At 41.2% G+C, this 144179-nt stretch overlaps 1 protein-coding gene across 2 annotated transcripts; it reads left to right on the top strand.

Annotated features, from left to right (window-relative positions):
- Positions 1-51581: 51581 nt before the first annotated feature.
- Positions 51582-120085, top strand: kdr (kinase insert domain receptor (a type III receptor tyrosine kinase)). Of its 2 annotated transcripts, none has more exons than XM_080187458.1 (30): positions 51582-51988; positions 60004-60085; positions 61802-62007; positions 66025-66149; positions 72149-72317; positions 74064-74203; positions 80551-80719; positions 83479-83596; positions 84591-84766; positions 88005-88158; positions 90244-90421; positions 90720-90828; positions 93111-93461; positions 93776-93922; positions 95629-95760; positions 100819-100925; positions 101379-101514; positions 102126-102230; positions 102851-102964; positions 105593-105681; positions 107445-107601; positions 107902-107999; positions 108527-108649; positions 108972-109083; positions 109210-109309; positions 110177-110282; positions 111768-111913; positions 112716-112809; positions 113852-113937; positions 117576-120085. In XM_080187458.1, exons 1-30 carry the CDS (start codon positions 51925-51927, stop codon positions 117772-117774), a joined length of 4092 nt encoding a protein of 1363 aa, XP_080043584.1. In that variant the 5' UTR covers positions 51582-51924; the 3' UTR covers positions 117775-120085. The 2 variants fall into 2 exon arrangements, with proteins under 2 accessions (XP_080043584.1, XP_080043594.1); XM_080187468.1 differs by having other exon boundaries at positions 51585-51988; positions 90289-90421.
- The last annotated feature ends 24094 nt before the right edge of the window (positions 120086-144179 follow it).

Below are 144179 nucleotides of genomic sequence, written 5' to 3' on the forward strand. Positions count from 1 at the left end.
TCTTGGTGCTCAGCAGAAATTTATTCCGATGGTTAAAAAGGACCATAGGAGGAGAGGTAATAAGCCGTGGATAACGAAGGAGGTGAAGGAAAGTGTTAAATTAAAAGCGGAGGTGTTTAGAGTAGCTAAGAGTAGTGGGCGAGAAGAGGATTGGGAGAGGTTTAAAAGTCAACAAAGATTGACAAAGACGTTGATAAAGAAGGGTAGGAGAAACTATGAAGCTGGGCTAGCGCTTAATATAAAAAAAGGATAGCAAGAGTTTTTATAAATATATAAAAAGGAAGAGACTGGCTAGGGTGAAAGTTGGACCCTTAGAGGATGAGAGGGGGGACTTAGTGGTAGGGGATGGGGAAATGGCTGAGGCCTTGAATAACTTTTTTGTTTCGGTCTTCACGGTGGAGGACGTGAATAATTTGCCGGGTGTTAGCGATGGACAGATGGTAGGACAGGAGGGTCTGAATGACATTATTGTTACTAGAGAGGCGGTGCTCGACAGACTGGAGGGACTGATTGTGGACAAGTCCCCAGGACCGGATGGAATCCATCCAAAGGTTCTGAAAGAAATGGCGGAGGCGATAGTGGATGCTTTGGTGGTTATTTTCCAAACGTCACTGGATTCCGGGGAACAGCCAGAAGATTGGAAAACGGCTAATGTTACGCCGTTGTTTAAGAAGGGTGGCAGGCAAAAGGCAGGGAATTATAGGCCGGTTAGTTTAACATCTGTTGTAGGTAAAATGTTAGAATCCGTCATCATGGAGGAAATGGCGAGGCATCTTGAAGGGAATTGCTTGATAGAGCAGACGCAGCACGGTTTCGTTAAGGGGAAGTCATGTCTGACAAATTTATTGGAGTTCTATGAGGATGTGTCTAGGGCGGTGGATAGAGGAGAGCCGGTGGATGTGGTGTTTCTTGATTTTCAGAAGGCGTTTGACAAGGTACCTCACAAGAGGTTATTGCAGAAGGTAAGGGGGCATGGAGTTGGGGGTAGGGTGTTAGTGTGGATAGAGGATTGGCTGTCAAATAGGAGGCGGAGAGTGGGGGTCAATGGGTGCTTTTCGGATTGGCGGCTGGTGACTAGTGGAGTGCCCCAGGGGTCGGTACTGGGGCCTCAGCTTTTTACCATTTATATAGATGATCTGGAGGAGGGAACTGAGTGTATGGTGTTGAAATTTGCTGATGACACCAAGATTGGTGGAACGGCAAATTGCGCGGAGGGTGTGGAGAGTCTGCAGAAGGATCTAGATAGGCTGGGCAAATGGGCCAGGAACTGGCAAATGGAATTTAATGTTGGCAAGTGCGAGGTGGTCCACTTTGGTAGGAATAATGGTAGGAAGGACTGTTACTTACGTGGCGAAAAACTGCAGCAGGCGACGTGCAGAGGGACCTCGGGGTCCTTGTGCATGAGTCGCAAAAACTCAGCCTGCAGGTGCAGCAGGTGGTCAGGAAGGCGAATGGGATGCTGGCCTTCATAGCGAGGGGGATTGAATATAAAAGTAGGGAGGTCTTGCTGCAACTATACAGGGCACTGGTGAGGCCGCAGCTGGAGTACTGTGCGCAGTTTTGTTTGCCGCACTTACGCAAGGATATTTTGGCCTTGGAGGGAGTGCAGAGGAGGTTTACTAGGCTGATGCCGGAGTTGAGGGTGTTGAGCTATGAGGAGAGGCTGAATAAACTAGGCTTGTACTCATTAGAGTTTAGAAGAATGAGGGGAGATCTCATTGAGACATATAAGATGATGAATGGGATGGATAGGATAGAGGTGGAGAGACTCTTCCTGCTCAGAAAGGACAGTAGGACTAGGGGGCACAGCCTCAAGATAAAGGGGCAGTTTAGAACCGAGTTGAGGAGGAATTTCTTCACTCAAAGGGTGGTGAATCTCTGGAATTCTCTGCCCGTTGAAGTGGTGGAGGCTGCCTCGCTAAATATTTTTAAGACGCGGATTGATGGATTTTTGATAGGCAAAGGGATTAAGGGTTATGGGGAGAGGGTGGGAATGTGGAACTGAGCCACGACAGATCAGCCATGATCTTATTGAATGGCGGGGCAGGCTCGAAGGGCTAGATGGTCTACTCCTGCTCTTATTTCTTATGTTCTTATTGTCCAGTGCCTTTAACATAAAAAAGCTTCAGAGGCAGAATCAGAGAATGGACGAAGGAGATCTAGAGGCAATAACCACAGGTTTGGTCCAGTTGATGAGTTTTAAGGAGGATCTTGTTTATCTAGACTCTTCTTCAATGGAACTATACCAGTCACCTCAGCTATTCAACCCAGTTCCATATTCTAACTGCTCTCTGAGTAAAAATGTTTCCCCTGAAACATATCCCCTGACAGGTAAAGAGGCAGACGGCTATTCCAGAATGTGAAGGTCAGGTATGACTGATAATGGTGGGGCCGGTGATTGGGAGGTGCTCAAGAGATCATTGTCAGAGGAGTGGAGAGTTTAACAGGATTTGTAGTACTGGATGGGGTTATGAAGGTTGGGAGGGGCAGCCCATGAGGGGTGTGGACATTGTTAATTTGAAGAGAAACTGGAAACCAATGTAGCTCATTGAGCAGGACTTGATGTGGGATAAATTGTGGTCAGAAGAATTTGAATGTGTTGAACCTTATGGGGGTTGGGCAGCCAAATAGGTTTATCAGGGATTTCTTAATTATGAAGTACTTAGAGCACAGAATGTGTTCACGCGGTTGTGCCATACAAACCTCTTCCTCCCCTTTCCTGCTAACACAGCCAGTATATCTTTTTTCCTTTCCTCCTAAGTGCATCTATGCTAGTCACTTCAACTGCTCCTTGTTGTAGTGAGTGCCACATTCTAACCATTCTCTGGGTAAAGAAGATTCTCCCGAATTTGTGATTATATTAGTGAATATCTTTATATTAATGACCTGCTGTTCCTGTTTCACCCACAAATTAAAACACCTTTTCCAGGTTTATTTTTCAAATCCTTTCATAACTTTATCAGGCCACACCCTCAGTCTTTTCTTCCCTGAGAAAGGGCCTCAACCTCTTCCACACTTTGAGAGGTATAATCACTCAGTTGTGATATCGCACCAGTAAATCATTTTTTACATCTTCTCCAGTACTACCACCCCTGGCAGTGCATTCCAGACACCTACCACTCTCTGTGTAAAAAAACATGCCCTTCACATCTCCTTTGAACTTTCCCCTTCACACCTTAAGTGCGTGCTCCCTATTATTGGACATTTCAACTCTGGGAAAAAGATTCTGTCAATCCTATCTATGCCTCTCATAATTTTTTCGACATATATCAAGTCTTCCCTCAGCCTCTGTCACTCCAGAGAAAACAACCCTAGTTTGTCCATCTTCTCATTATAGCTCATACCCTTTAATCCAGGCAGCATCTTAGTAAACCTCTTCAGCACCTTCTCCAAAGCCTCCACAAGCTTCCTGTAATGTGGTGATCAGAATTGAATGCAATACTCAAAGTGCGGCCTAACCAAAGTCTTATAAAGCTGCACCATGACATCCAGACTCTTACACTCAATGCCCCAATCTACGCTGACACTGAGGTAATTTTAATAAGGTACTGGAAAGCTGCTGATGCCTATGGGAATGTGAATCCTGCTTTCCTAAGGAGAGAAAATTGGAAAATAAAACTCATTCAACTGAAATAAATGGACAAGTGATATTGAACCCTGAACTTTTGTCCTGTTTAAGTGTTGTACAGTTTGCAGTACTAGATTTTCTACAATTTCTAATGAAGGGTGTGTACTGTAGTCACTTGATGGTTTTCGTACAGATGTTGTTATTCAGGATACTGCAATTTCCTCGTTCTAATTACGGATGTGAATAGCCTTGATCAAATCTGAGGCAGAGCCATAGTAAATCCACAATCTGGCTGACATCCAAGTTACGGCTGTATTTATTACCTTCTGAAGCTCAGTAGCTGGTTGAGAGGTTTCTCATGCCAGGAGTTTATTGAATCTCTGGAGAGCTCTGATGACCCTTCACTTAACCAACTCTGATTGTGGCTCCTGCTTCACTCACTCGGGAATCCAGGGCTGATTTCTATATCCATATCCTGGTGCTGAGCTGAATTCCGGGTTGGAAACTTGGGAGTTGGTTGGAACCTGGAGGAGATTTTCAAGGATGTAGCCAATTAAGAGCCAGTTCCAAGAGGGCCATCCAATTAAAAGTTTAAAATTTTAAAGTTTATTTATTAGTGTCACAAGTAGGCTTACATTAGCACTGCAACAAAGTCACTGTGAAAATCCCCTGGTCACCACGCTCTGGCAAATGTTCGGGTACACTGAGGGAGAATTTAGCATGACCAATATACCTAATCAGCACATCTTTCAGACAGGTGAATGACGAAGGGACTAACCCCGAAAGCTTGTGAGTTTACTATCAAATAAATCGGCTGGACTAAAACCTGGTGTTGTCAAACTTTTTACTGTGTTTTCCCCAGTCTAACGCCGGCATATCCACATCATGGCTGTGGTGTGGGGCCTAGTGAGGGTACCTCAAGATATAGATTGCACTCTGAAGTTGTGTAAATAGTACAAAAACACACTACAGGGCCACAGTCGCAGGTGGGAGCTCTCCACACGGAAAGTTCTGGCTACAGCTTTGACCTTCACAGCCTGGCATATCCACACTACGCTGTTTGGATATCAGCACAAGATCCATTCACTAGAATTCTATTGCTCCACCTGCCACAGAATCGGAACAGGCGAGGGACAGACAATGGAAATGTCCATTGACCTTGGGTGGCATTTTCCAGTCTCACTCGAGTTGGCTGTAAAATCCTGCCCATAAAGTCTGTTGTATAAAGTATATTTGGTTAATATTTCAATTGGCCAAAATGGTTACCTTGTTGATGGGCAGGTAGCTGTCACATGTGCACCTCCTCCACTCCTTCCAGAAGTCACCTCCTTGCCCCCCTGAAAATAGTCTGATATTCCAACATTGGGAACATGCTGGCTGGTCAGCCAAGAGCGAGAAATTGCTGACATACCCGCCTCCAAATCAACCAGTACCTCGGAATAAAAGTTCCTTCTCCTACCTTCCGAAAAGACCTCCCACCACTGGAGAGCACATTAAAAAATCACTATTCCACCTGATGTAGTATAAAGCTGCAAAGGAAACTTAGGACTCATGTAGATAAAGCCATTAGTCAATCTATTGTAACAAAGTTGAACGATAAGTTTTCCACTGGGACTCACTGTCAACACTATGTTGGTGATGAATGAATTTATTAACCTTCACAGATTTAATCATTTATTAGGTTGCAAAAACATAAAGTGATTGTTCCAAAAAACATTGCTACTCAACCAAATGATCTCCCTTTCCTTTGAGTCATTTAGTTGGGGCTTGCATTCTGTTCAGGAGAAGCTTCCTGATTCTAAAATTAGTATTTTATTTTGTAAAGAGTCAGTAGAGGTAAAGCCTACACAAAATGTTAAGGCCTGCCTGATGATTTTTTTTAGTTTGTGTGCTGCATGGAACACAAATTGTTATTGTTGATATTTGAGATATGAGTTCTGAATGGCCCTTGAGTATCCTCTTTGATAGGAACACAAGAAATCATTCAATCCATAACAACAGTCCAAAACTCCTGCAGGCTATTATGACCTCCAAATGTCTAGGCATAATTAAATCAGAAATCTATGATTTCATTGTGAATATTTAAACCCAGTTAGTAGCAGTTTAGATAAATAACAATCTATTTCATGATTTAGTCCAAGGTTTGATAGAATTAGTTCTCCAGCAGCATTGCAGATCTCCTGCCCCTCTCCCCTTTGAGCTATCTGCTTTCATATGTTGTCGCTTTCATATGTTGTCACTTTCACCTGCTGTTCACCTACTTCACCCCGTAAGAAGTCTCACAACACCAGGTTGAAGTCCAATAGGTTTAGTTGGTAGCAAATGCCACTACTTACAGAGCACTGCTCCATCGTTAGGTGAGTGGGAGTTCTGTTCCACTCCCACTCACCTGATGAAGGAGCAGCGCTCTGAAACTAGTGGCATTTGCTACCAAATAAACCTACTGGACTTTAACCTGGTGTTGTGAGACTTATTACTGTGTTTACCTCAGTCCAATGCTGGCATCTCCAATGCTTTATCCCATCAGTTTTTCTGCTCTCGTGGTTTTACACTGCACTCCCACCAACTACATCCTTCTCTTCATAGTCTCTTGTGGCCTTTAAGTGATCTTTAAATATCTCATTCCTTCTGTTAAGCTTTGCCTTCCCTTCACCTTTAACGCATCCCTGGGAATGCCGCTCGCTAACTAACTGGAGGAATGACAAACAGCTATGGCTCTTAGCTGTCCAGAAGAAGCTTCTGGCTAACTAGAAATTTCAATTCACACAAAAAAGACAACAAACCTCTGCTCGTTTGACAGCACCTTCCAAACCCGTGACTTCTGCCATCTAGAAGGACAAAGGCAACAGATGAATAGGAATGCCAACACCCACAAGTTCCCCTACAAGTAACACACCATCCTGACTTTGAACTATATCACTATTCCTTCTCTGTTGCTAGGTCAAAATCATGGAACTCCTTTCCTAACAGCACTATGTATGTACCTATAGTACATTGACTGCAATGGTCCAAAAAGGTATTTCAGTACCGCCTTCTCAAGCACAATTAGGGATGGGCAATAAATGTTGGCTAACCAGCTTTTATTGCCAGCATTTATTGCCGTAGCTGGCCTAACCAGCAATGCCTACATCCTGTAAATGAATAAATGAAAAAAAACAGAACCAGGTGGCACGGTGGCATAGTGGTTAGCACTGCTGCTTCACAGTGCCAGGGACCCGGGTTTGATTCCCAGCTTGGGTCACTGTTTGTATGGAGTTTGCACATTCTTCCTGTGTCTGAGTGGGTTTCCTCCGGGTGCACCGGTTTCCTCCCACAGTCCAAAGATGTGAGGGTTAGGTGGATTGGCCGTGCTAAATTACCTCTTAGTATCAGCGGGACTAGTTAGGGTAGAAGTATGGGGTTATGGGAATAGGGCCTAGGTGGGGTTGCAGTTGGTGCAGACTTGATGGGCCAAATGGCCGCCTCCTGCCCTGTAAGGATTCTATGAAAACAATATTGTAATAATATCTATTCTAAATAGTGAATTACAATCCAACAGTGGGCAGCTAAATTACAATAAAGGACGTACAAGCATGTGAGATAATGAATAATTTGTAAAATATATGTTACAATATAACGTATTAAATATTAATACATTTTCCATTGTGTTCTACTTGGAACTTGTAAAGTGTGGCCTGGGGATACTTTAAAACTGAGACAGATAAAGTTGAAGGACACAGCTGCAGACATGATATTAGAAATTAGTTGTTAAAGTTCAAGACCAGGTCCAAGAATTCAAGAGCTTACAGAAACTTTAGAAAGATATGTTGGAGCAGGATACAATGGATTCACAGGTGGCAATACTAAAACCTGGGAGGTAGAAAGTAGAGCTGCCACACGCCACCTGCTGGCCTGAGTCATGAGAACTTTTTTGTTGATGGAGATAAACAGGAAATTTGCATTATGAATGTTGCCGAGAAACGTTTACATCAAAACATGGCCCAAAACCTGTGACAGCAGAACTAGCTGTCCACCCAGGTGGTGGGAGCAGAAGCAGCCAATGATTTCAGAAAGACATTTGGATGGGTACTTGTAGGAAATGGAGGCAATTCTCTTAAAGTGCTGCATTGGTGGGAAAACTGTTCTAGATCACGACTGTTTTTTCAGCATAGCTTCAAACCCGAATCTCTACACTCTGCGCACTGCAATGGTCACAATTGTGAATATCATTAAAAACACAGGGAGGCAGAGCATGTTCATGCTGGAGTTCTGGAACTCTGCACATGCGCAGTGGACCCGATCTGTCAGTCTCCCTGTTTGTTGGCCAGCTCAATCATTGGCCAGCCCGGGACCCTCACACTGCTGCCCCTTCAGACTTTCCCCAGGCCTGTTTGTGGCCCCAACAACAATTCCTCGGCCGGCCCTGATCCCCCTGCACCCCCTCCAACACACCCACCAGCAGTGGCGATCTCCACTCCCCCTTGGCTATGACAGAACGCCCCTGGTGGAGGCAGACCAACGTCGCCACCCACCCCCCCCCCCCCCCCCAGCAGTCCGACCTGATCTCTGGCCTCACTCCGGCTCAGACTGATCCCACTGCAGGACCCTTCAACCCCACACAACCGTAGGCCCTTGCCCACAATATCCTTCAACCCCACACCCTTGGGTCTGCCCGATGCCTGCTGGGCAGTGTCAAGGTGACCCCTGGGCATGGGCACTTTGCCCCCAGGAAATGCCAGGGGTCACAGGCTGGCATTGCCAGGCTGCCCATGCCCAGGGGGCACCACCCTCCCACCACCTGAACCCCTGGGGGTTCCCAATTGCACCCCCCCCCTTTACTCTGGCGGGGTCTCCCGAATGTGGGGAGCTGGTCTAAACCTCAGCAGAATGAAGTACACCTAACGGGGTGGGAGATGCCATCAGGCCCGACACGGGACTTGCTGGGCCAATAATCGCATTTAAAATAAAAATTATATTTAAAACATATTCAAATGATTTACTTCACTTTCCACTGGTTTTCTATGCATTCCCGGCAGCGCCATTTTCTGGTTGGGAGGTGTGTGTGGATCATGAAAGCTCGCTGGGAATCAATGAAATGGCCATCACTCGCATCTCCCAACCCGACCAGAAAAGTTGCGGGTCGCAATGGGAGAATCCGGTGAGAGAATGAGTGGCTTTCTCCACAGGTCTCCAGTATGGACTTCATTAACCGAATAGCTTCCTTCTGTGGAACAAATTACTGTCTGGGCAGAATTTTCCTGTCCCGCCCACCATGGGAATCGAAGCGGGCAGGACAGAACCATACAAAGGACCTTGATCTCTGATGGGATTTTCCGGTCTTGGGGCAAGTGCAGCCAAAAAAATCCCACCTCAAGACTCTAACAGAAAGTGGTAGCTTGAGGGCACAAGGTAGAGCATGTACATTTGGGCAGTCCTTCTAGTGCACTCATGTTATAATTTAAGGTGGAGTGTATCCGAAGGGCTGCAAATTACATTGCAACACAGATGTGTTGAGTTTCTATGCTAGAACCAATGTTAGGAAGTTGGAATTAAATGAAAAGCAAAGAATTGGATAGAAAAGAAACTGATATGGATTCAGCTGCACTGAGGACTTGTGAAATGCAGATGAGCACAGTAGCGGGGTGAAACAGGTACTTTGTTAAGCAAAGTGGAGGCTAAGTCTAGGGACCTAGATCATAGCCATGCCCAGTTGCAAAGCAGAGCTCACTCAGAGAATGGGATTTTCGAGCCACACTCACCCCAAACCCAGAAAATCCCGCCCTGAGGTCAACAGGCCTTTGCATAGTACTGCCTTGTCCACTACAATTCCTGCAGCGGGCAGAATGGGAAAATCCCAAAAATAGAATCAAGCTGCCGTGCAGAAAAGGAAGCAGCAGAAATCTGTCTGCGACAGACCTCAAAGGTTCTACACTGAACTAGAAGTAAGGTTCCCAAAAAAAAACAAGTCCAGTTTGGTAATTATTTGCTGAAGTTGGCTCATCCTGGTAAAACCTATGGGATGTTGTTTTGTATTTTTAGAGTTTGGGAAAGTAGATATATTTAGATGGGGGAAGGGTGTAATTTCAGCATACTATGTAGGTAACCATTATTGTAGTTAATTGTAAATGTTGTTCTTTACTGTTGTCTTTCTTATTGTGTGTTTGAAAGTCTAATAAACACTTTATTATTTGAATAATTTAGAACAAGACCGACACCTTTCCTCATTGGGTTTCATCTCTTTTCTCATGTTTTTGCTAAATTGCAAAAATAAATACTTAAGAACTGGCATTCCAAGTTTCTCTTCTGGAATTTGGGATGCCCTCTTATTAAACAACAGCAAGATTCATAACGCCAGAGACATGTGAAGGGGCAGGGCTCCAGGTGGAGATTGCTAATCCCAAATCTCTAGACTGTCAGAGGCCTGCAAGGTCAAAGACTGCAACTAGGAATAGAAGAAGGCTAGTGAGTAGTGGATTTACCTGGAGAGAAGGTTGTTGTGTATGTGCAATTATTTGTGACCAATTTGATAACAAGTAAAAAAGGTTTCTGAGAAGCACACTTTCAGTTACTTAAACAAGCCAGTACAGTTTTATTTAAAAGGCGTTGCCAGACTGAAGTTCAATGTGGAAAAAGGATAAAAAAATAAAAACCCACAAATTCCACTGGTGATGTCATAGCATTTCATGTGACTAATCACACAGAGAGGTCTTGCTTTATTTTACATAACATCCCTCCCCCTTTATTTCAATAGTATGATAACAAACTTTTAAACATTAATGATTACTCACTATGAACATCAGTTACATTACCAAGTTTTATTGTCTATATGTATACAATTGATACAAGACTTTTTGGTGAACATTGATTTTGTTTAGAAGATATATGATATACTAGAGTCTGAGCTTTGACGTCCTCAGTAGTCTGTTACTCATGAATATCAGATACTTTGTCATGTGAAGTTGCTTTGCTGTCAGCTTCCAGAGAGGTTGCTTGTGCTACTGGAGCAGAATCTGAATTTGGTTCTGTTGTACTCCTTGGTTGAGGAATTTCGCAGCCTTGGGTGTCTGACATGAGATTTTCTGTTACCATCTCCACTAATTCACTTTTTCAAGTTAGGATTTGATCCATTTGTCTCCATTATTTTCCCTCATCATCAAGTTGCACTGTATAAGAAATTGTGTCTGTCTTTCAATTTGGTTTTGACTGGAATTGATAATTATGATGGGGTATCTATGTTGGTGTGCTGTTCTGATCTCCGAAATTTTATTTCATAATTATGCCATAATTATAAATATCAATCGTTAGCAATGATTGCGACTCAATTGTCACCCTCATCTGGAAGTATGCATCGGACAAGTCTATCTTGCTAAACTGCTGACCACCAGCATGTCCAACAAATAGGTCCTTGACCAGTGGCAAGAGGTACTGATTGACACACGGTACTGGATTTATCATCACCTTAAAAGCCCCTATAAATACATACCGAACCACCAGATTTAATAACTGGGATGACTGAAGTTGTCCAATCACTCATTGTCACGGGTTCAACCATTTCATCCTTGACTAATTGCTCTAGTTTCATTTGTACCTTCAGTTTAATGGTATCGGATACAGTTCTTGCCTTGAAGCATCCAAAGTTGTTAGACTTGATCTTGATCTTTGCCTCCATCCAGTCATGGGTCCTAGGGCATTCTCAAACATCCTCTTATACTTACCTAGAAGTTTTGGTAGCATCAACCAATTGGTTAATTGCTCTCCAGTTCAGCTTGATTTTGTGTAATCACTCTCTTCCAAAGAGTGCAGGAACATTTCCCTTTAGATGTGCAGAGGCAATTCTGCTGATTGACAATTAGGTTCTACTTGAACCATGATATATCCCTTCAGTGGAACTACCTCCTCAATATAAGTTTGCAGGATTATGTTGAAAGGTTTTAGTGGTAAGTGTTAAGCTTCAAATTGTATACATTTTCTGGGAAAAGTAATACATCAGCTCCTGTATCTATTTCCACCCTTACTTCTTGTCCATCTAACTTTGGATAAATACAAAATCTTTGGGTATCCCTTTCATGGATAGGATACCTAGTTTAAGTTTTTGGATCTTTCCTAATCTGGTATCATCTTGGAAATTTTCATTCTTGTCAGATATTTTGTAGCCCCCTCTTTTCATTCTTGACGTGTTCTTGTGTTTGCACACATTTTGGGTGGATAAATCTGTTGTGTTCACTATGTCTTTTTTCTCACTACAACTTCTACATTTATTTTCTCTACTCCAACATTCATGTGAAGAATACCCTCACCTGAGCACGCCTATGACGTGCTTGCATTTTAAACGATTTCTTCCTGTGTATTTTGGCTCCTGCTCCAATTTGGGAAGCTTTACTTGTGGCCAATTCCATGGACACCACAATCCTAAAAGAAAGTTTTAGTGTTAAAGAGCTTTCAGTGAGCAATCATCTTTGAATTGCTTCATTTCAAAGTCCACAAACAAGTCTGCCTCACAGGGTGTCTTTGAGGGTTAAGCCAAACTTGCAGTTCTTCACTAATCTTCTCAGGATTGCAAATAACTGTGATGTATTTTCTCCCTCTTCTTGGCTCCGTCAATGAAATCAGAATCTGTCAGCAATTACTAATGGTTTAGGCGAGAAATGACTTTCAAGATTCTTGGTCAGTTTCTTGTAGATTGTTTTTACTAGGCTCGTCAGGATGGACAACACTCTGTTGCCAGGTTTTATGCCCTACTACACTTGGGAAACTGACTGCTTTGGAAAAAAAATGATATTTACTGATTTACTAATTCTTGGTAGGCAACCACACTTCTATTCCCTAAACAAGAAGATTTTACTTGTAATTCCTGTTTCGCTTCCTTTTTTTTAGTTTGGAGCAGTAGCTTCCCGTTTTTAGAATGCACAGACTCTCTCTCTCTCTCCCTTTGTAACGAGTGGGTCGATCTTAGTGATGCAGCCCCCACGTGTAAGATCACGCCATTCAGAAGTCTATCCAGCCTCTAAACAGTAAACAAACTCTTCTTTATCTCACATTTCTTTTGCAGTGGAAGAATTTTTTTCAACTTCCCAACATCACTGCTCCATTTCATGTTGAACTTCAGGATTCAGTCAATTTTTGGCTTAGAACCAATCTCGTCGCCAGTTCCTCCTTGTTGTGTAATGTGCAATTGTTTCTGACCAATTTAACACATAGATGCATTGCTTTACAAAACGTAACAAAGATGTTGTCCAGCTTGTGGTGAAAGAGGAGATGGTTCAAACACTTGAGGAATTTCAAATTCATAAAGACAAGGTATTGGAAAGACTGTCCGTATTTCAAATCACCAATGCGCTCAGACTGGATGAGGTGCGTCCAAGGATTCTGAAGGAAGTGAGAGTGGAAAGTGCAGGGGCACTAACTATGGTTTTCCAGTCTTTCTTAGACTCAGAACTGGTGCCAGAGGACTGGAGAACTGCAAATGTTTCACAAAAAGGTGCAAAATAAGCCCAGCAGCTGGATGCCAGTCAGCTTAACTTCAATGGTATGGAAGCTATCAGAAACAGTAATTCAGCACAAAATTAGCAGTCGCTTGGGTAAATGAGGGTTAATTAAGGAAAGCCAGCATGGAGTTAAGGGCAAGTTGTGTTTAACTAATGGCTGGAGTTTTTAATGAAATAACAAAAAGAGTTATCAAGGGCCTTGATGGACTTCTGAAACGCATTGATAAAATGCTGCATGACACATGTGTATGTGAAGGTAGAGCTCGTGGAATAAAAGAGACAGCAACAACATGGATATAGAACAACTTGAGTGACAGGTGCTACATATTAATGTGGTCAGCTTACAAAGATACAAGAATGAAATGGTTGCAACAGTGGATTACTTAGCCAGTTAGTGGAGCTTTATTAGAGATGTGTTGCTCCCTTACAATCCAGGATGGAAGAGAGGGAAAATCTCCTGAAAGTCTCTGATGATGTCACCGTGCAATCATGTGACACACCACACAGAGATGCATTGGCTTCCAATACATAATGACAGGAAACAAAGAGTAATGGTGAACAGTTGTTTTTCAGACTGTAGGAAGGTTTATAATGGAGGTCCACAGGGACATGAAGGAACACTTGCCCTTTCTGATATATATTAATGACTCAGAGCTTGACGAAAAATTTCAAAATTTGCAGCTGAAATAAAACTTAGAAGTGTTGTGAACCATGAGGAGAACAGAGAATTTTCAAAAAACATAGACAGACAAATGGAAAATGCAGACAAGTGAAAGTGAAATTTAATGCAGAGAAATTTAATGCAGAGGGGCAGCACCATAGCACAGTAATTAGTTAGTACTGCTGCATCATAGCGCCAGGAATTCGGGTACAATAATGACTTTTAAGGGGCATCTGGACAAATACATGAATAGGGTGTGAATAGATGGATATGGTCCCCAGAAGGGTAGGGGGCTTTAGTTCAGTCGGGCGGCATGGTCGGTGCAGGCTTGGAGGGTCGAAGGGCCTGTTCCTGTGCTATAATTTTCTTTCTTCTTTGATTCTGGCCTCAAGTGACTTTGTGGTGTTTGCATGTTCTCCCCGTGCCTTTGTGGGTTTCCTCTGGGTGCTCTGGTTTCCTCCCACAATCCAAAGTATGTAGGTTAGGTGGATTGGCCATGCTAAATTTCCCTTTAGTGTCCCAAGATATATAGGCTAGGGGGATTAGTGAGGTAAATATGTGGGGTTACAGAATACCCCTGGATAAGCGCGGTGCAGACTTGCTGGGCTGAATGGCCTCCTTCTGCACTGTAGGGATTCTGTGATTCTAAGTGTGAAGTGATTCATTTTAACAGGCTGGACAGAGAGAATTTAAAAAGGGTGCAAATTGAGAGTGTGACTAATAATGCGTAGGGTTTTATCAATAGGGACACAAAACACAAAAGCAAGGAGGCTGTGTTGGACCTGTGTAAAACACTGGTTCGGCCTCAGTTGGACTGTTGTGTCCAGTCCCCATGCTATACTTTAGGAAGGGTGAAGAGGTTTTGGAGAAGGTGGAGCAAAGATTCATGAAAATGGCTCCAGGAGTAAGGAGCTTCAGTTTTCAGAGGAAATTTCAGGGAAAGAACGAGTTTGGGATCTTCCTCCTTGGAGAGATGAAGATAGAGAGGAGGTTTGATAGACATATTCAATATCATGGAAAGTCTAGGAGCGCAGACAGGAAGAAATTGTATCCATTGGTGGCAGGATTGAGAACCGGGGGGTGGACACTTACAATAATTGGCAAAAGTAGCAATTCCAACACAAGGAAAATCCTTTTCAAACAGCAAGCGGTTATAATCTGGAATGCACTCCTTGAGTCTGTGGTGCAGGCAAGGTCGATTAAAGCTTCCAAAAGGAAACTGAATGACTATCTGAAAAGAAAATATTGTTGCAGAGCTACAGGGAAAAGGTAGGGAGTGACAGTCGATGAATTGCTCCTTCAGAGGGCCAGAACATCCATGTTTGGTTAATTCTTTCTTCCAAGCAGCAGTCAACAGTAGAGGTCACTAGGAGGCACATTTGTCCAGTAACAGTCCTCCCTCCCCCACCACCTCCCATCACTCCCTGCTTCCTATCACCCAACCACACAACCATCTCTCCACTGACCTTTCAGGCTGGGAATCTTCACAGAATATTAGCTAATTTTTCACTGTGAAGCCCATAGATCAAGTCAGAGAATAAGATCACTCTCCAAACTGTCTCTGGTGTCTTTGTATTGATCACCCTCTCAGCCTCCCCTCTCCTGCTTCTATTTGTAACTCTCATCTTTTCTGCTTTTCACATTTTTGTTTCACTATCCCTGTGGTCTTCAGCTGGTATGTTTATCTTTTCCTTCTTTGCCTTTAAGCTGGGGGTGGTCAACGAGTGACACCAGGAACGTGATCTTACTGCTTGTTCATGCCATGCTCCCACTGCAGCGAAGGTGTAACTTTGGCAACAACTCAGGTTCAATTTCAGCCTAGGGTGACTGTGTGGACCTTATGATGGAAAAAATATTATTAATGAAGTAGCTGAATATTGTTGGGCCTAGGATACTAGCCTGAGAAACACCTGCAGTGATGTCCTGAGAACGAAATGTTTAACAACCACAACCAATTACTTTTGAACTAGTTATCTCGCCAATGAATTTCTCCCGGTTCCCGTCGACTTCAGTTTTGCTAAAGCTCCTTAATGCCACACTCGGCCAAATACTGCCTTGATATCAAGGGCAGTCAGTCTCACCTCACCTCTGGAATTCAGCTCTTTATCCGAGTATGAACTAAGACTGTAATGAAGTCAGGATATGAGTTACCCTGGAGGAATCCAAACTGAGCATTACTGACGGCACTGTAGGTGACGCCTTTACTTTCTCTTCCACAATCAGGAGTCCAGGCTGGTGGAGCTACATTTGATAGTCAGACTTTTTGATTGCTGATACAAAGTATGCCAAACCCATTTGTATCAAATCTTTTGAACCACTCTTCAGTTGTTTATTTGAAGAGAGTTTCAATTAACAGCAAAAATTGCTGATGTCATTTCAATTTCTTTCTGACAGGAAGAAAATGTAAGTCATTTCCCATGGCTGTTTTCCTGTTCATTCTCCTGGCCTCCTTCTTATCACAACCTTCTAATTAATATGCTTTGAATCTTAAAACATTGCACATAAGCAAAAACAAAGCTTTTACAGAAATACCCATAAATTTGCTTTATTTTAGTACGTACCATTGGTTTTAGTCACAGTAAGACTTACTGACACATCCAAAGATGTTTTGGTTAGATTGATTGGCCATGCTAACTTGACCATTAGTGTCAGGAGGATTAGCAGGGTAAATATATGGGGTTACGGGGATAGGAACTGGGCGGGATTGTTGTCGGTACAGACTCATGGAGCAAATGGCCTCCTGCTGCGCTGTAAGGATTCTATGATTCTCTGATAAACAGTGAAAGTACTAAAACCAAGCATTTCAGTAGATGGGACTCATAATCTAATTAAAACTAGGATAGGTGAGTAGGTAATTACTCCTAGTCTATGATAGGCCTCTCTTTCCAATAGAGAAACAATTGATTATATTCTTTGACGAGCCACCACTCTGTAGGGGACAAGGCAAAAGTAACAGACCTCCATGAAAAGGGACTAAACCCAGAGTTTTGAGGTGCGAACTTACCTGCCGTTCGTGCCATGTTCCTGCTGCAGTGAAGTTGGAGAATTTGGTGGCCAGCCAAATCTCCATTCACTGCAGCTGGATGGAAAAATCCCGCCAGCGTGAACAGTGGTAAGATTCCGGGCCAGGTTAGATTCTGAACCACACACCAGCCATCTCACCAGTAGATACCTGCTATCCTAGCTTCCAAAAGTGGGATATTATTTTGTTATAAAATAAAGCTGGGAAGTACTTTTTTCTTTCTACTTACCAGATTGCAGACAGTTAGGTGCTAATTCTACTTTTATATAGTTATAGAATCAGACAAAACCCGAAAGAGTCTGCACGTTCTCCACATGGCTGTGTGGGTTTCCTCTGGATGTTCTAATTTCCTCCCAGAATTTAAAAGACGTGCTGGTTATGTGCATTGGCCATGCTAAATTCTCCCTCCGTGTACCCAAACAGGTGCCGGAGTGTGGTGACTAAGGGATTTTCACAGTGACTTCATTGCAGTGTTAATATAAGCCTACTTGTGACACTAATAAATAAACCATAAACTTTAAAACAATGAAGTTACTGTGAAAATCCCTTTGATGAATTGGGAGGTGAGTCACTCACCTTTGAGTACCCAGTCTTGTATTTATAATGTTTAATTGACTAATCTGTAACCCCCTGCATGTTGATGATAAGAGATTCAGAATGCTAAAAACTTTAAATATCTACAAAAGGTGATTAGATTCTCCATTTTTAGAGATGGTCATTGCCTGGCACTTGTTTGCTGCCAATGTTACTTTCCACTTATCAACCTAAGCCTGAAGTCTGCCCAGGTATTGTGGCATGGACTACAAGGGGTACAAATGGTACTGAAAGCTGGGTAATCATCCATAACAGTGTCATTTTTGACCTTATGATAAGAAAAGGTCATTGATGAAACAACTGAAGATGTTTGGGCCTACAACATTGACTTGAAGAACCAATGTCCTGGGCTGAGAGGATTAGTCTCCAACAACTACCCCTAACTTCCTCTGTGCTAGGTATGACTCCAACCAGTGTCGAGTTTTCCCCGATTCTCATTGATTCCAGTTTTTCTAGGGCTCCATGATGCTAGACTCAGTCAGATGTTGCTTTGACATCAAAAGCAGTCACTCTTGCCTCACCTCAGGAGTTTGGTTGTTTCGTTCATATTTGGACTAAAGTTGTATTGAAGTCTAGAGTAAAGTGACCTTGGTAGAACCCAAACAGAGCACTGGTGCTTGATGCTACCTTCCAATACTTTCCTAATAATTAAGAATAGAGAGTCAGGCCAAAGATTGGCCAGATTGGCTTTGTCTGCTTTTTGTGATTTGGATATATCTGGGTAATTTTCCATTTTGCTGAGTAGATACCAGTGTTGTAGTGTTGGCTAGAGATGCAGCTAGTTCAGGTCTTCAGCATTACAGCCAGAATATTGGTGGACTCCACAGTCTTTGCTGTATCTAAGGCACCGATACATTTTTTGATGCCACATGGAGTGAATCCAATTGGCTGCACACTGACACCTGTAATAGTGGGGCCTTTAGGAGGAGACCATGATGCCTCATCCACGTGACACTTCTGGTTGAGGATAGCTGCAAATGTTCAGGTTGTCTTTTGCACTTTTGGGCATGCTTGTGAGTCCTCCTTCTCTCAGCCATTGTTACATTGTTGACCACTATTCATGTCGGGATGTGGCAAATTGCAGAGCATTGATCTGATTCATTGATTAGTGGGACCATTCTGATAATAGCATGCTGCTTCCTGCCCCCTTTAACATGCACCTAAATCCTTCATTTTGGCTTCACCAGATTGGCACCTCATTTCTTGGTATGTCTGATGCAGCTCCTGCATTGCTTTTCTGTGCCTCTCATTGAGCCAAGGTTGGTCCCTTGGCTTGTTGATAATGGGTAAAATGAGAGAAATGCCAGATCATAAGATTGTGACAGAATACAATTTTGTTTCTGTTAATTGCTCAAAATATCTTATGGCTGTTGAGCTTTGAAATGTTGGGATCCAGCTATTTCTGGAGCAATAATGCCACTAGGCCATCATTTCCCCAAGCTTTTACTTTACTAGTCTGTGGCACCATAAAATCAATAAAATCCCTACAGTGCAGAAGGAGCCAATTCACTCATCAAGTCTGCACCAGCTCTCTGAGAGAGCATTCCGCCCAGACCCTCCCCTCCGCCCTAACCCCATAACCCCGTGCATTTACCGTGGCTAATCCACTTAAATCTACACATTTTTGGACATTAAGGGGCAGTTTACCGTGGCCAATCCATGGCAAGTAGAGTACAAGGGGTTAGAAGCATGTTTTCCACAATAAAAAGCCCTGTTTAAACCATACCTGTAGTAGTGCGAGTCATTCTAGTCATCACAGCTTAGGCAGGATATATTAGACATGGATGGAGTACAGTGAAGATTTACCAGGATAGTACCAGAACTCCAATAGTTGAAAATGAAGAGAAATTACAGAAAATCAGCGTTGTAATTCCTAGAATTTATAAAATTAAGGGAATTTTGATCAAATATTTGAAGATATTATAGGAAACAAATAGCATAGTTAGAAACTGGGTGGGATCTTGAGCCTGCACTCTCTATGCGTGGGGTTGCTGGCAGGGACTCAAAGTGCAGAGAAAACCAGAAATTGCAAATCTCGTCTAATTGACACTTCGCCAAATTCTGGAAAGCACATCAGAAGTTTCTACTGACTGGGGAGTCGATGACCAGGAGGCATCATCTGGAGTTTAGAAAATACTTCACTAAACAAAGCGAAGTTTAGCATTGGCAGAGGTTTGGAAATCTTTTATGGAAAAAGCAAATTTGTGAGTGCTTTTGGCAAGGCCAAGGTTTTTGCCCTTCTCTAATTATTCTTGAGAATTTGATGGTGAGTGGCCTTATTGAACAGCTGCAGTCCATGTGGTGTAACTGCATCTACAGTGCTGTTTGGAAGATTTTGACCCTGCGCCCAAGCTACATTGTTCTTACAATGTGATTTTTAAATAGAAATGGTCAGGAGATGAGTTCAGTGCCTGATTAGTGATGACAAGTATTTTCAGGAGGCAGGAGTTGCCTGTCTGGAGCCAGCAGAAAAAGTAGTGGCAGTGACATTGAAGGCTGCCAAACAGAGAAGACAGCCCCTTGGAAGGTCAACAAGTAGAACAAGTGGACAGCAACCTTGCACAACAACATAGAACCAGTGATCATACTATTGGCTCCACATCTTTGTCCCTTAAGTAGTCATTAATTGGCTACATAAGGGTGTCACTTGGCAACAAGGTGGGTAAGTCAGCTATGGGCCTTCCTGCCCAGAGTTTAATTCTGGTGGAGAAGGAAAAGTGGCGGGGTTCAGGTACATCAACCACATTACCCTGTTCAACCTTCTGACACCTCAGCAAACAACTCCATCAAGTTAGTTGACATGATTTGCCTTTAACAAATCTGAGCTGGTCTTGCTTAATTGATCCACACTTACCCAAGTCACTATTCATTTTGTCCCAGAATATGTTACTAAGGGCAAAATATCATGGCCTGTAGAATTCTGTATTTGGCTGTCTGTCACATACAAGCCTGCCCTTCACTTTGCTGCAATTTTACAAGTGGAAGGTGAGGCTTTAAAGTGCCTACCTGTCTTTGACCCAATTGAGGCTCTCAAATGGCCAACAATCTCACCCTGAATGCAATTTCCCAGTTGGCAAGAGGATGTTGGAGATGATTCGAGTAGGGGAAGTCTGGAGGTAAACTTGCTCAGATCTTGGGTTGATAAGTAGGGGGATGCATCTTCCATGGGACTCCTTTTATGATCAGAGCTCCCCTTTCCTCTCACTTCCACCCCCCCCAATGGGTCCACCTCCCACTTGGCCTTTACATCCAATTCTCGTAACCTCCAGTGTCTCCTGTCCTGACCCCGCATTTATGCCAAGAGCCCCCCAGAATTATCTTACATTTGGTTTCTGGCTCTTCACAGGGACCCTGCTGCTGGTGGACCAGAGACATGCTGGGAAACCAGATTGAAGGCAGCCCTCAGAGGGCGGACGTCCTCCCCAAGGCATTAACTGGCTGTCCAGAGTGGGGCAGGGGTTTGTGAGCATTCCCTGTCTACCGTTAAATTCTGCCCTAAAAGTTTTCCCATCACTGATGTTAAGCTGACCGGCCTGTGGTTGCTGGGTTTATCTTTACATCCTTTTTTGAGCAAGAGTGGGAACATTGACAATTTTCTAGTCCTCTAGCACCACTCCAGTGTCAAAGGAGGATTGGAAAGCTATGGTCAGTATCATCACATTTTCTACCCGTGCTGGGATATTACTGGAGACAATAATGACACTAAATAGTCACAAATCCCCTGGATCTGGTGAACTCCATCCCAGTGTTTTCAGAGAGATACATCCACACTCTTTGGAACTAATTAGTTCTGATATTCCAGAATTCATTAGATTTTAGAAAAGTATCCAAGGCATTGAAGGTAGGAAATGTGACACTGTTATTGAAGAAAGTATGAAGAGAGAAAACGGGGAGGTATGGGCCAGTTAGCCTGACATCACTCATCGACAAATGCTAGAAGCTATTATTAGGGGCACGGTAAAAGGCCAATCAGAAAAATCAAAATACGTTCAGCAGAGTCAACAGTTTATGAAAGGGAAATCCTGTTTGAAAAATCTGTTGAGTCTTTGAGGATGAAACTAGGAAAAGATAAGGCAGAGCCTATGGGTGTATATGCGTTTTCAAAAAGTATTTGATAGGTACTACATAAGAAGTTATGATGCAAAATTAGGATTTGAGAAATTAGGGTCACATTTTTGCATGGATTGAATATTGTTTAATGGACAGCGAACAGTGCAGAATTAAACAGGGAAATGTTTAGATTGGCAGGCTGTAATTCGTGAGGAAATACTTCTTGGGTCTGAGCTATTCACAATCTATATTAATGTTTGCAACAAAGGGACTGAGTATGATGTATGCTCCATCATCCATGATCATGACAAATAGCAGAGCAGACTCGAAGGGCCAAATGGCCTCCCCCTCCTTCTATCTTCTATGTATTTATGTATGTTTCTATGCAAATTTGCCAATGATACACAGTAAGGTGGGAAAGTAATCAGTGAGCAGGACACTAAGAGAACGCAGAGGGATGAAGACAGGTTGGATGAGTGAGATAGAATATGGTAAATAGAATGCAATGTAGCAAAGTGTGAAGTTATTCATTTTGGTTGGAAAATAGAAAAGGCAAAAGATTTTTGAATGATGAGAGACTGTTTGCATTCAGAGGGACCTGGATGTCTCTTTACATTAATTACAGCAATTTAACATTCACGTGCAGTACAGCAAGCAATTAAGAAAAAAATGTAGCTATCTTTTGTTACAAAGGGATTGGAATCCCTGGGATAATCAAAACACCCATTCAAAATCAGTTGCGTTTATGGTTATGGCAATTTAGAGTCATGTTAGATCCATAAAACAATGTGCTCTGTAGGTCAGACTACATGAGATTTTGTGAAGCTAGATCTAAAAACTAATTTTGAAAGAACACTATCAAAAGAATAGTTGACTGGCACTGTAGTAATTGTGTAGATCGTCACATCACTTTGGGGGTCATATAGGACCATTGAGGCTTGCAGCACAGATGATGGCCATTCATTCCAACGTGGCTATCCTAGTTATTTTTTAATATACATTAATTCTCAGGTCATGGGCATCACTGGATAAAACATTACCTATCTCTATATTCTTAAGGGAATGGTAAGCCTTTTTGAAAACTACTGTACCCTGAATGGTAAAAGCACTTCTTTAACAATTTACACAGGAGTCACCATTGATGAAGGAAAAAAGACGTATGTCCAAGTCATGATGCTATGTTACTTGAAGGGGAAGTTCCCATTCTCATGTTGCCCTTATCTTTCCATGTGGTTTGCTGGTTTAAGAGATGATGCTGAAGAATTTTTACTAAGTTTCTGCACAGTATTCTGTAAGTAATACATACTGCTGCTATGGTATGCTGTGACGGAGAGGATGGAAATTTAGGCTATTGGATAAATTCATCCTGAATTCTATCAACCACCTTGAGTGTTTCAATTGCACTCATCGAGACACGTCATGAGTATTCCATTGCATTTTTGTCTTGTGTCATGTAGGTGATAGGGGGATTTTGGACAGTCAAAAGCTGAAATACTCACTGAAGAATACACAGTCTCTGATCCTCTCTATAGCCATGACATTTACGTGGCTGGTCCAGTTGAGTCAAACTCAACAATGACCAAAGGCTGGTTGGAATCTCAGTGATGATACTGATGTTGAAAGCCGGGAAGAGGAGGTTAGATTCTGTCTTGTTAGAGGTTATCCTTGCCTGAACATAATAAAGTGCAATGGTTACTTGCCACTTATCAGCTGAAACCTGGGTGTTGTCCTGTTTATGCTGCAAGCAAGCATGGATTGTTTCATTATGTGAGAAATTATGAATGGACACTGTGCAATTACCAGCAAATAGTCTACTTCTGGCCTCACAATGGGGAAACAACACTGATGAAGCAACTGAAGATAAATGGATCTAATGTAGGGCCTTGAGGAACTCATGTAGTGATGTCCTGGGCTGAGATGATTGGCATCCAACAATCACAACCATCTCGCATTGTCTTAGATGTGACTCCAATCAGTGAAGAGTTTACCCCACTGAGCACCATTGACTTCAATTTTACTGAAGATCCTCGGCGCCACATCTGATTGAAACCACTGAGGCAGTCATTCCCACATCACTTCTTCAGAATTGTGACCATGTTTGGACAAAGGCTGGAGTGAGAGTGGTGGAAACCAAACCATGTATCAATGAGCAAGTTATTGGTGAATAACTGACACTAAAAAAATTCTGTTGAGTCTATTTCCATCATTTTCTGAATATTGGGATTAGGTTGAAGGGTCAGTAGGCAACAGGGTTAGATTTATTCTGATTTTTTTTTTGGACAGGATATACGTGGGCAATTGTTGATATTTGGTATTTTCCAATGTGTGAGTGTACTGGAGACAGTTATTGAAATCTACCCCAACTGCACCTTGTATCTTTCTCTGTTTTCCCTAAAAGATTCAAAGGTCTCTGTCTCAACAACTCTCTGTGACAAAATGTTTGATGTGCTAGTAATCCCTTGCCACAGATTATTCAACCAGAGAGAAATCAGTATCTTTCCCTATTTACCCTGTTCAAGCACTTCCTCATTTGAAAAATTCTGTTCATTTTCCCCTTAGCTTTCTCTGTTTCAATGCCACAATCCTCGCCTCTTCTGTCATTACTTTATATTTCATTGTTGGCACCATCCTGATGAATCGATGTTTTATTTCCTCTGTGTCATTTATGTCCTCTCAACAGTGGGATCCCAAGACTGTTTATAATAATCTGATGATTGCCTGGGTACAAATTTATCATTATCTCTCTGTTCTTCGAATCTCCTGTTTATCAAAGTCAATCTGCTGTGATCATTTACTATGGTTTTATCCATTCATCTTCACAATTTCAGAATAATTTCTTGTTCCAGCAACTACTTTAGAATGCATCGACTGCATGTAAAGTTCTCTTGTTGTTTTTCTGCCCAAGAGTATTACTTTTCATTTAACAACATTAAATTGCAACTGTCACCCATCTTCCCATTTTGTTTACTCTGACAGAGACATCAAAGGTTTTCTTCACTGTTCATCAATTCCCTCACTTTTGACCTATCAGAAGATTTCAATTTCTTTCTTTATAGTCAAATCCAAATAATCTATATTCTGGTCCAAGTTTTGTGGTAAAACAATGAAGTTATTATAATGTGGAGATGCCTGCGTTGCACTGGAGTGAGCACAGTTAGAAATTTCACAATGCCAGGTTAAAATTCAACAGGTTTATTTGGATCACATGCTTTTTGGAGTGCTACTCCTTCATCATGTTTCTCAGAATCTTCAACAGAACCGTAGCTTGCTGAGAGATCTGCCACTGAAATATACGGAAGCATGTGAAAGTGTACCTATTAGATACCAACTAAAGTCATCTCAAAAATTAAGGCTTGTCCATGCTAATAAGATTGGCTTTTTAATACAGTAGGGTGATAAATCTTCATTGCTTCCAAATAACCTCTCTAACACTGAAAATTGACTTTTACATATTTCTTCAGATTAAGATTGTTGTTGGAATTTTAAGAGAAGTAGGTAAAATGGTTTTTTCTTAATTTTCTCTATATTTCATCTTTTTCTCGTAATCCTATTTTTTTACACCCTCCTGTACTTCATTTTATATGTATAATTTTTTATTGAATTAAATAGTTTAACTTACCATGTCTATTTCAGATTCAATGAGAATGAACTTTGGTAGCATGTTCAGATGCTAAAATAGTCTGAAGAATTATGAGCTAAAACATCAGTTTAGCCCATGTTTAGTGCAAGACATTGGTTTTGTGAAGGGTAGGTCATGCCTTCTTTGAGAAGGTGACCGAAGAGATGAATGAGGGTAGAGCAGTTGATGTGGTGTAGATGGATTTCAGTAAAGTGTTTGATACGGTTCCCCACAGTAAGCTATTGCAGAACATATGGAGTTATGGGATTGAAGATGATTTAGCAGTTTTGATCAGAAGTTGGGTAGCTGCAAGAAGACAGAGGGTGCTGGTTGATGGGAAATGTTCATCCTGGAGTTCAGTTACTAGCAGTGAACCGCAAGAATCTGTTTTGGGGCCACTGCTGTTTGTCATTTCTATAAACAACCTGGATGAGGGCGTAGAAGGGTGAGTTAGTAAATTTGCAGATGACACTAAAGTCGGTGGAGTTGTGGACAGTGCGGAAGGATGTTGCAGGTTACAGAGGGACATAGATAAGCTGCAGAGCTGGGCTGAGAAGTGGCAAACAGAGTTTAATGCAGAAAAGTTTGAGGCGATTCACTTGGGGTGGAGTAATAGGAATACAGAGTACTGGGCTAATGGTAAATTACTTGGTAGTATGATTGAGCAGAGAAATCTCGGTATCCATGTGCATAGATACCTGAAAATTGACACCCGGGTTGTTAAGAAGGCATACAGTGTGTTAGCTTTAATTAGAAGAGGGATTGAGTTTTGGAGCAATGGGATCATGTTGCATCTGTACAAAACTCTGGTGCAGCCGTACTTAGAGTATTGCATACAGTTCTAGGAAGGATGTGGAAACGTTGGCAAGGGTGCAGAGGAGATTTACCTGGATGTTGCCTGGTATGGTGAGAAGGTCTTATGAGGAAAGGCGGAGGGACTTGAGGCTGTTTTCATTAAAGAGAAGAAGTTTAGAAATAACTTAATAGAGGCATATAAGATGATTAGAGGATTAGATAGGGTGGACAGTGAGAACCTTTTTCCTCGGATGGAGATGGCTAGCATGAGGAGACATAGCTTTAAATTGAGGGGTGTTAGGTATAGGACAGATGTCAGGGGTAGGTTCTTTACTCAGAGAATAGTAAGAGCATTGAATGCCCTGTCTGCAACAGCAGTGGATTAACCAACATTAAGGGTATATAAATGGTCATTGGATAAGCATATGGATGATATGGAATTTTGTAGGTTAGATGGGCTTTAGATTGGTTTCACAGGTCGGCGCAATATCGAGGGCCAAAGGGCTGTAATGTTCTATGTTCTTTGTTCTATTATCTTGTAAAGGAGCTGAAGCCTACATTAGGAATGGCTGACAAGTGGCTAGTTAAGGGGCTGATTAACATTTAAGATGACTAATAGCACTTATAAAGGAAATTGCGTTTGTTTAAACATCCTCCCCTAATGGCAACTGGCTTTTGCAAATAAATATGATGGTGATGTAGATTTCAAGCATTGCGTAAAGACATACTCATAATTTCATGTCCTGAATCTGTGAAGTGAGTCTCTAACATGTACCAAGAGACTTTCTGGTGTTCTTTGGGATTTCACCAACACATGAACAACATTTATTCCACAAATTGCATGAGGATTTAATTTGGTAATGGTGCTCAGCATTTAGAAAGCCTCAAGCAAGATCTTGGAAAAATCCCAAAAGAAGATATAATGCTTGAATGTATTCCTTTGTCCAATGCCCTTATGATGTCAGATGAGTAGTCGTATGTTCCAGCAATTAACTGGTTAAATTAAACAGTGTGTTCCTTCAGTGTTGCCCATCATAGGTAGAGTACAGACTGTACTCAGCCAATCCACATTTGCAAAACCCAAAACAAAATGTCTACTGTTAGATGTAATTACATAAGTGGGAAGCACTTGCTTAAGAACCCTGATTGTGTAATAGCTGCACTAACAACCAATTTAGAACAAATCAGGCTCATAACATGGCTTCTTTAAATTTGGGAGAAGTGAAAAACATACATACACAGGGAATGATTCTCTTCAAACAAAAAGAATATTCTCAAGCCTTCTGACTTTTTTGAAATACCCAGGAGCTTGAGGAGCCAATAATTCCCATTACTTTCTCTTCTCAATCAATCTAAGTCAACAAGTGATCCAATCAGGAATTTTTCTTCTTGCAGCAAATGTTTTGGGATGGCGAGGGGGTAGGGGCATCCACTGCCATTCTGTGTGTGATTGTTGGGGTTGGAGGGGTCCGCTGCCACTCTCAGTGTGATTGGTTGGGGAGGGGGAAGGGGGCTGCTACCACTCTGCGTGTGATCAGTGGGGGAAAAGGGGGAGGGGCCTGTGATCGGTCTGGGTGGCAGAGGGTAGGAGGATAAAGGGGTCAGTTATGTTGTGGGTTTGGGCTATGTCTGTTGGAGCTGGGGTGTGGGGGGGAGGGGTGGGTGGTGGTGGCATTATCTGGCTCAGGAACAATGTGGCAAGGGAACGTTTCTCTATCTTTTTATCTGCACATGCGCAGTTGGAGGCATCGATCAGAGTTGCAATGTTTCAGACTCCCACAACATCCTGGGATACACTTCATCAGGTCCCAGTGATTTATCTACCTCGATGAGTTTTATGACTTCCAGAACCTCCCTCTCTGTATTATGTACACTCCTCAATACATCACTATATATTTCCCCAAGTTCCTAACATCCATCCCTTTCTCAACAGTAAATACTGATAAGAATTATTTATTTAGGATCTCATCCAACTCTTGTGGATCCACACATAGATGACCTTGTTGATCCTTAAGCGGTCCTACGGTTTCCCTAGTTACTCTTTTGCTCTTTATGTATTTGTAGAAGATCTTTGGATTCTCCTTTGTCTTATCTGCTAAAGCAATCTCATGTCCCCTTTTTACCCCCTTGATCTCTCTCTCAACTGTACTCCTTCATCCTCTACACTCTTCAAGAGATCCACTTGATCCCAGCTGCCTACATGTGTCATATGCCTCCGTCCTCTTCTTGTCCAGGGCTTCAATATCCCAAGTCATGCAGGGTTCCCCTGGAATGACTTCCATTTCACCACAGCTGTGGCAATTTCAGATTTCCTTCATCAAATGAGAAACTAATATTGTTATGAATCCTGAGGACACGGGAACACACAATATTAATGCAAGACTACTTTTTCCTACTGGTTTGAAGCGGCAAGGAGTCAGGTTGTTAATTTTAAGCTTTATTTAGCTTCAAATTAAGTACAGGTCACGCAATTGGGAAATCTGTACCTTGTTGCAAAACTAACAACATTTTTGATGAAGAATTTTTGCAGTATTCTCCTGTTTCACTGTAACTCTGGCAAAAAATAGGCGGACACACTGGAGAAATGATTTAAATACTTTTGTTTGTTCAACTCTTTTGTTTTGGCTTCCCTCAATTCTTTTTACTTGAGAACCCTCATGTCAACTCCAGCTGATGGTCCTTAACTCTGAAAACTCCAGAAATTGTTGAACAAACTAGCAGGTGTTATTAATATACAAAAGACCAGCAACATATAACAAGAAAGAAATACCCTATCAATTACAAATCACCACAAGTTTCTGGATGTTTGGTGTTGCTCCATTGTTTGATTTGTGAAAACAACATTTTGACCTTAACTTGCCTTTGAGTTCCATAATTTGTAGTATTGTATCTTCATTAACTATTAAAATAACAGAAAGTTAAAACTAGTAAATGAAAAGCATAAATATCCTTTCAATGGCATGATAATTTTTTATTGATTCCCAAACGTCCAATCTGGCCTAGAAAGTGAATAATTTTAAGTGTGGCATCTCATTCCTTCAGTGGATGAATCGTTGTCGGAGAATTTTTAATATGGCAAATGAAAACAAAATATTATTTTTATTTATTTTATTTTCTCTCCTCCCTCTCCCCACAACCCAAACTTTATTTTCATTTAATATTACCCTATCTGTTCCTGAGTTGATGTTCAATTCACCCCCATATATTCATCCTCCTTCTCGGTCATTCCTTGGTTAAAAATAACAGAAAGATTTGCATTTATAATACACCTTTCATGACCCCAGGACATCCTAAAGTGCTTTGCAGACAGTGGAGTATTTCTGAAGTGTAGTCATTGCTGTAACATTGGATTCCTAATGTAAACTCAATCCTTAATTCTCTTTGGTGGCCCTGCCCACTCATTTAGTCTAACAGCATGCTGTGAGATATCTCATTCAAAATTCAGTGCCAATGAAATTTCCTGGCTCAGATTAATGCTTATTATATTCTGGTATCTCTAAACATCTCACAGCCTGTTTTCAGTCATAACTAATCAGACATAGCTTTGTAATTACTACACCCCCTGAGACATTGGACAGTATGACTTGTGTACATAATGAGAAACTATGCCTTCCAAATGAACATTTGATTGTTAAAACTGTCTGCTGGAGGGACCAGCAGGATATCATAATGTTAATGGGACTAATTTGCAGGTGGCAATGCTCCTAACAAGAGGATGCCAGGGTCAGGAAACATGTGGAGAGGGGGAGCTGTGATCATGCAATTCTTCCTGGAACTAGGATCAGGCCAAGGAAAATGAAAAGCTGTCCAAATTTACTTTTATGAGCTTCAGTTGCAGACTAAACCTGTACCACGTTATCTGCATTTTGCAGGGATGAAAACCTCTATATAACAGGGTGTGAGTTCAGTGCACAGCTTGTTGTATAACAACATACTAACTAGCAAATTATTACACGTGGGACTTAAAAATTAATGAAAGGAAACGGATTGAGTTGAGATGAAACGGTTTGAGCACTTGACATAAGAATATCTACTTTTTGAAGCAGTATATTAGATCTTGTGTAATTTACATTTATTCAGGTCAGGTCATTTACACTACTGGAGCAAAATGCCACATACATGCCTTTCCTTTCAGTTGCAATTCAACCACTAAAGTGAAGTCTTAACTGAGCCACTGAATACATACTGGTTCATTGCATTGTTTCCAATCATTTACACAATTTACAGTGTCAAATGATCAGTCAATGAATGCTTCTCTCAATCTTAGGGACAATTTTGCATGGATCTAATCCAACTTTGCAGCAATAAGAGGGTGCTGCAATCATCAGACTCAACACCAGGATTAAGTCCAACCGATTTATTTGATAGTAAACTCACAAGCTTTTGGGGTTGTCCTTTCGTCAGGTGAATGGAGAGTTCTCATTCACCAGAACTGTCCATTCACCTGACGAAGGGACAACCCTGAAAGCTTGTGAGTTTACTATCAAATAAATCGGTTGGACTTAAACCTGGTGTTGTCAGACTTTTTACTGTGTTTACCCCAGTCCAACGCCGGCATATCCACATCATCATCAGACTGCCAGCTTTGTCTAGCAGTTGCATAGGATGCTGCCTCATACTATAAAGGAATTGACAGTTTTCCTTGAGAATGCATGTGAGTAAGAACCTTGTTTGAACCTTGAAAATTATGTTAATGAAGGATGTCCCATGCTTTTGGTCAGCTTGAACCACAGCTCTGAGTTCATAAAAACAAAGAATCATACAGCACAGAAGAAGCCTTTCAGCCCATCGAGTCCGCACCAAGACATTAGAAACATCTGAATTCCAACAATCTCATCTGCCAGCACTTGCCCTAAGCCCTGAATGTTATGATGTGCCAAATGCTCATCCAGATTACTTTCACAATGGCAATCTTCACTTTTTTCAGTCACTCAACATGACTGCTTGGTATGGTTTGCTCCCAGTAGTTGTTTCAGTTACAATGCACTTCACAGTTTTTCTACCTTTCCCCCAACACTGTTATTGCAGTTCATTTTACAACCAACAAAATGGTCAATGTAGGAATTCCTCTGGAGGCTCACCTCCCCCACACCCGCCAACATCTCCCCACTAAGCATTTGTTCTGAAATTATAGGAATTTCACTTACCACTTTTCAACAGAAAGCACTCTCTTGACAATTGCTGTTCTTTTGCTTCTCACCTTCAGGTAGCTTTGTTGTCTTCTGACAAGTTTTCCAATATGAAATTGGAACAATGAGTGACCCAAAGTTGAGAAGCAGCAGTGCAGCAAATTATGAAACTGACCTGACAGACCAACTTTCAAAAAATAAGATCTGTCAGCTGACAGTTCCAATTATTTAAACTGATCTTCCAGGTCTGAGGCTCTGGCTGCTCAGACCTGGTGATTTGAGATCTCCATTTACAACACAGAGCCTGGGTCCTCCAACCCCCCAGCTCTGATTTTTGGCATTGCCTGCATCCCCCTCTCCGAGGCTCTGAATCCACCCAGATATAATTGATCACTGTGAATTACAAAATCTCACCAAAACTCAGTGTTCTTCATGAGAGACACTTTTGAAGGTCTAGCTTCTGTTTTCCCTGAAAAGCTGGTCCAGTTGGGATTGCCTGAATAATTACTCACTTCTGATGGTTCAATGTGTCTTCCTGGAGCCTATTCACAGCTCCCAGGGCTTTTCTGATGCAAACCATGTGAGGCCCAAATTGCAACCAAAACCCCTCTTCCAGCAAACAGGCAAATAAATTGAAGCCACAGAACCTTCTTAAGCTCCACACATTTCCATGACGATGTAGCCTTTCAGACTAATTTAGCTCTACCTTCCAAACCAAAATAGTCCACTTTGGTAGGAATAATGGTAGGAAGGACTATTACTTACATGGCAAAAAACTGAAGCATGCAATGGTGCAGAGGGACCTCAGTGTCCTTGTGCTTGAGTCGCAAAAACCCAGCCTGCAGGTGCAGCAGGTGGTCAGGAAGGCAAATGGGATGCTGGCCTTCCTAGCGAGGGGGATTGAATATAAAAGTAGGGAGGTCTTGCTGCAACTGTACAGGGCACTGGTGAGGCCGCAGCTGGAGTACTGTGTGCAGTTTTGGTCGCCGCACTTACGCAAGGATATTTTGGCCTTGGAGGGAGTGCAGAGGAGGTTTACTAGGCTGATACCGGAGTTGAGGGGGTTGAGCTATGAGGAGAGGCTGAATAAACTAGGCTTGTACTCGTTAGAGTTTAAAAGAATGAGGGGAGATCTCATTGAGACATATAAGATGGTGAATGGGACGGATAGGATAGAGATGGAGAGGCTCTTCCCGCTCAGAAAGGACAGTAGAACTAGAGGGGGGGCGGTTTAGAATGGAGTTGAGGAGGAACTTCTTCACTCAAAGGGTGGTGAATCTCTGGAATTCTCTGCCCGTTGAAGTGGTGGAGGCTGCCTTGCTAAATATATTTAAGACGCGGGTTGATAGGTTTTTGATAGGCAAGGGGATTAAGGGTTATGGGGAGAGGGCGGGAAGGTGGAACTGAGCCATGACAGATCAGCCATGATCTTATTGAATGGCAGGGCAGGCTTGAAGGGCTAGATGGCCTACTCCTGCTCCTATTTCTTATGTTCTTATGTTCTTAAAATATCTGTCTATATTTCACTTCTTTGCAAGCAGTGTAGACATCCCTTCTCCAATTCACCAGCTGAGTCAAAAGGCTACTTCCATTTCTGTGCACTCTCAGCTTTGTCAGTAATCTTTTGAGGGGGATCTTGGCAAATGCCTTCTGGGCTACAAACAACTAAACTTGAGCGGAAATCAGTCCAAGGCTCCAGTTTAAAGTAGAAAGGATCCACTTGACCTTCGGTCAATAGAACAGGAATTACTTCCTGTAAGAATGAAGAGAAATCTTGTGCAAAAAAAAAAGTTTATGAAAAGATAACTTAACCAGCTGGGTGATTTCAGAAATGGTGAGAATGCAAATACGTGCTACAGACCAACTGATAATGTAGAATAAGTTCTACTAAATGGCTGGATAAACAGACCAGCACATTAAACTTTGTCTAGTTGAGGAAAACTGAATTGTAATGAATTCTATTTAAGACTCAGCTGTGATAGGCTGATCATTCTCAGGACACCAGATGAGCAGCTCCCTCAGGTTGAAATTTGCTCTTGAAAGAAAGAAACAAAGAAAGATAGCAGTGATGTCAAGAAATTGTATTAGGGCACACTGAGGGAAAATATTAACCATCACAATATTTCTAGCACCTTCTGGGAAAATATTTGATTTGATTTATTATCGTCACATGCATTAGTATGCAGTGAAAAGTATTGTTTCTTGCACGCTATACAGGCAAAGCACACCATACATAGAGAAGGAAAGAAGAGGGTGCAGAATGTGATGTTATAGACATAGCTGAAGTGTAGTGATGGCTTGTGTGATGGATTGGGCTTCATTCAGAACCCTTGTAATTTCTTGGGCAGAGCAGGAGTCATACCTTATGATACAACCAGAAAGAATGCTTTCTATGGTACATCTGTAAAAGTTGGTGGAAGTTATAGCATACATGCCAAATTTGCTCATCTCCTGAGAAAGGAGCAGTGTTGATAGACTTTCTTAACTATAGTGTCAGCATGGAAGGAGCAGGAAAGGTTGTTGATGATCTGGACACTCTCTCTAATGTTCGCTCTTGACAATTTCCATTTCATCCCTGTTGATGTAGACAAGGTCATGAATGAAGCCCAGTCCATCACTTAAGCCAGCCTCCCACCCATTGAAGCAGTTTATACTTATTGCTGCCTCTGAAACGCAGCCAACATAATTAAGGACCCCACTCATCCTGGATATATACTCTTCCACCTTCTTCTGTCGGGAAAAAAATACAGAAGTCTATGGATGCATACAAACTGACTCAAGAACAGCTTCTTCCCTGCTGCTGTCAGACTTTTTAATGGACCTACCTCTCATTAAGCTTATCTTTTTCTACACCCTAGCTATGATTATTACACTACATTCTGCACTCCCTCCTTTCCCTCTCTATGAACAGTACGCTTTGTTTGTTAGCATGCAAGAAATGATACTTTTCACTGTATAATAATACTTGTGGCAATAATAAATCAAATAAAATCAAACTCAAAACAGGCTTATTTCTCAAATTATTTTTAGAAGAAAGTAGTACAAGTGAGTTATGGAAATCCAGACCAAACATAGAAGTTTGAACCCAGTTTATAAAGAGAATGCTGAAATTATTTTAAAAGTTCCTCATGGATTGTAGGATAAAATACATACTTTGTAGAGAGGATATGATTATGAACACACTGATAGAATTTTGCAAGAATTTAAAGATATATATTCCAATTCATAGAAAGATGAAATTAAACTTAAATCCAGAATGCATGCGATTTTTATAGTTGCAAAAACCCTTTGAAGACAGGCACTGATGTTTGATGTGGAATGTAAAAGGATCACTTTTTAGGTCATTGATGTAATCTAATGGTGTCTAAATCTAAGCAAGAGAACCCTTTTGAATTGTTTAAGGTGATTTTTTTATTTCCTCATTATTTTTGAATCAAAATATTTATATAATAAAGATGCCAGTCTGGAATTCCTAACAATTATAGCAGTATTATTGCAGTATATGGATGAAAACTGCATGAAAGATCGGCATATCCCACTAATAGTCAACCGTGCCGAGACAATGTGACAGGTACTGTCTGTCCTAATAGGGGAGAAAGTTCCTTTATACAGGCAGTCATAACAATGCAGCAAAAAAATGAGGACTCCTTATTCACATAGTTTCCAAATTCTGAATCTCATACAGACTTGGTAAAGGCTGGAACCCAGTAAACCTGAATGAGAAACAGGTATCAACCTCTTCATGTGAGCTCAAATGGAGAATACAGATGATGTTTATTGCAAGTTTTGTACACTATCTGTAAAATTTTCCATAATGAATACTACATTATTGGCAGGAAAAGAAGATGGAAAGACTTCTGCTGGAGGCTGGGGTGGCTAAACATACAATCAAATGATGTTCAGCTCATTAATTACACAACGATAGGGATCTCTTCAAATCTCATGGTAGGGCGGGCAGGAATGAGAAAAAAATGGAAATGTGTCCCCCTGCCATGCAAAAAGGTTGGACAAATTAGTATAAGGTCAAAGGGGAGGCAGTAGCATAGTAGTATTGTCACTGCACTAAAAATCCAGAATCCAAGGGAAATGCTCTGGGAACACTAGTTCAAATCTTGCCATGGTAGATGGTGTAATTTGAGTTCAATAAAAATCTGAAATTAAAAGTCTGATGATGACCCTGAAACCATTGTAAACTATCGTTAAAAACTCACCTAGTAAACTCATTTTCTTAAGGGAACGAAAGCAGCTGTCCTTACCTTGTCTGATCTACATGTGACTCCAGATTCATAGCAATGTTGTTGACTTTTAACTGCCCTGTGAACTGGCCTAGCAAGCAACTCAGTTGTATCAACCAGTTAAAAAAAGTCTAAAAAGAATTAAACTGCTCGGACCACAACATCAACCTAAACCATGGAAACAACAACTGTCATCCATGCAAAGTCCTCCATACTAACATCTGGGACCGAATGCAAAAATTAGGAGAGCAGTTCCACAGACAAGTCAAGCAACAGCCTGACATAGTCATACTCACGGAATCGTACCTTACGGATAAAGTCCCAGACACCACCATCACCGGCCCTGGGTATGTCCTATCCCTCTAGCAGGACATTCAGCAGACATGGCAGCACAGTGGTATATTGTTGGGAGGCAGCTGCGTTGTGAGTCCTCAACAGTCTCAGGTCATCAGGGAAACATTGACAAGGAAACGTCCTGCTGATTACCACAGATTGTTTCTCCCTCTCTTCTGATGAATCAGTACTCTTCCATGTTGAACACCACTTGGGAGGAAGCACTAAGAGTGCCAGGGGCACAGAATGTACTCCGGGTGGGGATATTAATGTTAATGACTAAGGTTGGCTCAGTAGCACCAAAATGGACTGGCCTGGCTGTATCCTAAAGGACGTAGCTGCTAGACTGGATCTGCAGCAAGTGGTGAGGGAACCAACAAGAGGAAGAAACATACTTGACGTCATTCTCCCTTATCTGTGATTTGACGGTAACCTATACCTTGAATGTCAAAGTCACTGATATCCCACATATGGCCAACCCGAATGACCAAAATAATCTAAATGATGGTAATGAATGGCCAATAAATTGCATATAGTTTTACTACAACCATTATAGCCATTTCCTGGAATCACATGACTTTCAGTCCAGTATTTGCTGTTTCATTTTAGCTATTTTTTTCCCAATGAAATACAAAGCTGATACTCCCACAAAACATGACTTACAGTTTTCACAGGTCAACAAAACATTTTTTTTTAGTTGCTGCCTCAGAAAAAAAAAATTACACTCAATAATAAAGTTCAGGTTGGTCATATCCAGCTGTTGAGCTGGTGAGAAAATAGCACTGTTGACTGTAGGATGGTAATTGCCACATTATCGCTAGAGGAAAAATTCTTAACAGCCACAGAAATGCTGATGCACTCATCATTTTTAATGGCTGGATTAATGAATGACAGCTGCTCTCAGATGAATATATAGATGAACTCGCAGACCTGACTCAGAGTAGGAAAACCAAATACCTTTGCGCTTAGACTGAAACAGGGAAACAATTGCTCTGACTAATTTATGTAGTAAAAGCATGAACACCTTTTTTTTCAATGCTTTATTGATATCACTGCATCTGGCAACCAGAGAAATTCTTCTCTTCAGAATGTACATCAAATCAACAAGCTATCCTCAGGGGCAACATCCCACCTTAAGTGCCATATTATGCTTATTAGTGGCCTCTTTAAATTTTGTCTGCGGTCTCTTGCACCACTGTGAATGTATCTTGGGCTCCTGTAGTAGCTTGTGGAGTTTGCCTGTTCCAAGCTACCTCTAGAAATGTACCATAATGTGGTCCACAACTTTCTTTGATGAAACAGATCATTAGCGAGAGGTCAAAAATATGTGGCCCACCCAATGCATACTTTCTGCAAATCTAACGGTTGTGCTTGTAATTAGGCCAAGGACCAGATATGGTGAAGTCCTTCCTTCTCCTTCAGCGTCTGTGGGATTCATTCAAGTAAGAGGCCTCACAACACCAGGTTAAAGTCCAACAGGTTTATTTGGAGCGCTCCTCCTTCATCAGGTAAGTGAGAGTTCAAGAGATTCATTCAAGAGCAGAACTTCAAAACACTCCAGATAAGGTCTCATGTATCAGAGAGGTGATGGGCAGTGTGAAGAGGATTTTAATACCTGAACTTTCCTTTGTCTTGTTTTGGCCAAATAACAATTGTCCCAATGTAAAGAGTACGCACTGGCTACTGCAAGGATAAATTTTGACTTAAAAAGTGTGTTGATGCCCAGTATAAGGCATTTTCACTAGTTATGGATTGTGGAAGGAATCTTGATGGGATTCCTTGTCAGTACCTCAGAAGATAAGAACAATTTGTCTCAATAATGAAAGTGCCATGTGCGCTCTTCTATTCTTGCTCTGTTTAATATCAAGAGGCTGACTAGCAGATGATTATAGAGCCACTCATCATTTCTGCCACAGCTTGTTCAACAAGTTAATCTTGGACATGGAAACAATAACTAAATGGTTCATTGATCTTGATTTACACATGCACGTGTAATTGTTAAAATGATTGTTAAAATGGGAAACAATAACTTGCTACTATTGGGATAACTTATTACAAGATAGAATGTTCTTTTTTGACCATATTGTACTGTTAGGAAATAGATGGTGCACAATGCTCATTGGGGTAATAAAATAAAGGCAAAATACTGCAGATACTGGAAATCTATAGGTAATCCATATTTATATTTGTGTGTTCAGTATGAGCAATAGTCCTAAGTTTAAGTTTCAGATTTAAGTTTAAGCTTAATTTATATTTCTGTAGGAAACCTGAGTTTTTGTTTCACTTTAACGATGTCTTACAACTCCTAACAAAGGGAAAAACTATGCTGTTGCCTAGCAACAAGGGACCCCACAGAAAGAAAAAAAAGCAATCAAGTGCAATTAGAAGCAGCATTCTACAGAAAGTTCAGAACAGGCAAGACATAAAAAAGGGATAGAAAGTAAGTCCCAAAGAAGAAAGTTCCAAAAGCCAGGGAGCGACAGAAAAAAGTTCTAAGACAACAACTAAGTCAAGGAGCAAGAACAGGAATTGTGAGCAGGTCCTACTCAGTGAAATTAAGAGGATGGAACTGAGGAAAAGGATTCCAAGGCAAAAGATAAAGGACGGGATTCTGCAGTCCTTCCCACAGGTGACTATGACAGCAGATACCCCAGTGGTGGGTTGAGCAAGCCATGTAAAACACTATAGGCATCAGCAAGACCAGAGCATCCTGCTGGTGGCCAATGATGGGCTGTCTCCTCTGCCAGAAAACATGCTGCATGGGGATTGGAAAACCCCAGTCAAAGTTGCAAGAAGCAAATGTAAAGCAATTTAGGCTTGCAAGAAGCCAGAAATCCAAGCCAAAGGTCTGTAACCCCTTAATACAGACATGTTAAGCAGCGGTGTTGTGTTGGCATGGCTAGGTGTCTTAGAGATTGCAAGGAAAGTGAAACTTAAATGCATATGGCACTCCAGGGCAGAGGAACATCAGAAGTGGAGATTGGAACCCTGGAGGTAGATCCTTGATGAAGGCGTCCAAGAGACAGTGTTGTTTTTACAGAAGATTCCAAGGCATGTTCCTTGAGAGCAGAAATAGGAAACCCCCATGTGAAAGACAGAGTTGACCTAGAGTATGACAAGCACCTGGGAGAATTTGATGAGAAATCTGTACAAAGTGTTTGGGTAACATCTGCCATTTGATTCAGAGTCTCACCACAAGTCGCCTTTTTTTTTACATGGACTATGTACTTTCTGGGAACATTGGAGAAGAGGTAGATTTTATAACTTGTGTTATCCCTACAATTCTGTATACATCTGTAAATGATCTGTTATGGTTAAAGGACTAGTGCAATATCGTTCTTTCCTTTTTTTAATAAATCTTTTGTTATTTTGTTAAAAGTACATCAGAGGTCTCTGTGAATCTATTCAGCAGCTGCTCCCAGTGTTTCTGAACAAAACAAAACCCAGAAGTTCTACCAAAGCACATTCCACCTAGAGATCTGACTTTTTCAGTAGTAACGTCAGCTGGAATTTTAACAGCTTGATGGAAAAGATAGATCAGTTGTTCCAGCTTATCCAAAAGCTGTTTTAATTGTATTTATTTTAAACTTAAACATTGCCTGTCAAACTCCACTTACTGCACAGCAGAATGCAAACAGCAAATCAATAACCTTCCCATCAATGGGAATGCATTGACAATCTTTAGCTGTATGCATTTAATTTATTTTTATGGCCAGATTGACAGACTGACCTCAAACTTGAATTAAGAGCATTACCTTAGTTACCCCATAATAAGTAGGATGTAACATTTCATATATGCCATAGAGAGAAAAATTATTTCACAACAATAATTTGCCAACATTTCCTATATCTGGGGTCAATTTAGATAAAGAAATATTTGTATTGCTATACTACAAAGAATGAGACGTGCATTGTTTTTAATACATTTGGTTAAGGGAAATAGTGTTTTCTCTAATTTGCTTAATTGTCTAGACACAATAAATGATGTAAGTAACATAAATAGTAATTTTACCATTAATTTTAAACTTAAAGATAATTTGGCACAACAATAAGTTTTTCACATGGAATAGCAGTCATCACATTAACTTCAGTGTCCAGATGGAAAAAATAGATGTATCATTTCCTTCCTGCCTTCACAGAAGTATGAAGCTGATAAAAGATATTTCTTTATCTTGATAATGGAGATGAATTTATATGTATTTATGCTTATGTAGAGATATATCAGACTTCTTTTCACTTTGCCAAACGAGTCTGACCACTAATCATGACATCCTGCTGAGTCATGGATTCCAGTTCCACATCATAAGCTGACTGGATTCTCCAGAATAATTATGAAATGTTATTAATTATATTGCCACCATGTTAAGATTTTTAAAATGGCATTGTCCATTTCATGGCAATATTGATTTGACTCTGTTTTACAAATTTCTGTGGTCTGAAGCATATTTTGGCGTTGACAAATTGATCCCGGGATGATTCATGCAAAAGAAAACAAGATATAACTTGTAATTGTTCCTTCTGGCCAAATGCAGTTGAACTGATTGTGGGTGCCTGGCTGTCATAGTGACTGCAGTAACAAGGGGATCCTGAACTTTTTTTTATTATTTCAATCAAAAAAGCCAATTCAAATTACGTCTAATTTATGGTCCCAACAAGAGGCACATATGAGTTCCAAGCTGACAAGACAAGACTTTGTATTCCATCTTGGGCTCAATCAAATAAGATCCAAGCTGATAGGATGAAGTATTGCACCCCTTCCCAGACTTGATCTACTGCTTCAGCTTAGCCAAAAGGCTGAAGTGGTTTTGAAAAATTGCAGCAGGTGAAGCCTTGGTTTTATCTCATTGACTACCCTGGCCCTTTACCCTACCCTAGCTTAGGCAAACCACGATCAGTTTATTACTGTTGACATTAAACTTGGCGGAAAGGTCAATGTTAATTTAGAAAGTCGCATGTTCTTCACCTGCTGTTCTATCAACAGAATCAGCTTATTTCTTTGGCTTCTTGACTCAGATCAATTGCCAGTGCATACATACACTTAGGAAAGTAAAACCAAAGTTGGTAACAGTAAAAGGTGGTAACATCCCTGTTACAGTATTAATAGACTGACCCAGCATCAGCATAAGCAGATTGGCTCCAGTACAGTGTAAACAGGCCGCCCCCAGTAGCAGCATCTTTCCTATTTACTATACAAAGGAAAACCTGGTCTAATCAGAGAAACTCTGATTGACTTGAATAGGGCCTGACCATTCAGAATCATATTGATTTGAATTTCAGAAACTCCATATATTGGATTATGACATTAGACTACAATGCAAAAAGGAACAGTGTGTGCATATCTGACACATTGCAGACATGCCTAAGCATTGTGTTATTACATGCCTCAGTATATATGGTATTAGAAAAATAAATTTATAAGCCAAGAAAGGAAGTACCAGAGGCATTCCCAGTAGTATTTAGGTCAAATGCGCTGCTAGGCGTCATTTTGGCATGTTTAAGCATGAGCAGTGCTAAATTGATAGGTCGCAACCAGGGGATCAATGCAGTTTTCCTCAGAATGCCAGGGCTAATGAAAGTAAAAGTCAACCAGGATTCCTGTTCATAATTGCAAACCAGAAATTGCTGTTGAAAATTGCATGCATGGAAGCTGAACACACATAGTATACAGATCACATGGCAACCTCTAAAGTGTAATATGCCAACACTCACTGATTAATCAACCACATGAGGAATGGGCAGTAAGGTGAGGGACCAGAATTCTGCCAGAGACCATAAAACTGGTACCTCAGTAATGAGTCAGTGCTTTCAAAAAAGAAATAAAAACTGAGGAAGATGAGGATCGAAATCCTTTAGAAGCTGAACAATTCAATCATGGAACTACCTGGTCAAGTCCACATTGACGATTACTTTGATGTATTTTTGATAGCGCTGGGGAGGTAGAATAATGGATAGCTTTTTGAAAGCGAATAATCACTGTGTAAATGTCCATACCTCAAAAACAAAAGTCTCAATTTTGACCAAACGTACTTGGCAAGAACTGGCCAGGAATGGCTCAGCTGGCTGATTTACATTTCATTCAATTTCTGCCTCGGTTCAAGTCAATGGAGCATAAATTTTGGCAGGACGTAAAGCAGACTTGAGACCCCAGCATGCCCCACCCAGTCTTGTGCGCCTTGTTAGGTTAAAATCAGGGCTTAAATACCTTCTGTGTTGAAGTGAGTTTAGTTTTCTAAATTAGCTACAAACAGACAGTGATACGGTTTAAACTGCACCCAAGGTGTTACAAAACTCATCAATTATCTGAAAATCATACACTAGTTACAATGCTAGGAAGTACCTCGGAATGTCTTACTATATTTAACGTCTGATAGAAATGTAAGTTAAGGTTTTAATTTCACTTGGATAGTAGAACATAGAACATTACAGTGCAGTACAGGCTCTTTGGCCCTTCGGCCCTCGATGTTGTCACTAAAGAGGTAGTGCTTGATCGACTAGCGGGACTGATGGTGGACAAGTCCCCAGGACCAGATGGAATGCATCTCAGAGTCTGAAGGAAATGGCAGAGGTGATAGTAGATGCCTTAGTGATTATTTACCAAACTTCCGGGGAAGTGCCGGAAGATTGGAAAACGGCTAATGTTACGCTGCTGTTCAAAAAAGGTAGCAGGCAAAAGGCAGGGAATTATAAGCCGGTTAGTTTAACGTCTGTTGTTGGAAAAATGCTGGAATCCGTCATCAAAGAAGGAATAGCGAGACACCTACAGAAGAATTGTTTGATAGAGCAGACGCAGCACGGATTCGTTAAGGGGAAGTCGTGTTTGACAAATTTATTGGAATTCTATGAGGATGTGACTAGTGCGGTAGACAGAGGGAAACCGGTGGATGTGGTGTTTCTCGATTTTCAGAAGGCATTTGATAAGGTGCCGCACAAAAGGTTGCTTCAGAAGGTTAGGGGGCATGGAGTTGGGGGTAAGGTGTTAGCGTGGATAGAGGATTGGTTGTCTAATACGAGGCAGAGAGTTGGTATCAATGGATGCTATTCTGATTGGCAGTTGGTAACTAGTGGAGTGCCGCAGGGATCAGTGCTGGGGCCTCAGCTATTTACCATTTATATAGATGATCTGGAGGAGGAGGCTGAGTGTAGGGTGTCGAAATTTGCTGATGACACAAAGATGAGTGGAAAAGCAAATTGTGCGGAGGGTGTGGAAAGTCTGCAGAGGGATCTAGATAGGCTGAGCGAGTGGGCGAGGACCTGGCAGTTGGAGTACAATGTTAGCAAGTGTGAGGTTATCCACTTTGGCAGGAATAATAGTAGGAGGGATTACTATTTAAAGGGCGAAAAGCTGCAGCATGCTACGGTGCAGAGGGACCTGGGAGTCCTTGTGCATGAGTCGCAAAAACCCAGTCTGCAGGTGCAGTAGGTGATCAGGAAGGCAAATGGGATGCTGGCCTTTATAGCGAGGAGGATAGAATATAAAAGCAGGGAGGTCTTGCTGCAACTGTACAGGGCACTGATGAGGCCGCAGCTGGAGTACTGTGTGCAATTTTGGTCGCCGCACTTGTGCAAGGATATTTTGGCCTTGGAGGGAGTGCAGAGGAGGTTCACTAGGCTGATACCGGAGATGACGGGGTTGGACTATGAGGAGAGACTAAATAGATTGGATCTGTACTCGTTGGAGTTTAGAAGGATGAGGGGGGATCTTGCAGAGACGTATAAGATAATGAAGGGGATGGATAGGGTAGAGGGAGAAAGATTCTTCCCGCTCAGAAAGGACAGCAGGACTAGACAGCCTCAAGATAAGGGGGGGACACTTTAGAACGGAGTTGAGGGGGAACTTCTTTACTCAAAGGGTGGTGAATCCCTGGAATTCTCTGCCTGTTGAAGTGGTGGAGGCTACCTCGCCAAATATATTTAAGCCACGGGTAGATAGGTTTTTGGTAGGCAAGGGAATTAAGGGTTATGGGGAGAAAGCGGGAAAGTGGAACTGAGCCACTTCAGATCAGCCATGATCTTATTGAATGGCAGGGCAGGCTTGAAGGGCTCGATGGCCTACTCCTGCTCCTGTTTCTTATGTTCTTATGTTGCGCCGACCAGTGGAACCAATGTAATGACCCTCTAAGCTAAACTATTCCAATATCATCCATATGTCTATCCAACAACCATTTGAATGCCCTTAAAGTTGGCAAGTCCACTACTGCTGCAGGCAGGGCATTCCACGCCCTTACCACCCTCTGATTAAAGAACCTACCTCTAACATCCGTCCTATATTTATCACCCCTCAATTTAAAGCTATGCTCCCTCATATTAGCCATCACCATCCGAGGAAAAAAGCTCTCACTGTCTACCCTATCTAATCCTCTGATCATCTTGTATGCCTCAATTATAATTACTCAAGACACACAGACTGCATCGGTTTAAGAAGGCAGTTCATCAACACCTTCTTAAGGGCAATTAGGGATGGGAAAATAATCATTGGTCTAGCAGTGATACCCACATCCCATAAATGAATTCTAAAAAAAAATGCAGCCCTATAAATAATGTTTGAATTAAGGGCCATTTTCCAATAAAATGTTGAAAGAGATGTGTATTTTATACACTTCAGCAATGGGTCCAAAACAATACTTTCCAAACTGTGATCACAGGTTACAGAAAAATAGATGGGGATTATGAGCTCCCTTTCCTCTGGGACGATGCCCTGCAATGCATAGAAGCCCAGGCAGTATCCAGCTCTGTCTATTCCCTGTTCCTCTCTCAGTCTCTCCCCATGGTGTGGCAGAAGAAAGCAATAAATACACTTGGCAAGTGAGCAAGAAGACTTCAGAAATATCTTATGAAGGCTGCCAACATAAGAATATAAGAACTAGGAGCAGGAGTAGGCTACCTGGCCCCTCGAGCCTGCTCCGTCATTCAATGAGATCATGGCTAATCTTTTTATGGACTCAGCTCCACTTACCCACCCACTCACCATAACCCTTAATTCCTTTACTGTTCAAAAATTTATCTATCCTTGCCTTAAAAACATTCAATGAAGTAGACTCCACTGTTTCACTGGGCAGAGAATTCCACAGATTCACAATCCTTTGTGTGAAGAAGTTCCTCCTCAACTCAGTCCAAAATCTGCTTTTCCTTATTTTGGGGCTATGTCCCCTAGTTCTAGTTTCACCCACCAGTGGAATCAACTTCCCTGCTACTATCTTATCTATTCCATTCATAATCTTATATGTTTCTATAAGATCTCGCCTCATTCTTCTGAATTCCAATGAGTATAGCTGCAGTCTACTCAGTCTCTCCTCATAAGCCAACCATCTCAACTCTGGAATTAACCTAGTGAATTTCCTCTGTATCCCTTCCAATCTCTATATCCTTTCTCAAGTAAAGAGACCAAAACTGTACTCAGTACTCTAAGTGTGACCTCACCAGCATCCTACACAGCTGGAACATAACCTCCCTGTTTTTAAACTCCATCCCGCGAGTAATGGAGGATAACATTCCATTTGCCTTCTTAATTACCTGATGCACCTGCAAACCAACTTTTTGTGATTCATGCACAAGGACACCCAGGTCCCTCTGCACAGCAGCATGCTGCAATTTTTTACCATTTAAATAATAGTCCATTTTACTGTTATTCCTACCAAAATGGATGACCTCACGTTTACCAACGTTGTACCCCATCTGCCAGACTCTTGCCCACTCACTTATTTACATCCAAATAAGAAATCACCTGATCCTGTGTTTCCACTGAGCAGAATGGCACCTGCAGGGCTTCTTCCAGTGACAGGCCTGGAAATGAACTTTCATCTCTATTGAAGCAATGAGCAGCAGGGCACATGGACAGTCATCCTGGGCCAGGAAGCTGGAGGGGAGGCCCTTCACTGGGTCTCCTATCACTTGGGGAATACGGAAAGCTTGACTGAAATCTGCATAAATGCATGAACTAATATCATTTTTACAAAGTAGAAAAAAGTACAGATTTGTGTATCAGTATAATGTTTATCCATAATGCATAAACTATAATAATTATATGCTGAATGTTACTATGCTATTTTATTACCGTTTTGCTTTTGTTGGGATCTTGGGTCATGTTGATTTTCAAATGTTAAATTAAAGTCACATTGGTAATTAAGAATTAAGTTTGAGATATAGAGATAGGCACGACAACACACAAACAATCTGGGAGGTTTTGCACATAAAAAGGTTAGAACAGAAGAGGGAGAGCTGTAAAACAGCAGGTGGAGTAACTGTATGAGGATTCTTGCAACATGTGTTATTAGCAGACCTGCCATTTTGCCTTTATGCCACTATAAATATCTTCTTTAGAGTTTAACATTACCCAGCAGAAACAGTGTGTGATAGACAGAGATAAGTGATCCCACAGTAAACAGATCAGATCAAACTCTGCTGTCCTGTCACCTCCAGTCATGAATCGTGGTAGACAATTAAATAACAAATAGGAGAAGTATCCATTAACACTTTATATCTTTTTGCCCATGACATCTCTGTCAAATCTCTCCTAATTCCCACCTATAACTGACCTATTTTATTCCATCTGCTCCACTCCTCTTAAACAGTATAAAATCCATCATATTTCTCCCTTTCTGAAGAAGAATCATATGGACTCAAAGTGTTAACCCATTTTCTCTCTCCACAGACCAGCAGAGTTTTTCCAGCATTTTCTGTTTTTATTGATGCAAATTATCTTGGAAGAAATGGAAAAGTAACCAAAACAAGGGACTGAGTCATTTGAGGTCAAGAGATGGTAAATGACAGTTTTATCTCCAAGAATGGCTGGAGCTAAGGGGGATTAAAGTAGTCTTCAGAGAACTGGCGCATTTTTATGGTCCTTACAGAGGTAAATAATGTTAAGATTGATGTATATTGCAAGATAAAGGGAGTTATCAAAAATAAACCAGACTGCATAAAATAAAATCCCCATAGTCCCAAATGACCATAGACTGGTGGTGATTTTAACCAGCAGATCTTGCAAGCAGCAAGGTGGAGAAGGCAGGATTTCATGAATAACCTCAGCTGGCGTGGGAATTTTACCTGTGTTGTCATCACTCTGCGTCATGAACTAGCTTCAGCCAACTGAGCTAAACCGAGCCCCAGCGCATAAAACACATAGTTATAAACCATATTGTTAAATGAATAGTGCTGGTTTTATTTCAGTCTTTTATATACAATAAGGTTTGTTTTTGTTTAACTATGTGAAATCTTGTGGCGTAGTTTGGCTTTCTCTTTAAATGTTAATGTTCTCTAACCTGATCATAACAATCTGCTATGTCATAACCTGGCATATTCCTCACTATTATGACCAACAAGTCAGGTGACCAACCCTGATTCAATGAGATGTATCGAAGAGCATGCCAGGATCAGTACCAAGCATACCACAAATAAAAGCCAACTTGGTGAAGTTACAACTAGGGACTGCATGCAAGTAAAGCAGCAGAAGCAATGTGTGATAGACAGAGATAAGTGGTCCCTCAGTAAACAGATCAGATCAAACTCTGCTGTCCTGTCACATCCAATCATGAATTGTAGTAGACAATTAAGTAACTAATAAGGGGAGGCTCCATGATTATCCGCTTTCTCAATGATGGCAGATCCCAGCATGTCAGTCAAAATTTCAAGATGGTGCTGCAGCCAGATGACCTTCCAATTCTTTTACTTTCATTCTACGCTTCATTCTAACTCTTTTAAATTCTCTAATAATGCTCACTAAGTTGATCTTTCTCTACACCCTAGCCATGACTGTAACACTACATTCTGCACTCGAAAATTTCTAAAATGAACAGAATTCTTTATTCTTGGTGAATTCCGCTTTGGTGTTTTACTTGAAGGTGAAGACGGCTTGCGAGGATGGCTCCTCAGATATCAAAACTATTCTCGTCTGTCTTCACTCATAGCCTCTCAGAGAATCATGGCCAGAAGCAGAGCTCGGATACCACACAGTTATCATTAAAGGATACCAGTAATTTCGGGTGACTGACAGTACAACCTCCACTATCATTATTGCATGCTGTGTAAAATCTGGTAATGCACACACGCACAAGCATTGAAGTCCATCGCACACCCAAGACCAGAGTGAAATATAAAAATCGACTAACGGAATGTCAACGTAGGAACCATAGATCAGACAGAGATTCAAAAAAGACGTTTTTTTTAAACTACCATTTACATTGTACCCAGTGGAGCGCCGGACAAGTCTGAAATGTATATAGGCATTTCAGGGCCACGTTGCTCATAACTTATCAAAGGAAAGCGAAATTAATGGACAGAAAATGTGCAGCCTGATCGAATTTGGGAAAACCATTTTCACCAAGTAGGCTACTCGCTTCGAAGTCAGGGAAGGAGTCCTTATTACTCACCATAGTGAGATTAGGCAGGCACTTAAATCAACTCCTAGACTGTGTACTGAGATCTCTTGTAATACTGCCACCTTGGCCTTCACGTGAACCAAAAGTTTATTTTTTTATATGTTGATAAGAGCCAGGCAGGAGTGAGTAGGGTACATGGACGATATACAGCGCGCCAGCCTCGTGCTTATCTAATAGAGAGCCAGAAACCCAACAAGTTCTTTTCTAAACTAGAAATCGTGACAGAAACTGGTCAGGCGTGACTGCAGGCGATCATCAAGGGGGGAAAAAAGCATTCTTTCGAGCGGAAGTCTTCCCCCATTGTGGAAAAAAATCACTTAAGGAATACAGTTTTTTTCCCCCCGGTGTGCTACAATAGTTTGTTTTATCTAGATGTGGAACAGTTTGATCTTGTGTGAACCATAGAATAACACATTCAACTCAGTCACATACTCCTGCCGTCTACTCTGAAGAATAATGTTGCTGACAAGTCAATCAGCAAAGTAGCAACTTGACAAGCGGGTCTGTGAGGGAATCTGGGGGTTAATGGTTTGTGTGGTTTCATAATTCTGTGAATTGGTTGGGACATAATTTCATAAAAATGTAAGTATTTCGTGGGCTAATCATAACCCGGATTGTTTAATATCACCCAGGACACAGCAATGAAAATTCAAGAGTCCAGTTTGTGGTATGTTGGGGTGTTGCCTTGAGCGACAGAAAGCTCTCAGGCTTCGATATGGATGGACAGCGCCTTCACTCGCATTAATCTTTAGTATTTGCCCACATCAACTGGGAACAGCTTCCGTTGACTGACTTGTTGGGAGTGTTATACAGATAAGCACGACACAAATACTGCAGCAGTTCAGCCACTTCTCCCGCTTCAAAGGTAACAAGCTGTGTGAAGGTCCTGAAAATAAGAGCTCTTCTTCACACGGCCTCCAAACTGACGGGGAACTCAACACAATTCATGTTGAAAACTTGCTGAATGAAACATAGTCGGTACGTGGCAGGAGCAATCAGCCCTGAACACCCAGCCGGCACAGTCTGGCCACACCCGTGTAACTGGAAAAAGGTAGCCACCGTGTAAATCTGAAACACACAAAGAAAATGGTGCAATAACAACTCAGCAGATCAGGCAACATCTGAGTTAGCAGAGGTAGGGCCTGAGGGATAGAGCAGGTACTTCAACTTCTGTTAGCTCTGTGTGGAGATAGCAATGGGCAACTTTTACTTCTGAGGTTGCCATGGATTGAAGGTATAGTTTAATGTCCTCTGTATTTTTGGATTCTCTTATAGTGGCTCCGTTTTTCTATTTGATGTTTATTTCCCCCACTTCACTCCTGAATATATTGATTCATGCTGGATCTAAACTCCACAGAGACCACTCCAAAGGGACCATGCCCATGTGATTAAACCTTCATGCGTATTCGAGGGCAGTATCTTAGGGGCGGCCAACTTAATTCTGACATTCCCCCAGAACGGCACACTTCCAGCACCTTTACAGATTTGCGGTCTCTAGTATTACAAGAGATCCAAAATAAATATTTTTGTAGTCGATCTGAATGGAAAATGTGCCCTTATTTTCAAATTCCAAAGGGCCTTCAATGTTCACAGTCTTTTAATGACAGTAAACAGTACCGAGTAAAGTGCTTGAGATAAGACCTAGTAGGACCTCAGCAACGTCTGAGGTGAGGAGAAATTTATTCACCCAGAGGCTGGTGAATCTGTGGAATTTACTACCATCGAATGCAGTTGAAGTCAAAAGAAGAAGAAATTAGATACAACTCTAGAGGCTAAAGGGAAGAAGGCTATTGGGGGGAAGGGGGGGGATCAGGATATTCGATGATCAACCCCAGGATCAAAATGAATGGCGGAGCAGACTGGAAGGGCCGAATGGCGTACTCTGCTCCTGTTTCTACGTTTCTATGTCTGTAACAGCTATATTTTAAACATAGGTTAGCAGATGCATGGAAGCATTTGGCTGAAAAAGAGTTGAGTCGTTTGGAAAACGTCAGAATGAAGTTTGAGTCACTTGTTTGGATAGCATCCAAAGCGACAAGGTGTTTATACAAAACTGGCAATGTTCAGGATAATCCAACATCCAGACTATAGTATATGCCGCAGGGCTGAAGAAAGACAGTATTTTCGCCCATCAGCATGACTCAGATCAGGACTCCGCTAACTCGAATGAATGCTTTTTGAAAAGTTTTTTTGTGTATTTTGTCTATTCATCGGTGCGAGGAATGCCAATGGTAGTGGTGGAGCAGTTTTCCTAAGGTGCGCGGTATTACACTGGCAAGTCACTAATCTGCTCCAATAGTTGGCCTTTGTATACCACAGCAATATTCTTTTCCCATTTCCACCGGTTACACCGACTGGGGCTGCCACTTGGTGCCGACTGGTGCCAATGTAAAGATAGTTTTGTTCCATTCTTCCCATTTGAAATGATGCCCTTGCCTCCTGGTGAATTCATTGCAATCAGCGCATTGGACTCACAGGTTAAACAGTGGGCAGTGAGGAGAGAAACCTAAAATGTTTACTTGACCGTGAACTTCCGATTGAAATGAATTCCATGGGGTGCCGATGCAACGAAATGGCAGGAAGAGAACAAGTTACCAAAACGACAACAGTTTTTGTGAAGTGTGACGGGAAAGCATCAATGAGTCACAGACGTTCATATTAGTGTATATAAAGTACTGGTAATGTTGGGCAGGAAATCTACAAAGTGCCGCCTGGATTGAACTGTAATTAAATGTATTGAATTTATTGTATTTCTTGGTGGTCCTTGTGTTCATTCAGGAAAAGATGCCTCTGTTGGCGGACAGTTTGGATCAAGCTGATAGCTCACGATATCCACAGAATGTGAGTGCTGCAGTGGGAGATTTATTTTTTAACTTTGGGAGTGCAGAGCTGGCTCTTGCATTTTCTCAGGAGTTACATCTGATCACTAAGCCTGACATTAAGGGCGGACAGGGCACATACTTAAAGTTACAGAGTTAAAAAACATTCCCACTGCAGCACTCGCATTCTGTGAATTTCATGAGCTATCAGTTTGATCCAAAATTTGCTGTTGATTCACATCCTCCGAGAAATGATTGGAGATTACTCAAATTTATATCACACAATATCATTCCAAATTGTTCAAGAGAGAGAGAGACAGGTAAAGCGCCAGGCTATGACTGACTGGAGCTCCCTGTGGAAGCTAACAGCGGAGAGACCTGCCGCCACATGTCAACGTTAAGAAAGTCGTGTTGTAATTTAATCAACATCGCCGGGCAGTGATAGGTGCTCGTTGTATCAAGATGGACTCATTATTCTTTGAATTCTCGTTGCTAGGTTTGTGACAAATAATTACAGATAGTAATAGATCTAGATTAAAAGTTAATGCACTTTGTGCAATTAATTTGTTTAAACATTTGTGGTTTGGGCTTTTCACTTCCCAATAATTATACTAAAGGAGCGCCGTGTTACGTAACTACAGCAGTAAGATAGGTCTACTTTCGCATTTTGGAGCTTTTAGATTAAGATATGACCTTATTTTCAATGTTGTGTGCGGATGTTACTTCCATTCATTTTTCAACACGCGTTTTTGGTGCGAGCTTGTTTTCTGCTGGGTGATCTTAAACCCGCATTTACTATTTCTCAGTCAACTTTGTGATAATCTTCCTTTCTGGGTTGTTTGCGGTATTTTTTCTTTTTTGTTGAAGGAGACACTACGCCCTCACGTCACGTGACGGGTGGATCAACTTTCCCAGTTTGGAACCGCCTCCTGTATATAATCAACAAATTGCCATCTCCACTTGACACTCATCCAACCGAACCCAAAGTGCAACACCTTCCTTCTCAGGGACGGCCTGGATTCCAATAGCAGCTCTTGGGATTATCGCTTTAGGCGACCTTTGCCGAATTCCTTTGCATCTCTAACGAATAAAAGGCGATGTTAATATGTTACGCGATTTGGGTCGACGATAAACGAATAAGACTGTGAGGCTGGAGAGCATCCCAGAATTTATAGAGAAAACAAGCGCCCTTGGAGCAGCGGCTGCTGGAATAACCCACTGGAGGTCAGGACAATCTGGACCCCGGGCTTCCCATTGTGACATGTGGAAAACAGGGCTGTTCGCGCTGGTGGTGTGGCTGCGGATGGGATTCTCTGAGGCAAAGGGTGAGGACTATTTGCAAAGTAACATAGCAATATCGTTGTTGTGTAACATTCAATGGCACCAAATTCAAACAGAGGAATTAGAACTGTAGAACAGAAAGGGGTTTGGTATTGCGAAGGCGAATTAGTTTTACAAATTAGCGAAAGCGTGTTGCAATCGAGTTTTATCGCGCACCGAAATTTAACCCCTTGTGAGATTTAATTTCGTTTGAGGCTAAACCCTGAGTATAAAGTGTACAAATTAAACAGAGTACAGAAGGTGGATTGTTGAGATTATTCTGAACTGATTGTTCAAATATCTGTTGGGTCCAGATATGGAGAGTCCAGTCTGCTACTTCTGAAATTCCACTGAACAGACATAGCTGCCAGCTTCACCCTTAACAGGTCACTAGCAGGCAAGGTCCACCTTCTCACTTTAAGAAGCGATCTGGCAAGCCTCTCCTTCAAATAATTCCCCGGGTTCTGGTTAGTTCGAGTTGCAGAGTTCTTTAAACAATCACACAGTCTGACAACAGGTAGAATTGCAGGAACGCTTTATGAAGCAAGGGGCTGGGATAGAAATTCTGGATGTGACTGTTTATGATCGAAATGATTATGTATGGATCCTCTGCTCAGGGAAATACTAACAATAGTTAATTCCTTACTGAGGATTTTAAAACAAAACTTTGTAATCACCTTCAATGTAAAACGCAGTTGGGCACCGGGTTTCTGGTCACCTTCCATCCATTCTTCCTCATTCTCCTGCTGAAGGGCTGGAGGAAGTTAAGCAGGGAACCGGCTGTTTTATACCTACATTCGCTTATGTTAAGGAGAACAGAAACATGTCGACTCTGTGCTGACGGTGTGAAGAGCTAAAGGTAGTTAACCCAAGTGGAACATAGAAGCAGGAACAGACCATTCGGCCCCTCGAGCCTGCTCCACCATTCAACAAGATCGTGACTGATCTGCTTGTGTCTCAGCTCCACTTTCCTGTCTGTCCGTCCCCCCACACCCCCGCAGGCCTCACCCCTCCCCCACCCACCATGATTCTCGTGTTTATCGAAACTCTAACTTAGCTCTGAATACAGTCAATGACCCAGCTTCTACTGCTGTCTGTGGGAAAGAAGAAGTTCCACACACTAATGATGGAGATTCTCTGAGATCAGTTTAGGAAAAGCTGGGGAACACAGCACCGAAATCAGACAGGACCCGCCTCCCTCAGTGGCCAGCTTTAACACTGGAATAGCGAGGGTCAGATGTGAGAGAGCCACGGTCCCAGTCAGTTGCTGATTTAGAATCATAGAATCCTACAGTGCAGAAGGAGGCCTTTCGGCCCATCGAGTCTGCACCGACCACAATCCCATCCAGGCCTATCTCCATGTTTCCATGCATTCACCCTAGCTAGTCCTGCTGACACTAAGGGGAAATTTAGCATGGCCAATCCACCTAACCCACACATCTATAGACTGTGGGAAGGAACCGGAGGAAACCCACGCAGACATGGGGAGAATGTGCAAACTCCACACAGATAATGACCCAAGCTGGGAATCAAACCTGGGTTCCTGGTGCTGTAAGGCAGAAGTGCTAACCACTATGCCACTGTGCCATCCCCCTATGATTGAAAATTGTAACTCACTTCAATTTCTCTTTCAATTATTGATTTCTAAAAAATTAGTTTGAATAACTAAACATTTTAAACAATAGGAAGAGGCAAGAAAATAAAATTGAGCACAAAATAAGATTTCACGAAGTATGAAATGCACAACACATGCCTCAATGTCCATTTGTTCCCACCCAACACCCAGAGTATGGAGTAGGGGCAAACTTCACAATGGTCAGCACTGCTGCCTCCCAGCGCCAGGAACCCGGGTTCAATTCCAGCCTTGGGTCACTGTCTGTGTGGAGTTTGCACGTTCTCCCCGTGTCTACGTGAGTTTCCTCCGGGTGGTCGGGTTTCTTCCCACAGTCCAAAGATATGTGAGTTAGGTTGATTGGGCAGGCTAAATTGACCCTAGTGTCAGGGGATTAGCAGGGTAAATATGTGGGATTACGGGTTAGGGTCTGGGCGGGATAGTTGTCGATGAGAATAGATGGGCCCAATGGCCTCCTTCTGCACTGTAGGGATTCTATGTTTCAGGATCTGGGGCGGTGTCTGTGTGTGTTGGGGGGGGGGGGTGGGGGTGGGTGGCGCGGTTTGTGAGACGGATTTGAGGTCTCATTTAGTGCTCACACTTCTCCAGAAACAGCCAACCAAACAATGAGTAAGGCGCAGAAAGGAAGTAGAAAACAGATAGGCGCCGTGAAGCTCTATCGAGATCTCTGCAAATGAGTCCAAGCCACCATCGCCATCTCAATACAAGTAACCAAGTACCTTCAATACAAGTAACTCCAGGCAACAACCAGTCCACTATTTGTGATCCAAATAGAAGACACTCCTTAGTCAAAACAAACATATCTGCTCTCTCTCTCTTATATGTATAATAATCCCACTCTTCTGAACTTTACAGATATATTTCGATTGGATTCGATAGTTTACATAGTTTGGAGGAAAAGAAATTAGAACAAAATAATTTGATTTAAACCGCCTGTTTTCCCACGTATTCCTAGAAAAGGAAATTGAAAAAGGCCAGGGGCCAGAGAGGCTTTAAAATTCTTTGGACCGTTATTCACTTTTACAAGGGTTTTAATTCACTGCAGTTCCCCAGTAGCTGATTAAAGGTGAATGGTGTGGGGGGCGGGCAATCGAATTGCTGAAGTCTGCTGTCAACACGGATTGTCTCGCTGAAGTAGTTCGTGACAGACGGGCAGGAGATGTGGGAGTCGAAACAGAGGAAATCTATTACACAATAAGTGCAAGTGCCCGAGAACAGAGAGTGGTCTTTCTCATGAAGAGAATCTATACCCCTTTTAAATTCAACTTAATTCCAGATTTGGACCCAGAACTATTCAGCAGTCCTCCGAGATAGGGATACCTTCTGTTGCAATATATTGGTAGAACAATTGTACAATTCATGTTTCTTAAACTGTCATTGTCATAATCGTGATGTTAGTTGGACATAAGAAAGCTATATAAAGTTTACAGTCTACGATAGAATGAACCATATAAAGAAACATAGAATTTTATACTGCTTAAATAATTGCACCATGTCCAAAACGCTTCGTAATGTGCATTTATTTCTTTATTTCTCTATGTGCATGAATTTCTTTTACCGATCCTACAATTTAAGGTAAGATATATGTAGAAAAAGCTTTGAAATTCCCCAAAGCATGAGATCATCTGCTGATTGTCCAATTTATTCATTCCAATGTTTCACAGCCTTTGGAAGTCCTTGAAGTTGAGCAACATCAGAAAATCGGAACTCTGCCCACAGTTTGTAAGGTTTCAATCAATCAACTAATGTTTGACCATTTGCCCTTCATCCTGTTATGACAGAGGCTGAATAACAACATACTGTGATTTGAAGAGACAGAGTTCTCTTTATCACTCAGTATTTCAGAACTACTGCACTACAGGAGCATTCTGGATATCCCATCAGTGTGTTCCTAGCATTGTTAAAGTGCGCATCCAGTTATTCAAATATTTCCTTTTGAATGTTGTGTTTCTGTGAATCAGATGGAATACACTGCAGTTTGTTTGACTTTCTTGAAGCAGTTGAGTGTAGAAAATAACAATATTGTGCATTTTACTGATGACATCAACTTGAAATAGTTTGTGGATCAGTAGAATGTGTATTGTGCCACACAAGATCACAAGATACCTATAGAGAGAGAAAGACGTTAGGTTCATTCTAATTCAACTATTCACTACAATATGACACTCCTCAGTCTTTTGGCTAAGATCAAGCATGAGATCAGGTGCAATGCCTGGTCTTGTAGCTTGGATCTGGTGTATCTCTTTTACGGGGACCATGAATTGGATTCAATTTGAATTATGATAGCAGCATGGAACCCCTACAGTGCAGAAGGAGGCCATTTGTCCCATCAAATCTCCAGTGACCACAATCTCACCCAGGCCCGATTCCTGGAACGCCACATATTTACCCTGCTAATCACCTGACACGAAGGGCCCCATTTTACCATTTTCATTCCAAGTGCTAGGCAGACTTGAAACTGGGAGTGTTTCAGATCTGACCTTTAGGCCTGTTCTCAGGCAGCCCCATACGCACTCTGCCTGAAAAAAAAATCAGTGATTCTGAATCGTACTGCAGAAGCCTGTGGGCGGGGCATAACACACCTGAAAACCTGCAGCTCCAACCAGTGCTTCCAACTGTACAACTGCAGAAAAAAAGGATAGAATGCGGGTCCACCACCACATCACTCCCAGGCTAGATAATGTTTCCCCCTCTCACCCACAGATATTGCCCCATCCCCACAACATTATTGGCACTCTTATCCCTCCACTCCCTCCGCTACCCAGACTGATCCCCCCCCTCCCCGTCACTGATTTCAGACACAGTAGCTGTGGACTGCCCTTCCCCCTCACTGATCACAGAGTGGCAGTGGAGCCCCCCCACCCACCGCCCGCCCCATTGATCTCAAGCAGAGAACCGTCAGATATTCAGCACTTACTTCCTCACTAACTGGAGCACCCGAATTGGACTTTTGAGGAGCATGTCTGTTTCATACTGAATCTGGATGGGCAAACACGGTGTAACGGGGGAAGTGCCAGTAAGATTGGGCATGTAGCCCATTAAGTCAAATTAACTGCATGCAATTGCATTTAAATGGCCCTCATGTCCATTTCAGGCACTGTCCCTATCGCTGCCATTTTTGGGCCTTAGTAAAGGGGGAACTGGCACGGAGGTAGGCATGGATTGTGCTACTTGCCTCATATCCAACTTTACCATGTTTTCACACCTGAAAAATTTGGCCCCAAGGGTCAATTTAGCCTGGCCAATCAACTTAATCCACACATCTTTGCACTGTGAGAGGAAATTAAAGCACCCGGAGGAAACCTGCACAGAAACGGGGAGAATGTGCAAATTCCACAGATGGCGATCTGAGGCCAGAATTGAACTCAGGCCTCTGGTGCTGTGAGGCAGCAGTGCTAACCACTGTGCCACCATGCCACCCATGTTGAGTTGAATTGAATTGGTTTTAGGAGCAAGGAGTTGGATTTGGAGCTTGCCCTATCCCCTCTCTGCATTGGCTTTGTAACTCAGAGAAAGGAATACATTTTCTTTTAAATACAACATTCCTCCACACATTGAGTCTTAGAATCATCACCCTTAACTATTCTTTTAATGATTCCAGGGCCTTTGCCTCCACTAATCCTGTGGTGGTCCATTTCAATTAATTAGTTCAAATATATTATAACATATGCCAAGGTGTTCAAATGCAGCAATGTATGTAACATACATTGCACATATTCAACAGTGTTCTAATCTTTGGCATCTTTCAGCTTTTCATTAAAATTAAAAATGCCTAGTTAGACATAAATTATTATAATTTGTCAAAACCTATCCTACTGGAATTATAGCATAAGCCTAAACTACAGCTAATGAAAGTCAAACATGAAATTAAAATACTCAGAATTAATTACACAATTTGGAGAAACAACATATTTACTAATGAACTTCCTAATGCGATGCCAAGTAGTTATATTTCCTAAGTGCATGGAGTGGAGTGTACTATCTTTTGGGGCAGGTGGACCTAACTGCATCTGTTGTATGTTCCAGGGGAGTAATGCAATGGGAAATCATCTATGTCACTGAGGTCTAGCATGCACTGGTACTGCACCAGTTACTGACACCCCAGAAAGTATTTAAGGGTCTTGCTTTATGGTATAGTTTTAGCCCATGAGCAGCACTGCTTAGACCTCAGCACCCATAAGAAATAGGTACCTTTTGAATGGCCCCTCAGCCATGTCGACTCTGGTTCTGTAAATGTGTTGAATAGGCTGTCACAAAATCTTGACATGGCAATTTTGTTATTTACTCACGGATTTTGCCATTGTTCCTTTTTAAATTTGGACTTCATTTATCATCAGTTAGCCAAAGACTGTAATGGAGCTCATTTTCATTTAAAACTATAGATATTCTACCTCTCAACCTCTGCTAATCCCAAAAGAGGAAGGACAGGAACAGAGGAAGCGAGTCATTTAGGTTGATCTTGTTGTCGTGGATGATTGAAATCTGGTGGCCCTTGCACAGCCTCAACATTCAAATGAATAGGAGAAGTTCCCTCAATCAGTAACAGGCATCATCTAATATACCTTGTACTCAGTGATTGTCCTTGGCTCAACTGAAATGGCAATATCTCAATGGTCACACTGAAATGTTTAAAGTTTAAAGTTTATTTATTCATGTCACAAGTAAGCTTACATTAACACTGCAATGAAGTTACTGTGAAAAATCCTCTAGTCGCCACACTCTGGCTCCTGTTCGGGTACACCAAGGGAAAATTTAGCATGGCCAATGCACCTTTCAGAATGCATGGAGAGTGTAGAGCTAAAAATATGGATGGTCTAAGTAACAGAATGTGCCATGGATTCTTGTTCTGTGATGTGTCATCAGACTTACAATAACAACTTTTAAGAGTCATTTCTAGGCAACACTGTATAATTAAGCAAAGTATAAACATGTTTATGCTGGCAACATTTCAAAGAGGAACAATTTTCTTCCTAACCTGTTGCTCGCATCTGGCCATGGTTAATGACATACTTGCTCTTTGTCCTATCCCCATCCACCTATTCTTATAGTGGTCTTCAGAGAAGTTATTCCTTACTCTGAAAAGTACTGCCCTTATTGCCCTTTCTCTTCAGGACCTCTTGCAACAGGACCTTCAAAGGTCTATTCTGGAAGAATGCTGTTCATCATCATAGGCTTGATGAAGCCATTTCTATCTTTTAGCAGCAGAGCAGTTTTAAGATGAGTTTGCAAGGGATGTGGACAGCCTTTAGTGTACCTCTGTGCTACATGTGCTATATGCTGATAGCACCACAAAATCTTGTACAAGAGCTGACCTCATATTGTAATATTAGAACTGCAGGCAGCACTTCACTCCCATTGCCACAGTATATTGTGTGTGAATGAGGAATCCTCAAGCTGCAATATTTTTCACTATGTAATAAAAGAAGTTAAATCATTTAAAAAGTCCTTTTTAAAAAAAAGGCCTAGCTCCTTTTGCAGCGTAACTGGCATTCCCTAAGTATTGCTTTGATATCACCGTGTTGCCTCCTGAATTAAGCTTGTTATGCAGTCAACCCCCTTCTGGCATGTTCTTATATAATGGGTTCTGCTAAAAAATGTTTGCTAATTAGGGCACCGTATTTTCCATTAATTAAGTTGATAATTTGCTTCATTTGTTTTAAATGAGATATTGTGCATTTGCTTAACTCTTGGCGGAGTCAGGCTTTATTCATTGATGTTAGAGCTAAAACTATGTGTAATTAAAAAAAGTGCATGCAAATTTATATGAGATTTGTGGCCAACATAGTGTATGCAATATAGATGCACATTTGTTTTGTTTATTGAAGAATTTGTGACAGAAAGTTCAGATAGAAAGGTTTATTGTAACTCCATGTAGCAAATGTATTATGATTTACTGTGATCAGTGAATTTTCATCCTCGTTGTTCTATCACAACCTTCAATCTCCGGCTGGGCCTTCAAATATTGTAACAAACATAGTCTCAACGACAGGAAAATACATATTTGAAAGTATAGTTTTGCAAGGTTCGTCAGGGGAAACAGTCTTTGGACCCTCCCTGGAAGAATTTCCTTCCTATCTCCCTCCAACAGTAGTTACATATTTTCTAGTCCTTCCTGACTACACCCTCGCGTACTATACATAATGTGATAGCAATTGACGGCTGATACATGGACAGATTTCTATTCAATAACACTAATAAAAGAGTAAGGTGGCAAACAAAGACAACTTATTTTGGCACAAATCTTCACTCACAACAATTGTGGGAGCATTTCAGCCATCAAACTTACTTTAGCATTTCTATTGTCAGCTAATATGCACGAGTGTGTTCACTCTATTTAGTTTCTACAGATGGTTCTCTTAAAAATGAATCTGATATTTTAATTTGCAGGCTCCTACCCATCCCCACACCTCAGCATCCAGGATAAAGAACATGTAATTAATGCAAATGAAACTTTAATAATTACATGCAGGTGAGAGAAAGTTCTGTATTCTACCTGACATAATACTTTTAAAGTAAATATATATCACATAATCTTATACTTAATTTGTAATTATATATCACATAATCTTGTACTTGATTTGTATATTTATGTGTAAATGAGTGTGTATTCCTGAGCATCTATTCTATTCTACTCTATAATTCTTTTAAGTCAATCTTTCTTTCTAGTTAGTATTATGCATACCAGCTATGACCTAAAGTCACTACTGGCAGTATCAATGGGCACAGAGTTAAGTATTTGTAAGATTCTTTTAACCTTGTATAAAATGAAGATCATTCAAGATAAAGAAGTTAACATTTGTGTTACTGTACTGTTTATAATTCACAGTGTAAGCCCTGATGTATTAAAACAGTCAGATATTGACCATTTCCAGTTTTTTTATATTAAAATGTATTGATTAACTATAACGTTGAAAAAAAATGAGATTTATAAAATTTACTACAGAAAGTTTGCAATCAGCTTTGATCATTTTTGAAGCAGGCAGATAGGAAAATATGAAGTTTTTTAAAAAAGTTTATTCATTAGTCACAAGTAGGCTTACATTAACATTGTATTGAAGTTACTGTGAAAACCCTCTAGTCACTACACTCCAGTACCTGTTTGGGTACACTGAGGGAGAATTTAGCATGGCCAATGCACCTAACTAACACATCTTTCGATCTGTGGGAGGAAACCCACACAGAATTAGAGAGAATGTGCAGTCTCAATGACCCAAGTTGGGAATCAACCCTGGGTACCTGGAGCTGTGAGGCAGCAGTGCTAACCACTGTGCCGCTATGCTGCTGTGCCATGATGTTATCATTCATAGCTCATAGTTCATGTTGCATTTCTGTCAACAAAGGTGGCATGTGGACAACGCTTTATGAATTAATTTAATTTTTCCCATGATCTCTCACTAGGAAATTTACTAAATATCTCAAAATATATGTTTAATGAATTTGCCACTTTTTTGTTGAAACTGCTGAAATGTTTTTATTTTCTGCATAAAATTGATACTGTCTTTTGGATTGATTAAGATGTTTCAAAAAATATCAAATCGGTGACAGATTTCTTCCCTGGCCTTCCCCTTTGAACTGCCTGCTGCCAATTCATCTCACCAAGCTGACCATCTCACTATATGTTGATGCACCTTAAATAAAGAGCTATGAATAGCAGAATGCATCCCCAAGGTGCCTCACCAGGGAGAGCTACTGGTTTTAGCATTAATTCATGAAGGCAAAATAGTTCAATAATAAGTCATGTTCTGGAGCTACCTTTCTTTGCAATTTTCACTTTTAAATAGTAGTGGAAATACAACAAATGTGTATGCAACTGTCTTAATTTTTCTAATTATGGGACATAACCACTCATGAAATAACCTCACTGTGAATACTATGATCTATTATATTCTAAATAATTACTCATATTTCTAATTTAAATGGTAATTGCAACTTCATCCTGAAGAACCACATTCTATTAATTATAATATGCCTGTTAAATAATAATTTGTATCCTGGATTTTGTTTCTTTTTGGAAACAGAATGGGAAAAAAATGAGTAAAAATCGTAAGTTCAATACTTTTTCTCTTCACTTTGTTAAATGAAATTTTATCATCATTTGTGGTTAAGCAAAAAACCAAATGAAAAGAACTTCATGCAGCTCTGCATTTCTAACCAAGAACATGTTGCTTCTGAATGTTTGCTGCAGTGGACGTGAGCCGTTGGAATGGTCATGGCCCAGAAATCACAGTAGCATGGAGCACAGGATATCATTGAGTGACTGCACCAATAGGACTTTGTTTTGCAAAACTCTTATTCTGACAAAAACCATTGCAAATGATACAGGGACATACCGATGTTTCCACAAGCATTCTACGATGCAAATAGCTGCAAGTATCTATGTCTTTGTTCAGGGTAAGAGAATTTTTCTTAAAATGTCATTATGCAGCAATGGAAAGAAATTTGTTTGCGTAGGTTCCAGTAAACAGCAAACATTTCCACCTCATTACTCCTCTAGAGGTCACTTCTTCTCTGTTTAGTGTCTAAGTATTCCCATGTAGTAACTTAAAAAGGTAACTAATGAAGGAAAAAAATACAACCAACTTTTTAAACTTGACATTATAAGTAATAGCACAAGTATCAGTAGCAATAATAGCAAATGAATTCAATGCTTGCGTATGGAAATAAATACAAACAGAGCTCATTTTCAATTGTTAACATTTTCTCCAGTAGGTAGCATTTCAATTTAAACTTGCATTTCCTGCAGCATGTGGATTCATTCTGTTTTACTCTTTGATCTCAGGGCAATGCCTCGTTTGTGGGAACAGATACAGATCCTTATCAGATGCCGTACAAATGATCACCTTTGCTTCCACTGGAGTAGTGTACCCACAATAAAGCCCACCACATGCTGGGGTTAACCTCCATAGGGTTCCTGTTCTTCAACTTCCAAAGCAATGTGGTTAAATGCACATTGCCTGCAGCACTTCCTTCTGTCTTACCGATCAGACAGGGTTATAATGAGAAAACAGACCAATTTCCTGATTGGTGTCCTTCACGCCTTGCATTTTATGTTTGTCATACTATTATACTTCAGACAATTGTGAATCAACCTCATACAGTGATTTTTAAAAAAATAAAAAAAATGCAATTCTCCTGGAGCTATAATGCTTAACCAAAATTACAATTTTTGGGTAATACCTTATAAGTTTAATGGGAAAGGTGCTTTGTCCTTTATTCAAAGCTTTTTAGTCAGCAGATCTTACGCTGATGCAACTTACTTACTCAAATACTTTGTAAGATAGCTCATTTCAGGCTGAAGCATATGACAAATCCATCAGTGTCATATAAGTAAAGAAAGCGTCGATAATGGATATAAATGATCTGAGAGAAAAAGCTCAAAATTTGCTCTCAGCATATGTTGACATTCTTTTAGAACATAGACAATAAAACATTACAGCGCTGTTCAGGGCCTTTGGCCCTAGATGTTGCGCCATCCTGCGGAACCAATCTAAAACCTGTCTAACCTACAATATTCCAATATCATCAATATGGTTATCCAATGACCATTTAAATGCCCTTAATGTTGGCGAATCCACTACTGTTGCAGGCAGGGCATTCCACGCTCTTACTACTCTCTGAGTAAAGACCCTATCTCTGACATCTGTCCTATATCTATCACCCCTCAATTTAAAGCTACGTCCCTTCATGCTAGCCATCTCCACCCGAGGATAAAAGGTTTATACTGTCCATCCTATCTAATCCTCTGGCCTCTATTAAGTCACCTTTTAACCTTCTTCTGTCTAATGAAAACAGCCTCAAGTCCCTCAGCCTTTCCTCATAAGACCTTCCACCATACCAGGCATCATCCTGGTAAATCTCCACTGCACCCTTTCCAATGCTTTCACATCCTTCCAATAATGAGGCGGCCAGAATTGTACGCAATACTCCAAGTGTGGCCACACCAGAGTTTTGTACAGCTGCAACATGACCTCATGGCTCCTAAACTCAATCCCTCTACCAATAAAAGCTAACACACTGTACGCCTTCTTAACAACCCTATCAACCTGGGTGCCAACTTGCAGGGATCTGTGGACACTGAGATCTCTCTGCTCAACCACACTACCAAATAACTTACCATTAGCCCAATACTCTGTATTCCTGTTACTACTTCCAAAGTGAATCACTTCACACTTTTTTGCATTAACCTCCACTTGCCAACTCTCAGCCCAGCTCTGCAGCTTATCTATGTCCCTCTGTAACCTGCAACATCCTTTTGCACTGTTCACAACTCCACCGAGTTGAGTGTCATCCACAAATTTGCTAACCCATCCTTCTACGCCCTCATCCAGGTCATTTATAATGAAGTATTTTAGCTAATACCTCAGTTGCATGCCCAATAGCTCCATTGTACGTAGCTGATGAGATGCTGAAGAGGTTATTTGGCTAACAACACATTTTTGAACAATTTTGAAGTGCCTATAAACTTTAGAATTTTTGATGCCTCACTGGAGCTTAGAGAAGTTACAAGAAAATATATTGATTGATTTGCAATTGTCAATGCGGCTTGTAGGTGTTCAGACTGATACAAAGTTCACTCAGAAACTTTATGTAAATCTATGTTGTGACAATGTTTATTAATTGACTGGTGGTATAGATGGTCACTTACAAGCCTTTTGGAACTTTCTAATCCAATACTGACATTTACCAATATTTTTATGCATTTATGGTTTGAATGTGTATCAGCATTGAAAGTAGACAGACAAACATTTGTCAAATGTGAATGACAAATTGCATCATTGTTCTCACTGAATTTTAGAGGCAGCTTTATTAACTTTCAATTATTTGTTGGTTATTTCATATGAAAATCATTTCCTTAATAAAAAGTAGCATGGTGACACAGCAGCTAGCACTGCTGCCTTGCAGCGCTAGGGATCTGAGTTCAATGCTGACCTTAGATGACTGTGAGGAGTTTGCACGTTCAGCCCATCTCCTTGTGGATTTCCTCCAGCTGTTCCAGTTTTCTCCCACACCCCAAAGATGCGTGGGTTAGGTGGATTGGCCATGCTAAATTTCTCCTTAATGTCAGTGGGATTAGCAAGATGAATACATGGGATTATAGGAGTAGGGCCTGAGTGGGAGTATTGTTGGTGCAGGTTTGATGGATCGAATGGCCTCCTTCTGTACTATAGGGACTCTATGATTCTATGAACACTCATATCAAAAAAGAAAAATTAATCAAACATTTTAGGCCTGGTTCTTAGAGGTTCTTCTGCCTGCACTAATTTTGGTGAAAGTCTGTTAATTCCATCATAAAACAACATTAACCTTGTTGCTTGGCAATCTCCTTTTCTGGGCTTTTCCAAAAAGCCTTGTAAAACGCAGGATTATTTCCCACGTCGTCCAAGTTCAGCGATATTAAAATGCTCTCACTGGGGCTATTAGATATGATGTGGGAGGATGAGGGCCTTCTTACTCTAGAAGTTTGTATTTTCCTGACCCCATGGTGGAAAGGAGACAGATTTTCTGGCTGAAGGGGGCAAATGTTGGTTTAATGCTTGTGCATGCTCCCTGACTCAATACAAATTTATGGGCTCCCATTGATCAGTGGTGAGTGTGGTCTGCTATAACTGCAAATTTATAGGCCCTTAACCCTTTTCCCTTTCTCAATATTCCTGCCATCTGGCACAATCTTTGAAGAAGAAGGAAATAGGGATTTTCTGAGTGATGGATCTTTCGTCCACTTTGACCAGTATTAATCCCTTTCATTCAGCCCATGCATTCTTTGCAAGGCCAGAATTACTAACATTACTTTTCCAAGATGAAATAGCTGCAGGAATTTTTTTTTTTACTGTGAAACTGTGAATGTTGAAATGTTCTTGATGTAACAGTCTGAAAAGTGGCAAAGTTGCTGCCTAAGGTGGTAAACTTGTGAAAGCTGACATGCAATCCAAATCTTAAGAATGGGAAACCAGTTGTCCATCAGTAGAGTAATCAAAAAACCATACACTTTACATCTTGCCACATTACGTCAAATGGACTTCTACTCCTAAGCCCAACCAGGAACTATAGGCATTGGTTGGAATTTCCTGGCCTCCTTGCAGCAGATTTCCCGGCAGCAGAGGCAGTTTTCCAAGGGTTTTGGTGCGATTTTCCAGTCCCACCAAAGACAATGGCCATTTGCATTGGCTGCCAGCTGTGCCACTGAGGAGTCCATCTTAAGTGGGACTGGAAAATCCTACCAGTGGGATGAGTTGGAAAATCCTAGCCATTGTTTCAAGTTTCTTGAAGGACTTTGCAATTATATTGTTCTAAGGATATAATTTAAGTCATCAGCATCTGTTGATAGCCTAAATGTGATCTAGAAGCATCTGCCAGTTATATCAAATTACTCCCCTTTGGGGCTAAACAGTTATGTTGTTTACTTTTTAGACTATAAAATTCCCTTTGTGAATTCTTATCCTGGGAACCCAGAAGCACTGTACATAATGGAAAACAAGACACCAGTCGTTCCATGCAAGGTTTCCATGCCAGATCTTAATGTGACTCTACATACGGTAAATATAATTGCTTAAGTTGCAATGCATAACATCATATAATTTGTCACTCCCATGCTGTAAGTTAAGGCCCGGGCTACAGTGAAAATAGATCTGTTTGAACGCAGCACTGAGTTTAAATCAACAAGCTGAATTCAGTTTTCTGTCAATTCCTTTCCCCTACAAATGAAATGGCGTCTATTAGAAACTGTGGTGGGACTTCCAAATCCAGATCCCACCCATCATTGTTAAAGGTTCCTGTAGTCTCCATGACTCTGCAAAATCCATCCCTTTGTGTATTTACAATACAGTTTACCTTTTTAACAGCCATGTTATTCAAGAAATGAATGTACATAGACATCTAATATAATGGTATTAATAGTGTGATCACGTTCAGAATAATTGTTTATTTATCTGCATCATATTGGAATACTGGCGCCCTCTCTGAAATGGAAACAAAAGTAACCATCAGTTAAATCAAGCATTTTAGGATACTGTATTGTATTATACAACAAAACAGTGACATGGACAGAGAGCAGGTATTGAGGTCCTTTGATTAGACTTTCAGGAGATAAGGAGGAAATTAAAAAGCAGGACCTCAAAGGTAATAATGTACAGATTACTCCCACAGTCACACACATGAAAGCATAGGAATAGGAAGATCGGGAGGAACAATGAATGATTTGAGGCAGGTTGTAAGTGGGAGGTCTTCAGATTTTTGGATCATTAGGGCCAATTCTCAGGCAGGAGGCACCTACTCAATAGGGAAAAGTTGCACCTCAACTGGACTGGGACCAATGTCCTCATGGGGAGATTCACTAGTGTAGTGGAAGAATATGATCTAAATTGATAGTTGGATGGGCATCAACATGTAGAAGGAGAAAAGAAAAATAAAGTGAATAAAGCAGTGGAAATGTTAGGTAGTTGTAGAGAAGGAAGCTGTATCATATTAGGAAGGAGCAGACTAAGCATACAACAATAAGTTTAGAATGCGTTCATGTAAATGCACAAAGGGCTGGGTCCGAGAAACCTATTTAGCTCTTTAAAAATTATTGATAGGAGCTGGATTTAGAAGTCCCACCATGCTTTCCAATGGATCCCATTTTTGCCATTAGGGGAAAGGGAGCGAAGTGCAACTCACATGAGGGAAAACTGAATTCCACTTTAAATCAGTGCTGGGTTCAAAAAGATTCAACTTTCGCTGGAGCAATGGCCTTCACTTATGGTTTGAGAGTCACAAATTTTTAGACTGGATGTAAATGCTTGTGTAGGACAGATAAAGTCTGCAGGGGCTGTCAAGCTGTGAAACTATTTCAATTCACAACCCATTAAAAATGAAAAACTTCATTGCAGTGTTAATGTAAACCTACCTATGACTAATAAATAAACTTTACTTTAAAATGACTGTCTATATTAATGTGAGTAGAATAAATCTGCTCTAGCAGCTCCAACAACTGTTTGCTGACATTGTTAATGTCAAAGAATGCTATCCTTATTAATGCTTGTCTAGTTTCCACAACCTAAAATTATCTCAGCAGTGATTTACTAGCTCATAATTTTATTGAAAGTTCAAGGAAGTTATAAAAAGATTAACTGTCTTTGATGTGGGGTTATGATTACAAGTCTTTTTGCCTTTATAAAGGATTCAGTAATTGATGCTATTTAAAAACTATGAATGGGCTTTCAGGAATGGGATTTTTTTTACTGTAGTAAAGGCTATAATACATATTCAGAACTTTATCTTATTTCATCTGAACTCGGCTCCTAGGGTCTGCCCATTGGTAGATACCGGGTAAGTTGGCATGGAGGTCATGAGGGGCAAGTGTGGTGGATGGGTTTTGAGTACAGGAGCAGGGATGTGTTGTTGAAATTATACAGGGATCTTGGTGCGGTCACACCTAGAAAATTGTGTGCAGTTTTGGTCTCCTTTTCTGGGGAAGGGTGTTCTTGCCCTCAAGGGAGTGCAGCGAAGATTTACCAGGCTGATTTGGGAATGGTGGAACTGATGCATGAGTAGAGATTGACTAGGTCAGGATTGTTTTCGCTGGAGTTCAGAAGAATGAGGGAGGATTTTATAGAGACTTTTAGACAGGGTAGACGCAGGCAGGATGATCCCAATGGTGGGAGTGTCCAGATCCAGGGATCACAGTCTGAGGATTCAGGGTAGACCATTTAGGACGGAGATGAGGAGACATTTCTTCACTCAAAGAATGGTGAGCCTGTGGAATTCATTACCACAGGATGCCAAAACATTGAATGTATTCAAGAGGCAGCTGGATTTTGCACTTGGGACGAATGGGATCAAAGTTTATGGGGAGAAAGCAGGATTAGGCTATTGTGTTGGACTATCAGCCATGATCGTGATGAATGGTGGAACAGGCTTGAAGGGCCAAATGGCCTCCTTCTGCTCTTATCTTGTATGTTTCTATGCTGGCATGAGGCTTGAGTGGAAGCAGAGAAGTGGAGGAAAAGGATTTGGGCTGTCAGGGGTGAGGGTTAGAGAGCCTAAAAATTAAGGAATAAAATGGGAATGTGTGTCAGAGTACTGAGGCAGGCTATTTAAACAGCTCATCTCACCGTTGGGTGTTTTTGTAGCTGCCTATAATCTGCATCTGGGGATGGTATGCCCAATTCCGTTCTGCACCATACCGCCACCCTATAGCAAAAATCAGGTCTAGTAAGACACCTTCTTACAAAACCAGTGTGATGAGCCAGAAACTATCCTCACACTATCTGCTTTGAAAGTGAAAATCCAGCCCAAAGGTTTGTTGAATAGGATTGGTAAGGTGCAAGCACAAATAACTGTGGGACTGTGGTGCAGTGACAATAATGGATATGTGGTGTAAAAATGGCGAGGAACAATTGCTTAATATTCAAGGATACAAAATATTCTGAAAAGATAGGGAAGGGAAAAAGGGAAGTGGTGTGGAATGCGAATGAGGGAAGAAACTGAATTTTGGAAAGTAAGGATGTCAATGAGAGGGCAAGAGCAGAATCCATTTGGTTCAAGATGAGAAGAATGAAAAGTATGATCGCACAGCTCAGGTTGCTCTATAGTATTATTTCCAAGCATTATGAGATAAAGGAGCAAATCTGCAGGGAAATCATAGATATGTGGTTAGCACTACTGCATCACAGCACCAGATACCAGGCTTCAATTCTGGCCTCGGGTCAGTGTCTGTGTGGAGTTTTCACAATCTTCCTGTGTTTGTGTGGTTTTTCTCTGGGTGCTCCGGTTTCCACCCGCAGTCCAAAGATGTGTGGGTTAGGTTGATTGGCTATGCTATACATTGCCTCTTAATGTCAGAGGGACTGGCAGGATAAATATGTGGAGATTGCGGAGATAGGGTTAAGGTGGGATTGTTGCTGGTGCAGGCTCGATGGACTGAATGGCCTCTTTCTGCATTGTAGGGATTCTATGATTCTATTTTATATGTAAAAACGATGGAATGATGATATTGAGAACTTCACTTACCCAAATCTCGCTTGGGATAATGTTAAGAGTTAAAGTTTCATTGATCAGATCATTGAATACAGGAGTTGGGACATTTTGTTTAAGTTATACAAGACATTGAAGTACTGTGTCACCCTATTATAGAAAGGATATTACCAAACTAGAAAGAGTGCAGAAAAAATTTACTAGAATGTTACTGGGACTTGATGGCTTGAGTTACAAGGAGAGGCTGGACGGACTGGGAGTTTTTTCCCTGGGGCATAGAAGGCTGAGGGGTGATCTGTAAAATAATGAGGGGCATAGATCAGCTGCATAGTCAATATCTTTTCCCAAAGGTAGGGGAGTCTAAAACTAGAGGTCATACGTTTAAAGTGAGAGGGGAGAGATACAAAAGTGTCCAGAGGGGCAGTTTTTTCACACAGAGGGTGGTGAGTGTCTGGAAGAAGCCGCCAGAGATAGTAGTAGAGGCAGGTACAATTTTGTCTTTTAAAAAGCATTTAGACAGTTACATGGGTAAGATGGGCATAAGAGGGATATGGGCCAAGTGCGGCCAATTGGGACTACCTTCGGGGTTTAAAAAAAAAGCGGCATGGACAAGTTGGGCTGATGGGCCTGCTTCCATGCTGTAAATTTCTATCACTCTAAAGGATTAGAAGATTTGCTTCCCAGATTGCGAAGAGAAGTAGGAGCCGAGAGAGCAGGAGGGCTTGTCATAATCTTCCAAATTTCCCTTGATGTGAAAAAAGTTTCCATAAGATTAAAAGACAGTCAATGTGGCATCCTTATTAGAAGAAAGTGTGGAAGGAAATTCATTATAACTACTGGTCAGTGTAACATTAGCGATGGATGAAGTTTTAAAAAATATATCAAGGAAAAACTGAACAAGCACTTGGAAAAGGAAAACTATTTTTGATGAACTAACAATGTAGGTTGATGAATGCAGTGGATTTTAAGAAAGCGTTTGACAAACTACCAAATAAAAAGCTGATTAACAAAACTGAGGCTCAGCAAATATGACATTCCAACTTGGATAAAAAAAAATTGCTTCAGAACAGGAAATAAGTCATGGTCAGTGGTTGTTTTTCAGACTGAAGGATGATGAACAGTAGTGTTTCCTAAAGATCAGTGCTCGGAACACTGCTTTTTGATACATATAAATGACTTAAATATTGGAATACGGAGTATAATTCCAAAATTTGATGATACAAAACTTGGAGATGTAGCAAACTGTGGAAATGATGCCAACTGTCTGTAACAGGACATAGGCAGACTAGCAGAATAGGTGGACAAGTGATAGATGGAATTGAATTCAGAGAAGGATGAGGAGATGTATTTTGGCAGTAGAGATTGAGAGAGGAAAATACACTTACTGGCACAGTTCCAAAGAGTGTGTCGGGACTGAGAAATGTCATGGTTCATGTGCATAGGTCTTGGAAAGTGGCAGGATATATTGAAAGAGTGTTTAGCAAATGCTTTCTTAGGTCTCATAAATTGAGATCTTGAATACAATTGCAGGTATGTTGCACTGAGCGTTCACAAAACTCTGGTTAGGCCTCAGCTAATCCACAACTGGGGCAGCACGGTGGTAGATTGGTTAGCGCTGTTGCCTCATAGCGCCAGGGGCCCAGGTTCGATTCCTGCTTGGGTCACTGTCTTGGCAGAGTCTGCACATTCTCCCTGTGTGTGTGTGGGTTTTGTACCAGGTGTTCGAGTTTCCTCCTACAGTCTGAAAGGGGAGTCTAAAACTAGATGGCATTGGTTTAAGGCAAGAGGAGAGAGAGTTAGGTGCATTGGCCATGCTAAATTCTCCCTCAGTGTACCTGAACAGGTGCCGGATTGTGGCAACTAGGGGATTTTCACAATAACTTCATTGTATTTTAATGTAAGCCTACTTGTGACACTAATAGGAAATTAAAAGCAGAGTACTGTTTCCAGTACTGGTCACCACAGTTTGGGAAGGATGTGAGTGCTCTTGAGAGGGTGCAGTGGAGATTTGCCAGAATGGCTCCAGAGATGAGGGATTTTAGCTACAAGGTTAGGTTGGAAAAGCAGGGATTGTTTAACTTGGAGTCATGGATATTGAAGGGAGATTTGACGGAGTTGTACAGATTTAGATAATTTAGGAAAAGAGAAGCTGGTCTCATTAATTGATAGTACAAATGCAAGGGGATAAAGATTTAAGGTTTTGAAGTGCAGGGGGATACGAGGAAGAGCTTTTTCACACAGCATGTGTTAATGACCTGGAAGTTATTGCCTAAGAGGGTGATGGAAGCGAAGACAGTCAATGATTTTAAAAGAAAATTGGAGGTCACTTGAGGTAAATAAATTTGCAGAGCTATCGGTACAGAATGATGGGCCAATGAGACAGATTGAATTGTTCTACAAAGAGCCAACATGGAATCGATGGATGAATGGCCTCCTTCTGTGCTGTTATACCTCTGTAACTCTATGACATATTTTATAATATTAAGTAATCATTGAATATATTCTGAAAAATAGTCAGCAATTATATTTTGATATTGCAATTTTTCATCCATTAAATAATCTTTGTTTAATTTTTGAACAGAAATATCCAGAAAAATACATTGTTCCTGATGGGAAGACAACTTTCTGGGACAATCAGAAAGGGTTCACTATTTCAAGTCACAAGATCAGAGATGTTGGAATGGTGGCTTGTGAGACAACAATAAATGGAAGAGTCCATAGTTCCAATGTGTATGTGGTGGTAGTTTTAGGTAAGGTGCCTTTGTACATTTATGCTGAGAAGCTAATTTTTATACATCATACTTAACTTCCACTACAGAACAACTGTTTTTGAAAAATGAACATAGGACAGATGGGACATGTACTTGCCAGCCCAAAGGTTTTATCATAAGACCCAAGCCAATATTTGGCCAGACCCTGTGCAGTTTATTTTGGTGAGGTGCTAGTATAAAATGCCTTCCTTAGAGGCAGCTTTCCCATCAGATAGTGGGATATTCAGCAGGGACCACTGAAAAAGCAATTCCTACTGCAGTACCTAGAGTTGGAAGCGTTGGGAATGATTTGGAGAAACCAGTTTTGAGAAGTAGACAAAAACTTACAGCATTTATAATGAATAGAGCAATAATATTGGAAGCCACTCAACCTCAAAATGAACATAGAAACTAGAAGCAGGAGTAGGCCATTCAGCCCTTTTAGCCTGCTCCATCATTCATTTTGATCATGGCTGATCATCAAATTCAATATCCTGATTTCCCCCTCCCCCCAGTACCTCTTGATCCTTTTAGCCCTAAGCAACTGACGTTAAAAAAAAACAAGCCAGCATTCAGATTGCCCTGACTGAAGCTGACAATTCCTCCTCTGTACACTCAAAATAGCTGGCTCACAATTTCTACCACCAATATTTGGTGGACGGTACTCGGAACTGGTGGAAATCTGTTGGGCCAAGAAAATAAAAAAATGCCTTTGATGCTCTGATCAAAATCATTTGACTCTGCCTGCTCCTGGAGGAATTTTTAGCTTTCAAGCTAAGACCTGTGTGGGAGCAGATGGGAACTGAACTTCTACCAGTCACTTTCTTATGATCCCATAACTGCCCTGATTTCAAGGGCAAATGGTACAGTAATGATAAGAATCATTGCAGTTTCTTCCTACTATTTCTGCTCAAGTGGATATAATTAAAACAAAACAGTGGGAGCACACTTCAGTGAATGGGGATGACATTCTAAGACATTGCCAAAATAGTTCTTTGGTAAAAATAATATGGATGTTTATCAGCCTATAACCTGAAACATCTGTACAATGGCCCATATGTATCTCACTTTAAAAATACTCCAAGCAATCTGTAAACCGAGATAACAGATAATCGGATCTGGCCAGTTTAAACTACTTCTCACAGTGGGGCTGCTGTACTGGCTGATAACCCTCAGCACTGCTACAGACAGTAGGATGCCATTTCGTGCTTATTGCCTGCTGGGATAGAGGTTCAGATTTGGAGATCGTTTATACTACTGTGTCTCCAGTTTTATCAACAGGAAACCTAGCTCTCCTCCAGCAACTAATTCGATTGCTTTTACACAATAAATTCTTTCAATAATTTAGAACATACCAAGTTCTTTTGGCATGGGATTAATATCATAATTGGTTGAGGTTACAGCTAAGAGTCTCTCTTATTTTCTAAGGCATTTCATTTGTTTTCATCTTTTTTTGTTACAGTCAGACAGCCGATTGGAGAGAGTAGAATGCAACACGATTTTAGGTTGATGTTCAACACTCTGACATGGTCAGGGAGTTGGATGGTATTTGCTAATACAGGAAGATTTCCCTCCCATATCTGGTGTAAGGAAATTGTAAATATGCTCTTTATAGCACCCAAAGCAAAATACCTCTACAATTTGCATTACCTTCATCACTCAACTTCCATTTCTCATGACTCAAAACTTATTTCTTATCATTGTGCCACATATAACGGATACTTATGTAATGTATTCTCCCTGCAGGAACCAAGATTCAGGAGCTTACATTGACCCCTCGGTCACAAGTGGAGTTAGCAGTGGGAGAACGCTTGATACTTAACTGCAGTGCCAAAACTGAGCTCAATGTACGGCTAAACTTTGATTGGAAGTATCCAGGAATGCAGGTACAACACATTAAAGCTTTGTAGCTTTGTTTAGTTTGGAGAAAGCAAATCTAAATGTCACAATGGAACAAATCCACAGAGAGATACAAGATCCTAGGTTCAGTCTTTGATATTACAAGTGTGAGGTCAGTACATTCAATAGGGAAGAAAAGTGAAGTTGAGTCTGTAGTATAAAGTGTTAACAAATGGGATATGCTACTATATGACGTAAATGATTATGTAACACTGCTATGATTCAGTCATGTGCAAGAATCTTGAGAGAGAGGTTGGAATCATGCCTAGGAGTAATGTGCCTACTCTGTAACCTGATGTAGTACTAAATAAGTGTTAAGTTCCCAGAGTATGTCTACAGTCTGTCAAAAAACCAAGTCCAATGCCTATAGTCCAAGACATGAAAGACCAATCTCAGACTGATCTCAGAACATGGTGACAGCAATAGAGACATCAAATGTAAAAAATGCATTGGTTATTGAAGGAATTGAAGGAACCACAGAGTGAAGTAACCTTTGAAGCAGCTCAGAATTTTAGCATAAGAAGGAAACACAATGGGGAGAGAAAATGATGACCATACCTAGTAAGGAGGATTTGCTTTTGCTCCTGCAGAGAGGCCAGCAGTGGGAGTTATGGAAATATTTATTCTCCAGTACTGAGCAGCATCATATCATGATGAAAAGATTCAAAGCTTCAAGTTAGTTCATTTCTTTATGCAGTGGATCAAATAGCAGACAACATTCTCCTAAGGCAGAGCACGCAGGAGTCTGCCACAGAATTTGATTCCATTCTTAAAGCCTTTGACATTTTAACACAAAGCAAAATTTAGTAATTGAATGAGCATGTTTTAACCAGTGCTCACAACAATCTTTGGAATCAATTGGATCTTTCCTAACTGACTTATAGCTGGTCTTACCGATGTGGTGCATTGAAGGATGGGCTAATTCATGATCACATAGTCATGGGTACCCAGAATGAAAAATTATCTGGCTTTCTGTGATGACCCCACATTGGATCAAGCAGTTCAATTTGTGACACAGGCTGAGCTTCTGGCAATTAATCAGGCTAGAATTCACAGTGGCTCCAAGGATTCACAGTCTCTATAGATTGGGTAGGCTCACGGGCCAAAAGCCTCACCCGTACCAAACTCCCCAAACCAACTGAAAGGGCAGGAAAATCCTTGCCAGCAACCATTTTGTGATGCTTGCATTGTGGTATGAAGACCTAGCACAGATGCAAAGATTTCACACCATGTAACACGGATTGCTTCCAGTGTGGCAAAACTGGAACATTTCAAGCATTCCTGCAAATTCAGAAATTTTAATTAAGTCATAGATCAACAAATATTTATGAAACATATTCCCCCCAAGAAATGTAAAATCCAAAAAAGACAACATTACAGAGTTCCTAGAGGAAGTAGATAGTCTTGATCCAGACTACTGGATCAAGATACTGGTTAAAACATACTGGTGCAGCTGTTAAGACTAGCAGATTAACTCAACTAGTTTCAGCCAATGACCCTTCATCCATCAGAGATCAACTTACAGGATCAAAGCAATATAGATCATCCAATCAAAGACAGGATTATTGCCCCTCTTAGCTACAATTGGTGGTTCTCTCTATGTACTTCACAATCAGTGTACATCCTGTTGAGTGGCAATGTTGGTGTACTTCTAGGAATTCTAGACAAACCAGATGATGCTTATCATTTGACCGACTCACTTTCTTTCATGCAACAAAACCAACCTTCCTTTAGAAGCAGTAGAAATTCATTCTTCAGAGGCTGTGGGTGTCTAAACACTCAGCAGTCTTTGTTCACAGAGACACCATCTTCTAGACCTAGGGCAGACATAGAAATTATGAATCTCCCAGTTCATCACAAATTAAGGGCCAAGATGGGGTTTACTGAAAGCACTGCAGCAGATGGTGGACACTCCCATGAAGACCTGTTGAACCAGAATTGGCTCTTCCTAAAGAGTGATGAGGAATAATTCCTTGTTACACAGAATGATCTCTTGGAAGTTGATGTCTTAGGGAATGATTCATTTTCCCATTGATGGATGCATCTTATGACATCTCTGTTGTCCTTTTGGAAAAATCAGCTGTGATTTTAGTAGCTGAGCAGCATTCATACCTTAGGTCCATTGAATCTATTGATCTAATGCCTACTTTTTTTCATGAAAAGTCTTCCACAAAAAATTCTTTGTCTGAGTGCAAATTGGAGTCCATAAAGGATCACCCTGCTAAAGAGCTAGTACCTTCCCAGGGTGAATGTCCCAGCTGTAAGTCTTCTTTTCGAAGCGCTGGAGGTCAGCGCAGAAGCTGAAGCAGAAACCTGGTATCAGTTCTGAAGCTGCAGAATCCTGTACAGCAATTTTGTCGCAGAGTTAATTGTCTACAGGAAATTCATCTTATTACAGAAGATGAGGCTGTCTTGTTTCCATAGTCTCAGCAGTTCTTCCCATTGTCCATAGCGGAGCAAGCTCATAAAGAGACAAGTGTGGCTCTCTTACCACTGCTGACTGAAAGAAGATGGTTCTTCAAAAAATATCATTGAGGAAATCGTTTCTTCTACTTTACCTGACAGTTTTATAGGATGTATTTCCCTTTGTTGCCTAAATTCATTGAATCTCAGATCTTCAGTGCTTTCTCAGTTGCTCATACAACAATAGATGACACAGCTGTGACCATATTCCCTGGAGTTGAAGATCATTCCCTTATGAAACTTCTTCCCAGAGTCCTTTGAGGAAGCAACACTTCTTCACTTTTAGACCCAGAGGGTCCAAAATTTGATTCCTTCAGTTTTCTCCTTTAGATCAGTCTTTCATTGAGTCTTTGCAATTCAGCTACCCTGAACCTGCATTCTGCTTTCCAACAATGCTGGTATCATTGATGATAATGTGTTGTCCAAACTGCAAATGACGATGTCTAACTAGATGTATGTCTCCAAGATGGTTTCCCTAGGGACTGAGGATACTGAGGAAGACTGTAATCTTCACTGTGAGCTGGGGAGGGGAAGAGTATGAGTTGGAGTTGGTTAGCAAAAAGGGAATTACAGAAATATAATTCAGATAGTTTGTTTCATGCTGTTGTCAAAAAGTAGGAGAGCCTACTTGGGGGAAAGTTTCCTATAAAGGGTTAATGGATGGAATATGTTATTATATGATGTAGATGATGATGATTTACCAGTGATACTAATCAGTCACATATTGAACATTTGAGAGAGAGGTTGAAACCATGCCCAGGAACTACACGGCCTGCCATACATACTTTGTTACCTGCTTAGGTGTAGTACTAGCAAACATGTGTTAAGCAAACACCAGAGTATGTCTAAAGTCCGTCTGTATGCAAGTTCCATGTCTATAGTTAAAGACAGAAGAACCAATCACAGAACAAAAAAAATTAGGTTGGAGATAATCATGTCATGGTAGCGATAGGTATAGAACTTTTATACAGTGGCCAATCTGTTCGAGGTGCAGGTGTTGAACAAAGAAATTATAAAATAGCAAATCAATTAGATTGGAATATCAAATGAAATAGGATTGTTAATGAATCCTTCTTTTGCTGTACATTCAGGTGAAAATCTCCAAAAGCTTTTCAAGTTACATTATTGGGGGCAAAACTGATTTGATGTATTTTGTAGTTACTTAATATCCTTGAATTTGCATGAGAAATGTGGAATACATGTTCAGTAAAATTAATTGAGTTGCATTGTTCAACCCGCTCAAATGAAAGTGAATAAATGTATGATTGAGAGCTGATTTTTGCCATTGGGATAGGTATAGTTTGGGGTGGTCAAATTCTTCATTTGGCATTTTCCTTTGCAATTGCGGCGGATGATGGTAATGTCCTCTGAGTGTGACAGCAGTTCAGAATTAAACAGTTCAGAATTAAACAGTAGAAATATGAGGGGCCAGAGTTCAATATTAAAAAAGTTGGAACCTGAACAATGCACGCCATTATTTATGTGTACGCCAAACAGCAAATGTGGTCCGTTTGACCAGTCCAGGAAAAATAATTTTCTCGTTTTCCTGAATTTTGACCCCCTTTTCTGACAATTATACATACTGGCTTCAAAAAGAAGATCCAAACTTGAATATCAGTTGCAATTTCAAGTTGTACTGTCTAAATCTAGCAAGATATTACATTAAGGTAAAATACTCTCATTGCTATCATAAATATTTCATTCAATTAATTTTGATTTTCTGAGCATGCCCAAAAGGACAGACTTTCTTATTGCGCTGTTCTCAATATGGAAAGAACTCACATTCATGTTGCATGATGTCGTTCCCCAAAAGAATTATTCATACTTCTAAAACATAATTACTTATTATGAGGTAATGTGGCAGTCAGTTTACACACAATCAAGTTCTACAAGCAGCAATTGAGATAATTGACCAATTAATCTGTTTTCATGGAGGGTGGGAGGAATGTTGGTCAGGATGCCAGGACAATATTCCACTTTTTGTCATGGGCCCTTTGATCCATTTGATTGGGGCAGACAGGCCTTCAGTTTAATATTGAATATAAAGGCAACACTTTTGATAATTCACACTTTCTCAGTATTTTACCAAAGCAATGTAAGTAATACAGTTTGAGCCCTAGAATGGGGTTTGAAATATTTTGCTTCAGCAGTAACGATACTACCTAGTGGATCAAACTGACACATAAGCAGCATTCATATTATTTAGATGATCTGCAACCTCACACTGTAATCCACTTCAGAAAATATCCAATAGATATTGAAACACACTTAACTGGGTCCAGCTGTCAAAGCAGGTGTCAGCCATCGCATCTTGTGTCCTCCCAGTTGTTCCGGGGTTTAACCTGCAAAGCTAAAACTACAGCTACTGATTGAGCTGCCCGAGATCCTTTGTATCATTTTAAAGACAGACTCTGCTGCCAATTTCTGTGAAGCTGTAGTTTTGAAATTGCTTGACGCACAAATGCGAGTCCCCTTTAAGCAGCTGTAGAAGCTGAATGCATTGGTCGTCTCCCTCAAGGAAGAACAAAATGGCTTGTCTGGATACTGTTGGGGAGAGGGACAGAGTCAGGGTGAAGAGGAGTCTTTGGTATTTGCGGGACCAGGGGATGCTTATGATAGAATGCGATCCTCCTATCGTAAATTGTACTCCCGGCGCCCTCCTGTTGTCTCTCTGCCCAGATGTGGTTGTGCAATAACCTTATTTATGATGAGTTAAGGCCCTGTTACAATAGAGGGTCTGTAGTCAAATGACTTGATTGGCTGGTGTCCCTCGGCCACCCACGTGATGGAGCGTGGAGACACTTTTATTTATATATATTTTATAATTTATTCGTCCTTTCTTGCCGAGAGCTCACCATACTATTCCTGTCACTTGGTATCCCTGCTGCTCGAGTTCTCCATTTGATGCTTGGAATTTTTGGAAGTCTAGAGCTGCCCCCCACCCACCCACCCACACACATTCACACACATCCAGAGATCTAAATGATTAACTAACAGCACCAGAGGATGGAGCACAGTCCCTGGGCTATCACTCTTCTTACCTGGAGAAAACTTCCTCCAAAAGCTCTTCTTGCACTCTGCCCCTTTGGGTTGCAGTGGGTGAAATTTGGCTTGTTTTATAGCTCTCGTCCTCAAGGAGCTCATGGGATAAGTTTTTAATCCTTGCACTGAATCAAGGAATAGGTTTTAAGTACAGACCAGCGAACTGAATGTTGATCCCCAGTCCTAGCTGAGATTATGAATCTCTCCTTGAGATGGATAGCACTCCTGGGCTATCCGGATTACTATCCAGTGACCTCTATATGATAAAGGGCACAGTGGGGGTGTTAGGACATGAGCGATTGGACATTGTGATACTACCTATTGTGGAATAACCTGATGGCAGTCACCCCAAGACTTATAGGTACTGAAGGACCCCATAGAATAGTATTCCATGAGGAAGGGTGGAGAAAAAATGGACAGAGGCTTGAGATTCAGGTTTTATGAAGTGTTTGTTACTCATCATTAGGGATCATGGCTTTGATAAAGCATTAATGACCCTATCCTATATTTGGACACTTTAGGACACTTACAGTCTTTTCACTCGTCCAGTTTGCAGGAACTTTGTAGTGAACTGTTTGTGGGAGACCAGTTAGCCCAAGAATACCTATAGCCTACAGCCCATGTGAATCTGGAGTCCTTTTGGATCAGAGATGTGATTCCCTATTGGTTCCATAAAACAGTAGACCGAGGTCGTGGGGGGGAGAGGGGGACTGGTGGTGTTGAAATGGCGGCGCGGGCTCGTTGGGCCGAAGGGCCTGTTTCCCGGGCTGATTTTGTTCTATGTTCTATGTTCTATGTACACTAAGTGACTTTTTGTTAATTATTACAGAATAGACACTCAATCTTCCATGCAACAAAACTAGAAGTACCCACAGGACTGGTACTCTCAAGCATTCTTATTATAGACAATGTGACAAAAGGAGATGAAGGGACATATTTCTGCAGTGCTTCCAGCGGAGTTATGACAAAGGAGAACAGTACCGACGTTGTCATCCATGGTGAGATCTGCTGTTTGATGTGCTGTAAAACATTTTTAAAGGAAATCATTATTTTATAACCATTGAAGGAAAGGATATACTTTCATTGATAAACATCATTGGTAACTGCAATTCTGAATCAAGAATTCCTACATCAAATGAACTGGCCAGTTAAAGTCTGAAGAACACATTTGTCATTTAAAAATCCAACTCATTCACTTGTTGAAAAGATGGAGCCATCACTGACGAGGCATTTACTGCCCATCCCAATTGTCTTTGAGTAGGTGGTGATGAGCTGCCTTCTTGAAGGTACACCCACAATGGTTTTGACGGTGAAGTAATGAAAAAAGTCAAGATGCAGTATGGCTTGAAGGGAATCCTGTAGATGGTAGTATTTCCATGTGTCTGCTACCCTTGTCCTCCTAAGTGTTAGGGTTGCTCCTCACCTGTCCAGCATAATCTATCTGAAAGCTTTTGTCTTCCTACCCACCTCTCCCAGCCCTCTCACCAAGAAGAAGAGTTTATCTGTGTATTGTTTATATACCTAGAGATAAGGTGGTGCTGCACCATTGGCAACATGGGATTTCACATTGCTCATTGTTTGTGATGTAGTTTAAAGTGATGTAGTTTAATAACTGTTAGTTATTTGTGTGTGAATTTTAATAAACAAGCTGTGTACCTGCAATTAATTTTTGAATAGACAATAAAATTTGGATTGAATTGAAAAGAGAGAATTGCTGCCTTGGGATGGCTCCACTTTAACAGCAGAACACCTAGAATAATGAAAATCTTGCTTGACCGTAAGAACCCTTATGAGGGGGTAACAGCAGAGACTAGAAAATGGCAATGCAGTCAATAGAATTTAACTGGATTTACAAAAGGTCTTCAGTCAGGTACCCTGTTATAGGGGAGGTGGTGGCATTGTGGTATTGTCACTGGACTAGTAATCCAGAGACCCAGGATAATGCTGTGTGTACCTGGGTTCAAATCCTGCCATGGCAGATGGCGAAATTTGAATTCGGTACAAAAAAATTGGAATTAAATCAAAGAATACTGCAGTGCAGAAGAGACCCTTTGGCCCATCGAGTCTGCACCGATGCATGAAAGGCCCTGGCCTGCCCACCTAATCCCACGCGAGCATTTGGCCCATAGCTTTGAATGGCCTTTAGAGGTCTAATGATGACTATAACACCATTATCGATTGTCATAAAGACCCATCTGGTTCATTAACATCCTTTAAGTGAAGGAAATCTGCCATCCTTATCTGGTCTGGCCTACATATGACTCCAGATCCACAGCAATGTGGTTGACTCTTAACTGCCCTCTGAAATGGCCAGTTCGAGGACATTAGGGATGGGCAACAAATGCTGGCCCAGCCAGCGATGCCCACATCCTATGAATGAATAAAAAAAATAGACTAATGAATAAGGTCAGAGAATGTGGAGTCAGTGGACAAGTGGCAGACTGGATTGCTGGCTGGCTTCAAGCTAGAAAGCAGAGATTGGGAGTAAAGCATAGTTATTCAGAGTGGCAGAAGATGATCAGTGATGTTCCACAAGGATCAGCGCTGGGACCCCTGCTGCTTACAATTTATATTAACGATTTGGCCTTTTGACTCAAAACCACAATTTCCTTGTTTCTGCATTACACCAAATTGGCCTTATAGTTAAAATTGTAGAGGACTGCCACAAATTACAAGGGGACATTTGTAAACTTGCAAAAAAACCAAATAATTGGAAAGTGAAGTTAGCACAGATAAAGATGAAGTCATACATTTTGGTAGGAAGAATAGGGAGTAAATGTATTCTCCAAGTCACTCTCCATCCTGACTTGAAATATATCGCTGTTTCTCACTGTCACTGGGACAAAGGGTGGGATTTTACAGCCTTGCTCAAGCAAGACTGGAAATTCCCATCTGAGGTCAATGGTCACTTCTGTTGTCTGCCCTTCACCCACTCCAATTCTGTGGTGGGTGGGGTGGTAGAATTACAGCAAAAGTTCTGGAACTCTCTCTTTATCAGCCCCATGATACACCTCAAGGACTGCAGCAGTTCAGGAAGGCAGCTTGCCACCCAAGGAAAATTCTCAAAGGAAATTAGGAACGAGCAATAAATGCTGGTCTAGCCAGTGACCCCCAAACCTCTTGAATGAACAAAAAAACCAGCCCTTCCTATAGTGAAATAAAGTACTCGGCTGATAAACCCACCAAAATGTGTATGATGTACCCACCAAAAAAACCTATGGATACTCCCATTATACACTCACATTTGAAAAGTGACTATTTGAATGAAGGACATGAAGGGGTCTGGCATCCATATTCCTGCCCCCAACAAGATGTGTGATCAGAAGAGAGGGAAAGATAAACCAAAATTAGCAAAAAGTTAGTACATAGACTAATTTGGAATTCCTATCAGCTGAAGACAGAGTAATAAAGAAAAAGGAGTTGATGCTGTTTAAAGGTTAGCCGAAAAATGTACTTTTTGGCCACTGGGGAAGGCTTCCAGTGCTTGTTTGGAGAATTAAATTCCTGGCAAAATAAAACTATTCCTTATAATGATGACTTAGCACTCTTCATTTCATTCTGACAGGCTGATTTTCACACATTTTTTGCTGAACGTTAAGATTTGTTTTCTCAAACTTGCTCATACAAATATAATGAAGAATGCCGCCTTACACAAACAGTGTCAGTTCTTCTGGTGCTCAGAGAGTTACAAACCTCATGTTTTCAATAAGAACACTAGCTTTTTGGATCTGACTTTGTTTTCATTATGTGCTTTCAGACAGACCCTTCATCTTCATAGATCACAAAGCCAGGTCGATAGTCGAGGCAGTGCTGAAAGAAAGGAATGTCAAAATTCCAGTGAAGGTTACAGCCTATCCCCAACCAGACGTAAAATGGTAATTGCTAAATAAATGATGCAAAGAAATAAAGAGACTTACTTTTTCAGAATACTTTATCATAATTTCAGTTATATATGGTGGGGCATTTTTAGTATTTATTCTATTACATATAATTGTCAATGTAATGATTATTATTGGCATATTTACATTCAATAGAGTGCCCGTGAGCAATTACTGAAACAGAATGCATTCCAATTGAACAGTGAATTCCTGCACTGGTTTCTCAGTGTTAAACATTTTTGGTGTAGTGCACCAATCATCAAGAATAATTTTTGTAAGAATTTCAGATATTTTGAAATCTGATATTAGATCAGTGATTTCTGAATTTTTAAGACAAATATTCTTGGGAGGCAACGCAGTGGGTGATAGGTTATCAAGGATAGGTGGGATGCAGATTTGAGGTGACTATCAGACCAACCATGATCTTATTAAATGACAGAGCAGCCTGAAGGGACTGAATGCGCCTAGTTTGGGGGCGTTTAAAAGATCCGTGGATAGGTTTATGGATGGAAAGGGATTGGTTTAGGTTAGAGAGTCATTGCTTTTTAATTGGTCGGCACAACATCGTGGGCCGAAGGGCCTGTTCTGCGCTGTAATGTTCTATGTTCTATGTTCTATGAATGGCTCACTTCTGCTCTTTGCTTATATGAATCAATTAACAATATGCATTATTTTTTACTGCTAGTTAATTTAAATAATGCAATTGCCTGTACATTTATTAATGCAAATAATTCAATAGTAAAACTCACTTTCTTAATATCACCATTGTGCGAAAGAGCAAGTCATAAAACTGCACAAACCTTTTCAATGTATTTTGTGCTTAATCAACCGTCAATTCCTTATTCATTGACAAAGCCACTGAATTGTTTATTATTGCTGTAATGCTGCACATATTTTATTGGCCAATTTCTAATGGCTGTTCTATTAGTGCTGAAAAAGACTTATTGCTGTGTGCCTCACAACAGTTTCTAATGGTTTGGGTTTTTTCTAGGACCAAGAATGGAAAGCTAATTAGCAATGATCAAGCACATTATAGGATAAAGCAAGTTGGGTATACATTAATCATCAGTGATGTGACCGAGAAGGATGCTGGGAATTACACAATCATACTTACAAATCCAATGACAAAAGAGAAGCAGCGTCACACAATCCAACTGATAGTAAACGGTAAGAAATGCAAAATTCAGTAATCACAAGTATTCTTTTTAAATTGAAAATTTCACATGAAAGGTCAAAGTCATTAATGTAGGACACATCACTAAGATCGGAGGAAAGATAAGATCAATCAGATAGTAGCTTTTTTAAAGCAAATAGATTATAGGTCTAAAAGAGCTTAGGCACTTTGCAGTTTTGAGAAGGATGAGCACTGAAGATAATTTGCATGGAAGAGGTATACTGAGATGTTTCTCAGTATTGAAACTCATTGCATTGGTGCTTGTCCATGGGATTTCACCATACCAATTCAATATGGAATAAAGACTTTACTATTATATTCATACTACATGCAGCCAATGCTTTTCTTCTGATACATAAATTCACATATGTGATGCAAAAAAAGAAATGGCAAGGTGTCCCTAACAAGAGTATTTTATTTGAGTTACAAAAGTATATTGAATGCATCCTTAGTTTTAAATTTGATAGATTGATATGAAAGTATGGCTTGTTCGCATGCCAATGAGTTTGCATTTTTATTCCACAAAGCACCAGATATAAAGCTTATTGTGATTGCATTCAATTTTGACTGGGGCACCCAAGATGGTGGTGCTGGATCAGCACTTTTCTATAGTCTTGCATCTGTTGGTCAGTTTAAACTGGGGCACTAGGGGAGATAGTGGCATAGTGGTAATCTCACTGAACTATTAATCCAGAGGCTTAAATCCCACCATGGCATCTTGTGGAATTTAAATTTAGTCAATGTAAAAAAAGAAATCTGGAACTGACCTGCTTGCCAGAGTAATGGTGACCATGAAGTAATAATTGTTGTAAAATTCCATTCTGTTCATAATGTTTTGTTGGAAAGGAAATCTTTCAGCTTTACCCAGTCTGGCCTACATATGACTCCAGATCCACAGTCATGTGATTGACTCTTAAATGCCCTTTGAAATGGTTTAGCAAGCTACTCACTTCAAGGTTGGGGAGAGACAACAAATGCTAGTTTTGGCAGTGATGTCCACATCCCATTAAAGGGGAAAAATTATTGTTGGACCTTTTTTCCTGGTTGTTCTGGTGCTTTGAACAAGTCTAGCAATTCAACATTTATTGCACATTCCTGGTTGCCCTGAGGTCATTAAAATGAGTAGTATAATGTGCAATTGGAGTCAGGTATACAACGGAGCATTAGGGGTCTCTTTCCTGAAACACATTAATGAACTAGCTGGATGTTTATGGCATTTAACAGTTTTTATGGCATTTTCTTTGATTTGATTTATCATTGTCACATGTATTAGTATACAGTGAAAAGCATTGTTTCTTGTGATGTATACAGACAAAGCACACCGTTCATAGAGAAGGAAACTAGAGAGTACGTGCAAGTGCTCTTCCAGTATTAGCCCAGATATAGCCCAAATATTAAAACATTTATTGTATTAAACATTATAATTTTCCAAAGAAGAGATATGCAGACTCAAAACATTAACTTTGGGTGGAATTTTTCCATTTTTTGGCAGAGTGATGCAGTGGGTTGGAAAAACTGTTAAAGCTACTGGCCATAGCAATGGCTTTGTATTGTCGAGCACTTAGTTGGATAAAGTTGAGAGGGTGGGTCCCACAACATCACACTGGCTGTGCCAACAATTTAGGTTTTAAAAGGGCAGGGTACCATTTTAAAGGGCACGACAATACAGAAAATTAAAAATAGAACACCCCCCACCACCCCCCCCCGGAACACTGTCATCCCAAGCATCAGCCCCCTCCCCTGTCACCCCACGGAATAGCCATCTCCATGGAATATTTTCCAATGAACAGCTTCTCCCACCATGGAACATGTGTTGCTTTCCCCACCACACACACATGGAACACCCCCCCACCCAACACCTTCTTCCACCATGGAACGCCACCCCACCGACACACACACACACAAAGCCCCTCAACAGAATGTCCACCATGCAGCTTCTACCCACTCCATGGAACATACCCCCCACCATACACATGGAACACCCCCCCCCCCACCCAACACCTACCTCCCCCCATGAAACACTACCCCACCAACTCACAGAATGCCACCACCCCTCTACAAAATATCCCCCATGCAGCACTTACCCACCCCATGGAATATGCTCCCCACCCACACACATGGAATCCCCCCCATCCAACACCTATCTCCCCCCCCTCAAAACTCCTCCGCAGCACTACCCCTGGCACTGCCTGTACTATGTCATGGCCACTGGAACTGTCTGGGAAATGCCAGTGCTGCAGTGCCCAGAAGCAGAGCCAGGGCAGTGCCTGAGTAGTGAATAGTGGTGTTGTCACTGAATTAATAATCCAGATATCCAGGGTAATGCTGTAGAGACCCCACACTTTGGCAGATGGTGAAATTTGAATCCAATAAAAATCTGGAATTCAAAGTCGAATGATGACCATGAAGCCATTGTTGATTTCAATAAAAAAAATCTGAATCATTAATGTCCTTTAGGAAAGGAAACCTGTAGTCCTTACTGGCCATTGTAATTCCAGAGCCACAGCAATGTCATTGATTCTTAAATACCCTCTGAAATGGCCTAGCAAATCACTCAATACAAGGACAAATGGGGATGGACAATAAAAGTTTGCCCAGTCAGCGATGCCCAAATCCCATGCATGGATGAATTAAGGAAAAGCATCAGGAGCATTGCCAGGGGCCAGTGTCCAGGCATGACCCTCTCCCTTACAAGTGTTGCATTCACCTGAACCCCAGTGGGGGATCCATTTACCAGGTGCAAGCTGTGGGAGATCTGTCATGGTTCACGTCATGAATGGATTATATATGATATATGAAAGGAGGGATTATTGGGTTTAGGAACCTGACAATCAGATGTAAATGTGTGCTAATGGACTTCCCGATGGTGCACATCCATTACATAATTGGTGGGGGAGGGTTTGGGGGACAATCGCGCTGGGAAATCCTGTTGGTGTAAATCGTGTTTAGGGCTTCTCGTGGGATATTCTGCTCCCAGTGACCATCCTGCCCACCAAAAACAGGAGCGGAAAATCCCCCCTTTTTTTGCTTTCTCCACAGTTGCTGCCAAAGCTGCAGAGATTTTCCAGCTTGTTTTAATGATATAATTTCCTGTGGTGGAATTAGCACTCAGAACCTGTGGATTGCTTAACCAGCATCATTTATAATCGTTATTCTATTCAACAATCATGTTGAATATTTATTCACAAAATCAAGCAACTTCTGAAAATGTGGTTTCAATATTTTCTGCAGTTCCCCCAAAGATTCATGAAAAAGCTGTGGCTGCACAAAGCGACTTCTACAGTTACGGAAGCAGGCAGAGCCTGACTTGTACTGTGTATGGCATTCCTGCTCCCAGGATTATCTGGGAATGGCAGCCAGCAGAGAACTGTAGCTTCCTCCACCAGTAAGTAATTAATAATGAAGATTTGATTTGATTTATTATTGTCTCATTAACATACAGTGAAAAGTATTGTTTCTTGAGTGCTATACAGACAAAGCATACCATTCATAGAGAAGGAAAGGAGAGGTTGCAGAACCTAATGTTACAGTGATAGCTAGGATGTAGAGAAAGATCAACTTAATGTAAAGAAGGTCTATTCAAAAGTCTGACAGCAGCAGGGAAGAAGCTATTCTTGAGTCAGTTGGTACCTGATCTTAGAATTTTGTATCTTTTTCCCAACAGAAGAAGGTGGAAGAGAAAATTTCCGAGGTGCATGGGGTCCTTAATTATGCTGGCTGCTTCTCTGAGGCAGTGGGAAGTGTAGACAGAGTCAATGGATGGGAGGCAGGTTTGCGTGATGGACTGGGCTTTGTTTATGACTCTTTGTAGTTTCTTGCGGTTTTGATCAGAGCAGGAGCCATTAAAAACCTAAGTATTGATTTATTGTTCTTGATTTATTGTGTGGCTCAAGACTGGGTGGTGCCGATTGTACATTTTCCATTTATCAACTTCTGTGACCACTGAATAATTCCTTGTGAAGCAATATTTCTATACTGAAGCATTAACATGTGTCTATATGTGTAATATATTGTAAGCAGAGCTATGGGAAACAGAGAAGGAACAGATTCAACAGATCTACCGATGTCATAAAATCTAACAAATGATTTGCAATTTGCAATTTTCAATGTTGCAAGCCCTTTAGTACTTCATGAGACACGCCAGTATTTCAATTACTACCAATTTGCAAAATAGTAACTTGCACTATGCAACAATTGAGCTCATAAAAAAAATCTGACTCCGTGTGTCCCTGCAAGATGCATTCATTCTAGAGGAAGTATGTTGATTGATGTTCAGAATGAATGACAGCATCCCACACTAGGCCCAAGAGGCTTTTCTTATCTTGGCTCAGCAGAAGGTCCGGTAGACTTCCTGCATGACAATCCTGGGCAATCTGCTTTCCTGTTGTTTGTTTGGCCACTGACTTCCACTGACTCTTTCCTCCACCACCCCCATTGTTTTCCCTTTCCAATCACGGATGTAAGAATCTTACTGAGGACTGCAGAGGCTTCTCTGTCTCCTTATCTTCCTCAGAAGTTGAATTATCTCTGGCAATGAGCTTCATTTATCAAAGACTTGCTTCCAGAAATAGCTATTTCCTACTATACATCCTAATTAGAAATCACTTGAAGTTGTATAATATTTTGAGATTTGTTTCTATATTTGTTTTGCTGTGTATATAAAACATATATATTGGGTATGCAACATAGGTCCTTTGTTTTTAAGAAAAAATGCTTTCAACCCTTTTTTGGTTTGGAAAAGGAATACTAGAAAAGTTTAACTTCATTTTCATTGAAATAACAATACTTACAAGTGACCCAATAATGCATTCCAGTTTGAATTATATTACTGCATCATTCAATTGTTTGCAAAAACTTTTGCATGTAGATAACACTCTTCATCAAAGCCATATCAAAGTCAATTAACAAATCAACATTCTGTCCTCACTAGTTTAATGGAAGGGAGATATTTTCAAATATCATATAATAACATTAGTAAGATACACTTTTATTAACTTGTTCAAAGTCATAAACTTTCTCATTTCTAGGGAGCCTAGTTTCTTTTGGATAGCATCTGTCAGATGGTTACACTTCACGTGATGCCACAGCATGTACCAACAAGCTGTTCAACCATTAGAAATGAAAGGGTATCACAACCCTGACCACCTCTAACTTCACAAAGCTATCATAGGGCAATCCTAATTACTCTGCAGGAATATTGATGTCAGTTCAAGGTGCAAAACATGGGATAGAGATCTCTTCCCACCTGTTACAGGAATTGTAGCGGATAGGACAGAAAACTCGGCGGATCATGCAAAGGTAGGTTGACCTCAGGTGGGATTTTCTGGCCTTGGAATTCATGCAGCCAGAAAATCCCACCCTAGGACTTCAGTGATCAGCTTCACACCAGGTAGTACATTGGCTCATTGAGGAGAGGAACAGACTCATGATTTGGTAGAAACATACTCATCATTTTATTTTTACTTTGGAGGCCTGGTCCGATGATGATACATCGATTTCAATCTCTTTCTGATAGCTCCCAAGCAGAAATGGGAACACCTTCCAAGTCACCTGAAAATAAAAGTTGGAGGAACATTAAGGACAATGATGGCAGCAACAAGATTGAAATTACAGATCCTCGGACCATGTTTCTTGAAGGGAAACACAAGGTAAATTAACTATTAAAAAATAACAAAATGAAAATAATCAATTTTGTATGCCACTAATTAAGTAAATATATTAAGTTGAACAGCAATATTTACTCAGTAGTTGTGAACAAAGCTAAATAATGCAATCCAGTTTGAATTAATTTGACCAATTTGAGTTATTTGAGTCTTATATTTCAATTCCTTGCTTTTGTGTGTTTCTTTCTGTATGCACACCTTCCTTGGAAGGTATTCTAATATCTCAGCGTATCCTATGCATTTGTTATTTATATGGTATCATTTTTCTGATGTTTCCCACTAGAAGGTCAGCACTCTTGTGATTCAGGCAGCAAATGCCTGTGCTCTGTACAGATGTCGGGCTACGAACAAAGTGGGACAAGATGAGAGGATTGTCTTTTTTCATGTAACCAGTAAGTACAGCGTATCTACTGCAACAACTCATTAAAACAAATCCCATGGAGAGACTAAAGGGTCTACTCTGCATTAAACTTTGAGATTTGAGAAGTAAATGATTGCAAGCAGATAACTTAAATGGTACAAATTGAAGCTGCCTCAGCTCCTGAAGAGGCTGTCGTCTATGAATCAAGGGTTAATTTGTACAGTAAGTTCATTGTCATAAGTAACTTTTGATAGATAATTCAAATTGTGAATTGTGCCTTTTTCATCCTTTTTTTGTCATCATCATGACAAATTTCATGAATTAGCACACATGACAGAAGGGTCATTGTAGGCCAGTGGACAGACAGAATTACAATTCGTGGATGGAAGGTCATATGAGTTGTGTTTAACTCTGCACCTGAAGCTCTGCATTGGAAGTGATAATCCCTAAAAGCTACTTTAAAGTGTTAAAACAAGAGGATTGAAATGAGATCATAAAAGATTTTGATAGGTGGGATTGTAGGGATTGGATGAAGCAGTGGTGTAGGCAACAGGGGTTGTTGTTCATACCAAGACCGTAAAGAACGCTGTATTTTATTTTCATTAACTTAAAAGCATGATTTGCACTTACAGTTTGGTGGAGAATACTTAAAACAGCTGTTTGTTTCTTTCAAAAGTTTTATAACTTTTTTGAAAAACATATATTTGTTAAAAACAGACTTATGGCCCACTTAATCTCATCTCCCTCTTGCTATTATTAGGTGGATTGGCACATGTAATAGTGATTGAAGGGAGTCTTCCACTTTTCCAGTTGTAGTCTGGGAGACAAGAGTAGGTCACAGGCAAACAGGAACCATCCGCCAATTTGAAAACAGTACCATAGAAATTGGGATTGCAGCCAAATCAAAATACAATACAAATGCAGCGCATTTGCCTAATGAGACTAACAACTTGGTCTGTTAGCCTCATTAGGATCACACAGACAATTTAACATCCAAGCATTATTCACTGTCCTAGAGACAGTTTGATGAGAACACTGATTGGCAATAATTATTAGCAAAGTGAATTAGCAATACTGACCCAGTAACATGTCATGTTCTCCTACCATGACCTTCCTAACAACTTGAAAGTTAAAAACTGACTTCTTCAAAACAGAAAGACCCAAATGTGATTAATTTTGTAAAATATTTTGACTTAAATTCTGAGTAATAAATTAATAGTCTGACTGGAGTTGAGTTAGTTTTTATTTTAATAAATTCTGTCAAAACTTTTGACCTGCTTGGAAAACTCTTTATTTCCTGTGCAGAAAACAATTTCATATGACCTCATTAGGCTACAGAAACCAGTCCTTGCTGAAGAAGCAGTGGCATTTTACTCAAGTTTTCTTTAACAAATTGTCCTTGCTGTTCTAGCAGATATATATGTGGCAGGTTGTTAATGCAATATTGTTTAGATTAACATGCAATCTCTTTAGGATCCTAATGTCCTAAAATGTTGCAGGTACAATTCTGTGTAAATAGTGAGGAAAAGGTTTCCATTTATCTGATTAGAAAAAAAAGTAATTGCATTGAATAAAAGACCAAAATCTGGCCCCGGCCCTCCCTGCTGGTGGGATCTTCTGGCCCTGTTGAAGGTGGCCGCACCACACCACCCACACCCCCGCCTCCCGTGGTGGGGCCCCCAATAAAAAGATAGGCGAGCCATGCAAAACTCCATAGACACGGCAGGACTGGAAGTTCCTACTGGCGGCCAATGGCAAGCTGTCTCAGCCACCAGAAAACACACCACAGGAGGGGGGTGGAAACTTCGGTCCCAGGTGTGGATGCCCTTTAATAGTTGAAGATGCCCAGGTGTAGATTATTGTTTTCACCCCTTGGCTACAGATTTGTACATTTACTCTACTGCCAACTGCCATCATATAAGTGACTGAATCTATATAAGGAAAAATAATTTTATAATTGAGCATGTACATACTAAAGCTTTTATCAGAAAAACAAAATGGTGTACAAGAACCCAGGTAGAGACTATGCAAATTTCACTAACTTTAATACTATATTATTATACCCGTGAAGATGTGTGGGCTAGGTTGATTGGCCATGCTAAAACTGTCCCTTAGTGTACTAGGATGCTTAGGTTAGAGGGATTAGCGGGTAAAATATGTAGGGATATGGGGGTAGGGCCTGGGTGGGATTGTGGTTGGTGCAGACTCGATGGGCCTCTTTCTGCACTGTAGGGTTCAATGATTCTATGATTTGATGTTTCATTGCTGTTTTATAGAAAATAAGTTAATGAAATAAATATTTTGATTTTTCAGAGGGTCTTGAAATTAATCTGCTGCCTACTGACCATCCCATTGAAAAGGACAATGTATCCCTTCAGTGCAAAGCTGACAGATTTACATATGAGAACATAAAGTGGTACAAGATCCATCCTACAGTTCTCCAAAGCTGCCATGGCAACCTTGCCATCCTCCCATGTGAAGAGCTTCAACGTGATGCACAACCAATGACCTGGAGGATGATTTCCGGTCAGAAGACTGAAAATATCACCATTGAACTGCGCTTTGGCAATGTATCTCTTCAAGATCAGGGAGTCTATCTTTGTGAAGCCCAGAATAAGAAGACAGGTGAAAGACACTGTATGATGAAGACTCTTTCTGTAGAAGGTGAGGGAAAAAAAGTGCCATGGGCTGTATCACCTGTGACCATTGTTCCACTACCTTTTGGTGAATATTTGTACTGACATTGTGAAATGGGGCATTTTCTGATTTTGTGCAGCCACTAGTAGCACCTCCATTTAGTATTGAGTAGTAATATTCAACATAAACAGATTTCAGGTTTAGTATGAAGAAGCAACCGCCTGTTTCAAGTTCATTTTTCAATTCTACTGATGCCATGTTATCATTTTCCTGTTCTAAAAATGATTTGTTACTCACCAAAGCATTGACGGGGTAAAGTTTTCTTCTGATTTTCATTGCAGCTCAGCAGGCTCCACTGGTACTTCAGAATCTGACAAACCAAACGGTGAACATGAGCTCTTCCATCGAGATGAAGTGTGATGTGGTTGGGGCACCGAGCCCATATGTTATATGGTATAAAAATAACAAGCAGCTTCTTGAAGTGTCAGGTACATTGATTATGGTCACCCAGTATTCTACCGTTGTTGAAACAAGCATAATGTGCCATCTTTCAAACCTGCTTTCAGAAGACAAATTTCTAAACTAGGTGTATAAAATATGAGGGAAATCACTGGGGGTGATGTTGACTTTGACTGATGGTGTTAGTGGATCTGATAGCTATCTGTTATCCGTCACTGCTGATTTTCATTTCATTCAATGAGACGTCAACCAGACAGCTGATCTGATATTTGTGTGGAGGGTATATCCTCAGAAATATATATTATAGATATTTGCTGTTTATTGCAAGGGGAAAGGAATATGGAAGTAAAGATATTTTACTACTGTTGTGTAGAGTATTGGTGAAACCACTGCTGGAATTTTACCACCTCGTCCTGTCCAAGGCTTGTAAGATTGTGCCCAAGGCTAACGGAGAATCTGGTTCTGCGAGCCTCTCGCTCCCTGATTCCGGAGCGAGTGTGCCAGTAAAATTCTGGCACACGTCTGGAGTACTGTGAATTGTTTTGGTCTCCCCATTATTTAAAAATATATAATTGCATTAGAAGGAGTTCAGAAAAGTTTTACTCACTTGATTCCTGGGGTGAGGGGTTAACTTATGAGGAAACGTTGAAGGGGCTAGGACTGCATTCATTGGCCTTTCAAAGAATGAGAGGTGATCTTATTGAAACATATAACATCCTGAGGGGATTTGATGGGATGCATGCTGAGAGGAGGTTTCATCTTGTGTCAGAGACTGGAACCAGGGGACAATGTTTAAAATAAGGGGTCTCCCATTTTAGACTAAGGTGAGGAGAATTTTTTTCTCTCAGTGAATCTTTGGAATTCACTTCCTTAAAGCGCAGTGGAGGCAGTCATTGAATATATTTAAGGCAAAGTTAGACAGATTCTCGACTAACAAGGGAATGAAAAAGTATGAGGTGCTGGATGTGGGTTTTTTTTGTACAGATGGTGGAGTCAGTGGGAATATGGAGCCACAATCAGATCAGCCGTGATCTTACTGAATAGCAGAGCTGGTTCGATGGGCTGAATGGCCTACTGTTGTTTCTGATTTGTATGTTCATATGGCAGCACTCATTTTCCATTATATCCAAAGTCAAAATTATTCCACTTGTATCTGTTACAATTTCCTTCTCTCGTATCTCCCCTATGGAGGTTGCTTTATTAATTCTTACTCTCCCTAATTGAAGAGTTACAGTTGCTGTCTCTGATTACTGCCTGTTGATTCGCAGTGAAAAGTTCACAACATTAGGTAAAGGTGGAATTTGGCTCTTCTGATGTCCCCTGCAGTCAAATAGCAAGCTCACTGTCTCAGGTAGCAAGGATTTCACTCCATTGAAGCTACTGTGGGATGGTCATTACTAGGCAGATGTACCTAGTACAATCTTCAGAAGAGGATGGGAGGAAAGAAAATTAGAGTAGAGGAGAGTAAAAATAATAAATTATTTTATTCCCAATGCTTCACAGCGTGCAAAGAAAACCAACACACAAGTTTGTAAAAGTTTTCAAGTAATATTCAATAAATAATAAGCATTGTTGAAATAAAAGTGTTTGGCTTTATGATAATTATTATTCTTTTATATTGCTTTATTATTCAGTGTATCCAGTTATTTCTGTTCACACTATGATTTATAAGATTGTGACTGGTACGGGAAATGATATCCCACCGACCTAACGCCTTGTGTCTGTGACCTGCCAGGCATCGTTCTAGATCAGCTGAACAGGACCTTGACCATCCAGAGATTGAAGAAGGAAGATGAAGGGATGTACAAGTGTGAGGCATGTAACATGCAGGGCTGTACAGAGACTTCGGCGATGATCGCTGTAGAAGGTAAGGAAGCTGTTGAGAAAAATAATAATGATTGTCAGGCAGAATGACCTGGATGGTTTTGAACTGAAATGTGATAATTATGCTAATTCTAAGAGGAATTTTTTTTTTGTAGTTTGCCCATAATGTAAGGCTGTAAGGATGCAAGTTAGCTCATACTTGCTGTTAATGTTTGAGATAATGCAGTTGCTACAAATGATCAATGCACATGGATTTACAATATGTTTGACAGCACAGTTGTTGCTTTCTGTATAATGATGAGGCTTTCAGCGCTCACATAAACACAGTAATCAGAATCGAGTTCCCCAGCTGTCCAGAAATTTTGGGGCTGATTCTCCCATTGCGACTTGCAAATTATCTGGTGGGTCCGGTCGGGAGAATCACGTGTCAGTCATTGCGTGGGATTCGCGCATGTGCGTCTCCCAGAGGCAAAGAACAGGGGCAGTCAAGACCGTGCTGGAAACCAGCAGGAAGAAAATATTGAATCTGAATATGAATCTCAGTCATTTGAATCTGTTTTTAACATATTTTAAATATATTTTACATGTGATTATAGGACCTGGCACAGAACTTGCCAGGCCTGATAGCATCTCCCGCCCCGCCAGGAGTACTTTATTCTGGCAGGGTTTAGAGAAGCTCCCCATGTTTGGGGAACTAGCGGGAGACCCCGCTGGAGTGAAGGGGAGGCAATTGGGACCCCCCAGGGGATTGTGTGGTGGGGATGGTGCCCCCTGGTAGTGCCAGCCTGTGACCCCAGGTACTGCCCAGCAGGCAAATTGGCACTGCCCACTGAGCATGGGATAGTGCCAAGGGATTGGGACCTAGGGGCAATCGGTGGAGTTGGTGGGTCCTGCTGCCACACTGCATGGGGATCGATCTGGGCTGGAGGAAGGCCAGTGATCAGGGCAGGCAGGGGTGGAGGGAAGGTGGCACCTGCCTTTTGGGAGCAAAGATCTGCCTCAATTTCTGCTAGTCTCAGTGTGTCTTCATCCTTCAGGTCTGAACATAAGAGACTCAACCTATTCTTGAATGTTGTTAAGACAAAACTCAATCCACGCCTGATCAACTAAATATTCCACCTCCCATATGCATTGAGAAAGAGGTTCTAGAATATGTTGTGTTTCCGATGCCTTGATAGCCATCTCTCCCTAAAGGCCGCCAATGATGAGGATTTCCAACACCAGATCAGCTGTGGCCGCTCAGCTTTCTGCAAACTACAGCAGCAAGTGAAAGACAACAAAGGCCTCCACATGTCAACAAAAGTCCTAGTGTACAGAGCAGTTGCTGTCACCATACTTGTTTACTGCAGAGAGACCTGAACTGTGTATCCATGCCACGTAAGTGTGTTAGAGAAATCCATCAGCAATGTCTCTGCACATCCTCTGGATTCAATGGGAAGTGCATTGAACAGACGCTAGTGTCCTCCTTGAAGTCAGCTGCAACCTCCTCCAAAATTAACTTAAATCTCTGGACACTGTTTATGGATGACCAAAAATTATATTGTTCTCCAAGTCCTATTTTGATAACTCAGGGTTCCAGGGGAGGACAGAGACAATAATTCAAAGACATCCTGAAGTTTTCCTTGATGCACAACAGCACAGTCATTAATGACTGGGGGGAGTTCAAAACAGCAGCAACTTGTCCATCAAGTTGCATCATGCTTTGAATCTAAACACCTAACTGATGAGGCAGAGCAGTAGCAGAGAAGGAAAGCAAATGAAACAAATCCTGTGCTCTGGATCCCACTGCGTCATGGGGCATGCTATCTCATGTGCCCAAAAATCTGTGGGTTGAGAATCATCCTGTTCAGTCACATGAAAACCCTTATTAGAGCGTCATGACCTTAAGACCTTTTTGATCTGAGATGACAGCTGTGAACTCAATGGCCCTGCTGTATTGACCCTGTACTTCCCATTCCTTTGATTTTGTCTATTCCTGTACCTGATTTAATTCAAGAATGCATTTGTGCTAGTCCCTTTGCATGTGCCTGCCAATTCCTAAGTAAATCTCAATGCTCACAAACTATAATTATTATTTTTGTGTCAAAGTATGGGGTTTTTACACTTTGATAAACTAAAGCTTATAATCTTAATTTCAAATCTTAGCCCTAATTATTCACATTACAATCTTTCTAATTTCAACATCCCAAAATAGCTAGCACCCACATACCCAGTATCATTTTAGTAGTACCCTATTGAGAAAACAACTGTGTAATGTTACCAAATGCATAGTAAAGTCATGTGCATTGATAACTTTATTACTGACAATAATTCAGTTTATTGGTGACAATATGATAATTAAATTTTATTAATAATAAATAATTATAAATAAATAACAATAATAAATTAAATTTTCTTTTCTTCAGTGTTCACTAAGGAAAGGGGGCATGTTTTTGAGGAGGAGGATACAGGCTAATAGGATGGAGGAGGTAGATGTTCCGAGGGAAGATGTATTGGCAATTTTGAAAAACCTGAGGGTGGATAAGTCCCCTGGGCCAGATGGGATACATCCTAGGATACTTTGGGAGGCAAGGGATGAAATTGTGGAGCCTTTAGCTTTGATCTTTGGGTCCTCACTGTCTACAGGGATAGTGCCAGAGGACTGGAGAGTGGCAAATGTTATTCTTCTTTTCAAGAAAGGAAATAGGAATGACCCTGGATGAAGGTTGCCACTCAAATGGATAGAGCCATGAAGAAGACCTATAGTGTGTTAGCGTTTATTAACACAGGGTTTGAGTTTAAGAGCCATGGGGTTTTGCTGCACCTATACTGGATGTTGGTGAGACCACATTTGGAATATTGTGTTCAGTTCTGGTCACCTCATTATAAGGATGTGGAAGCATTGGAGAGAGTGCAGAGGAGATTTACCAGGATGCTGCCTGGTTTGGAGGGTAGGTCTTATGAGGAAAGGTTGAGGGAGCTGCGGATTTTCTCTTTGGTGCGGAGGAGGAGGAGAAGCAACTTAATAGACGTTTATAAGATGATGAAAGGGATTGATAGAGTGGATGTGCAGAGACTATTTCCTCAGGTGGATGTAGCTGTTACTAGGGGGCATAACTATAAGGTTCATGGTGGGAGATATAGGAGGGATGTCCGAGGTAGATTCTTTACTCAGAGAGTGGTTGGGGTATGGAATGGACTGCCTACTGTGATAGTGGAGTTGGATACTTTAGGAACTTGCAAGTGGTTATTGGATAGGCACATGGAGCACACCAGAATTATAGGGAGGAGATAGCTTGATCTTGGGATTGGACATAGCTCAGCACAACATTGAGGGCCGAAGAGTCTGTACTGTGTTGTAACGTTCTATGTTTCTATATGTTTCTAAATTAAGTTGTTGAATCCAATGATGATTACGAATTGAACCTAATGAAGTACTCACCATCTTTAGTAAGGTTTCTGATTATTTTATTGATGATATAGAACCTATACACTTAGCACATTAGTATATCATACTTTTTTAAAAAAATGATAGAAATTTCAAATGAAAGCTGAGTTTGCTGGAAATATACTTCAAGTCCATCATCACTGAGATACAAAATGTAAGCTTATATTTGGGTAAAGAACCAGTCTGATGAGGCACCTACAGGTGAAATGTTAATCTTTGAACCTGCTATTCAAAAATAGAGGTCGAGAGAAAACAGTTGAACTATAAACCAGTGAGCCTAACATTGGTATTGGGGAAGTTGCTGAAGTCAATTATCAAGGATTTCATAACTCGGCATTTGAAAGGCAGTGATATAATCAGACAAAGTCAGCATGGTTTTACAGAAGGGAAATCATGCTTGATGAATCTATTGGAATTCTTTGAGGATATAACTAGTAGAGTTGACCAAGGAGAATTAGTGTATGTGGCTTATTTAGACATTCAGAAGGCTTTCGACAAGGTCTCACGTAACAGATCACTGTGTGAAGTTAAAGCCCATGGGATTGCAGGTAATGCTTGAGATGGATAGAAACTGGTTAGTAGATAGAAAGCAAAGAGTTGGCATAAATGGATCTTTTTCTGATTGGCAGTCTGCAACTAGTGGGGTTCTACAGGGATCTGTGCTAGGACCCTAACTGTTTACATTATATATTAATGATTTGGAAGAGGGAACTATCTGTACTGTGTTGTAACATTCTATGTTTCTATATGTTTCTAAATTAAGATGTTGAATCCATTGATGATTACGAATTGAACCTAATGAAGTACTCACCATTTTTAGTAAGGTTTCTGATTATTTTGTTGATGATATAGAACCTATACACTTAGCACATTTGTATATCATACTTCTTTAAAAAAATGATAGAAATTTCAAATGAAAGCAGAGTTTTCATAGGAAAACATTTGAGTATAGGAATAGGGATGTTTTGCTGCAATTGTGTAGGGCATTAGTGAGGTCACACCTGGAATATTGTGTGCAGTTTTGGTCTCTTTATTTGAGGAAGGATGTCCTTGCTATAGAGCAAAGGTTTACCAGGCTGATTCCTGGGTTGGCAGGTCTGTCATATGAGGAGAGATTAAGTTGATTAGGATTATATTCATTAGTTCACAAGAGTGAGAGAGGACCTCATAGAAACTTATAAAATTCTAACTGGGTTAGACAGGGTAGATTCAGAAAGAACGTTCCCAATGGTGGGGGAGTCCAGAATGAGAGGTCATAGTTTGAGGATAAGGGGTAAATCTTTTAGAACTGAGATGAGGAGAAATTTCTTCACCAAGAAGATGGTGAATGTGTGGAATTCACTATCACAGAATGTAATTGAGTCAAAAGAAGAAATTAGATACAGCTCTTGGGGCTAAAGAGCTCAAGGGATGTAGGAGCAAGGGGAAAATCAGGATATTGAATTTGATGATCAGTCATGATGAAAATGAATGGCGGAGCAGGCTCGAAGGGCTAAATGACCTACTCCTGCTTCTAGTTTGTGTTTCTATATGTTGTATACTACTTGTTCTAACTGGTTTTTTACCTATGTAGGACTTTATTTGTGTATTTATGTGTTCCTTTATAAATTTCCACTTATCAATGATCGAATATATCTCTACAAAACTGAAAGGACTTTTTTTCTTCTATTCCAGGAGTTGAAGACAAGGCAAACCTGGAGTTGACCATCCTGATTGGCACTGGAGTGATCGCCTTGTTCTTTTGGTTGCTTCTGATAATCATCTTGCGAACAGTAAAGCGGGTAATAAAACAATCCCAGTATTGTCCCATGGGAACATGCATTGCCTGACAAATTAAAACTGACTGTAGCCCTTTTATGTGGATTTTCCTTTGTGTTTAAAACAACACTCACATATTTTTCTTTCTTTCTGTAATGCTGCTGCATGATTTAACGAAGGATTGACTAATGTGTGTTAATTAGAATTGCCATTCATGGGGGAGGGAAAGCCTTGTTGCTCAGTGTTGCATGCCTAGCATGCTCCTTCGGTATTACAATGAAATCTGAAGTAATTGCAAACTAGGTTTGTGTGTTCAGTTCAGCTGGTGTGATGTGTGCTTTTGTTTGTTTGGCAACATTTAATTCTGGATCATTGACTGCTCTGTGTCCTTTCTCAACAGTCGCTAAAGTGAGCATGACCACCCTGAGAACACAGAGCTGGCAGCTAAAGTAACGTGGTTTGTCACTCTTTTCCAGCCCAGTGATGCAGAACTGAAGACAGGCTACTTGTCAATCATCATGGACCCTGATGAAATACCTATGGATGAACAGTGTAAACAGCTGTCGTATGATGCCAGTAAATGGGAATTTCCCAGGGATAGACTTAAATTAGGTGAGACTCTGCACCCCAAACCATGTTGCTGTCAGACATACTCCTCCCTTTAGAGTAAAACCTGCACACTCTGAATCAATCGCTAATCCATGCAACACTCATTTTTGACATGATATGAGGATATACCTTCTTCTGTATTAGTAACTTTAAATCATTTTGTTTGCAAGTATCGTTAAAAAGTTTTACACGTGTACCTCAGAGTTCCGAACTACATGGTTGGGATAAAATCAGGTATCATTGTGCTGTACATGTTTTCTTATTTATCAAACATCAGAGGGAGTAACAACACTTTTCAATGGAATTTATTAAAATCTTTCTTTTATTAAATGACTTGCTGCTGTGGATGCATTGTGTATTGTATTTTTGTACCTATCTCTGGACAGTAATATTGACCTGTTCCTCAGCACAATGCAGCTTCATTACCAACACCAGAGCTGTTGGGTTTTCCTCAGAAAAGTCTTTCCCTCTTTAAGATTGCACACCATTGTCTGAAAACACCCATTGTTGTATTCCCTGCAGTGAGGGATTTTCCAAGAACATTCAAAGAAGCTGATTTATTATTTCATATGATTTTCTTGACTGAAAAATCCTGCTTTCATTTCTCAAACCAGGCAAACCATTGGGTCGTGGAGCTTTTGGCAAGGTGGTGGAAGCAGCTGCATTTAATATTGAAAAATCCTCGACTTGTAAAACTGTTGCTGTCAAGATGTTGAAAGGTAAATGAAAGCTGGAAAGATTTCTGTCTCAAATTATGATCATCAGGTTGTTGAAGTGCTGAAGGCCGTTTTTCCAAACCATGTGAAGACAATTTATGGATTGTAAATCTCCATCAATTTATAACATGTTAAAGTCACCAATGATCAATTATTTTTGGATTACATTAAATCCTCTGCCTAAGATGAGGCTGGATTTTTTACAGGGCAGCCACAGGCGAGAAAGCTGAAGGATGGATTTGTAAAATAGGCTGGCAGGGCATTGGAAGTGTGCGCTCTCACACACTCACCTCACATGCCCCCACAGTGATTTTACAAGTGCTGGGTAAGGCATTGGGAGAGCTGCCCACCTCTGGGTTAATTCAGGCCCTTAAATTGTCGATTAATATTCACTTAAGGGCTTCATCCTGCTGCTGCTCCCATTTAATGGGCAGCTGGGAGAAGCTGTGCCCAGTGTGCAGCAAATGCTGAAATTTCGTGGTGGCATGGTTAAATGTCTGCACATGCTCCATCCACATGTCTGTACATTCATAGCATTGTGTGTAAATATTATTAGATACCGTGTATTTATTTATGGGTACACATTCTCTAAACTTATTAATTTATCTGGCTGCTACTTTCAGATGGAGCAACAAGCAGTGAACAAAGAGCATTGATGTCTGAGCTGAAGATTCTGATTCACATTGGTCATCACCTCAATGTGGTGAACCTGCTGGGAGCCTGCACAAAAGTGGGAGGTGAGTCCAGACCATCTGTTCCCTTTGACCCCTTTTAGGACAGCTTTTTTACTGCCTTTCTCTGTGAAAAAAATTAAACAAATAATTTTTTCTTTCACTAGTATTCATCTTCCAAAAGATTTTGGTGATATAATGGTTAACCAATTAAACCAACTATTTTACAAGGTAGTGAATGAGTTAACTGTTCATCTTTGCAGTTCCAGCAATATGCAAAAATGACTCATAAAGTAACTCAGAAGTGAGTTCACCCAGTTTGATCACCGCCATACGGAACTTAAAAAGGAAGGCAATACCTGAGCACAATCTTTAAAAAGTAGTTATGTGAGTTGACGTGAGCATCTTATTCCTTTACTAGTCCCTTCAACACTTATACCAACTCCATGTATCTACCTGGGAGAATAGTTTAACATAGTCTTGCATTTTTCACAATCATCAGACATTTCAAGATATTTTGTAGTTTGAAGTATAATCACTGTTGTAATCTAAGAAGGATGGTGGCCAATATATCTGCACAGTAAACTCCCATAAAGAGCAATGTGATATTGATCAGATAATCTAATGTTGATTGAATGACCAGGACACCAGGAATAACCCAACTGTTCTTCTTCAAAATAGTACCATGGAATCTTTTACGTCACCCAAGTGGGCATATAGGACCTTAAATTAATGTCTCGAATTCTCCAGTTGTTCATGCCCAGGCGCTGCTGCAAGTGAAGACAGAGAATTTGGCACTCAACTAAATCCCCATTCACTGCAATGGAACCAGAGAATCCCATTGACTGGAGAATTCTCCCCATTGTCTTGTCCAAAAAATAACACCTCTGACTGTATAGCATTCCTTCAGTGCTGTACTAGAGTGTCAGCCTAGACTTTTGTGTGCAAGTCCTGGAGTAGGACTTGAACCCAAAGATTTAGAGATTAGATTGCTGCCAAATGAGTCACAGTCACAGCTGACACTCTCAAATTGGTGATAGACTTCCTCAATGTTTCCAAAACCACTGACAATGGGTTTGAATAAACTTTATCAATTTACGATCCTGTGCTATAATATTGATTACAACTCTTATTGTCTGAGCCCAGCAAATTATATTTTCTGAATTCTTAAAAATAATCAAAATACTCCTTTATGTGTATCTATTAATTACGAAGTACATTACTTTGAAATAAATTAGGCTGTATAGGGATGTTTCCTGTCCAATGTCAGCTCTTCACTATGAACGTTCAATCAGGAAATCAACCCTCTCGGTTATAACTGGCTTTGCACAGATTACTTCAAAATCAAATCCGAGATCATAATCTTTCCTCTACGTATAGAATCATACAATGCAGAAGGAAGACACTTATCAACCTGTACCAGTTCTCTTAAAGATCTACTATTTTGTCCTCCAACCTGTTCTTTTCTCATAGCACTGCAAATATTTAGTTTAATTACAAATCCAATTCCCTTTAGAAAGGTGGTATTAAATATGCTTCCACCATCCATCAGATTGTACACCTCAGATCAGAGAAAAATTGCTGAGTAAAGAAATGTCCCCTCAGCTTTTTGCCAATTATTTTAAACCTGTGTCCTTTTGCCATTGGCCCTTCCGCCAGTGAAATATTTTCTCCATCGTTTGATGATTTTATAATGTTATTTTATCATCTCTTAACCTTTCTCCTTAAGGAGAACAGCGCTGGTTTATCTTCATGTTTTTTTTACACAAGTCCTTGAACCTCGATCTTTTTTCACATTCAAAGTTATTCACACCAGGCACTCTGGTGGCATTGATTTCTACTGACCTGAAGGACTCCTCTTTTGTTATAGGTTGCCCCAATAAATTTGGGCAGAGATTCATTTGTAAATTGTATTTTACTTATGTTCAGCTAACAAATGTAATGCTATGCGTCCGATTTAGATAGCTGGTGCCAACTAGCAACAGCATGTTTTTACTTGGTTGGCGGGGTTTGCAGTGTCTGTATCCATTTTTTGTACATCCTAAACCATTAACAATGGAATTGTGAACCAGTGACCTCTCTGATTAAATTAATGTAAGCTGGAATTTTACCAGCCTGCCTGCCTTGGGAAAGGGGTGGAGTATGGGAAGGTTCGTTGACCTCAGGTGGGATTTTACGGTTCAAGACCAGTAAGGCCATAAAATCCTGGCCATTCTGTCCAATGAGTTGTTTGGGTTTTATAAAATGTTTATTAACTGCAATGATAGGTTATTGATAAACAAATCATAGCATCATAGAACCCTACAGTGCAGAAAGAGGCCCTTCAGCCCACTGAGTCTGTACCGACCACAATCCCACCCAGGCCCTACCCCCATATCCCTACGTATTTTGCCCGCTAATCCCTCTAACCTAAGCATCCTAGTACACTAAGGGGCAATTTTAACATGGCCAATAAACCTAATCCGCACATCTTTGGACTGTGGGAGGAAACCGGAGCACCCGGAGGAAATCAGAAATATTGCAGAATAATAGTACCAGGGGTTTGATTTGATGAAATTAATTTCATTGATTTGCGTAAATAACAAACAGAATTTAATATAAAATAACATAATAGGAGCAATGGTCACTTTGCCCAGTGTATCGGTACATTTCTGGCAGTTAATAATACTGTTAACCTTGTTGTTCTAACTCCAGGTCCATTGATGATGATTGTTGAGTTTTGCAAGTATGGGAACCTATCAAACTACTTGAGAAGCAAGCGAAACAACTATGTCCCCTACAAGGTAGTGTATCCTGTGTTATCCTGCATTACATGTTACTGCTCTGTTATTTAAGGTTTCCAAAGAGGCACAGACTCAATAACTCCAAACTCTAGGCTAATTGAAAGAAATCACTTCCATTTTGACTTTCATAACCTCAAAATGATCACACGTGCTTCATAGCCAATTAGTTACTTTTGCAATGCATTCATTGGTATGATGTGAAGAAAAATAATGCCAAATTCCCACAAACAGGAATGAGATAGTCACCAGAAAATCTGTTTTTAGTGAAGTAGCCATGGGATTTTATAGGCATACAATCATAGAATATCTAAAATGTGGAAGGAGGCCATTTGGCCCATTGAGTCTGCACTGACCACAATTCCATCCAGGCCCTATTCCCGTAACTCCATATATTTATCCAGCTAATTTCCCCGACACTATGGTCAATTTAGCATGGCTAATCAAGCTAACTGACACATCTTTGGACTGTGGAAGGAAACTGGTACACCTGGAGGAAATCCACACAGACACAGGGCAAGCTTCACACATACAGTGACCCAAGACTGGAATTGAACCTGAGTCCCTGATGCTGTGAGGCAGCAGTGCTAACCATTGTGCCACCATATATCTAGAAATTGACAGGACCTTTGTTTAACATCTCACCTAGAGAAGGCATTTATGATATTTTATAGACTTTCCATACTATACTGAACTAAAATGCCAACCTGGATTATGTACTCAAGCCTCCGAAGTAAGACTCGAAGCTGTAACCTTTTTACTCAGATGAGTTTGCTATTAACTGGCCCAATGCTGGCACCTCTGCACAACTACTTATAATCTGACAGACCAGCATAGATAGGCATCATCGAATAAACAACATTCATCTCTTAATACCCTCTATGTGTATTAAGATTAATTTTACTGATTAACAATACTCTGCAGTTTCCCCACTCCTCCAGTTGTGGCCTCTAGTGATTTTCTTTCTGCACCATTGGCAGCTGTACTTTGGGTGCCTTGATCCTCAAGCTCTTCTGCCTCTCCCTTTCTCTGTCCAGCTCTTCCTTAAAATCTACCTCTTTGACCAATTTATACAATGTTAAAGATGCTATTTAAATTCAAGTTGTCATTGTTAAGCAAATGCTTAATCCTCAATAATTAAAAAGAACAAATTAATTTAAAAACTTGAAATTGAATTTCTTGTTTGTCAGCCTAACAATTTGTATGTTGCGTTTAAAATAACCCATCTGGCATTCCCCCATTGAAAACAATCAGAGCACACAAGGACTTTTTTTTCCAGACTACCCTCTGTTTGTTGCCCTTTTATGATCCCATTGTCTTCAGTGAAATGAGAAAACTGCCAATAGAATTCCTGTGTGGCTGACTCATATAAAAAGATAAGACTAAAATGGCTAGATGATGGACATATAACAATGGTGGCAAATCTTTAGCACCGCACAAAAGTTAACAGCAATTTTTACAAGTGCTGAATAATTATAATTGATTATGGGTTCCTTGTGAGGCAATCTGGCACTGAAAATGGATCACAGGCTGCAGAGTATGTCCTTGATCTTTTCAACATTTCCCATTGCTGTACAGGAAGTGAAGACTGAGGATAGATCATCAAATCCATCGATACTCATCTCAACTTCTCAATGCCCACTTCAACTGATATCTAGTTTGCTAGGTTGTTACTTTTGTATGTATGGCTTTTTTGGGGTACATCACACAAAAAATGTTCTGTTTACTCACTTATAATTTGTATTCTCATTCTCCTCTTGTTACAGAGTAAAGCACTGAAGCTAAGACAGATGAAAGAAAAAGATACTGCTGAGATGGAGAGTGAGTTTAAACGGCGTTTGGACAGCATTGCAAGTAGTGAGAGCTCCACCAGCTCTGGATTTGCAGAAGAGAAATCACTGAGTGAGGTGGAAGAGGAGGAAGGTAAAGTGATGATACACCTCATTCCAAATTTCCACAAATGCCCTTTGAATGGGCATCATTGCTTAATTTCTGAAGTTGTGATGAAGCAAAGTGCATGAAGAGATGTTCATCTCATATTTAAAAGCTTCTTGGGTAAAGTATTAGGTGAATCTCTTTGCAAATAGAAGTCTATTTTGATAAAATGTGATTGTAAATTTAACAAATGTTATCAAAAGATGCACATAAATAAAGAGAATTAAAACAGAAGCAGCTTTTTAGGACCCACCTCCACCAACTCACACTTGCTTTTGTTTTTAACAGCTGCAGATGACCTTTACAAAAATTGGTTGACAATGGAGGACCTTATCTCTTACAGCTTCCAGGTAGCCAGGGGGATGGAGTTCCTGGCATCGCGAAAGGTAGGAAACAATAACCTGCCCTCACTTTTCACTAATTTCCCATAACAGTTTCCATAACATGGAGACTATTGAACCTTCATCGATTGCACTGCCTTTTTGTCAATACATTTCGCTTATGTCAAAGGCCACTCTTTTAAATGAATTGGGATAGATGTTGACTTTGTGTGATGAATGATATAGCAAGCAGCCAACCTGTTTTACATCTGTTCTCAATAGAAATAAAAACCAGAAGAGTGATAAAACAAGCTGCTGACTTGCCAATACTCATTGCACAACATTGTGCTCTACCTCATTCTCCACAACCACGTGCTCTGACTTCTTTTGAAAGCAATGGTAATTCCTTTTCCTGCCACAAAAGTATTTTTCTCAGCCATTCTTGTAGACATTTCTCTATCAGATCCAACTAGACTGTTGCCTGTGTAGTGCCTGCAGAAATGGTGAAATGATTATGACTGTCTCATGAGAATGACTGAGAAAGAAACCCTGCAGATGGGGCAAGACCAAAAAATTTCTATTCTCTATTTCAGTGCATTCATAGAGACCTGGCTGCACGCAATATACTGTTGGCAGAGAACAATGTGGTGAAAATTTGTGACTTTGGATTGGCTCGAGATGTTTATAAGGACCCGGATTATGTTAGAAAAGGAGATGTAAGTATGTGAAAATTTAATTCTGCAAGTGCTGTATTGTCTTTAAGCTGCAGCTCAACAATCTGAACTGAGAGAACCTTGGTATGCACATTTAGAAATTGTGACAATGTAGCATAATGGTGAATTGGATTGTCTGCATATTATGAAGCCAACTTGATTTAAAGGATTGGAAATTGAACTGATCCTATCATTGATAATTGATCTACTTCTGCCTAAGCCTTATGATTAAAGTTTATGATATAAAACAATGCAATTTTAAGTCAGCCTTTGGAATATTTAGGTAAGAATTTATAATGTAAACTGACAATGTGTTCATTTGTAGGTACGTCTACCTCTTAAATGGATGGCTCCAGAGACCATCTTTGATAAAGTTTACACAACGCAGAGTGATGTGTGGTCTTATGGGGTTCTACTGTGGGAAATATTCTCATTGGGTAAGTGCTTCCAGTGAGGTTTACTTCACATTGCATAATCAGAAAAATGTTTTTCGAGAAGATTTTTTTAAAAAGTGATTTTCCCGGTGAAGTTGACATGACCTGCTCTTACGAATCACTTCTTAGGTGCTTCTCCATATCCTGGTGTCCAGATTGATGAAGAATTTTGTCAAAGGCTCAAAGAAGGCACGCGAATGCGATGTCCTGAATATGCAACTGCAGAAATGTAAGTCCATGCCATTGTTTCCATGCCAATTTATTTTGTAGATTCTCATTGATTGAGTTATGGCATTTGAAATGCATTTCACCAAAATATATTCAATCACACACCTTTGTAATCCAGTACATAAGAAGGATGACCACAGACTTGTTTATTCTCCCAGGAACATGTTTTTATAGAATCTTGTAGCTTTTGGATTACCCAATTAGTCTCACCCTCCTCCTCATTCCCTACAGCACTGTAGTTTTACTTCCCTTTTCAAGCATTTATAAAATATCCTTTTGTCATGTGAAAAATGATGTGTTTTTGAATGATTTTGCTGTGGATGAAAAATTGGATGGGGCCAAGAAGACACCAGAGCTAAGCATCTAGGAAGAAAAACTGTTGCAGGTTATCCTCTGGCCAAGAATGCAGTGAGGCAAATACAGTTCCACTCCACTGGGTGATTTGAGAAGAATGGTCTGCAGACAGGTTAGGAAACATAGAAACTAGAAACAAGAGTAGGCCATTCAGCCTGCTACGCCATTTATTTTGATTATGGCTGATCATCAAACTCAATATCCTTACCCTACCTGCCCCTGCCCCCCTCATATCTCTTGAGAGAGGAGGGAAAGTTTACCTTTATCACAGTCTCACAGGATGTCATTTGTACCTTGATAGAAGTTGTTTTGGTAATGCAGCAGAGGCGGAAACTTGATTGAAGGGATTCAAACATGGGAGTTCTGTGAATAGTTACCATGGATTTGACAGGCAGCAACATGTTCAAGGACATTTCAATACTCATACATATGAAATGGACAGGACCCTTTGAATGGATTATTTCATGTACTTTACAAATAAATGGTGAACATCTGAATTATTCTGTCCCATCAGTTATCAGACAATGCTGGACTGTTGGCATGGGGACTACAAAGCAAGGCCTGTCTTTTCTGAACTAGTGGAGCACCTAGGAAACCTACTCCAGGCAAATGCTCAACAGGTAAGTGTGTCTTTGTAAAATGTACTGTCTATTTGTTGTTCTTCTTCCTGCAACTGGCGGTGCACAAGACAGACTTTCATCTGATTTCATAGCTGTTATTTTCCTGGAATAGGTCACTACCCTGTTCCCAGAGGCTTGTAACTTAAGGGGTGCCACTCCGCATCAAGCATGGCTCTTCCACTCTTGCTGCCTGCCATTGGCATTTGGAAGGATTTTGCAGGTTGATACTCAAATGGTTGGCTATATTAAGTGCAGATGCCAATCTGTGTCGAGTGCAGTGCCAGGAGACATTAACAGGCCATTTCCTGGCCCTGTCCCTCTCTCCCAGGAGCTATACTTACCTTTACGCCCTCGGGAAGACCCCCACAACAGGTTCACATCGGTGTGAACCTGTTGTAAACTGCGCCAATATGACATCACGTTAGAGGGGTATCACTATACGCTGGTGGGGGGGGGTGCAATATCTGGTGAGAGGGCAGGTTAATCACATTTAAATACATTCAGATTCATGTAAAACAGGTTCACACCCATTATGGGAATGAACATGGCGATATCGCTGACAAGGGAAGAGGAAGATTGGAAATCCTGAATTCGCTGGCCGGAACTGCGAGTTCTGGATCTTGAGCCCCCACCAGCATTCACATGGACTGCAAGTATGGGCTTAAAGTCACCCCTGATCTTCTTGCAGCACTGATTCCATGTATTCAGGCTGGACTTGTGGTATTGACTATGTTGCCTATATGTTCCCATTGCTTTTCATGATGTCTGACTGGGGACCTTGCTCCATGTGGTTAGAGTACATCTTTTTGCCTCTCCTCCTGCACTGAGGCTTTTGGCCAGACAGTCTTCCCCAGCTTCTTCCAGCACTTGGCTAGCTGGCTTTAAGTAGTGCAAGGTAGCTTTAAGAGGTGCTAATCTGACCCCAAAGTGGCCCTCCTACCAAGAAATACAGCTACCCAACCATGTGGTTATCCAGCATCTCTTAAAGGGTGCTGTATTCTGGCCAGAACAAGTGCTGGAAGTGATAAATAATAATGTTAGTTTAGAATCATTTTCATGTGAATGCTTATGTTTATCTTTTTGTCCTGTTGTTCCAAAACGATACTTCATCCATTAATTGCAATTACATACCTAAATAAATTCCATGCAATTCACACATATTTCAGGAGTCTATTTATCTTTCACTGAATGTTGCAGATTTAAGTCAGCTGGGAATTGAAGACAGCATTGCAATACAGCTTGTTCAATCTTTCAGATAGGTTTGAGTCCAAGGCTAGAATTTTACCACCCGGCCTGCCATGGGAATCAGAACAGGCCAGAGGTAGAACACGGAAAGATTCATTGACCTCGGGCGTGATATTCCTGTTTTGGGATGAGCACGGCTGTAAAATCCCACCCCCAAGTGTTACTGCACAGTATTGGTGCTTTTTCTTTGCATACAATGCCTGCAGCAAATATAAAAATGTCTCTCCCTCCAATTTTTAGGATGGAAAGGATTATATTCCACTCAACATGTCACTGACTCTAGAAGATGATTCCGGGCTTTCTGTGCCAACTTCACCTGCTTCCTGTACAGAGGAACAGGAAGGGTGTGATCCAAGATTCCACTATGACAACACAGCAGGAATACGGTAATTACCTGATAGACATCCTATCGTTCCTAAAGGAAGCTTTTGTGTGTCTGTGAACAGAAGGAAAATAAGAGGAAATGGTGCTGAGCCATTATGTTTGATTTGTAGGTCAGCTCAGAGGATTAAACATTAAAGTTGTGCGATGTAACACTAAACAATGAGTGGAACAATTCATGGAAACTTTCCAACAGTGGATAAAACCCAAAGTGTTAAAGTAGTCATGATAAAACAATGTACCAGTTGATCAGACAGCCCCTGTAAGTTACAATAGATGATAAATAATTTGCTGACAGTTCATAGTAAGCTGTATGTTTTCAGTATGACAAGATGACTGCTAGATAATGACAATAGATAATATTTGGTGGCATTACCTGCAAATTTCACAGGATAAAAATTCCCAGCCCTCCTTTGTCAGTGGATGAACCGGAGGGAGGTGGGGTGGGTGGGGCAGGCATGGGTGGGGTAAGGAACTATTAAAAATTTATTGGTCTGAAAAACCCACGATCACAGGTTGACTCTGTGAGTTGGTGCTCCCTTGGGGGACCAGTACTCACAGGGAGAGAACCTTGGAGATTTGAGCCCTTATTAGATTATAAATCACAGGTACTGTTCTGAGATACACTCCTGTGAACTCCAGTCTGTGTCAGGAGAGTTGGTTTGCAAAATCGCTCTTTACATAAGTATTGTACTTTCTATTTGGTGCCATTGTTACAGTGGTGTCAATGGGAAAATAAATCCTTTTTGGCATTTTGGAACATGTGTTTTTAACACTGTATACCATGGACTGTGTTTCTTTTTCCAGATACCTGAATGGCAGTAATAAGCGAAACAGGCCTGAGAGTGTTAAAACCTTTGATGAGGTACCTGTGGAACAAACAGCTATTGTTGTACAAGAGGTACATATAGATCCACCAAATTAAGTCTCTCTTTTCCAAGTCAAAATCACATATTTGGTTCTTAATTATTTCTTTGTGATATACACACCTAAATTATAGGGACTGGGATAGCTTGATCTTGGGATTGGACATAGCTCAGCACAACATTGAAGGCCAAAGGGCCTGTACTGTGCTGTAATGTTCTATTAGGATAAACTGAGACATAGGTAACACAGATGTTAGTAGGCAATTTGAGTTAGAGTAACAAACACAAACATAAAGGGGACAGCAGTTCAGAATGAACAGTTTTAATACATTGTGGAAGCATTGTTATCAGGAGCATGTCAGCAGTTCAAGGAGAAAGCCTGCCATCATCTTCCCAGGGTGCCGAGGAATGGGCAATAAATGAGGCTCTGCCACTGCTGGCCCATAATGAGACAAAGAACAAGTAAGTTGAGAGGTTAGAGGAAATTCAGTGTATATGTGGGTATGGAAAAGACTGCCAGTGTTTGAACCAATTCATTACTTACAAAAACAGATAAATAAATCTTTAATTCAAATAAGGTTTAGTGGTTTGAGAGATAATGAAATATGCACTGATAAGATCAAATATTCAAGAGGATTGAATTGAATTTATTTTTTGAATTATTATTGTCACATGTAATGGGATACAGTGAAAAGTATTGTTTCTTGTGAGTTGTTACAAAGCATGCTGTTCATTGAGGACATGGGGAGAGGGAAAGGATATAACAGGTCTTGAGCTACAAAGGAAGAAATGGGGACTGGAGCATGGAGACAAGTTGATATTTGTAGGATGATAGCAAATTTAATACTGATGATACCACTGTGTATGGCTATCCTGTGGTTTTGCTGAAGGATCAGGATGTATTTTATAGTACTTTCTCTCAGGTGATCAAAAGAGTGAAGTTCATGATAGCATAGCAATGAGCTGCACACAGCCAGTGAACAGAGCAGACGTGTTGAGATGATTGCCCTGTCTTACTGTAGCTTCCTTATAAGGAGTTTACTTGTTTTCATTGAGTGTTTATTTTTCCGCTACTAGGATAACCAGACTGATAGTGGCATGATACTTTCATCAGAAGAACTTCAAACACTGGGGACAAGGCAGAGTCAGAGTTTGGCATTTAGGTGAGTTTACATGGCCCATGTGATTTATAGTAATTGCCTTCATTAGAAATTGTTTTCTTTGGGGAAGGGGAAGATATTCAGTAGAACCGTGCATCATTTTTGACAAGAGAATAATGTGAAACACCATCTTGTTTTGTACCTTATCAGATTTCCTTCTCCAGAGCGGATGTCTTTCTGGTGAATGTCATAGATTTTAGGGAAGCATGGAGTAATTTTGCAAGTGCACATCTCCCTCATATTGTGAGATTTCAGGACAGCTCCAGCCCTAACAAGAAGCTGTTTTACATTTTCATTCCTGGGGTGTCTTTGCAGTTTTTCCCTGTGGGGGGATAAATCACTTCAGTTATCCCTAATAATGGAATTTAGAATATTGGAGTAAAACTGAAAAGTGTGATTTATTTTGGCAGCTTTAATTTTGTGTTAAGGAAATTGTTTTCTGATGAGCCAAAAATCTTTAATATCCGATATACTTCCCAATGGAAGTGGGAATGTGTTGTGCTTGGGGTCAATATCACTTTTATTTAGTTCATATCAAATGGATCTTTAAATCATAAGGTAGTAAAACAGTACAATGTTACTTTGCTGCATCTCAGAGGAACTATAAAGGATTCATCACAAACTATTTGTTCTAAAGCAATGGAAAATTCCATTTGCTTGCCAGATCAAGATTTCTTTTCAAGGGGCTGGGAGAAATTTCCAGTTAAGAACAGGCAGGCATTTACGAAAGTTATTGGCCATATACATTGAAGGTCTTAGTGGTTCCCTTTAAGATCAATATGTTCAACTATATCACTGTTCCTTCACTGTGACTGGGTCAAAATCCTGGAATTCCCTTCCTAACAGCACTGTGGGTGTACCTACAACACATATACTGCAATGGTTCAAGAAGACCATCATCTTCACAAAGGCAGTTAGGGATGGGCAATAAATTCTGGTCCAACCAGTGACATTCATCCCATGAACAAATTTTTAAAAACCCTTTTAAGAATGACAATTTAGGGGCTGGAGTTCTGTTTTTATATACCAAGAATTGCACAAGTCGAAATAACCAGGGTACAGATCTTGTGACCACTTGATACTTGATTTCCCTACTGGTCCTATACATGGAGTGCAGGGCACCTGCCAGCTGTACTGGGCATTAATTTTTATTCATGCAGGGACGCATTGCTACAAATACACAGCCATCTGAAATACCCTTAACATTATTGTATCAGATATTTTGAAATTATTCAACAATCATGCTTTTGGAGCTTTTTTTTGTATATGCATTTATGTGTTTGTTCTGTGGTAGTTTCTTTGCCCTTTAACTTGTTGCTTTTTTTTGGTTTGTATTTAACTTTCACTCCATACACCATTGAGCAGTTTACCCGAGCTCGACACTAGTACCCTGTGGAAATCATGGAACTCTTTTGGGATTTCCCCCCTGGCCTTAAACGTGAGGCAGGAGTGCTTGAATTGCAGGACATCTCCTTGGCCTTGTGCCTATCAAGGGAGCTGTTTGTAAAGGTCATATCACATAAACTGTATCTATTTGTTAAGTTATCTTTGCCCAGGCATTGCTGTTGCAGCATGCTAAGGACATGTCCCTCAGATTCAAAAATGGCAAGCTGCCTTGGCATCGTTTCCCCAACTCACAACTTAAGGGCTCTTTGATAAATAGGTGCCATCTTTCCACCTCCAAAGGGACTGACAGACCCATGATAAAACACACACCAGAAGCAGCATTAGACAATTTGCAGCCATCAGAAATTCATTGTTCCCAGTCTCCATGCTTCCAGTTCAATATCACTGGGGGTGCACCAGCAGTACGTAAATGAAAAAAATCCCAAAAGGCAATCTCAGAAAAACCCAGGGAGTTGACAGGATGTTCCAGAAGCAGAAACTGTGTGGGACCAAGTCTAATAATAGCACCAACGTCTCTGCAAAAGAATTCTGCACATTTTCTGATGATTCAAAGTTAACTACATTAGGTAGTGGGCTGATTTTCACCCAACCCATTTCATTAATGACCCTTTTGGCCAACATATAACATTTAAAATTTTCCAATTGGGGTACCACAGAGATCTGTGTTGAGACCCCAACTGTTCACATTATATATTAATGATTTGCATGAGGGAACGAAATGTACTATCTCCAGATTTGCAGATGATACAAAGTTGGGTGGAAGGGTGAGCTGTGAGCAGGATGCAGAGATGCTTCACTGCGATTTGGACAGGCTGAGTGAGTGGGCATACGAATGGTAGATGCAGAATAACATGAATAAATCTGAGCATATCCACTCTGGTAGCAATAATAGGAAGACATTATTATTTGAATGATTGTAAATTGAGAAAGTGGATACTCAATGAGACCTTGGTGTCCTCATGCATAAGTCAGTGAAAGTAAGTGTGCAGGTGAGACAGGCAGTAAAGAAGGCAGATGGTATGTTAGAACATAGAACACAGAACATTACAGCGCAGTACAGGCCCTTCGGCCCTCGATGTTGTGCCGACCAGTGGAACAAATCTAATGACCCTCTAATCTAAACTATTCCAATGTTATCCAATGTTGACCTTCATAGTGAGAGGATGTGAATATAGGAAAAAGAATGGTTTATTGCAATTGTCTAGAGCATTGGTGAGGCCACACCTGCATTTTTGGTGTCTTTATAAAATTCTATAGAATCCCTACAATGCAGAAGGAGGCCATTTGGCCCATCGAGCATGGACCGAAAACAATCCCACCCAGGCCTATCCCCATAACCCCACATATTTACCCTACTAATCTCCTTGACACAAAGGAGCAATTTAGCACGGCCAATCCACCTAAACCGCACATCTTTGGACTCTGGGTGGAAACTGGAGTACGTGGAGGAAACCCACACAGACACAAGGAGAATGTGCAAACTCCGCACAGACAGTGACCCAAGGTCAGAATTGAACCCAGGTCCTGGCACTGTGAGGCAGCACTGCTAACCATTGTGCCACTGTATCATCCCACTGCATCCTTATCCGAGGAAGGATATTTTTGCTACACAGGGATTGCAGCAAACGTTTACCAGGCAGATTCCTGGGATGGCGGGGCTGTCATGTGATGAGAGTTAGGATTATACTCACTGGAATTTAGAAGAGTGAAAGGGGATCTCATGGAAACTTTTAAAATTCTAACAGGATTAGACAGGGTAGATTCAGAAAGAATGTTCCCAATGGTGGGTGAGTCCAGAAATAGGAGTCCTGGTTTGAGGATAATGGGCAAACAATTTAGGACTAAGATAAGGACAAATTTCCTTCATCCAGAGATTGTGAATCTGTGGAATTCACTACCACAAAAAGCAGTTAAGGCCAAAACATTTGTGATTTTAAGGAGGAATTAGATATAGCTTTTGAGATAAAGGGATCAAAAGATATGGAAGGAAGGCGGGATCAGGGTATTGAATTTCATGATCATCCATGATTACAACGAATGTTGGAAGAGGCTCTTAGGGCTGAATAACCTACTCCTGCTTCTAGTTTCTATATATGTTTCATCTGATCAGTTTGGGTCTGGGTTCAAAAGCAACTCAGAAATGAAAGGAGACTTTTTCCAATTGTATTTTTGCACCCACATTATTTCATAATGATGTATGTAAATTATAACATAGATTTTCTTTATATTTGCAGTGCTCTAATACCGAGCAAAAGTAAAGAATCTGTGACATCTGATGGCTCTAACCAGACAAGTGGCTACCAGTCAGGATACCATTCTGATGATACTGACACAGCTCCTTACACCAATGAAGAAGCAAAAACCAAGGAAGGTTTCTGCACCTTACCAACGGATTACAACCTTGTGATTCGATACAGTGCGCCACCCGTTTAAGAATTCACTGCCAAAAACTCAGAAGATGCCAATCTTGTAGCAAATTCACCTGAGCCTTATGTGAATAAAGTTACCACATATATTATCTAGAATATTGTCAAAATATGAACTTTATTCTAAACAATAGAACTACTAGGTATCTTTATATAGCTGATAAAGGCAGTGGAGTAACTTGCAGCCAATGATATATCTACTGTATTGCTGACTAATCACCAGGCCAAGCTAACTCCAGTCTGTTCAGCTCTCAGTGTCCAACACATCAACTCCATCACACAAAACCCTAGAAATAAACAAGGATGTCAGAATTGCTCCCTAGAAAAAGTGGAAAACACTGACTATTATGTTGGTGCTCAAACTTACTTCATAATAAGGCACTCATCAGGTTGCCTTTTATACTTAAAGCAATTCTAGGTTGAGGAGATGCAACTGTTGAACAAAGACACTGCACAATTGAAAGTTACATGGTAACAAAGGCTAGGTTCCTAATAGACATTGAAGTTGTCTGAATGTATAAGTCCTATAATGCCATATTTCATCCTTGTTTGTTGGATAGCTCTCCAGTTAGATATTGGAGTGTGCACAGAGAGAGTGTGAGAGAGCAAGTATAGAGAGGCACCTATTTATAGCACCTGTGTGTTGAATGTGTGCATATTCACAAATAAATGTAATATATTGAGTTCAGATAAGAGGATTTTCATTGAATGAGCATGTTGTATACAGGACACATTCTTACTGCTATGTTTCAAAGAATGGTGGATGGATTAGGGCAATAGGAAAACCAGGAAATGTTCATCTGGTGGTACATACACTCTTTTCATTGAGTGGCAATCAAAATAAAATGCTTCCAACTAAACATATATAGCATCAAATGGGAAGTGATTAAAGATTGTGCTGTGTATTATATATATTAGTTAAATACAGCTCTTTTACTACTTTTGAATGTGAATATTTGGAGCCTTCATTATGGTTTGCACAATCACCATGGAAATGGCCCAATGTATTATTGATCAATGTATTGTTTCGCAAATGAAAGATTCTTTATTACAAAATTACTTTATATAAAGAGAATATTTGAGCAGCTATTCATTTTACTTTTCTAGTTCTGTTTTTTGTCTTCCAAAAGTGAAATATTTCAAAAGATACACAGTAACATCTTATCAGGACAAATCATACCATTGTAAAATACATCTATTACTGTGCTTTTGCAAATTCTTAGATCTGAATTCAGTTTGTCAACAAAAACTTTATCAAAAATCAGTGTTTTATAGTAGAAATATTTGATAATGTTGAAGGAAATGAATTGTTCTGTTATTGGAAACGTACATGGACAGATCTTTAAATTCAGAGAGGGCCAAACAATTCATTCTGCCATTTCCTCTTCTGCCCTCCCTGATAGCTCATTTTGATTTTGGAAAATGTACTTCTAAATGGAGCATATAGGTGACAGCAAGGACTTACTTCTAATGTTAATCTGTCAGTTGATCTGACTGCACTGATATTCTTGCAACCAGTTAACTTAGTACTGGAATTCTCACAGTCTTATGGAAGATTGCAGGACAAGCAGTTCTATTATCAAATAGGTGAGATAATGAAAGCCGTGCATCTTCTAAAGGTGCCATTATGCCAATTAATAAGCAATGTGTTTTAATGAGGGAAATACGCCTTATACAATTCATTTTTTTAAATATAAAACAATTTGGTTTCTGTGAGGGTAACCCAACATATTGGATTAAGACAAACCACATTTGAGGTTATCAACTTTTGCAGAGAGGCTACTCATCTTTGATGAGTTTGCTAGGCAACAAACACATGTTTAAGGATTAAATTCATTTCATGAAAAACAAACTATAAAAAAGATTTCCTTAAATACATATTGCCAATAAATTAACTGATATCTAATGATTTATTTTATTCTTTTAGTTTAATTAATGCAATCATTGTACAAAAGGATCTGTCAGGTGTCCCACAGTCAGATGATGAAAATTGATGTCAATGCAGATCAGCCTCGTGCATGATGAGATTGGTGCTCTATCATCAGTTTTCTGTTTGACAGTGAAAATATCCACTTCACTGCCTCATTTATTACCAGCATATCTCTGGTCCATGATAATTTGTTGAACTCAGCCATGGTTTAAAACTGAAAATGTAATATTCGCAAAACTGTTTAAAATTTCAAACTAAATACAACTCAAATCCTGAAAGTGAATGTGTATCGAATGTAAAGAAGCATTTTTGTCTATACATGTTTTGATTTAGAGTTCTTAGCAATTGGACAATGTGTAAAAGGTTCAACTTCTGTAATTTTTTTTAAATAAACATTTTTCATATATTTGACATATTTGTGGTTAAATTCTTCTTTATGCTTTTTGATTTATGTTAAATAAATTAATTTTGGATGCATCCTAAATATTCTCATAGAGACATGGTAACCAGACAGCCCAAGCTCCCAAACTAAAAATTGTGTGTCCTATTACTTGCCATAGGAATGGACATTATATGAAGTTCTAAAGGAATTTTAAATGTTTCATTCAAATGTCCAATGTTTCATCTTGCACAGCTGTTTGCCTTTTTGGAATGAGGTTCAGAAAGACTCTACACTATTATAATGCAGACACTCTTACAGTAACCTCCAGGCCACAAAGAAACTTGATATCAAAGTAGTAATGCCAATCATCAAAACCACCTGCTTTCACCATTAAGCTAATACAATTCGATGGATCAAATCAAAAGTACATGAAAGCCATAAAAAGATTAATAATAAATGTATAGGAGGCATTTTGGATCATCTAATTTATTTTTCTATTAAGCATCAAGCACCCTCTTGAATGTTTCTGGAGTTATTTTCACTACCCTACTCTGCCTTGATTCCTCTATGAATCACTCCACGTGAGATGCTTTGTGACATCCTTTATATCTCCGTCCCATCATAGTGCATCATGATTTGGCTTGAAATAACGCTATTGACTGACACTTTTCTTCCACTTAGAGGGGTGTCACACCCACATAGTTACACCTGTGAATTTATGAAAAGTGGATATCTTAGTTTTGAAAGCAGAATGGGAAATTAATGATTGAAACAAGATGGAGTCAAGAGGGTCAGGTGACATCCCTCTTTGCTTGCAAATGCACATGAAACTGTGCAAGGCTGTAAGTAGCCTGCTTGCCTAGACAGGACATTAAAATATAAACAACCTTGTCTGCAATATTTCATTGAAGGGATATTTAAAAATGCAACAGAATTCTCCTGGGGAATTAACAGTGATCATTAACTAAATATCTACATAAAGTGATGTATGATGGCCACCCAGACTTACTGATTGTAGAATTAAATTCCAGAGAAGGCATTTGCAAGTAAATCATTTTAACTTGAGAAAGTGTAAATGTCTGAAACTCAAACCCCATTATGAATCAGGGCTAATGTTTGAAGGACAACAACAGGAACACCAATACTATGGTCACTTGAGAGAAACCAGATTTTGAGAAGAACAATTTATTAACACGTCAGTCAGTCTAAGAAAGAAAGTCAGTGATTTTCCCAAGATACATCCCCCTAGATACAGCAGCCTATTGAATGGCAGCCAATCAGCACCCCAAGGGATGAATGACACTCAGCTGAATGCAGTCTTCATAATCTCTCACAAGTATTTGTTGCCAACGGGCCCTTGACTGGCCACACTCACTGCAGCTGCACTCCCCTAATAACTAGAGCTGTATATAAGCTGCAGGAATGGGCACACAGCCAGTCATGCTACAAGGATGGCTACACAGAAAAACCAGCACCCAGATTTTTCAGAGGCCAACCAGGAGTGCCTGCCAGATGCCATGGAGGAGAGGTGTCATCACCTGTTCCCTGGCTAGGGCCCTAACTCAAAGGTGCATCTGTCATGGCAATTGTGGGAAGAAATGGCAGAAGTGGTGAAAGCCAAATGCCTGACACCGCACTCTGGCAGGCAGTATCACAAAAAAATGTATGACCTTCTGAGGGCAGCAAGGGGGAGTGGGCAAGCCACTTGGAACCCCACACATGCTTGGCACAGATCTCCAACCCTGCTTAGACACCTGAAGGGCAGGCAACAAGTGACCCTTCCCCAGAACAGAATTAAACCCCTTCCCTTCACCCCTCAATGAGCACCCTTCAGAGGTGATTCCTTTCCCCAAAATTATCAACACAATGCCTGAGACACAGACACTCACTGCACACCATGCACTGCAATAGTTAATGCTTGATATCCACTTTATGTTCCTACAGGAAAAGAAAATCCACAACTCACGGAAAATGACACAGACTGGTGGTGCTGTGCCTGACTTGTGACAGCTCAGTAGTAATGGAGGAGAGTGCCATGGAACTGGCAGGAGGTGATTGGCCTTCCTGAATGGTCACTAGCAGCCAGGTCGCCGTACAGCAACTTTGGTCCTCCTCTCAGTAAGTGCAATGCTTCATGGAATGTTTGACTCCCTCCCTGCTAACGTGTGTTCTTTGTTCCAGCTCTGGACCCAAACGAACATGGCCCTTTGTGTGTTGTCGCCACCCCCGCTGCTCTGAAGCAAACTACACATGGCCCCCTGGATGACACCTTGGAAGGAAGCACTGAGGAATTCTCCAACAGCAGCAACACTAAAGCATCGCTGGCATGTACCACACAACCCACCAACACAGAGACAAGCACCACAGTGGGTACCTTTAGTGTTGAGATTTCTGGGTCACGAATTGGCGAGCACATCACACCTGATGATACACATCGGGTGGAGGCAGGCACATCCGAGGGGTTGGGTACACGGAGGTCTGATGGAGGCCGGGGTTCAGATGTCCCCAAGCCAGCTGCTGCGCCTCTGGGTTTGTTCTTCCCAAGGCTGGTGGAGATGCACCAGGAAACCCGGGGAGTTGTGGAAGGGCTGTCAGCTACCATGCTACAACTGCAAGGCTGTTTAGGGGAGTCAAACAGAGAGCTGTGGCAGGAGGTGGTGCCGACACAGCGTGAGACCTAGGCCAACAATGCAAGGGTGGCAACCGCAGTTGAAAGTCTGGCTCAGGGATCTGTTCTCATGGGTGACAGGGTCCAGGCTATCCTGGAGACGCTACGGGTGAGTGTGCTTCCGGCATCCAGGAGGCACAGAGTTCGATGGCCATGGATGTCGAGGGCATGTGGGAGACACTGCTGTCCATGGCAGAGACTCTCACTGACATTCTGGAGACACAGCAGGCTGTGGCTGTGAGCCTCAGCAAGCTCAGAGGCCTACTGCTGAGGGATTCCAGACCCTGATTCACTCACAGAATGCTGTAGCGAAGGGGCTCTGGAGCTTGGCTGAGTCTTGCAGGGCCAGGGCTGAGGCATCACACATCATGGGGCAGATGCATCTAGGCCTCCAGGACTGGCAGAGCCAGTTGAAGCCGGAGCTTCTGGAGCTCAGTCCAGCTAGCGTGGCAGCCTGTGGAGCACCTCTGAGCACCCCAAAGGAGGAGGAGGGGCTTGAACCCATGCTGGGGTCTTCCACCCAGGAGAACCCAGATGCCCTGAGACCTTCCAATTCCCCCTTTCCTCACATTGGGGCACCTCAGGGTCAGCAAGATGAACAGGGTGGCACTGAAACAGTGCCATCAGCAAGTCAGCCAGGGCTGTCCAGGTCCCGGCCACCCAAGGGACATTCGCCAATGGCATCACAGGCAACGGGGCGTGCATCATAGCTGGACACCTTTACCTCCAACCTACATCCTGGGGTAACACCGAGAAGAAGCAGTAGACAGCACAAAGTTAGAAAGTTCTAGTTCACTGGAGGGCACGGGTGAAGGTTACCAGTAGTCAGGGTTTGGTAATCATTTATGTCAAGAACAAAATAAACTGTTAATTGCACTTCACATCAGAGACTAATGTGTCTCTGATTCTCTTCTCCCACCCCCTCCACAGCTCAGTGTTCCCAACTCCCAAACCTGGAGATGCTGTCTGTTGAGCCTTGCAGACTCAGCCCATGTTTCACAGTGCCTGCCCTACCTTCCCCAACGTTCACCAGACACTTGGTGCGTGCCCCCCCAAATTCCCTCCCTTGCCTCTCTTGGCCAAAGAATGTGTCCCCATCCGTTACAGCTATGTGGGTCAGGGTAGCAGCGTGCATTCGGAGTACAGATAGGAGTCAGACTTGAGATGCCCCAGGGGCAGGATCCCATCATCCTCCTACCTTCAACCAAGAGTCGCAACCATTGCCAGCCCAGGCACATTTACGGGGTGTTTCTGGGGGATATGGTGGTGGGATGACAGGAGCAGGGGAAGGATGATATAGTGGTTTGAGGACCCAGGTTGGTTTGATGGGGGAATAGTGGCTGCACTTGCTCCTGGGGTGTGGTGGATGTGTGTTGGTTGCACCCCCCCCCCTCACTGCACAGCACCAGCTAGGTGAAGCAGGCTACAATCAGGCATCCCTTGCTGCCCTTCCTTGATGGACACCTGCCATCGTCACCCATCATCTTTCCCTTGGCTCTTCATATGGCAGGACGTCCACCTCACCACCTCGCTTCTCCTCCTCCTCCTGTTCCAGCTGGTCTCCCCGCTGCTGCACAATGTTGTGAAGAACACAGCAAGCGATAACGATGCGTGAAGCAAAGGGTCATACTGGAGAGCCCCCACCCCCAGAGCAGTCCAAGCAGAGGAACTGCATCTTTAGCAGGTCAATGCACTGCTCAACAATGGACTGGGTGGCTGCGTGGGCCTTATTGTAGTGGGTCTCCGACTCGGTCTGGGGCCTCCGCACAGGTGTCATCAGCCACGACCTTAGCGGGTAACCCTTGTCACCCTTAGATACATTGCTGCTCTTGCACATTAGCAATAATTCAATGACCAGCTGCCTGTGGAACAGGAGACATTAGCCAATAAATCGTAACGACTAAAAGCATACAACCATGCAGAAAAGAATTTCAATTAAATGTGTATCAATTTTCAGAGATGTCAAATTATACACAGAACTCTCATTATGTAAGAGACAATAGAATTCTGGACAGCAGATAAATCAACAGTAATATCTATTATTGTTATAAAAATAATACTATTAATGAAAATTAACTCGGGAAGATTGGGATCCTGATTATTAGTTTGATTATGTTTATTCTATTGTGCTGTTCTGGTCAGAAAACAATAAAAAAACTTCAAACGTATGCATCAACAGACAGGATAGCCTTTATAAGAATATTAATATGGCCTGGACTGCAACAAAATACACTACAATCCAGTTTTTCAACATTTGCAAATCTCAAAGAATAATGTAGCCTACTTCTTAGTGAGAGTGGCTCTGCTTTGTATGTTGCAAAGTTATTTATTTTTGTGCCTATTCTCTTATTGATCTCCTTCACATACTAAAAGTGGGCAATTGATCTAATCCAATATAGATAGGCTAGAATATCCTGAGGTGCCTTTACCTATGATTTTATTTACCTGCCCTTGGAATATTATCTGGCTGCTGTTTGCCTCATGATGGTATTACTGAGGTCTACATTTCAGACAGTAAGCCATAGCAGACAACTAATTAGTACAATACATTTGAGCAATGATATGTCATTTGTAGCACGATGGCACAGTGGTTAACCCCACTGCCTCATAGCACCAGGGACCTTGAGAGGTCTCTGTGCAGAGTCTGCATGTTTTCCTTGGCTCTACATGCGTTTCCTCCGGGTGCTCAAGTTTCCTTCCACAGTCTGAAAGATTTACCGGTTAGGTGTATTGGCCAAGCTAAATTTTCCTTCAGAACAGAAGTGTTCCGACTGGGGGATTTTCACAGCAACCACATTGCAATGTTAATATAAGTTGACTTGTAACACTAATGAATAAGCTTTAAAAAATAAATTCCTCAGAGCTACTTTGGATCTGCAGCTGCTCCTTCATCAGAAATGTGGTAAAGAGGATTCATTCAGAAAACATTTACACGGAGGATCTTGGGGAGATTTAAACAAAATGGCTTCTGTCTTCACAATGTTTAACTGAAAGACATTGCGGTTCATCCTGGACAAGATGTCAAACAAATCGCCTGACAACACAGAGGTTGTGAATCGTGTTGAGATTAGTGATGAAGGTGTAGGGCTGGCAGCTCAACACTGCTGAAGTGAAGGCGGGGGTGTGCAATAGAGGCCCCCAGCAGGTCGGGCACTGCGGGGGTGCCCTTAGGCATTGCCATCTTGACAGTGCCAGCCTGGGTCCCCAGCACTGCCCAAGGGACACAGTGATACAGTGGTTAGCACTGATACCTCACAGTACCAGGGACCAGGATTTGATTCCCTGCTTGGATCACTATCTGTATGCAATCTGTATGTTCTTCCTGTGTCTGCATGGGTTTCCTCTGGGTGCTCCGGTATCCTCCCACACTCCAAAGATGTGCAGGTTAGGTGGATTAATGATGATAAAGTGCACTTTAGTATCAGGGGAACAAGCAGGGTAAATATGTGGGATTACGGGGATAGGGCCTGAGTGAGATTGGTGTCAATGCAGGGTCAATGGGCCAAATGGCCTCTTTCTGCACTGTAGAGATTCTATGAAATTCCACTCTCTATAAAATTCCAGAGAAAACAGTTTAAGGGCTCCCAGAGAAACCATTGCTGGAGAAGCTTTGATTACAATTGGATAGGTAAGGGTGGAACCAAAGGGTGTTCCACTCAGTCAGTAAAGTGTCATTGGAAGAAGACTGGCTGGTTGAACATGTCAGAGGCCACAGAATATTCAAAGGGATGAGGAAAGATAACGCACAATGGCCACAGTCACATAGGATGTGATTTTAAAACATAACCATCTTATACTGTTCAGCAATCATAACACCATTCACTAAGCACTCCCACTCATTTGAAGTTAATTTTAAAATTGCCGCTTAGTGGATAAAGTTGAACAGCCAGCTGTTTTTAACCTCACTTGATTTCACTTTCCGTTGAAGTTGTCTCCACATTTTGAAAGTGACATGGTGCCATTCTGAAATTTTTAGCCTCCAACAGGGTTTTCATTCTGAGCCCTTACAGGCGTGAACCAATGTCTCCAACATGAAAATGGCCATTCCTGTAATTCCACAACTCAATTTCTTTATCATCCTGAGTGATTCAATCTCTTTGAAGGTGCAGAACCAGGCCAAGTGGAAAGGTTATTGCCTGTAAGCATTCATCAATAAAACATTTGAATCAAATTCCCACATTGTATTTGGAAACTTGATCTGAATTTTACAGATGCAGTGCAAGTTTCCAAGAGCTTTGGAAACCTGATAGCAAAAGGAGGTATGGCATCCAGATTGGAGAGGAAAAATGCATTTTTCAGCACTGTTTGTGGGTCAGAAGATCTGAGGTGTACAGTTTTGGTGAGGTAGGGAGGGTACCCTCTATCTGCTTCAAGAAGATAACCATCATCCAGGTACCTAAGGAAAACCAAGCAGCGTGCCTTAATGATAATCAGCCGATGGCTCTGACATCCATCATTGTGAAGTGCTTTGAAAGGTTGGTCATGGCACAAATCAATTCCAGCCTCCCCGGTTTACCTGGCTCTACTACAGCAGCGCCATCTCCCTGGCCCTGTACTCAACCCTGGAGCACCTATGTCGGATTCCTATTTATTGACTACAGCTCAGCCTTCAACACTATTATTCCCATGAAATTCATCTTCAAACTCCGTGGCCTGGGCCTTGACATCTCCCTCTGTGACTGGGTCCTGAACTTCCTAACTCACAGACCATAATCAGTAAGGACAGGCAACAACATCTCCTCCACAGTCATCTTCAACATTGGTGCCCCACAAGGCTGTGTTCTCAGCCCCCCACTATACTGCTTATACACCTATAACTGTGTGGCCAAATTCCCCTCCAATTCAATTTTCAAGTTTGCTGACAACACCACTACAGTGGGTTGGATCTTAAACAATGACAAGACAGAGTACAGGAATGAGATAGAGAATCTGGTGAATTGGTGAGGCAACAATAATCTGTCCCTCAATGTCAACAAAATGAAGGAGATTGTCATCGACTTCAGGAAGCGTAAAGGAGAACATGCCCCTGTCTACATCAAAGGGGACGAAGTAGAAACGGTCAAGAGCTTCAAGTTTTTAGGTGTCCAGATCACCAACAACTTATCCTGGTCCCTCCATGCCAACACTATAGTTAAGAAAGCACATCAAAGCCTTTACTTTCCCAGAAAACTAAGTAAATTTGGCATGTCAGCTATGACTTTCACCAACTTTTACAGGTGCACCATAGAAAGCATTCTTTTTGATTGTATCACAGCTTGGTATGGCTCCTGCTCGGCCCAAGACCGCAAGGAACTACAAAAGGTCATGAATGTAGCCCAATTCATCATGCAAACCAGCCTCCCATCCATTGACTCTGTCTACACTTCCTGCTGCCTCGGCAAAGCAGCCAGCATAATTAAGGACCCCACGCACCCCAGACATGATTGCTTCCACCTTCTTCCTTCAGGAAAAAGACACAGAAGTCTGAAGTCACGTACCAACCGACTTAAGGACAGCTTCTTCCCTGCTGCTGTCAGAATTTTAAATGAAATAACTTTGCATTAAGTTGATCTTTCTCTACACCCTACCTATGACTAACACCACATTCTATACTCTCTCATTTCCTTCTCTATGAACAGTATGTTTCATCTGTATAGCGTGCAAGAAATAATAATTTTCTCTGTATGATAATACATATGACAGTAATAAATCAGATCAAATCAAAAATCAAAGATACAGCTGTCAATCAGGGTTGGGGTCCCAAAAATCTCTGGGTTTGCACATTGCACAAAATGAAGGACTCATTGGGAGCTCTCTGGGAAATGAGTAGAGATATGTATTATTTACTGGCTGTGGTGACACTTAATGAGTGAGTGCAGTTTCTCAGCTTTCTCTACACCCTAGCTATGACAGTAACACCACATTCTGCACTCTCTCATTTCCTTCCCTATGAATGGTAGATTTTGTATGTATAGCGGGCAAGAAACAATACTTTTCACTGTACGTTAATACGTGACAATAATAAATCAAATCAAATCAAAGTGAACATCACGTGAGTGGGATGATCACAATCAGGTGGAGGGAGAGTCTGTGACCAACAGAGGGGAGGCTTCCTAGAGGGGCTGGAGGAAACAATCCTTACACCTTCTAGCCCACAAGGAGTGCTGGAAAAAACATTTACTCTCCTGAGTCTGGAGGTCTTGTCTTCCTGAAATCTGGCTTCAAAGCCCAGGGAAACCTATAACATTTCTGTAAAATTAACATCTGAATTAAAATTGCCAAATTTAAATACTTCATTGAAATATTCCGTCTCTCCATGATAGGCCACTCAATCACCAATGTATTGCAGCCAAGTTCCTTGTATTGTTTTAAATTAGCAATTAGGCTTACCTGTCTGTCATGGTCTGGGGGGCAGGTGGGATAGTGGGGGGTGGTTTAATACTGAGACCAGAGTCCTCCAATGTGGATCCATTAACATGTTGACATGTCTATCTCTCCTCCATCTCATCTCTCCAACTGGAATTAAATCCTTTCTTATCTCACTGAAGCCTACATTTTTCCAGTGCAGTTGATTTTAACATTGAATGAATTATATCACAGTAGTCATTTATAATCGTTTTTTTGCTTTCACAGATCATTTGTTACTTGTCCTATTTCATTACCCACAACCAGGTCAAGCTGGCAGGTTGAAGTGTCCAGAAATATTGGAATATTGTTTTGAAAAGTTAGTTTTGGAACTCCAGTGTTTTCAACTACAGCCGCAAGGCATGCAGTTCAAGTTATAATAAAATAATTAGTTTCTAGTGCAATGAAACACACTGAGATCTGAAAATAATTGGGAATGAGGAAAGAAGCTGTGGCCAGCTTTTATTTTCAGGTCTAAATCATTTTGAAATGGTTAAGAACTCGTGCAAACCTGAGCTGTAAGAGCAAGTGCAATTGTCCACGAACACCTGGAGTAATGGATAGAGGCCAGCTACCTCCATGTTAGTTGAAGACAAAATAACTAATTTCCTGCTTTCAATTACACTCCCTTTGGAGTTTTAAGTTTTTTTAACACCCCTCTTCCAGTATTTTCTACATCCAGTGTTTTAATGACAGGAAATGTGTTTTAAAATTTCTTTCATCATTGCTGTGATATTCGAATATGTATGCACATATTTGGGCAGACATATCCAGCACCTGCAATCACTTCGAATGTCGCATCCTTGAAGCGAAGGCAAGTTGCGGGAAGCCAGCAAAATGGCTTCCTGCGTAAGTTTCCACTCCGGACCAAGATCAGCCAAGAATTTTTTTGGACCATAATGACTCTCAAGACAGGGATTGATGGGCTGAAATTCCTAGTTAGAAACCATAAAAACCCTGCAGTGCAGAAGGAGGTCATTCAGTCCATTGAATCTGCATCAACAACAATCCCACCCAGGCCCTATTCCCCTAACTCCACTTATCCATCCCATTAATCCCTCTAACCTATGCATCCCAGGACATTAAGGGGCAATTTATTATGGCCAATCAACCTAACCCGCACATCTTTGGAATATGGGAGGAAACCGGAGCACTGGGAAGAAACCCACGGAGACACATGGAGAATGTGAAGACCCCACACAGGCAGTGGCCCAAGCTGGGAATTGAACCCAGGAGCTGTGAGACAGCAGTGCTAACCACTGTGCTACATGGCTTGACCCATGGGAGGGTAATGGTGGTGTAGTGATAATGACACTGGACTAACAATCTAGAGGCCCAGGCTGATGCTCTGGAAACACAGGTTCAAATCCCATTGTGGCAGCTAATGAAATTTAAATTGGATTCATGAGTTCACCAATTAATCAAAAAATAAACCTGGATGAAAGCTAGTCTCAGTAATGGTGATCATTAAACCATTGCTAATTGCTGTAAAAACCCATTTGGTTCACTAACATCCCTTAGGGAAGGCAATTTGCCATCCTTACGTGGTTTGGCCTAAAGAAGACTCCAGACCCACAGTAATGTGCTTGACTCTTAATTGCCCTCAAAGGGCAATTATGAGTTGATCATAAATGCTGGCCTCCAAATCTGATTTCCCAGAGTTTGTGGGGTTCATGTTAGGCACAGCTCACAGAGTACCTGTTCCATATGAGCTGCTACTCCTATCATAGGGACAGGGCTATTCCCAGAGCTCCTCACCTGACCTCCACTTTGTCCCAGGAGAGGAGCCAATCTAGCATTGTTTATAAGAATTACATGGCTCCTATTTGTCCAGCTGAAGGTTAGTACATATCAATTCACTGAAAGTACTGTTCTTCACAGATACACCAGATCCTAACTGGGGTCAGGTGGTAACGAAACAAAATGGAAAGTGAGATTTTAAAAGTGGAAAGACAAAAATAAGAAACTAAACTAATAATCTCCCCCCCACTGCCCCCAACTCCACTAAGGCCCTCTACCACATTCCTACACTCTGAATATTTGTTTATACATTTCAATCTCTTAATGGACGCAATTAACACCATTCTGAGACTTTATCATCACCATTTACATTCTCTTTGTTTTTTGTCTATGCCAACCCTATCAATTACCCCGCTCTCCCCGCCCCCCCTCCCTCCCCACCTGCCCATGCCAACCCCCTTCACCTTCACAGTGTAAATCTTATCCTATGTTCTTTGTCTTTGGGTCTGACAAAAGGTCACTCTGATTTAAAACATTGGTTCTATTCTCTCTCCACAGATACTGTCAGGCCTGCTAAGATTTTCCAGCATCCTCTATTTTTGTATCTATATTTATCTGATTAGAATTGAGTACAAAGTATTCTTTTAAAAAGTTATATGGAACAAAGCTTGAACTTTTGTTTCAGATTCCAGCATCCACAATACTTTATTTAAATGTCCATACATGTTTTTACCTATTTTCCTTATCTTTTTAGTAGTTAATATACTTACTCCAATTTAACTCAATAAAACCTGGTTAAATTTGTTCCTTTTTAAACACAACTACTGGGTCTGGAAAAGGTATCTAAAGGAAAGCAGACCTTGTTAGATTAAACCCTTTGTTGGAATCAACATATGGTGGGTTGCATAAAGACACAGAGCCAGTCATCCATTCTCAATGGGTATATAACAATTTGGGTGTATCCCAGCCAGACGGTGATAGATCAAGGGATCTCATCCTGCTCAAGAACTTTTGAGGAATCTTACCTGAAAGGTGGTCGTAACATAGTTCATGAGTCACTGAAGCTAACATTCACGTACAGCAAGCAATTAAGAAGACAAATGTATGTCAGCTTTTGTTAAAGAGCATTTGAGTATATTGCAATTACACAGAGACTTGATGAGGTACACTTGAAGTATTGTGTGCAGTTTTGGTCTCCTTATTTAAGGAAATATAAACTTGCTCTAGGAGGAGTGCAACAAATCTTCACCAGACTAATATCTGGGATGGAGGGATTGTCCTCTGAGGAAAGATTAAATCCATTGGTTCCTTTATTCTCTGGCACCTAGAAGAATGAGAGGTGATCTCATTCAAACATACAAAATTCTTATAGGGCTCAACAGGGTGGATGCAGGAATAATGGGCGCGAATCTCCCAAAAGGGCTGAATTGGTGGTAGAACTGTTCTAAATCCTGACTGTTGTCAGTTCAGCTTCCCACCTGAATCTCCGCAGTCTGTGCACTGAAGAGATCCCAGTCGTGAATCTTATAAAAAACCTGGGTGGGGGCAGGGCCTATTCACTCCAGAGTCTGACAGTTTTGGAACTTTGTGCATGCGCAGCAGCCCCGATCTGTCAGACTCCCCATTTGCTGGCCAGCTCGATTGCTGGCCAGCCTTGGACCCCTACAGTGCAGCCCCTCAAGCGACCTCCCACAGCCTGATATTGGCCCCCACAGCAATTCCCGGGCCAGCCCTGTCCCCCCACCCCCACCCCCACCCCCGCCCCCACCAGCCCTGGAGCACCCCGATATCAAGCCCACTCCCTCCCCCATCAGTAGCGATGCCCTCCCCCCCCCCCTCACCTCAGCAGACCCGTCCTGATGACTCCCCCCCCCCCCCCCCCGGGGTGAGACCCCTCTCCTAGAGGCAGGCCCCCTCCTGGCAGACTACCCCTCTTCCCAAACCCACCCCAATCACTGGCCTCCCTCCATCCCAGACTGATCTCCGTGCAGAGTGGCAGTGGGACCCCCTCGCCCCCACCAATCCTCCTTAAGCCCTGCCCACAATTGGCCCCACCCCACTGGCACTGCTCAATGCCTGACGGGCAGTGCCAGGATGCCCCCTTGGCATGGGCACTTTGCCCCTTGGGCAGTTCTGGGGGCAGAGGCTGGCACTGCCAGGGTGGCCATGCCCATGGGGCACCACCCCCACCACCCAACCCCCTGGGGGGCCCCAAGGGCCCCCTCTTCATTCCAGTGGGGTCTCTCACTAGTTCCCTGAATGTGGGGAGCTAGTCTGAACCCTGCCAGAATGAAGTATCCCTTCATCCCGGCTAGGTGGGAGATTCAGGTCCCAATAATTAACTAACATACATATTTCAAATACATGCAAAAAAGATTTAAATGACTTACCTGCCTTCCCGCCGGTTTCCAGCATGGTATGACCAATATGACTGTGCACTGACTCTGGGAGATGCATGTGTATTCTCAATGCATGCGCAAATCCCTGTTCAAGGCTGGAGATGCACGTCTCCCACTGTAACCTGACAGAAAAGTTGCAGGTCACAATGAGAGAATCGCGGCCAATGTTTCCTCTGACAGGAGGTTCCAGAATCAGGGACATGATAGCATTAACTACAGCAGTTACTTAGTCCACAAACTGCAACAGTTAATCAGATAACCTACAGAGTGCACAATTAAGTCACAATCTTTTTATTTGATGTTTTAGAAATTGTAACAGAAAATATGATTGAAGCAAAATATCTGGCTATTTAGGGTGAGTGGGTTTTACAGTTACTGACTTGTCCTCCTTAATGTAGCTTAGCTTACGAAGTTCACTCCTGCAACTTCTTAATTATAGACTTTATAGCTGTTTTCTGCAATGACCTGAGGATTTCCTTAACAATTCATAAAAGTCCTTACAAACCTTCCTGTACTAGAGTCTGTGATCTGAATGTAAGTGGTTCATTCCCCATTAGAGATTAACATCAATGTGTAATGGCTTCCAAATAGCAGAAGAGTACCAGTGTCTGGATAAGGTGTGGATGCAGAAGGCTGCAGTGTTGGAATATTTGCAGTTAACACTGCCACCACTTACTAATTCAATCAATCTGAATTGTCTGGTACGTGATTGTGTCAGTCATATCTTATCTATTACAGTTAAATGAAATTTTAGTATGTAGTTTACTCCAGTGCTACAGAAATCCCATTGCTCCCATTTTTAGTTTCAGGTCCTCAGAAAAGGTTATAAATAAAATTAACTATCAGCACATCACATTTAATCAAATATAACAATGCTGTCCTTATGTCGTTCATAGATTGAGGGCTATTGGTTTGCCTTACAACAGCAGAAATAGTAGCAAGTTGTCATGACTTGCGTTAGATGTATTTTAAAATACAGCAGCATTAATGGACTTTTGCCTTGCAGGAATAAAAAAAAGTGGTTAATTTCTTCCTCTTGTTTTAAGAACATAAGAAATAGGAGCAGGAGTAGGCCATCTAGCCCTTCGAGCCTGCCCTGCTGTTCAATAAGACCACAGCTGATCTGAAGTGGATCAGTTCCACTTTCCCGCTTTCTCCCCATAACCCTTAATTCCCTTGTCTGTCAAAAACCTATCTACCCGTGACTTAAATATATTTAGCGAGGTAGCCTCCACCACCACAACGGGCAGAGAATTCCAGAGATTTACCACCCTTGGAGTGAAGAAGTTCCTCCTCAACTCTGATCTAAACTGCCCCCCCTTATCTTGAGGCTGTGCCCTCTAGTCCTGCTGTCCTTTCTAAGCGGGAAGAATCTCTCTACCTCTACCCTATCCATCCCCTTCATCATCTTATACGTTTCTATAAGATCCCCCCTCATCCTTCTAAACTCCAACGAGTACAGACCTTTTCCCTTAACCGTATCAGAATATGGTTCTGCAATAATTTCTGAGGAAAATGTTCCATAGAATTTGAACCATTGTCCAAATATGAGGGAGTGGTAAAGACCCACAGACTTGATGCAAATGTAGGGTTAGTCATGTGCAGTGTGGTTGGGACAAAATTTCCACTTTGGGTGCAACTTATACTTCTGGAGTAAGTTGTGTGCAAAGTTGCGCCATTTTGAAAAGTGTTTTCTTCTCTTTGTTTCTGCTCAAACATAATTTTAAAGCAATTGTTTAAAAATATATCCCTGCCCTGGCTGCAGTGTACTTGTACCCAGTGTTTCACCATGTGCAAATCTGCCTTTATGCTCTCCTCTGAAATTTGTGTTGTGTCAGTATTTGAGCTGGTATACAAATCGCATGACTGTGTGTCCCCATCTCTGCTGTCCTCTTGTCTTCAAACCATTGTCTAACTGTTCTTGGGTTTTGGAAATGAAAAGAAAGGGATAACATTGGGTGAGGGGGTGATGAAAAAGTAAGGAAAACGTGCTTAAAAAATTCATAAGTCGGAAGAAAGTATGGGAAGACAGAAAGGAATGGAATGTGAGAAGGAGGATTTGGCATAAAGGTGCCATTGCTATTGGCTGTGGCCTCAACAATGGTCATTATCACAATGATCAGAAGCATCTCTTCCACGGGGTTAGGACATGCAGACACCTTTCCCCCTCCAGTTAGTTCCTGATTCACTGGTTGTCCTGCAAGACCAATGGATATGTCAGTCATTGTGCCGTCATTTTGTTGACATGGTTGGTCATATCATGTGTGTGCTTTCTGTGAGATGTGAGGGCTGCAACAGTACAAATAAATGAGAGTGAGCTGAAACATATGGGCTGGGATTCTCCCAAAAAATAATCTAAGTACCAAATTCACGTAAAAACTGGAGTTTCAAAATGAATCTTCCACACTCTGAGCACTGCAGACTGCCCTGGCATGAGTCATGATAAAAATCAGTGGGCTCTAGTAGCACAGAGGGCTGGAAGAATCGTCCCCATCAATGTTAAGTATGACTCCTGATTGTTAGTCGGTGAGTGGTAGAGGCAAGCTGAATTGTGGTGAGGACAGTGGTCCAGTTGGTAGAAAATAGCATCTGAAAATGCAAGTACTGACCTTGACAACATTTGTGAGTTTAATGAACTTCTTCCGAAACTGCCTCCAGGCAGTTTCCACGCCGCGCTCCTCTTTTCCATCTCCTTCACCAAGAACTCCAATCTGTGGGAGCCACTCTTTACCATGGTCAACCATTCCTTTCACTTTCCCAGGTTAGATTCAGCTGCTGAATATTTCTCAGCACTTGTTTTGCTCACAAACATCTCCCCTTTAAGAGGTGTAGACTAGCACTAAGTAGTGTAAGTTAGTAACTATATTGGGACCGCTGCAGCCAAACAAAAGCTCTGGGAGTGATGGCTCATGCTGAAATCATTATAATTAGCAGTCAGCACAAATCTAGTGCACTGCCTGCATTCAACTCAACAGGCATATGTTAATTGCACAATACGATACCTGCCCCACTTTCAGGGACGAACCTTGGGGCATGGGTGTGAATTGGGGAGTGGTGAGATGGAGGGAAAGAGAGTTTAGTTCTAACGGTTGTGCCATTAGGAAAAGTCTTGATGGGCTAGTTCTGAATGCCATTTTCATATGTTTGTAACCAAGAGTGTGATGGACTAGAAGAGTGATATGCAACCTAGGTTTCTGAATGGGCTGCATGAGTGGCCCTCCTTCATCACAGTGGGCCACAAAATTGAAATTGGGCATGTTCATGCAACATGACTCATGAATAAGATTGAATAAATTTAATACATGCTGAATATTTCATAACAAGTTGTAGAGAGTGCTTAACCATTCATATATTAATAGAACTGTCATTAACTTCAATATTTACCCTTGATTGGATTCAGTGCGCAGCTCTCACAGTCATGTTGTGTGCAATCAGCATGCACCTCATTCCATTTACTCTTTCTGTACATGCGAATCACTTTAGCCATATGGTAGGGAAAAGACACAACACGAATGGAAACCAGCAGAATCTATTAAACCTGCACATGGGCAACAGCCAACAAGATGTGTTGTATGCTGCATTGCAAATCCTGATGGGCCACATGTGGGCTGAGGCCTCTGTTTGCCCACCACTGGTATAGAACATAGTGACTGTAGCTATTTCCCATAATCTTTCACATGTGATCTTCCAAACTTAATGTTCTATCATAGAGCTATCAAATGGATTCTAGTTGCTTGTCCAAAGGAAACCTCTAAAAGTGTCATGCAGAGTTACTTCTGAATACCTTCAACCAATGATTTACAGACTGGTGTTAACTTTGACCTACAAGCAATGAGCTAAACAGAAGAGAAGTAAAACTCAAAAAAATGTTCAAGTTCTCTCATTTAGGTAGATTTACAGCTACTTCCCACGCCTGTCAAACAAAAATGCTAATTTCAAATTCTGAAATGTGAATCTATATAACACTTTCACTTCCCTCAATGTTTAAACCAACATTTTTTCTTTCATGGGATAAGAGCATCACTGACAGAGCCAGCCCATCCTTAATTCTCTTAAGTGTGAGCATTTCAGTGGGTAGTTAAGAGTCAATCAGATCACTTTGGATCAATTACCATATGTAGTCCAGGCCAGGTAAAGGTGGCGGATTTCCTTCCCTAAAGGACAAGGTGAACCAGATGGACTTTTACAACAATTGACAATAGTAAAGTTCATTTATTAGAAGTAGGCAATGAAATTACCGTGAAAATCCCCAGTCATCGCACTCCAGCACCTATTCGGGTACACTGAGGGAGAATTTAACGTGGCCAATGCACCTAACCAGCAAGTCTTTCAGACTGTGGGAAGAGCACCGGAGGAAACCTATGTAGACATGGAAGAACATGCAGACTCCGCACGGACAGTTACCCAAGCCCCAGGAATCAAACCTGGGTCCTTGGAGCTGTGAGGCAGCAATGCTAACCACTGTGCCATTGTGCTAGTTTCATTACTAAAACTGACTTTCAATTCCAGATAATTCTAATTTCATAGTTCCCATAGTGGGGTTTGAACCCCCAGGGCATTAGCCTGATGCATTATTTTTGAGCGACGTTACCACAACACCACTAACTCCCCGGTAATCTTTGAGGGGATTGTCCCCCAAAGTAAAAATATTCAAACTAAAAAATTATTTTTGTTTTCAAATAAATGTATTTCTACTTTAAAATATAGAAAGAAGCCAATTTACGAAAATTATTAAATAAAGGGAAATAAAGAGAACCTTTACCTTATTGGAAACAGCCTACATGTAAAACTGTATCAAATCATAGGGTTTGGGTAGTATTGTTGTCAGTACAGGCTTGATGGGCTGAATGGCCTCCTTCTGTAGTGTAAGGATTCTATCCTATGCTATAGAGTTGAAGGAAATTGCCTTAAACTTTCTGGGCTGAATGGCCTGTTCCTTTACTGTAAATACTATATATTACAAAGTATTGTAGACGTCCACATTTTCAGTCCAATTCCTTAAGTTAATTCAGGCCAGTTTAGTAGATCTAAATCTTTTGTAGATTGGCAAGGTTAGCAATTTAATTAGATATCCGTGTGAACAGTCTGGAGTTTTATATAAATACCAGAACTACTGAATATTTCGGCCTAAGTTTACCTTCCTTTTCCAGTTTGTGACTTCCTTTAGAATGATCTGTTGCACAGTGAATCCAGTCACGAAGAAGCAAGAGGAAGTTTTTAATTAATGTCTGTTAAAAATAGTTTTTCTCAAGAGAAGTCATTTCCCTTGCGATCTACAAAGTTGTTTGCTTGCTTTGAGATATCAAGATGGTTTGATTCTTACCCGAGTGCTGGAAAAGTTGCAACAGAAATATTTTTCCACAAGCGCAGTTTAGCACTAAATTTCATCAAACATGGTCTGAGGAAAACATTTCACACTCAATATCATCACAGTTGAGATTAGCTAATTTTTAGCAAACTTATTTTTTCAGAGGATGTTAGCTTTGCTGGCTAAGCTAGCATTTATTGCCATTTCCTAATTGCTCTTGAGAAGTTGGTGGTGTGCTGCCTTCTTGAATCACTGCAGCCCATGTGTTGCAGGTACACCCACGGTGCTGTTAGGGAGGAAGATCTTGGATTTTGGCTAAGAGGCAGTGAAGGAACAGTGCTAGATTTCAAAATCCGAATGGTGTTTAGCTTGGAGAGAAACCTACTAGTGGTGGTGATCCTATGCATCTGTTGCCCTTGTCCTTCCGGGTGCTTAATTTCTCTGGTTGGATGGTACTATCGAAGGAGCCTTGGTGAGTTGCTGCAGTGTATCTTGTAGATAGTACACACTGTTGCTACTGTGCATTGCTGGTGGAGGGAATGAATGTCGAAAGTGGTGGTTGGGATGGTGATCGATCAGCTATTTTGTTCTGCGCGGTGTCGAGCTTGTCGAGTATCATTGGAGTTGAAGTAATTGTGGACTCTAATTCAACAGTTTTAGCGATTAACCAGCTATCTCCTGGGTTTAGGATATTGTCCTGACCTCCACTTTTTGATGGCTGTAAGTTTGTGCACCTTTGTTACTGTTGCATAGGTATTGCAAAAATGTCATTTTAATTATCATATATTAACATTTCCCAAGTTTAATATCTATATTAGGCCATCCCTTAAGCTTCTCTAATAAAGATCTAATAAAGAAAGGTGATTTTTTAAAAACCTTCCTGGTAACATCCTAGTGCACTTTTTCCATTGTTTCTATATCCTTGCCCCAACAGTACACAATGGTTGAATTTAATGGAGCCTGTAAGAGCAGAAATGAGGCGTCTGGGGGGATTTAATTCAGTAGGCACTGAAATCTTGCACACCCGATAGAATCTTCCACCCACCAGGACTACTTTATTCTGGTGGGGTTTAGAGTAGCTCCCCACGTTTGGGAAACTAGTGGGAGACCCTGCCAGAATGAAGGAAGGGCAATTGGAGCCCCCCAGTGGATTGGGTGGCGACGGTGGTACCCCTGAGCATGTGCATCCTGGCAATGTCTGCCTGTGCCCCCGGCACTGCCTAATGGGCAAAGTTCCCATGCCCAAGGGAAACCTTGGCAATGTCCACCAGTCACTGGACACTGCCAAGGGGTGGGGCCTCTTGTGTGTGGAGCCTAGGGGACGATTGGTGAGGGTGGGGGGATCCCGGTGCCACTCCGCATGGGGATTGGCCTGGGCTGGAGGGAGGCCAGCAAGTGGGGTGGTGGTTTGCTAAGGGCGGAGTCTGCCTCCAGAACATAGAACCTCACAGCGCAGTACAGGCCCTTTGGCCCTGGATGTTGTGCCGACCTGTAAGACCAATCTAAAGCCCATCTAACCTACATTATTCCAATATCGTCCATATGTTTATCCAATGATCATTTAAATACCCTCAATGTTGGTGAGTCCACCACTGTTGCAGGTAGGACTTTCCATGCCCTCATTACTCTCTGAGTAAAGAACCTACCTCTGACATCTGTCCTATACCTGTCACCCCTCAATTTAAAGCAATGTCCCCTTGTGTTCGTTAATGGGAGGGAGTCTGATCCGGAGGGGATTAGCGGAGGGCTGCTAGGGAGAGGCAGTGGGGGGATCGCTATTGCTGGAGGGGTGGCGGGGGTGATGGGCTCGACATTGGGATGCTCCGCGGCGGGGGATTCAGGGCTGACCTGGAAATTGTTGTGGGGGCTGCGATTTGGCCAGGGGTTGTGGCTAGAGGGGCAGAACTGTGGGGGTCCTGGGCTGGCCAGCAAATGGGGAGACTGACAGATCGGGGTCACTTGCACGTGCCGAGTTCCAGAGCTGTCAGGTTTCACATAAATAGGCACTGCCCCCACCCGCTGCCGGCTTTTTAATGATATTCATAACTGTGAACTCTGCAGCGCACAGAGTGTGGAGATTCGAGTGTGAAGCTGCACTGAAAAAACAGCCGTGATCTAGAACAATTTTCCTACCAATTCAGAGCTTTTGGGAGAATCGCCCCCAACGTCTCATCTTCCACATTAAGTCAATGGTACATGACAACTTGTGCCCCCTGTTCCCAACAGCTTAAAAGTGATGTGCACCAGGTGAGGTTCAATCTTTGGATCTGAGTTGAGGTCTTTGTCCAACTCGGCAGGCAGGAGTTGGGAGTAGGTGAAACTAGGTGATAATGCCGAGGAAGGAGATGGGGAGAGGGTGGAGGTGTTTGGGGCCTCAGGCAGCATAGTAAATGAGCTGGCATGCGGGTGGCGGTGGTAGGGGCCTCAGCTTTACAACAAGTGGTGAATTTTACTGCTGAACCATTGGATGATCGGTTTTATTGGTCATCATAAAAACTTGTTTGTCCCCTTTTATCACCTGCATAACATTTTTAATTCTGGCTGATCTTCCATCTTGCCACATGTTTCAGATTGCTATTCCCTTTCTGCAGTCTGCTGCATTGCCCCGAGAAATACTTTTTGTCTTGGTAGCCCTACACTAATCTTTCAATAGCTTTCTGTGGTTTGTAGACTTGTTTCCCAGAAAACCATGGGTTGGAATTTTACCAGCACACCCAGCCCAATTCTGGGGGCAAGCGCGGCTTTGCAAGCGACGTTTTCCGTTGGCCTCAGGTGGGATTGTATGAACCTCAGGCGGATGTGCCGGTAAAATTCCGCAAAATTTTTTTTTTATCCTTGCATTCCGATCAATAATTTCAATAAAATATATAAAAGGTTTGGTGCATCAGAGTCAGGCTAAGTCGCTTCCATTTGCCGATGACTTAATTATTTTTACTTGGTCGAGAATTAACATTGAATGAATTCAACCAACTTACAACTGTTCAACACCTGGCAGTTCAATGATCTTCCTCGCTGGGCTCCAATGCAGCAATTTATTTTATCAACGCTCTACGAACAACTGGGAGGACAAATTTTTAAAACTGCACGCTTTTCCAAATCGCTTGAACACATGATAATGTAATCATAAGCACATATTAAAACTTTACTCCAGATTTTCAGGGGCAAAATGTTAATGAGCAATAAAGGCCACAAAATGCTTCTTGGCATGTTCAAGCTAGGGTTGTGTTATCACTTTCATGAGGCGATTGTTTTAAAATGTGTTCACAAAAGCAGTCCATCCTGCACACATCCTGTACACGCGCGCTGTCAAAACCACCAGAATCTCCATTTGTTCCTCTAGCCAACAATTCCCAAAACTGGCTACCTGTCCCAGCCTAGTTTAAATGGAGTTTGTTCTAACAGAACAAAGAATTGTCTCTTTCTACAATACTGGACCACTTCTCCATGAACTGAAACCCCAGTCTCCTAATTTTATATCTCAACAACAGAAAGAGGTAGCCCACATAACGTATTTTTATAACATTTAAAATCAAAATGACTAAAAGCTTAACCCACACTAGTTTTGTTAAACAGATAACATACTGTTTGATACAGAGCCAACAATTTGAATGCATAACAATGTGTTCAATTTGAAATGAACACTTTACGACTCTCATTTAACTGGCTTCCTGTCTGCAAAACAATATGCTAAACATCTTTTCTGTGCAGATGTAAATATTTATTCATGGCTCCTCGGTCCCACTTGGTGTTTTCCTGCAGGTAAAATTGTTTGGATTCCTAATTGTTAGCATTGGAGGAAAGGATGGCATCCAATGTATTTCAGTGTGGGAGCCACTTGACTAAACAGGGTTTAGTGAACTAGTTTATCTGTACAATGGTTATCATAGAATCATAGAGTGCAAAAGAGGCCCTTCAGCCCATTGAGTCCTCAGTGACACATTAGAAACACCCGAACTCTAACCTCATCCCATATATCATCATTTGACCCATGGCCCTGAATGTTATGGCATGCCAAGTGCTCATCCAGATACTTTTTAAAAGATGTGAGGCAACCCGTCTCCACCCCACCCTCCCAGATAGCACATTCCAGACAATCAACATCCGTCCTAAACCTCCTGCCTTCACCTTAAACCTATGTCCCCTTGTGACTGACCCTTCAACTGAGGGGAAAAGCTGTTCCTTAGCAATTCTCTCCAGGTCTCTCATTATCTTGAATACTTTGACCAGATTGCCCCTCAGTCTCCTCTGCTCCAACGAAAACCCAAGCCTGCGCAATCTCTCTTCATAACTTAAATGTTCTACCCCAGGCAGTATCCTGGTGAATCTCCTCTGCACTCACTTCAATGCAATCACATCCTTCCTATAATGTGGCGACCAGAACTGCACACAATATTCTAACTGGGGCCTCACCAAAGTTCTATATAACTCCAACATGACTTCCTTGCATTTGTAATCTATGCCTCGATTGATAAAGGCAAATTTCCCATTTGCCTTTTTCACCATCCTACTAACATACCCTTCACCCTTCAGAGATCTGTGGACAAACACACCAGGGTCCCTTTGTTCCACAGAATCTCCCAGTATCCTATCATTCATTGAATACTTCATTGTTAAATTACTCCTACCAAAGTGTACTACCTCACACTTTTCAGAGTTAAATTCCATCTGCCACTTATCTGCCCCTTTGACCATTCTATCTATATCTTCTCGTAGCCTGAGACACTCCGCCTCACTATAGAACTTTTTACATTGGAAAGCATCTGAAAAGATTCCGAAGTCTTTTTGGAGGCATTTTCAGTCATTTATCAGAGAGTGTTGTCACATCCTCTCAGAGATGGCAGTGAGATGACTCATTGGTGAGACCGCAGCTGGAGTACTGTGTGCAGTTTTGGGCGCCGTACTTTCGCAAGGATATTTTGGCCTTGGAGGGAGTGCAGAGGAGGTTTACTAGGCTGATGCTGGAGTTGAGGGGGTTGAGCTATGAGGAGAGGCTGAATAAACTAGGCTTGTACTCGTTAGAGTTTAGAAGAATGAGGGGAGATCTCATTGAGACGTATAAGATGATGAATGGGATTGATAGGATAGAGGTGGAGAGGCTCTTCCCGCTCAGAAACGACAGTAGGACTGGGGGCACAGCCTCAAGGTAAAGGGGGGGCGGTTTAGAATGGAGTTGAGGAGGAACTTCTTCACTCAAAGGGTGGTGAATCTCTGGAATTCTCTGCCCGTTGAAGTGGTGGAGGCTGCCTTGCTAAATATTTTTAAGACGCGGGTTGATGGGTTTTTGATAAGAGAGGGGATTAAGGGTTATGGGGAGAGGGCGGGAATGTGGAACTGAGCCACGACAGATCAGCCATGATCTTATTGAATGGCGGGGCAGGCTCGAAGGGCCAGATGGCCTACTCCTGCTTTCTTATGTTCTTATGTTCTTACTCCTACTTTCTTATGTTCTTATGTTCTTATGTCTACAAAAAGTCTGCAAGTAGATATGAGGACAACAGTGGCAATATCTCTGGATCTGCGACACAGGGAGATGGAATACTTGTTCAACTAACAAAGCCAGCAGTTAAAATCATTCCAAGGGAAGAGTATTTTGAATCTCTG

Source organism: Carcharhinus amblyrhynchos, chromosome 1 (assembly GCF_965287045.1).
Source record: "Carcharhinus amblyrhynchos chromosome 1, sCarAmb.v2.hapA, whole genome shotgun sequence".
Lineage (NCBI taxonomy): Eukaryota > Metazoa > Chordata > Chondrichthyes > Carcharhiniformes > Carcharhinidae > Carcharhinus > Carcharhinus amblyrhynchos.

Coding starts and splice junctions, on each gene's coding strand:
- kdr (XM_080187458.1), top strand. CDS start 51,925: ATGTGGAAAACAGGGCTGTTCGCGCTGGTGGTGTGGCTGCGGATGGGA. Junction 90,829..93,110: donor TGTCTTTTTTCATGTAACCA/GTAAGTACAGCG, acceptor TTGATTTTTCAG/AGGGTCTTGAAATTAATCTG. Junction 102,231..102,850: donor TGCTGTCAAGATGTTGAAAG/GTAAATGAAAGC, acceptor TGCTACTTTCAG/ATGGAGCAACAAGCAGTGAA.